This window comes from Bos indicus, chromosome 21 (genome assembly GCF_029378745.1).
Source record: "Bos indicus isolate NIAB-ARS_2022 breed Sahiwal x Tharparkar chromosome 21, NIAB-ARS_B.indTharparkar_mat_pri_1.0, whole genome shotgun sequence".
Lineage (NCBI taxonomy): Eukaryota > Metazoa > Chordata > Mammalia > Artiodactyla > Bovidae > Bos > Bos indicus.
The window spans coordinates 9,382,265-9,526,443 of NC_091780.1; the positions used below are offsets into that span (position 1 = coordinate 9,382,265).

The 144,179-nt window shown below is 39.0% G+C and overlaps 1 pseudogene; it reads left to right on the top strand.

Moving 5' to 3' along the window:
* Positions 1 to 44,031: 44,031 nt before the first annotated feature.
* On the top strand, positions 44,032 to 98,033 carry LOC109575131 (large ribosomal subunit protein eL15-like; annotated as a pseudogene).
* The last annotated feature ends 46,146 nt before the right edge of the window (positions 98,034 to 144,179 follow it).

Below are 144,179 nucleotides of genomic sequence, written 5' to 3' on the forward strand. Positions count from 1 at the left end.
AGAGAGGCTGCACACTGCAACGAAAATCCCTCTTGCTGTAACTAAGGCCCAACACAGCCAAAACATTAATTAATTAATTAATTAATTAAAAAGTCCCAACAGGAACTTTGGCTGGGTTAGATCTGAGTTATGCAGTTTCAAAACCACACATTTAAATATTTAAAAGATAACAACACATTCTGGACTGTGAAGCCCATGTCAAAGGATGATTGCTCTCTGGACTCTAGGTGGGATACAGGATCATTGGAATTGCACTTAATGCTTCCTTTGTGATCTGTTGCCTAACAGACCACTTGAAACCAGTATGACCTTGGATGGCATGTCCATCAAAGTTCCTCATGGAGCAAGGGAACAATGTAATGTTTTCAGACAGCTATTGTCTTAAGATCTCCTATATTAACAGGTCCATACAGCCCAATATCACACTTTGAGACACATATCTAGTAAAACAGAGCATCTTCCTGCACACCAGAGGAGTCTTACCTTCTTGACTTTACTAGAAATAAACTACAAATGACCTTAGGGAAAAGCACTGTAGGGTTCTCCTCAAACCACTCATTCAAACCTTCCTTTATTCCTAATTTAAGGTTCCTAGAATGTTTTCTTTTGAAGAATGAGGAAGAGAAAGACAGGGACACATAACAGTATGGGAGAAAGGCAGACTTGAAATTTCCCCCCACTCTTCCCCTCACTCCTTCCTTCTGTCTCTCAATGATGGGCAACATTTTCACTGAAAAAAGTGCTTCCTTGTTCTGTCTCCAGGATAGACTTATGTTTCATTCCCCTGGTACTAGTTCACTGTGCAGATACATTTAATTAAGCTATGATTACAAAAGGGGCAATAATGTCTCTTTACGTACAATACACTCTACAGATTCTAAGAGTGAAGAAAGACCTACTATTATAAATGAGAAACAAAGATGGTCTCAGTTGCTGACTGAGAAAAAATTGCACAATGTTGGGGTTGTGCGTGGAGTTTTATTTTGGGCAAAATGAGGACTATAGCCTGGGAGGGAGCATTTCGGATAACTCCAAGAAACTGCCCCAAAGAGGTAGAGGAAAGTTCATATATACATGATGGTGGTGAAGGGGGAGTAAATATAATCAAGCACATATTTTTTGCAGAAAGTTACTGCTAGTTCCAGGAGGGTTACTGCTAGTCAGAGGAGCAGACATCACCATGAAAGATCTTAGAGCTTTTCTAGATATGAAGTGATGTAAGAGTTCAGCTCATAAAACCATTTGGCAAAACTAATACAATTATGTAAAGTTTAAAAATAAAATAAAATTAATTAAAAAATAAAATAAAAAATAAATAAAAAATAAAACCTCCTGAAAATATCCAACTATCTGATGGCCTATTCTGAAAGTTTTCCCAGGGCACAGAGTGACTCATTCCTGATCTTCACCCTGAACTTCTTTCAGGGGATATTTTGAAGGCCTGTGGTCACAGCAGCTGTGAATTAATCCTTGTAGAGGTAGATGGCAAGTGCCAACTTTTAGTTGGCACAGTTAGCACATCTCATCCCACTGGCAAAGAGTAGCTTCATTTCAACCATTCCTTTAAGATCTTTGCTGATAAAACCTCTTTACCAGCTAGACTGGAGGCAGGAAATCTCCTTCAGTGCAACATAATTTGCCTCTTGTTTGTTGTGTGTATATGAATGTGATATGTTTGGGTTTGGGTGGGAGGGAGGAGGGGAAGAGAAAGAAAGAGAAAGATAATAAATCCTCTCTCTTCATGATAAGAGCTTTTATGGTGGGGTGGAAAATGGAATTGGGGGTGGGTTACAAGTAACGTAGTTTTTAGTTTAATACTTGAGAAAATGAATAGGAATCTCAATATTGTGAAAGAAGCTGGAAAATGAGGGGTTTTCCCCCTGTTTCTTTGCTAATATCTCTGGCTCCTACTCTTTCATAGCATTGTGATAAGAAAGAGTAGGAAATCAAAGCATAGAATGAAAAGACATAGTCCAGTTATTTCCTCTTTTCCTTATTTGCATCTCCCTTCTATTGTGGTTCCTGTGCAAGGTGATCTTTATGGACACTTAAAAGAGGAGAGTCAGCATCTCAGTCACAAAGAACCTGATGCACAGAAATGTATTCAATATTATTTTGCAAATTTCCTCTATGAAAGCTGATAAATAAGCAGTAGAGTTGGAAAATGAAATCCTCTATTCACTTCAAACTCAAACTTTCTCTCAGTTACTGACAAAGCATAATTAATCTTGTAATTACTCAGTGATGAAATCCCAATAAAGATCACATGCTTCATCAATAAATTTCTTCACTTTATTTCTAAGTGTATTTTTACAGCCTAACAAGAACTTTTGGAGACATTTTAATTAATAGAAAGTTCTCACATTTTCATTGATTAAAAAAAAATTAAGTCCACATGTAGGAAACAGTATTGTAAAAATGAGTGAGTATACTCAGGACTAGAATTCTCTGAAATATGTTGTATACTTATGCTATATTTTCATATTTCAGTTCAGATCTATATTGTTTCTTTCAGCAGGCTGGTGTGAGACATACAGAGTAAAAGGTACGATACACTGAGATCTTTTTACATTTGTTTTATTTTTTTAGCAATGCTACTGAATGTAAGTTCCTGTGCCAAATGCCCAATGAGGCCAAACACATGGAGATGTCAGAGTTTGGAGCAGGGAAAGGTTTATTGCAGGGCTAAGCGAAAAGAATGGGTAACTCAAGCTCAAAAACTTGAACTCTAAGATGGTTTTCAGAGAGAAGTTTTTAACAGGCAAAACTTAAGATGAAGGCTTCAGGGTGTGACTTTATTCTGATAGATTGGTGATGAGGTAACAGGGTGGTGCTCCAGGAATCTTGCCTCAGCCTCAAGTTGCCAGCCTCCACCTGGGTGGTAGCCTTAGGTCCTGTAGAAGAACTCAAAGATATTGTTATGTCTATCCCATCAGGAGGGACTAGGACCTTGCCTCGTTGCCCAGGGGCAGGGTTCCACATAAGGATCAGGGTGTAAGAAGTGTGTATTCCTTCAATCCAGAGATCATCTGAGGTCAGGTGGTGATGGGAAAACTGTAACCTTCTTTAGAATGATGAGTGTCTCATCAAGTAGTTAATGTCTTCCATTTGTTGGAGGTTTCAGTTCTGCAGAAGAACTCAAAGATATTGTTATATGTATCTCTTGATGGGGACCCAGGATCCTGCTCCCAAGGCAGCACTGTCATTTCCTGACTGCTCCTCCATTGTAGCAACAACCCCTTCCTTCCCTGATTAGCAACTGCCCCTTCTAAGAGTGAAGAAAGACCTACTATTGTAAATGAGAAACAGGGATGGACTCAGCTGTTGACTGAAAAAAAAAAAAAAAAAAGCACAATGTTGGGGTTGTGAGTTGGTACTGTCAGCTACAAATTGGCACTTACCAAGAGCATTGGCAACAACCTGTCCTCTGTAACTCAGGGAAGAAGACAGAGAGTCTTCTGTACCCAGGAGCCCCACAAGTTCTTGAAAGTGAAAAGTGAAAGTTAGTTACATAGTCAGGTCAACTAAAAAAAGATGTACAACTTGAGAATTGTGAGTTAAGCTTTTAGTTCAGCTCAGTTTAGTTCAGTTCGGTCACTCAGTCGTGTCCGACTCTTTGCGACCCCATGGACCGCAGCACGCTAGGCCTCCCTGTCCATTACCAGCTCCCAAAGTCTACTCAAACTCATGTCCATTAGTCAGTGATGCCATCCAATCATTTTATCCTCTGTCATCCCCTTCTCCACTTGCCTCCAATTTTTCCCAGAATCAGGGTCTTTCCAAATGAGTCAGCTCTTTGCATCAGGTGGCCAAAGTATTGGAGTTTCAGCTTCAACATCAGTCCTTCCAATGAATATTCAGGACTGATTTCCTTTAGGATGGACTGGTTGGATCTCCTTGGAGTCCAAGGGACTCTCAAGAATCTTCTCCAACAGCATAGTTCAAAAACATCAATTCTTCAGCACTCAGCTTTCTTTATAGTCCAACTCTCACATCCATACATGACTCCTGGAAAAACAATAGCCTTGACTAGATGGACCTTTGTTAGCAAAGTAATGTCTCTGCTTTTAAATATGTTGTCTAGGTTGGTCACAACTTTTCTTCCAAGGAGTAAGCGTCTTTTAATTTCATGGCTTCAGTCACTATCTGCAGTGATTTTGGAGCCCCAAAAGACAAAGTCTCTCACTGTTTCTACTGTTTCTCCATCTATTTGCCATGAAGTGATGGGACCAGATGCCACGATCTTTGTTTTCTGAATATTGAGCTTTAAGCCAACTTTTTCACTCTCCTCTTTCACTTTCATCATGAGGCTTTTAGTTCTTCACTTTCTGCCATAAGGGTGGAGTCATCTGCATATCTGAGGTTATTGATATTTATCCTGGCAATCTTGATTCCAGCTTGTGCTTCATCCAGCTCAGCATTTCTCATGATGTACTCTGCATATAAGTTAAATAAGCACAGTTCAGTTCAGTTCAGTCACTCAGTCGTGTCCAACTCTTTGTGACCCTATGAATTGCAGCACGCCAGGCCTCCCTGTCCATCACCAACTCCCGGAGTTCACTCAAACTCACGTCCATCGAGTTGGTGATGCCATCCAGCCATCTCATCCTCCGTCATCCCCTTTTCTTCCTGCCCCCAATCCCTCCCAGCATCAGAGTCTTTTCCAATGAGTCAACTCTTCGCATAAGGTGGCCAAGGTACTGCACAGTTTGGGGCAAAATGAAGACTGCAGCCCAGGAGTCAGCATCCCAGATAGCTCTGAGATAGTGCTCCAAAGCCAGTGGGGGAAAGTCAATATATCAGGTTTTTGGTGAAGGGGGAGTTCAGTGCCATGAAGCATTCATTTTGCATAAGGTTTTTGTTAGTCATGAGGATCTGACGTCACCATGAAGGGATTTAGTGCTTCTCTAGATATGAGGAGATGCAAGAATTGAGATCATAAACTCTGTTCTTAAAAATATCCAACTATCTAAAGACCTGTCCCACTAGATTCCCTGGAGCACAGAGTGCCTCACTCCACCCTGAACTCCCTCAGGGTTTGTTGAAGTTCAACAGTTATAACAGCATGGAGTTCAATCTCTGTAGAGGCAGATGGCAAATGCCTTCGTTGTTCAGTCGTTGGCAATGCTCTTGGTAAGTGCCAATTTGTAGTTGACACTTTGTGTCATTTGCAATCACATGGACTGTAGCCCACCAGTCTCTTCTGTCCATGGAATTCTCAGAGCAATAGTACTGGAATGGGTAGCCTTTCCCTTCTCCAGGGGATCTTCCCAACCCAAGGATTGAACCCAGGTCTCCTGCATTGCAGATGAATTCTTTACCTGCTGAGCCACAAGGGAAGCCCCACAGGGTTCTGCTTGGTCTTAATATTATATAACTTACTTTCCCCAGTATGTTTCTTGAGTGAACTCTAACTAAAACCATTGTTTCTCTGGATATATTACTGGAAGCTGAGAGTAAAGACATTAATACAGAGCCAGTCATTTATGTATTATCTCCCAGCTTCAACCCACCCCTTGTGACAGGGAGAGGGAAACCCTGAAATCACATTTAACTCTGCCAGTTGCTCATATTAGCATCTGTTATAGGCTCTGCCAAAGGTGAGTGGCAGGGAGAGATGGCAATGAAACCGTTTACCTCAGAGATTGGGACTTGAACCCTCTTGGGATTCTAACCCACATGGTTGGGTCTCAAACTCAGCCAAAAGCCTGCTTAGGACTTGAACCAGTTTGGAACTTTAACCCACGTGCCTGGGACTCAAACCCAGCCAACACCCATGGTCTTTATAACATGACAAAGCCAAAAACCAGGTCCCACAGACCTGGTTTCAGGACCTAAGAAAACCCAGTTTCTTGATGTCTCATCGCAGAAAGAATTCAGTGAGAGACACAGTGAGAGGTAACAAGTGGATTTGCATAAGGTTTTTGTTAGTCATGAGGATCTGATGTCACTGTGAAGGGATTTAGTGCTTCTCTAGATAAGAGGAGATGCAAGGATTGAGATCATAAACTCTGTTTATGAAATTATGCATAATTTCATATCTCCTCTTTTTAAAATGTGCATCTTTAAGACTTCCCTGGTGGTACAGTGGATAAGAATCCACCTGCCAATAGAGGGGAATATGCTTTTAATCCTTGGCCTGGGAAGACTGCACGTGCTATAGGGCAACTAAAGCCCACCAGTGGCAGCCACTGAGCCCGTGTGCCGCAAGTACTGGAACCTGCACCCTCTGGGGCCACAGCTACTGAAGCCCATGCACCTAGAGCCTATGCTCTACAGTAAGAGGAAGACACCGCAACGAGAATCCCACGTACGACATTGAAGAACAGCCCGCCAGTCACCGCAACTAGAGAAAACCTTAGCACAGCAACAAAGCCCTGCTGCTGCTGCTGCTGCTGCTAAGTCGCTTCAGTCGTGTCTGACTCTGTGTGACACCATAGACGGCAGGCCACCAGGCTCCTCTGTCCCTGGGATTCTCCAGGCAGAGTACTGGAGTGGGGTGCCATTGCCTTCTCCGCAACAAAGCCCAAGTGCAGCCCCCCAAAAAGTGTCTTTAATTTATATCATATAAATTTCTAATGATGTAGCTCTTTCTTACTCAAGTATAGATATACCCTTAGGTAAATGGTCCTCTAGACAAGGGTCCCCAGCCCCCAGGCCATGGATGGGTACTGGTTCTTGGCCTGTCAGGAACCAGGCCACACAGTATCAAGTGAGTGTCAGGTGAGCAAGGGAAGCTTCATTTGTATTTGCAGATGATTTCCATCACTTACCTTACCACCTGAGCTCAGCCTCCTGTCATATTTGTGGCAGCAGTAGATTCTCATAGGAGCATGGACCCTACCATGAATTGCGCATGCAAAGGATCTAGGTTGCCTGCTCCTTCTGATAATCATCCTGAAACCATCACCTACCATCACCAATCCTCCCATCCTCACCCAACACTTGCCCAGACTGTGGAAAAATTGTCTTCCACAAAACTGGTCCCTAGTGTCAGAAAGGTTGGGAACCACTGTTCTAGAGAATTTAAACATAGATTGTCAAAGCCTGATAGAACAGAAATAATTATAGGTCTCATATCCTGCTGTCCAGCTGGGCCAGAATTTGTAAATGGGGCTCAACTGCCCATACAAGTCTTTGGTAAAATTATGTAAAAACTCAGCCATTCTTTAACTGGACCACTTCCTGTTTCATCCTCTATGATCTGCTTCTCTGCCCTGTTAATTCTCTATTTTTGTAAATTCTGTCTGGTTCCATTTCTTGATTCTAATTATCTCACCAACCTCCTTTGGCTTTGGACACCCTACTCCAGCCAACCTGGAGTTTCCCTTGGACATAATTCTGATATTCAGCAATTGGCTTCAGCAGCATATATCTGTATTTTCATTAAAATATAATATACAGTTATTTTTCTTGGAGGATATATTTGGATGGAGGAGAGATGACAAGAGTTGAGACATAGACATTTCCTGGAGTTTAGGACACTCCCAAACACATACTGTTTTTAGAATTTTGTAAAATTCTTACATAAGTGCTTATACCTCCTAGACCACTAATAAAATTGTTAGTTGTATTTACAAAGATCTTGAGAATTTTCATAGCAGCTTCACATTCAACTTTTGTGGAGACATGGGAGATGACTAACCATTACTAGTTTATCTCCTTAAAGGAACTTCTTTTAATTAAATATCTTATTATGTAAATTAGACATACAATCACAGGCAATATAATTTTCTCTCTTCACATCTAGGACTAAGAAGTACCTGTCAAGAAACTAGATTTGGAAACTTGAAATTGCTTGGCCAGATTGACCCAGGTTTGTCTCAGTACAATAAGAATGGTATGGTGAAGCTCCCAACAGTTGAGCCAGAAATGGGAGTTACTCCAGGAATCAGAAGACTTGAGCTCTCATAGCCACTCTGCCTTCATCATATTGTGGGACCTTGGATTACTCTCAGACCACTTCTGAGACTCTGCTTATGCTTTGATGAATGAGGAAAAAACACCACTATATTGCCAATATATATATTTTTTTCCATGCTGCGTGGCATGCAGGATCTTCCAGGGCAGGGATTCCCATGCCACCTGCAGTGGAAGCACGGAGTCTTAATCACTGGATTGCCAGAGAAGTCCATATTAAAGAGAATTTTGCTTGAAATTAGAAATGGGGATTATATGCACGAATATTCAAATTCAATTAAGAAATAGTTTGAGTTCAATTAACACATGCTTGAGTTTTTCCAGGCTAGACTCACCTTGAAGCTTATTCTCGATTATAAAATAAAATAAAAAAAATCATTATAAGTACTTTTTCTGTTATCATTTGTTGATCCAAGAATCCCCCATCTGAATAACAGATAACATATACATTGCCTCAGGCCCTTGATGATGTCACCTGGCAATTTCCCTACTTTGATTATTTCTGCTTTAGCCCAGGGTCCTTTCTGGCCTCCCTGTTGTCTGTAATTCCCTGACTCACTCCCCCCTACCCCTGCCCATTGTGTTCTCTGTTACCCACACAGTCATCCGTACTGAAGGATGGTGAGTCTGACAGACCTCTTGGCTGAAGTTGTGTTCCAGGTGCCAGCTTTTTCCTTCCCCTGCCCCTGGCTCCCAGCTGTTTTTCTGTATTTGCATTTGTTAAGTGCCTTTGGATGCCTCCTGGATCTGTGGTTGATTTGGGCTTCTTTTGTTTTGAATCATGCTATCCCTTAGGCTAAGACTTGCAGTCACCTTCTAGCTTTCCCCTTTCTTACTGCTCCAGGATGCAGTTACATTCCAGCTGATTCCAACCAATAGGTTACTGGTTCCTGTTCAAAACTGATGAGATCTCAGTCTCCATGGCCATACATCCACTCTTCTCCTGTTCTACCTCTTTTCTTTTCTCCAGCTTGTGAATCTCTCTCCTTCCACCTCTTAACGACACTTGTGAGCAATTCAGAATACCTTAGTCATGAACAAGGAATATTTGTGATAGATAGCTATCTATGTCAGCAAATCAAATATATGACATTGATAAAGGGAAATTGAACATAATGAAGAATTTATTTGTTTAAGACTTGCAGTTGCCAAGGGAAAGGGGTTGGAGGAGGGAAGTACTGGGAGTTTGGGATTAGCAGGTGCAAACTCGGGGCTTCTCTGATAGTTCAGTTGGTAAAGAATCTGCCTGCAATTCAGGAGACCCCGGTTCAATTCCTGGGTAGGGAAGATCTGCTGGAGAAGGAATCAGCTACCCACTGCAGTATTCTTGGGCTTTCCTTGTGACTCAGCTGGTAAAGAATTCACTGTCATTGAGGGAAACCTGGGTTCGATCCCTGGGTTGGGAAGATCCCCTGGAGAAGGGAAAGACTACCCACTCCAGTATTCTGCCTGGAGAATTCCAGGGACTACAGTCCATGGGGTCGCAAAAAGTCGGACATGACTGAACGACTTTCACTTGACGTCACTTCACTTCACTTCACTCTAGATGCAAACTGTTATGTATGGGATGGATAAACAACAGGGTCCTACTGTATAGCACAGGGAACTGTATTCAATATCCCATGATAAACCATAATGGAAAAGAATATGAAAAAGAATGTATATATATTTATAACTGAGTCACTTTACTGTATAGCAGAAATTAATACACCATTGTAAATCAGCTATAGTTCAATAAAATTTAAAAAAAAATGAAAGAGTTAACATGTTCAGTTTATAAGTTTGTAGTTCTTATAGTGAAACACTAAGACCTTAGTGCAACAAAATATTTTGCAACCCTGTGGTTACGGTTTTCCTCAGTTCAGTTCAGTTGCTCAGTCATGTCCGACTCTTTGCGATCCATGGACCGCAGCATGCCAGGCCTCCCTGTCTATCACCAACTTCTGGAATTTACTCAAACTCATGTCCATTGAGTCAGTGATGCCATTCAACCATCTCATCCTCTGTCGTCCACTTCTCCCGCCTTCAATCTTTCCCAGCATCAGGGTCTTTTCAAATGAGTCAGTTCTTCACATTGGGTGGCCAAAGTATTGGAGTTTCAGCTTCAACATCAGTCCTTCTAATGAATATTCAGGACTGATTTCCTTTGGGATGGACTGGTTGGATCTCCTTGCAGTCCAAGGGACTCTCAAGTCTTCTCCAACACAACAGTTCAAAAGCATTAATTCTTCAGCACTCTGCTTTCTTAATAGTCCAACTCTCACATCCATACATGACTACTGGAAAAACCATAGCCTTGACTAGAATTTCTTGGCAAAGTAATGTCTGCTTTTTAATATGTTGTCTAGGTTGGTCATAGCTTTTCTTCCAAGGAGCAAGTGTCTTTCAATTTCATGGCTGCAGTCACCATCTGCAGTGATTTTGGAGCCCCCCAAAATAAAGCATTTCACTGTTTCTGCTGTTTCTCCATCTATTTGCCATGAAGTGATGGGACTGGATGTCATGATCTTAGTTTTCTGAATGTTGATCTTTAAGTTAACTTTTCCACTCTCCTCTTTCACTTTCATCAAGAGGCTCTTTAGTTCTTCTTCACTTTCTGCCATAAGGGTAGAGTCATTTGCATATCTGACGTTATTGATATTTATCCTGGCAATCTTGATTCCAGCTTGTGCTTCATCCAGCTCAGCATTTCATATGATGTACTCTGCATGTACGTTAAATAAGCAGGATGACAATATACAGCCTTCACATACTCCTTTCCCGATTTGGAACCAGTTTGTTGCTCCATGTCTGGTTCTAACTGTTGTTTCTTGACCTGAATACAGACTTCTCAGGAGACAGGTAAGGTGGTCTGTTATTCCCATCACTTAAAACATTTTCCACAGTTTGCTGTGATCCACTCAGTCAAAGGCTTTGGTGTAGTCAATAAAGCACAGGTAGATGTTTTTTTCTGGAACTTTCTTGCTTTTTTGGTAATCAAACAGATGTTGGCCATTTGATCTCTGGTTCCTCTGCCTTTTCTAAATCCAGTTTGAATATCTGGAAGCTCATGGTTCACATACTGTTGAAGCTTGGCTTGGAGAATTTTGAGCATTACTTTATTAGCATGTGAGATGAGTGCAATTGTGTGGTAGTTTGAGCATTCTTTGGCATTAAATACCAAAGAATGCTCCTGGTTTTCCTAAGGACTTCTAATTTCATTTATTGTTCTTCAATCTTTTAATATGTTAATATTTTAGTTTAGTTCAGTTCAGTCTCTTAGTCATGTCTGACTCTTTGCGACCCATGGACTACAGCACGCCAAGCCTCCCCGTCCATCACCAACTCCCAGAGTTTACTTAAACTCTTGTCCATTGAGTTGGTGATGCCATCCAATCATCTCATCCTGTTATCCCCTTCTCATTCCACCTTCAATCTTTCCCAGCATCAAGGTCTTTTCCAATGAGTCAGTTCTTCGCATCAGGTGGCCAAAGAATTGGAGTTTCAGCTTCAGCATCAGTCCTTCCAGTGAATATTCAGGACCAATTTCTTTTTGAATTGATTGGTTTGATCTCCTTGCTGTCCAAGTTACTCTTAAGAGTCTTCTCCAACACCACAGTTCAAAAACATCAGTTCTTTGGCGCTCAGCTTTCTTTATAGTCCAACTCTCACATCCATGCATGACTACTGTAGAAACCAAAGCTTTGACTAGATGGATATTTGTCGGCAAAGTAATGGCTCTGCTTTTTAATATGCTGTATAGTTTGGTCATAACTTTTCTTCCAAGGAGCAAGTGACTTTGAATCTCATGGCTGCAGTCACCAGATTTTGAAGCCCTAAAAAATAAAGTCAGCCACTGATTCTATAGCTTTCCCATCTACTTGACATCATGTGATGGGACCAGATGCTATGATTTTAGTTTTCAATATTTTAGTAAATAATACTAATTCAATTTGGTAAGCACTGCAATTGAAATATGGAAGTTACAAGAGAATAAATGTCTGAAAGTTGGAGAATCCCCAAATACATTATACATGTTTGTCTACTCACACACACACACAAAAAATGTGTCTCTAAGTCTGTAATATGCATCCAGACTAAAGTCTCATATTTATTTGTGGCAAAGATAGCAAATATTTTTGGGCCCTAGTTCATATATTCTATTTGTCTACAATTAAAAAATATTTTCCAGAAATGTGCTGAGTATATGCTCCTCTAGTGTTGTCTTGATCAGAGTAGCCTCCAAAACTCTAGAGAAGGTAACACTATTTCCACGAATGCTCATAGGTTATGTAAATGATGAAGCAGGAATTTAATATAAGTTTATCCAACATATAAACTCATTCTCTTGCTGGTATAACACATAATTATATAATTATACATACTTGCTTGATTACAGCAATATAATTATTAATGTGAGTATGGTATTAACTTGAAGGGCAGATACAGCTATGTAATTCATTTTAAATCAGAAGCACATCTTTTGTCACTTCCAAACTCATTCGTATGGTTGTTGGCAGGATTCAGTTATTTCCAGGTTGTTGGCTTGAAGCTGTTCCCAGTTCCTTGCCAGGTGAGCCTGGTGAGAGGGCGACTCACAACATGACAGGTGACGCCCTGCAGACAGAGGACACGAGAGAGCATGAGAAGGTCTTACTGCAAGCTAACCTGGAAGGCGCATGCTATCACTTTTGTCCATAATAAATCATCAGAAGGGAATCCTAGAGGAGAGTTGGGAGTTCCAACCACATTCTTAGGGAAGTAATTATAGAAAAGCACATGTATCAGGAGGTGGTGTCACTGAAGGCTATCTTTAAGGATGTCACAGATAAACACAATGTAAAACGCAAAACACACTTCTTACTAATTTATGAGTTGCCTGAGAAAACAAAATGGAAATTGCTAAAGTATTTAGAAAAAGCAACAAAGTAGCCAACAAAAATAGTTTTATATTACAAAACTTGTAAATGCAGCTATGAGAATATTTTAGAGTAGAATGTTAAATGCTTATTTTGCAAAAGTAAAAATTAAAAACGAATGACAAGACAAAAAAAAAAAAAAAACGAATGACAATACAAGTTAATAATTTCTTACATCAAAAATAATTTAAAAAAAAACAGAGTGGGCAAAGGAAAAACAAAAATTAAATATATACATATAAAAGATGAAATAGAGAGCAAACAATACAATCCCTAAAATAATCAGGCTTGGGTGATTTTACAGGTAAGTTTCCAAAGCTTCAAGGATCCTTTGTATTTCTGTGTTGTCTGTTGTGATCTCTCCATTTTTGTTTCTAATTTTGTTGATTTTATTTTTCTCCCTTTGTTTCTTGATGAGTCTGGCTAATGGTTTGTCAATTTTATTTATCCTTTCAAAGAACCAGCTTTTGGTTTTGTTGATTTTTGCTATGGTCTCTTTTGTTTCTTTTGCATTTATTACTGCTCTAATTTTTAAGATTTCTTTCCTTCTACTAACCCTGGGGTTCTTCATTTCTTCCTTTTCTAGTTGCTTTAGGTGTAGAGTTAGGTTATTTATTTGACTTTTTTCTTGTTTCTTGAGGTGTGCCTGTATTGCTATGAACTTTCCCCTTAGGACTGCTTTTACCGTGTCCCACAGGTTTTGGGTTGTTTTGTTTTCATTTTCATTCGTTTCTATGCAAATTTTGATTTCTTTTTTGATTTCTTCTGTGATTTGTTGGTTATTCAGCAGCGTGTTGTTCAGCCTCCATATGTTGGAATTTTTTATAGTTTTTCTCCTGTAATTGAGATCTAATCTTACTGCATTGTGGTCAGAAAAAATGCTTGAAATGATTTCTATTTTTTTGAATTTACCAAGGCTAGCTTTGTGGCCCAGGATGTGATCTATCCTGGAGAAGGTTCCATGTGCGCTTGAGAAAAAGGTGAAATTCATTGTTTTGGGATGAAATGTCCTATAGATATCAATTAGGTCTAACTGGTCTATTGTATCGTTTAACGTTTGTGTTTCCTTGTTAATTTTCTGTTTAGTTGATGTATCCATAGGTGTAAGTGGGGTATTAAAGTCTCCCACTATTATTGTGTTATTGTTAATTTCTCCTTTCATACTTGTTAGCATTTGTCTTACGTACTGTGGTGCTCCTGTGTTGGGTGCGTATATATTTATAATTGTTATATCTTCTTCTTGGATTGATCCTTTGATCATTATGTAGTGACCTTCTTTGTCTCTTTTCACAGCCTTTGTTTTAAAGTCTATTTTATCTGATATGAGTATTGCTACTCCTGCTTTCTTTTGGTCCCTATTTGCATGGAAAATCTTTTTCCAGCCCTTCACTTTCAGTCTGTATGTGTCCCCTGTTTTGAGGTGGGTCTCTTGTAGACAACACATGTAGGGGTCTTGTTTTTGTATCCATTCAGCCAGTCTTTGTCTTTTGGTTGGGGCATTCAGCCCATTTATGTTTAAGGTTATTACTGGTAAGTATGATCCCGTTGCCATTTAAAATTGACAAACCATTAGCCAGACTCATCAAGAAACAAAGGGAGAAAAATCAAATCAACAAAATTAGAAACGAACATGGAGAGATCACAACAGACAACACAGAAATACAAAGGATCATAAGAGACTACTATCAACAATTATATGCCAATAAAATGGACAATGTGGAAGAAATGGACAAATTCTTAGAAAAGTACAACTTTCCAAAACTCGGCCAGGAAGAAATAGAAAATCTTAACAGACCCATCACAAGCACGGAAATTGAAACTGTAATCAAAAATCTTCCAGCAAACAAAAGCCCTGGTCCAGACGGCTTCACAGCTGAATTCTACCAAAAATTTAGAGAAGAGCTAACACCTATCCTGCTCAAACTCTTCCAGAAAATTGCAGAGGAAGGTAAACTTCCAAACTCATTCTATGAGGCCACCATCACCCTAATACCAAAACCTGACAAAGATGCCACAAAAAAAGAAAACTACAGGCCAATATCACTGATGAACATAGATGCAAAAATCCTTAACAAAATTCTAGCAATCAGAATCCAACAACACATTAAAAAGATCATACACCATGATCAAGTGGGCTTTATCCCAGGGATGCAAGGATTCTTCAATATCTGCAAATCAATCAATGTAATACATCACATTAACAAATTGAAAAATAAAAACCATATGATTATCTCAATAGATGCAGAGAAAGCCTTTGACAAAATTCAACATCCATTTATGATAAAAACTCTCCAGAAAGCAGGAATAGAAGGAACATACCTCAACATAATAAAAGCTATATATGACAAACCCACAGCAAACATTATCCTCAATGGTGAAAAATTGAAAGCATTTCCTCTAAAGTCAGGAACAAGACAAGGGTGCCCACTTTCACCATTACTATTCAACATAGTTTTGGAAGTTTTGGCCACAGCAATCAGAGCAGAAAAAGAAATAAAAGGAATCCAAATTGGAAAAGAAGAAGTAAAACTCTCACTATTTGCAGATGACATGATCCTCTACATAGAAAACGGTAAAGACTCCACCAGAAAATTATTAGAACTAATCAATGATTATAGTAAAGTTGCAGGATATAAAATCAACACACAGAAATCCCTTGCATTCCTATACACTAATAATGAGAAAACAGAAAGAGAAATTAAGGAAACAATTCCATTCACCATTGCAACGGAAAAAATAAAATACTTAGGAATATATCTACCTAAAGAAACTAAAGACCTATATATAGAAAACTATAAAACACTGGTGAAAGAAATCAAAGAGGACACTAATAGATGGAGAAATATACCATGTTCATGGATTGGAAGAATCAATATAGTGAAAATGAGTATACTACCCAAAGCAATTTATAGATTCAATGCAATCCTTATCAAGCTACCAACAGTATTCTTCACAGAGCTAGAACAAATAATTTCACAATTTGTATGGAAATACAAAAAACCTCAAATAGCCAAAGCGATCTTGAGAAAGAAGAATGGAACTGGAGGAATCAACCTGCCTGACTTCAGGCTCTACTACAAAGCCACAGTCATCAAGACAGTATGGTAGTGGCATAAAGACAGAAATATAGATCAATGGAATAAAATAGAAAGCCCAGAGATAAATCCACGCACATATGGACACCTTATCTTTGACAAAGGAGGCAAGAATATACAATGGATTAAAGACAATCTCTTTAACAAGTGGTGCTGGGAAATCTGGTCAACCACTTGTAAAAGAATGAAACTAGACCACTTTCTAACCCCATACACAAAAATAAACTCAAAATGGATTAAAGATCTAAACGTAAGACCAGAAACTATAAAACTCCTAGAGGAGAACATAAGCAAAACACTCTCTGACATACATCACAGCAGGATCCTCTATGACCCACCTCCCAGAATATTGGAAATAAAAGCAAAAATAAACAAATGGGACCTAATTAACCTTAAAAGCTTCTGCACATCAAAGGAAACTATTAGCAAGGTGAAAAGACAGCTTTCAGAATGGGAGAAAATAATAGCAAATGAAGCAACTGACAAACAACTAATCTCAAAAATATACAAGCAACTCCTACAGCTCAACTCCAGAAAAATAAACGACCCAATCAAAAAATGGGCCAAAGAACTAAATAGACATTTCTCCAAAGAAGACATACAGATGGCTAACAAACACATGAAAAGATGCTCAACATCATTCATTATCAGAGAAATGCAAATCAAAACCACTATGAGGTACCATTTCACACCAGTCAGAATGGCTGCAATCCAAAAGTCTACAAATAATAAATGCGGGAGAGGGTGTGGAGAAAACTGTTGGTGGGAATGCAAACTAGTACAGCCACTATGGAGAACAGTGTGGAGATTCCTTAAGAAACTGGAAATAGAACTGCCTTATGATCCAGCAATCCCACTGCTGGGCATTCACACTGAGGAAACCAGAAGGGAAAGAGACACGTGTACCCCAATGTTCATCACAGCACTGTTTATAATAGCCAGGACATGGAAGCAACCTAGATGTCCATCAGCAGATGAATGGATAAGAAAGCAGTGGTACATATACACAATGGAGTATTACTCAGCCATTAAAAAGAATACATTTGAATCAGTTCTAATGAGGTGGATGAAACTGGAGCCTATCATACAGAGTGAAGTAAGCTAGAAGGAAAAACATAAATACAGTATACTAACGCATATATATGGAATTTAGAAAGATGGTAACAATAACCCGGTGTATGAGACAGCAAAAGAGACACTGATGTATAGAACAGTCTTATGGACTCTGTGGGAGAGGGAAAGGGTGGGAAGAGTTGGGAGAATGGCATTGAAACATGTAAAATATCATGTAAGAAACGAGTTGCCAGTCCAGGTTCGATGCATGATACTGGATGCTTGGGGCTAGTGCACTGGGACGACCCAGAGGGATGGTATGGGGAGGGAGGAGGGAGGAGGGTTCAGGATGGGGAACACATGTATACCTGTGGCAGATTCATTTTGATATTTGGCAAAACTAATACAATTATGTAAAGTTTAAAAATAAAATAAAATTTAAAAAAAAAGCTTCAAGGAGAGAGATAATCCTTATATTTGCAATAATTCAGAAACTAAATAAGAAAGTAAGATTCTTTTGTTCAATTCATTTACAAAGCCAATATAATCTTGCTATTAAATATAGACATAAATCTTGAATAGATATAAAGGGAAATGATTTATGTGAAATACTAAAAAATTAAATATAGCAATGTATCATATTAAAATAATGTATCACAAACAAGTGAAATTTAACCAAGGGATGAAAAAATTTGTAGTATTAGAATATTTATTACTGTAACTACTGATTCTCCAGATTAAGGGAAAATATATTAAAATCCCAGTACATATAAAATATCATTAGATAAAATTCAACAATAAGATAAAACATTTTAGTCTGCTACTAATGAAAAGGGACTTCTTTATTTAGTAAAATGGTTTCTACTATTACTACAATATTAAAAAGCAGAGACATTACTTTGCCAAAAAAGGTCTGTCTAGTCAAGGCTATGGTTTTTCCAGCAGTCATGTGTGGATGTGAGAGTTGGACTATAAAGAAAGCTGAGAGTCAAAGAATTGATGGTTTTGAACTGTGGTTTTGGAGAGGACTCTTGAGAGACCCTTGGACTGCAAGGAGATCCAACCAGTCAATCCTAAAGTTGACCTAAATCCTGAATATTCATTGGAAGGACTGATACTGAAGCTGAAACTCCAATACTTTGGCCACCTGATGCGAAGAGTTGACTCATTTGAAAAGACCCTGATGCTGGGCAAGATTGAAGGCAGGAGGAGAAGGGGATAACAGAGGATGAGATGATTGGATGGCATCACTGACTCAATGGACATTAGTTTGGATAAACTCTGGGAGTTGGTGATGGACAGGTCGGCCTGGTGTGCTGCAGTCCATGGGGTTGCAGAGTCGGACAGGACTGAGTGACTGAACTGAACTGAAATGAATACTACAAAGCAATTAAAATTCTTAACATTCATGTATTTAAGTTCAGGAACAAGACAAAGATATTTGCTTTTAATGCCACTATTCATCATTATGTTGAGTGTTCTAGATAATACATTAACACTAGGAGAAGAAATAGATATTAATATTTGAAAGAAAGAATTGACATTATTCATAGTATCTAGATCAACATTAGCATTAATAAGGAATTTCAATGTTTGCTAGCTTTAATATCATCATAAAAATAATAATATAAAAGCTAAAAATGCTACTGCTGCTGCTGCTAAGTCGCTTCAGTCGTGTCTGACTCTGTGCGACCCCACAGATGGCAGCCCACCAGTCTCCGCCGTCCCTGGGATTCTCCAGGCAAGAACACTGGAGTGGGTTGCCATTTCCTTCTCCAATGCAAGAAAGTGAAAGTGAAGTCACTCAGTAAGTGTCCGACTCTTCGTGACCCCACGGACTACAGCCTACCAGGGTCCTCCGTCCATGGGATTTTCCAAGCAAGAGTACTGGAGTGTGTTGCCGTTGCTACAAACCCAGAAAATCAATGAGTTACTTAGTACTGAATCTAATAAAAGGAAAATTCTAAATCAGGAAAAATTCCTATGTTCTTGGATGGGATGTTTTAGCAGTGTAAATATTGGAATCCTATTAAGTTTATAAAGTAAACTAGATGTCAGCTAAAATCTCCAAGAGATATTTGTCTGGTGGTAAGATTGGACAAGTTGCTTTTAAAGTATTGGAATAAATATACATAATAGAGATCTCAGGAGCAGACCCAGGAATATATGTGCACTTGCTATAATATAGAGGTAGTTTTTCAAGTTATTAATTGTGCAGAAATGATAGATTATGTAATACATGGCATGGGTACCACTGGGTATCCACATGAAAACAGTAACTAGACGCAATAATTTCAAATGGAATACAAATAAAAGTATGCCAATGGAAACTTTTAAACCTTCAGAAAATATAGAATAATTTGTTCATAATTTTTGCATAGGAAATACTTTCTTAAGATATACAAATTACAAATGAGAGATAAAAATCCGGATACATTTAACTTCTAAAATTATAAATTTCAGTAATACAGGAGAGCTGAGTTTGATCCCTGGGTCGAGAAGATCCCCTGGATAAGAAAATGGCAATCCACTCCAGTATTCTTGCCTGGAGAATTCCATGGAGAGAGGAGCCTGGGCGAGCTACAGTCCATGGGATGCAAACAGTCGGAGATGACTGAGCAATTAACAATTTCACTTTCATAACATAACAAAATCACAAATAAAGTTGAAAGATAAGTCTCACGTTGGCAAAAAATATTTATTACCCAAATACAAGTTAATGTTTAGTAGTCAGATTACATGTGTAATACCTAGTAGTTAGCAAGAACAAAAACAATAGAAAATAAGCAAAGTATATATGAACAGACTGTTTACTGAAGAAGGAATCTGATGGCCAATCATATAAGTGTTTTACCTTAGTAGAACACAGGGAATTAAAAGGTAAATATGCTTTAGGGAAACTCCTGTTGGTGGCAGATGGCAAAGATGTCCACAGACCAGTATTTGTAGAAAATTCACAGTGTATGTGAATCTCTCTCATAATAGATGGAATAACACTAGCAGTCAAAACAAACAGACCATGCATATATGTGGCAACATTACCATCTTAAAGAAATGAAGCAATAAATTAACATCTTAAACAGAATATAGCAGTGACTAGAAATACCAAGATGTAGAATGAAACATACAATGTGGTAAATTTATTTAGATTAATGTTATTCCATGATATCCATATTTATTGTTTCCCACAAACATCACCTGAGCCTAAGACCCAGACCTGAAAACAAGGAAATGATATATAAATCACAGGTCCATTTGTAAAGAGCTGTTCAGTTTAGTTCAGTTCAGTCACTCAAACTTTAATGAAAATAGCCAGTTTCCAAACTTGCCACGCACAAGTATTTCCATCATTACTAAAGATGTGGAGTATGTGCTCAAAGAATACCTTCCAAGGTGGGTCAGAACACTTGGATGGAAGTAACCTTCAAGGAACTGACTGGTTTAGTAATGGAACTCTACCCAGAAGCTAGGAAGAAAAGCACACACTTCCAATTTTTGTTGAGTTAACATAGCTGTAAAATACTTTATGTGGACCCAGATGTATTAAGCTGTGACTGATGCATGGGCTTATAAGCACCGCAGCACATGGAGGCGAGGTAAAGAGGACTGGGAACAGGTCTGGGGCCTCTGCTGTGCTTTGACTTTGATGGAGGTGATGACGAGAAGCTTGTTGGATTGTTGGTGTCAGTGCTGAGCCATGCCCAGGTCTGTCCATTCATCGTTTGCAGTCCTCTGTCTCAGAGGAGAGAGGACAGGCAATCCTAAAACACGGGCTCTCAAAAGAGCACTCAGTAGCGTGGTGCTTACTGTTTACTACCTCTTCTTTAGGACCTTCATTACCGATGGCTGAGTGGGAATCCACGTTAAAACAAATCCTCCTCCTCCTGAGTACACCATGGACCTAGGGTGAAATAACTCTCTTGTATTCTCTTAGCCTCCATTGTGAGTGCCTTGATTCTTCCAGATTCTTCATAACCAAGCTTCTTCCCACACCAGGCTTCCATTGCCAAACTGTTTATTGACTTTTCAAGGTTGTTTCCATAGTCAGAACATATACTGTAGAATTCTTTGTAAAGAATTTTCTATATAATTCATATTGCTGCCTTTAACTAAGTTTTTCAGAAAAAAAAATTTCCTAAGAGATCTTTATACACAAGAACATGTTGATATCTGGATAAAAATTAGCTTCCGCTGAGATCTGATGGAGAAAGTTTGAATGGCTGGGTAAGTGGGTTGCAAAGAATTTCTGGCATGCTCTGTCTTCCAGTGTCATTCAGCTGTTAGGAGAAGAACAAAATCCAAAAATTGGCTGATATGAGAGTTGTTTCCCAATAACACATTTTTCTGTGTCAATAACATCAATGATACATAGATATGGCCAACCCCATATGACTTTGGTTTTCTCTTAAGTTCCTTTACAGCCCACTTCCATCCCAAGGAGAATGTTAGATATCTAGCATTGTGGAGGGAAGCATGAGAAGGTGAGGGTGTATGTTGGGGATAGGCAGACTTCTGTGCAAGGCCAGATAAGAAAAATTTTAGGATTATGAGCAGCACTATATGACTTCCAATCATTTATTTTTAGCATAGTTGCATGAAAGGAGCCATGGGCAATATGTAAAGAAATGGTCAGGGCTATACTCCAATAAAGCCTTTTTACAAAAACAAATCTGTGGGCTGTAGTTAGACAGAGCCTAGTGGGCAACTGTATCCAAAATCTACCTCCTCAGTGAACTATGGAAGGTAGGTAGAAAAGAAGCCAGGCAGGGAACTTTAGGAGGGTCAATTTTTCTGAGTTAGGGAATACAAAGAGCAATGTAGGAAATTAGCTCTTAGTCGGAGAAGGCAATGGCACTCTACTCCAGTACTCTTGCCTGGAAAATCCCATGGATGGAGGAGCCTGGTAGGCTGCAGTCCTTGGGGTCGCTAGGAGTCGGACACGACTGAGCAACTTCACTTTCACTTTTCACTTTCATGCACTGGAGAAGGAAATGGCAACCCACTCCAGTGTTCTTGCCTGGAGAATCCCAGGGATGGGGGAGCCTGGTGGGCTGCCATCTCTGGGGTCGCACAGTGTAAGACATGACTGAAGCGACTTAGCAGCAGCAGCAGCAGCAGTTTCAAAAACAGATATAGAAAAAAAAAAAAAAAATCCCCAGCATGCCATGGGTTCAGGAAGAAAATTATCTGAGGATTTTATTTGGGGCTTGTGCTCAGTTGCTAAGTTGTGAGTGATTCTTTATGACTAAATGGACTGTAGCCCACCAGGCTCCTCTGTCCATGGGATTCTCCAGTAAAGAATATAGGAGTGGGTTGCCATTTCCTCTTCCAAAGTATCTTTCTGACCCAGGAATCAAACCTGCATCTCTTCATCTTCTATCTTGGCAGGTGTGTTCTTTACCACTGAGCCACCTGGGAAGTCCTATTTATTTGGGCTCTGCAGGGCAAATGGTTTCTAGAAAGTTTGTTGAACTTTTGCAAGAACAGAAGCATGTAGAAGTCAAACCAAATTTGTAAATGGAGTGAAGTGAAAGACAAAGGTTTAGTTTTTAGTTAGGTAGCACAGTTCCATCTGTGATGAAGCTCAGAGTCATCCCCTTTCCTGCTCAGACCTGATTCCATTTTCTCAATGTGACCTCTTCAGAGAACAAAATCAATAATGTGTCTGTCTCAAAGCCCTAGCTGTGATAAGTTTAAGGCCTATCATGACTTTTATAAAAACAGCAATAAGTGCCCAGACAAATTAGCTGTTTCAAGTAAAACGTGACTCTTCTCTTAGATTGGAGAAAGGCAATCTCCAAATTGGTAATTTATCTCTGTGGATCAGAGAAGCTATGACCAGTGTTCACTCTAAGATTTGGTCTGCCTAGTATGACTTCAGCAGACCAGCCAATTAGATATGAAGCATGATTAAAATAAGAATCACATTGTGCTGATTCTTCGCTTATGTGAATAGATTCAATTAATACAGCATTTTGCTCCCTGGGTGATTTCAGCATTGTGAACTGTGTCATGATTCCCAAGGGAATGGTGGGAACTTTCTTATGGCTCTGTGGAGTAAGCGGACCCAGAATAAAGCCAGAAGCAAGGGGAAGTGAGCAGAGGAAAAGGGGAGACAGAACGGGAAAGGAGAGAGAGAAAGAGACGGGGAGAAAGCTGATGACTTCGTGTGAATTCTGGTATTCATATATCCTTGAAACTCATTTAACCTTTGGCAACTTAGTTACACATAAACTAATACAAGGGCTCCCAAGGTGGTACTAGTGGTAAAGAACCCACCTGCCAATGCTGGAGACATAAGAGACTCAGGTTCAATCCCTGGGTCAGGAAGATCCCCTGGAGGAGGGCATGGCAACCCACTCCAGTATTCCTGCCTAGAGAATCCCATGAACAGGAAAGTCTGGTGGGCTATAGTCCATCGAGTCTCAAAACTTCAGACATGACTGAAGTGACACAGCATGCATGCATGAAACTAATACAAATCACTGAGGTATTGTTTATATTATAATCTAAAACACACAGACATTAAGTATAAAACTTAATTCATTTTAGCAGGACTATTTTCTTGTAACCCACTACTCCTTTCAAGACAAAACATTTCCATCACCCTATGAAGTTCATCCATGATTCTTTCTTATTAGTTCTCATCTTCCACCCTAGAAGCAATGATTGTTCTGATTTTTATCTCTATGAATTTTGACAGTTCTTAAACTTCATATAATGGAATCATTGAATAGTTTCTCTCTTGTGTTTCTCTTCTTTGACTTAACATGCTTTTGAGGTACATCTGTGTTGTTGCATATAAAAATAGTCCTTTTTATTGCTGAGGTTTAAGTTATGGTATTAATATGTTACACATTGTTTATCCATTCCCTTGTTGATTGAGATTGGATTATTACTGGGTTTTGGTTTTTGTGATTAGAGCCAATATGAACATTTTAACCTTCTTGTGTAAGGTTTTGTTTGTGGACATGTATTTTAACTTGGTGGGTAAATATCTAGTAGGGATAGGTTGGGCTTCCCTGGTGAGCCACCCTGGTGGCTCAGTGGTGAAGAATCTGCCTGCCAGTGCAGAAGACATGAGTTCAATCCCTGGGTTGGGAAGATCCCCTGGAGAAAGAAACGACAACACACTTGTCTGGAAATCCCTAGGGCAGAGGAGTCTGGTGAGCTACAGTCCATGATGTGGCAGAATTGGACATGACTTAGTGATTGAGCATGAACACACAGGGTAAGTATGCAGTTATATTTATTAAAAATTGCATCTCCAAAGGAGTTTACCATTTTACACTCTCACCAGCAACGCATTAGTGTTCACTTGGTCTACATACTTGCTAATATTTGGTACTGTCAGTCTTTTTAATTTTAGCCATCTTTGTCTATAAAAGTCACTTACTTGCCCCCTTTTCTTTCCATTTTTAAAATTTTGACAAATGCATATAGCATGAAATTTACTATCTAATCATGTTAACATATGAATTAATACATTCATGATGTTGCGCAACCATTACCACCATCCATCTCTTTAACTCTTTTCATCTTGTAAACTGAAGCTCGACACTCAAACAGTAACCCCCTACCCTCTGCTCTGCTCAGCTTCTGGCAACCACTGTTCCACTTTATGTCTCTGTGGTACTAATCTCAGTACTGCATCTAAATGGAGTCACTAGTCTTTTCGTGAGTGACATTTCACTTAGAATAAGATCCTTAAGTTTCTACCCTTGTTTTAAAGATTGACTAATAGCCTATTGTATGTGTATACCACATTTTTCTTATTAATTTAACAATGGACATTTGTGTTTGCTATTATGAATAATGCTGCTATAAATACAGTGTACAAATATCACCTTGAGATCTTCCTTTTGTCTCTTTGAGATTTATACCTAGAAGTAGAATTTTTTGGATCACATGGTAATTCTGTTTTTCTCTTTTTTCTTTTGAGGAATCACCATACTGTTTACCACAGCTGCAATACCATGTTATAGTCCCACCAATAATGAAAATGGATTCCAATTTCTACACATTCTCTCCACCACTCTTTGTTTTTTGGTTTTCTGACATTCAGTTCAGTTCAGTTCAGTTGCTCAGTCATGTCCAACTCTTTGCGACCCTATGAATTGCAGCACGCCAGGCCTCCCTGTCCATCACCAACTCCCAGAGTTCACTCAAACTCACGTCCATCGAGTCAGTGATGCCATCCAGCCATCTCATCCTCTGTCCTCCCCTTCTCCTCCTGTCTCCAACCCCTCCCAGCATCAGAGTCTTTTCCAGTGAGTCAACTCTTCCCATGAGGTGGCCAAAGTCCTGGAGTTTCAGCTTTAGCATCATTCCTTCCAAAGAATACCTAGAACTGATCTCCTTTAGAATGGACTGGTTGGATCTCCTTGCAGTCCAAGGGACTCTCAAGACTCTTCTCCAACACCACAGTTCAAAAGCATCAATTCTTTGGTGCTCAGCTTTCTTCACAGTCCAAATTTCTCATCCATACATGACTACTGGAAAAACCGTAGCCTTAACTAGATGGACCTTTGTTGGCAAAGTAATGTCTCTGCTTTTGCATATGCTATCTAGGTTGGTCATAACTTTTCTTCCAAGGAGTAAGCGTCTTTTAATTTCATGGCTGCAATCACCATCTGCAGTAATTTTGAAGCCCCACAAAATAAAGTCTGACATTTTTTCCACTGTTTCCCCATCCACTTCCCATGAACTATTGGACCAGATGCCATAATCTTAGTTTTCTGAATGTTGAGCTTTTTGACATTAGATATCCTAATTAGTTATGACATGATATCTCATTGTGGTTTTAGTTTGCATTTCCTTAGTAATTAGTCATGTTGAGTGCCATTTCATTTCATTGGTCATTCGTATATCTGAGGAGAAATTTCTGTTAAAGTCCTTGGTCCGTTTTTGAGTTGGTTTGCATGTGTTTTGTGTGTTTTTGAGTTTTAGGAGTTTTCTATATATTCTGGATTATAATCACTTATCGGATATATGATTCACAAATATTTTCTCCCATTTTGTTCATTTCATTTTACTCTGTTGATATTGTCTTTTAATGACTTTTTAAAAAAATTTTCATGAAATCTAACTTATGCATTTTTGGTTGTGGTGGTGTTATCTATGCCTTTGGTGTTAAGTCCAAGAGATGATTGCCAAATCCAATATTATGTAGCTTTTGCCCTGCTTTCTTCGAAGAGCTTTATAATTTTAGGTCTTACATTTGCATCTTTAATCCATTTTGAGTTGACTTTTATATATAATTTTAGGCAAGTGTCCAACTTTATTTTCTGTATGTGAATATCCAGTTTCCTTGATATCATTTGTTGAAAAGACTCTCCTTTCCCCATTGAATGATTTTGGCACCCTTGACAAAATCCACTTGACAATACATCTGAGGGTTTATTTTAGGAGCTTCTATTCTATTCCATTGATCTGTATGTCTGTCTTCATGCCAGTACCACATGGTCTTGATGACCATACATATACAGTAAGTTTTGAAATCAGAAAGTGTAAGTCTTCCAGCTTTGTTTTTCTTTTTCAAGATTGTTTTAGCTGTCTGAGGTTCTCTGAGATTCCACATGCATGTTAGGATAGATTTTTCTGTTTTCAAAAATGTCATTGGGATTTTGTTAGAAATTACACCGAATCTGTAGACTGCTTTGTGTAGTACTGACATCTTAACAATATCAAGTCTTCCAATTCATAAACATGGTATATATTTCTATTTATTTCCATTGTCTTTCATTTTCTTCAGCAATGTTTTGCATTTTCCATTGTGCACATCACCTTTTCACCTCTTTGCTAAGTTAATTCTAAAGTATTTTATTCTTTTCATACTACATATTGTTTTTTTTTGTAAGCCAAATCCTATTTTTTTTTAATTTAATTAATGTATTTAATTTACTTTACAATATTGTATTGGTTTTGCCATACATTGACTTGAATGTGCCATGAATGTACATGTGTTCCCCATCCTGAACCCCTCTCCCACCTCCTTCCCCATCCATCCCTCTGGGTCATCCCAGTGCACCAGCCCCGAGTACCGTGTATTATGCATCAAACCTGGACTGGCGATTCGTTTCACACATGATATTTTACATGTTTCAATGCCATTCTCCCATATCATCCTGCCCATGCCCTCTCCCACAGAGTCCAAAAGACTGTTCTATACATCTGTATCTCTTTTGCTGTCTCGCATACAGGGTTATCGTTACCTTCTTTCTAAATTCCATATATATGCGTTAGTATACTGTATTGGTGTTTTTCTTTCTGGCTTACTTCACTCTGTATAATAGGCTTCAGTTTCATCCACCTCATTAGAACTGATTCAAATATATTCTTTTTAATGGCTGAGTAATATTGCATTGTGTATATGTACCACAGCTCTCTTATCCATTCATCTGCTGATGGATATCTAGGTTGCTTCCATGTCCTGGCTATTATAAACAGTGCTGTGATGAACATTGGGGTACACGTGTCTCTTTCCCTTCTGGTTTCCTTGGTGTGTATGCCCAGCAGTGGGATTGCTCAGTCATATGGCAGTTCTATTTCCAGTTTTTTAAGGACTCTCCACACTGTTCTCCACAGTGCCTGTATTAGTTTGCATTCCCACCAACAGTGTAAGAGGGTTCCCTTTTCTCCACACCCTCTCCAGCATTTATTGCTTGTAGACTTTTGTATAGGAGCCATTCTGACTGACATGAAATGGTACCTCATTGTGGTTTTGATTTGCATTTCTCTGATAATGAGTGATGTTGAGCATCTTTTCATGTGTTTGTTAGCTGTCTGTATGTCTTCTTTGGAGAAATGTTTGTTTAGTTCTTTGGCCCACTTTTTGATTGGGTCTTTTATTTTTCTGGGATTGAGCTGCAGGAGTTGCTTGTATATTTTTGAGATTAATTCCTTGTCAGTTGCTTCATTTGCTATTATCTTCTCCCATTCTGAAGGCTGTCTTTTCACCTTGCTTATAGTTTCCTTTGTTGTACAAAAGCTTTTAATTTTAATTAGGTCCCATTTGTTTATTTTTGCTTTTATTTCCAATATTCTGGGAGATGGGTCATAGAGGATCATGCTGTGATTTATGTCAGAGAGTGTTTTGCCTATGTTTTCCTCTAGGCGTTTAATAGTTTCTGGTCTTACATTTAGATCTTTAATCCATTTTGAGTTTATTTTTGTGTATGGTGTTAGAAAGTGTTCTAGTTTCATCCTTTTACAAGTGGTTGACCAGTTTTCCCAGCGCCACTTGTTAAAGAGATTGTCTTTTCTCCATTGTATATTCTTGCCTCCTTTGTCAAAGATAAGGTGCCCACAGGTGCATGGATTCATCTCTGGGCTTTCTATTTTGTTCCATTGATCTATGTTTCTGTCTTTGTGCCAGTACCATACTGTCTTGATGACTGTGGCTTTGTACTAGAGACTGAAGTCAGGCAGGTTGATTCCTCCAGTCCCATTCTTCTTTCTCAAGGTTGCTTTGGCTATTCGAGGTTTTTTGTATTTCCATACAAATTGTGAAATTATTTGTTCTAGTTCTCTGAAAAATACCATTGGTAGCTTGATAGGGATTGCATTGAATCTATAGATTGCTTTGGGTAGTATACTCATTTTCACTATATTGATTCTTCCAATCCATGAACATGGTATATTTCTCCATCTATTTGTGTCCTCTTTGATTTCTTTTACCAGTGTTTTATAGTTTTCTATATATAGGTCTTTTGTTTCTTTAGGTAGATATATTCCCAAGTATTTTATTCTTTTTGTTGCAATGGTGAATGGAATTGTTTCCTTAATTTCTCTTTTCTCCTTGTTAGTGTATAGGAATGCAAGCGATTTCCATTTCTGTGTGTTAATTTTATATCCTGCAGCTTTACTATATTCATTGATTAGCTCTAGTAATTTTCTGGTGGAGTCTTTAGGGTTTTCTATGTAGAGGATCATGCCATCTGCAAACAGTGAGAGTTTTACTTCTTCTTTTCCAATTTGGTTTCCTTTTATTTCTTTTTCTGCTCTGATTGCTGTGGCCAAAACTTCCAAAACTATGTTGAATAGTAATGGTGAAAGTGGGCACCCTTGTCTTGTTCCTGACTTTAGGGGAAATGCTTTCAATTTTTCACCATTGAGGATAACGTTTGCTGTGGGTTTGTCATATATAGCTTTTATTATGTTGAGATATTTTCCTTTGATTCCTGCTTTCTGGAGGGTTTTTTTTTATCATAAATGGATGTTGAATTTTGTCAAAGGCTTTCTCTGCATCTATTGAGATAATCATATGGTTTTTATCTATCAATTTGATAATATGGCATATTACATCACTTCATTTGTGGATATTGAAGAATCCTTGCATCTCTGGGATAAAGCCCACTTGGTCATGATGTATGATCTTTTTAATATTTTGTTGCATTCTGTTTGCTAGAATTTTATTAAGTATTTTTACATCTATGTTCATCAGTGATATTGGCCTGTAGTTTTCTTTTTTTGTAGGATCTTTGTCAGGTTTTGGTATTAGGGTGACGGTGGCCTCATAGAATGAGTTTGGAAGTTTACCTTCCTCTGCAATTTTCTGGAAGAGTTTGAGCAGGATAGGTGTTAGCTCTTCTCTAAATTTTTGGTGGAATTCAGCTGTGAAGCTGTCTGGTCCTGGGCTTTTGTTTGCTGGAAGATTTCTGATTACAGTTTCAATTTCCGCACTTGTGATGGGTCTGTTAAGATTTTCTATTTCTTCCTGGTCCAGTTTTGGAAAGTTGTACTTTTCTAAGAATTTGTACATTTCTTTCAAATTGTCCATTTTATTTGTATATAGTTGCTGATATAGTCGCTTATGATCCTTTGTATTTCTGTGTTGTCTGTTGTGATCTCTCCATTTTCCTTTCTAATTTTATTGATTTTTCTCCCTTTGTTTCTTGATGAGTCTGGCTAATGATTGATCAATTTTATTTATCTTCTTAAAGAACCAGGTTTTGGTTTTGTTGATTTTTGCTATGGTCTCTTTTGCATTTATTTATGCCCTGATTTTTAAGATTTCTTTCCTTCTACTAACGCTGGGGTTCATAATTTCTTCCTTTTCAAGTTGCTTTAGATGTAGAGTTAGGTTATTTATTTGACTTTTTTCTTGTTTCTTGAGGTAATCCTGTACTGCTATGAACCTTCCCCATAGTACTTCTTTTACAGTGTCCCATAGGTTTTGGGTTGTTTTGTTTTCATTTTCATTCATTTCTATGCATATTTTGATTTCTTTTTTGGTTTCTTCTGTGATTTGTTGATTATTCAGCAGTGTGTTGTTCAGCCTCCATATGTTGGGATTTTTAGTAGTTTTTCTCCTGTAATTGGATCTGCTCTTACTGCATTGTGGTAAGAAAAGATGCTTGGAATGATTTCAGTTTTTTTGAATTTACCAAGGCTAGATTTATGGCCCAGGATGTGATCTATTCTGGAGAAGGTTCCATGTGTGCTTGAGAAAAAGATGAAATTCATTATTTTGGGGTGAAATGTCCTATAGATATCAATTAGGTCTAACTGGTCTATTGTATCATTTAAAGTTTGTGTTTTTTTGTTAATTTTCTGTTTAGTTGATCTATCCATAGGTGTGAGTGGGGTATTAAAGTCTCCCACTATTATTGTGTTATTGTTCATTTCTCCTTTCATACTTGTTGGCATTTGTCTTACATATTGTGGTGCATATATATTTATGTTGGGTGCATATATATTTATGATTGTTATATCTTCTTCTTGGATTGATCCTTTGATCATTATGTAGTGACCATCTTTGTCTCTTTTCACAGCCTTTGTTTTAAAGTCTATTTTATCTCATATGAGTATTGCTACTCCTGCTTTCTTTTGGTCTCTATTTGCATGGAAACTCTTTTTCCAGCCCTTCACTTTTAGTCTGTATGTGTCCCTTGTTTTGAGATGGGTCTCTTGTAGACAACATATATAGGGGTCTTGTTTTTGTATCCATTCACCTAGTCTTTGTCTTTTGGTTGGGGCATTCAACCCATTTACATTTAAGGTAATTATCGATAAGTATGATCCCGTTGCCATTTACTTTATTGTTTTGGGTTCAAGTTTATACACCCTTTCTGTGTTTCCTGTCTAGAGAAGATCCTTTAGCATTTGTTGGAGAGCTGGTTTGGTGGTGCTGAATTCTCTCAGCTTTTGCTTGTCTGTAAAGCTTTTGATTTCTCCTTCATATTTGAATGAGATCCTTGCTGGGTACAGTAATCTGGGCTGTACGTTATTTTCTTTCATCACTTTAAGTATGTCTTGCCATTTCCTCCTGGCCTGAAGAGTTTCTATTGAAAGATCAGCTGTTATCCTTATGGGAATCCTCTTGTGTGTTATTTGTTGTTGTTTTTTTTTTTTTCCCTTGCTGCTTTTAATATTTGTTCTTTGTGTTTGATCTTTGTTAATTTGATTAATATGTGTCTTGGGGTGTTTTGCCTTGGGTTTATCCTGTCTGGGACTCTCTGGATTTCTTGGACTTGAGTGATTATTTCCTTCCCCATTTTAGGGAAGTTTTCAACTATTATCTCCTCAAATATTTTCTCATGGTCTTTCTTTTTGTCTTCTTCTTCTGGGACTCATAGGATTCGAATGTTGGGGTGTTTAACATTGTCCCAGAGGTCTCTGATGTTGTCCTCATTTCTTTTAATTCTTTTTTTCTTTTTTCCTCTCTGTTTCATTTATTTCTACCATTCTATCTTCTACCTCACTTATCCTATCTTCTGCCTCTATTATTCTACTGCTGGTTCCCTCCAGAGTGTTTTTTATCTCATTTATTGCATTATTCATTATATATTGACTCTCTTTTATTTCTTCTAGGTCCTTGTTAAACCTTTCTTGCATCTTCTCATCCTTGTCTCCAGGCTATTTATCTGCAACTCCAATTTGTTTTCAAGATTTTGGATCATTTTCACTATCATTATTCGGAATTCTTTATCAGGTAGATTCCCTATCTCTTCCTCTTTAGTTTGGTTTGGTGGGCATTTATCCTGTTCCTTTACCTGCTGGGTATTTCTCTGCCTTTTCATCTTGTTTATATTGCTGTATTTGGGGTGGCCTTTTGTATTCTGGCAGTTGGTGGTTCCTCTTTATTGTGGAGGTTCCTCGCTGTGGGTGGGGTTGAACGGGTGGCTTGTCAAGGTTTTCTGGTCAGGGAAGCTTGTGTCAGTGTTCTGGTGGGTGATGCTGGATTTCTTCTTTCTGGAGTGCAATTAAGTGTTCAGTAATAAGTTTTGATGTCAGTGGGTTTTGTGTGACTTTGGTCAGCCTGTGTATTGAGGCTCAGGGTTATGTTCCTGTGTTGCTGGAGAATTTGCACGGTATGTCTTGCTCTGGAGCTTGTTGGCCCTTGAGTGGTGCTTGGGTTTAGTGTATGTGTGGAGGCATTTGATGAGTCCCTATTGATTAATGTTCCCTGGAGTCAGGAATTCACTGGTGTTTTCAGGATTTGGACTTAAGCCTCTTGCCTCTGGTTTTCAGTCTTATTCTTACAGTAGCCTCAAGACTTCTCCATCTATACAGCACCAATGATAAAACATCTAGGTTAATGATGAAAAGTTTCTCCACAATGAGGGACACCTGGAGAGGCACACAGAGTTACATGGAGAAGAGAAGAGGGAGGAGGGTGATAGAGGTGAACAGGAGGAGAAGAGGGGGAATCAAAAGGGGCGAGAGCAAGCTAGCCAGTAATCACTTCCCTATGTGGTCTCCACAGTTTGGATCCCTCAGAGATTTTCATGGAGTTACACAGAGAAGAGAAGAGGGAGGAAGGAGAAAGAGGTGTCCAGGAGGATAAAGGAAGAATCAAAAGGAGAGAGACAGATCCAGCCAGTAATCAGTTCCCTAAGTGTTCTCCACAGCCCAGAACACACAATGAGATTCACAGAGTTGGGTAGAGAAGAGAAGGGGGAGGAAGGAGATAGAGGCAACCTGGTGGAGAAAAAGGAGAGTCCAAAGGGGGAGAGAGCAATCCAGCCAGTGATCTCGCTCCCAAGTAAAAATGGGTACTGAAGTTTGGGTTCTTAAAGGTACAAAGTTGATAACAAATACCAAGAAGCAAAGCTTAAAAATCTTGAGTAGAGGTTAGATTCTCAAAAATACAGTATTAAAAAAAAAAAAAAAAGCAAACAAAAAAACCCACAAAGTCACAGAAATTATAAAATATATATATATGAAGTTGGCTTTAAAAATAGGGTCTTTCTGGGGTTTTTTGGCAAGGTTATAGTAGTTTATAAAAATGAAAATTAAAGGGAGTAATAGGGGCTTAAAAATTACAAAAAGTAAAATAAAATAAAATTAAAAATTTTTAACTTAAATTTAAAAAATGATAATAGTAAAAATGTATCTAAGACTGTCTCTGGAGCTGTTGTGGACAGTGTGAGGTCAGTTCATTTTCAGATAGTTTCTTGGTCCAGCTTGTACTTCTCATGGTCTATAGGCCCCTTCCTATGCAGTTGGTGCTAACTACAGGGTTTTAGTCTATTGCACCTGTCACTTCCAAAGCGGTTCCCTCACTTAATTTAGCTTCTTCTGTTTGCTGGTCTCTTCAGTGTCTAATTTCTGCCCTGACACAAGGGGCGCGGTGGTGGTCAATTTTTTTTAGGCTCACTTGTACAGTCGTGCTTTGGGGAGGGAGGAACACTGCAAACAAATATCACTGGTGTGTGTTCACAGTGATTCAGCCACACTGGGTTTTCCCCCTACTCACGTCGTGTGTGCTTTCCCAGTCTACACTGCTCAGACTCTAGGTTGCTCTGCCGGGAACTGTCTGATGTGGGCCGTGGTTTGCATGCACTTCCCAGGTCTAAGCCACTCAGGTTCAGGTTCTTGGGTGCTCCACAAAGGCACAGACTTGGTTGGGCCTGCGTTTTGCGCCTGTCCCAGGTCTGAGCAGCTCAGGGGACTGGTTCCTTAGTGCGTGTAGTTGCACCCAGCTGAAGGCTGTGACTTATCCCCTCCCCTGTCCCAGCCATTCGGTTTTCTGGGTGTACAACGAGTGCACCTTGTGTCTCTTCTGGGAAGATGATCTCTGGCTGCGACCCTCCCGGTGGATGTCAACCGTCCAGAGTCCCAAGAAGTCTTGGTTAGCAAAGAAGTCTGCTTGCAGTTTGGTATAGGATGCCTCTCTGGGGCCGCGATTGCCCCCTTCCTGCTCTGGCTGCCCTTGCCTGCCCGTCTCTAGTGGGGGATGAGTTGGGTCACAGCCCACTAGCTCTGCTCAGTCCTTTGCTCTGTGAGCGTGCCTGGTGGTAGTTAGGGCTTTTCGTGGGAACGTGGGATAGTTATCCCACAGTCTGGGTTGCTATCTCAAGCTAGTTCCCTCAGATTTACCTCAGGGCATTCAGGCCCAGTCCTTATCCTAAGCAATGCTGCCCACTCCTCCCTGTCCCTCCCCTGCTTGCTAGTGGGGCATGTGAGCGTCTGGGCTGTTACACCACTGGGAGTTGCTGTTAGGCACGGAATCTGTGGGTTTTAATTATTTATTTATTTTTCCCCCTGGTTATTTTGCCCTCTGAGATTCCAAGGCTCACCACAGACCCACCGGACAGAGGGTTTCCTGGTGTTTGGAAACTTCTTTCTGTTTTAAGACTCCCTTCCCAGGATGGATCTCCACCCCTACCTCTTTTGTCTCTCTTTTTATCCTTTATATTTTGTCCTACCTCCTTTTGAAGACAACGGGCTGCTTTTCTGGGCGCCTGATATCCTCTGCCAGCATTCAGAAGTTGTTCTGTGGAATTTGCTCCACATTCAAATGTTCTTTTGATTAATTTGTAGGGGAGAAAGTAGTCTCCCCATCTTATTCCTCTGCCATCTTAGGACCGCCTCCCATACTACATATTGTAAATGAAATTGTTTTCATAACTTCCTTTTCAGAGTGTTCATTGTTAGTATAGAAATACAATTGATTTTTGTGTATTGATTTTGTATCCTGCTACTTCACTGCATTTACTATTTTAACAGTTTTTTGTGTGTGGAATCTTGAGGGTTTTCTTCATATTAGGTCTATACTCATTTTAAAAACATGAGTTGTTTGTGTGGGTTTGTAGAATTTATATATATGTATATTCTGGATATGAGCCCTTTGTCAGGCATATGAGTTGCAAATATTTTCTTCTAATATGTGACTTCACTATCCATTTTCTTAATGATGTCTTTTGATCATTGGAAGTTTCTAATTTTGATGATGTTCCATGGTAATAGTCCCATTCTCAGCCTATGTGAATGTTGGTTGCTAAAGGCTTATGGCAATAGCTTTCTCAGGAGAATGGTTCTCAGCCAACAAGAGGCATCTCATCTAGACATAACTGGGATGCCATGCTCTCTTCTGAAGTGGCTTAGACAAATGACTGGCTGTTATTGCAGTACAAAAGGCCTGTCCTCTGACCTCCGTGTGAGACAACACTGAGGGGCTGTTTGTGTCCTGGGGCTCCTTGTAGGATTAGACAGAGGCTGGACTGGAGCTGACCCCACTTCTTTTCTGTGCTTCCTGTCCTATCCTACTTCCTTTACTTCTTCACAGATGTCTCTTGCAAGCATTCACTCAATAAATGACTCACATAAGAGACCCCTCTCAAGTTCTGCCTTCAGGGAACTCTCTCTAAGACACCAATTTATCAATTTTTCTTTTATGCTTGGTTCCTTTTTTGTATCCTAAGAAATCTTTGTTTCCCTCATGTTGCAAAGATACTCTTCTATGCTTGCCTTTTAGGGGCTTTATAGTTTTAATATTTACATTTAGGTTTATGATCTATTTCAAGTTAATTATTGTGCATGATGTAAGAAGGATCAAGTTTTATTTTTTCCATAAAAATATCCAGGTGTTCCAGCCTCTTTTCCTTGTCCAAATGTATTTGCACCATTGTAAAAAGTCAATTGACCATATATTTGTGCAACATTTGCTTTTATTTTTGCTTTAAGTAGTGGGCATGGTTTTATATTTCCTAGTGCTGAATGGTCCTGGCTAATTTAGAGTTTCCTTTTTATTTGGATTTCCAACTAGTGTTGCCAGACATATAGCAAATAATAATATAGGACTCTGAGTTAAGTTTAAATTTCACATACACAAGAAATAATCTTTTAGTATAAATATGTCCCATGCAATATTTAGGATGGACTTATACTAAAAATGGTTAGTGTCTATCTCAATTAGGAAAGTAAACAAGTGTCCTGTATTTTATCTGAAAACACTGTTTCCACTGGACTCCTTGGATTCTAATCATCAGCTTCCCATCACCACCTTCTGCCTCCCTGTTCTGGCCTTTTACCTACCTGCAAGGTTAACTTCTTGCTTTTTTTTATAATAATTTTTTAAATTTAAATACTGTTGGTTTACAGTTTATATTAGTTTCAAGTGTAGTACATATTGATTCAGTGTTTTTACAGATTATACTTCATTATAGGTTATTATAAGATAATGGCTATAATTCCCATCATGTACAATGTACACTTTTGCTTGTCTATTTTATACATGAAAGAAAGTGAAAGTGAAGTCGCTCAGTCATGTCCAACTCTTTGCTACCCTGTGGACTATAGCCCACCAGGCTCCTCCGTCCATGGGATTCTTCAGGCAAGAATACTGGAGTGGGTTGCCATTTCCTTCTCCAGGGCATCTTCCTGACCCAGGGATCAAACCCAGGTCTCCTGCATTGCAGGCAGATGCTTTAACCTCTGAACCACCAGGGAAGCCCACTATTTTATATAGTAGTTTGTATCTCTTAATCCCATACCCTTAATTTGCCCCTCCCCTCCCCTCCCCTCTCACTCATAACCAGTACTTTGTTTTCTGAGCTTTGCTGGTGGTTCAGAAGTAAATAATCCACTGCAAGGCAGGGAGACATGGTTTGATTCCTGGGTCAGCAAGATGCCCTGAAGGAGGGCACGGAAACCCACTCAACTATTCTTGCCTGGAGAATCCCCATGGACAGAGGAGCCTGGTGGGCTACAGTCCATGGGGTTGCAGAGTCGGACATGACTGAGCACACATACATACAGTTTGTTTTCTATGTTTGTAAGGTGAGCTTTCTGAACCTCTCTGTGATGAAGTGCTCCATTCTTCCTTTCTGGGAGGCTGGGATGGCCAGTTCACACCCTTATCTCATTCTTTGACTTTCCTGGCTGTCAGCTATTGAAGCAACTGGACTATTTTTTGAATAACGTTCCACTTCTGAAGTGCAAATTTAATGTTATTGACCTGAAGGAGTGTCAGAACAGACAGACGTTGTGACTCCCTGACTCTCATCAAAGGTTGGCTTAGGTTCAGGCCAATCGACTCATATCCTCACACCTGAAACTCCATGATGGGGCATAAAGCCACCCTGTAATTACTGAACAGGCTGCAGGGTTTGGAGAGGTTATATCTGGGATGTTGGCAGCCTGAGGACCAAGTTGTGGGCCAGTGGGGATATACCGTGTACACAGGTGTCTCAACTACAGAACCTGGGAGTGGGAGGCCTGGAACTTCTCTCCACAGGGACTGCAATGGATACAAAGTGAGGTGGTCAAGCCGCTGGGAGAATCTGAGCCCACCGTCCATTCCATAGTAACATTTCTCCTCTCCTCACTGGGAAACTGGAATTTCAAAGTACAGACTTTATCTTTTCTATAGTACATTGCCTAAACATCTTACATGGAATGGACTGAATGTGGAGCCATAACAGATAACCAGCCAATGGCTTCTTAGTGCCAAGACCACACAGCTTAAGCTTCATGGCCCCTGTGAGTGCTGGGGAGTGCGAGGCTGAGACCTACCTAGAGGAGAAAAAAGCCACCTTGACATTGCAACCATTGCTCACAACCATTTTATCAAACTCCTCAGGTAGCCACAAAAACTCAACCTGAAATTTCTAAGTCTCAAAAAGTTGTAATTTATTTTCTTGTTCTAAATGAATATTTCCATTCATAACTAACTTTGAATTTGTAATTCATTTTCTTTTCTTTCTTTGAGAGGGTCCCTCAAGATGTCTGTGCTTCAGACTTCACAAAGCCTTGTCATGGCTTGAGAGTTAGGAAACAGCATGGGTGTGGATTTAGGTTCCTGGCTCCAGGACATGGTAGGAATGTGCCTCACAGTCTGTCTGCCTGTCTCACAATTGTCAGGGCAGGCTCTACTAACCTACAGCTCCAAGAACGGGACTTATTTAGAATCTGCTTCTATAATCTCTCTGAAGAGATCACACACACACACACACAAAACCCACAAAAACACCTCTTCTTGCTCTAATCTGCACACTGTTCATACTCTCTCCCTTCCTGACACAGTTTATTTAGCCACCCCAACTGCAGTGATTTAATTTCACATATATGTGAACCAAAATTGCTTTGTTTCTGTAAAAGATATCCAGAAATAATCCTGCATTTTGTATCAGTTAAGTTCAGTCACTCAGTCATGTCCAACTCTTTGCAACCCCGTGGACTGCAGCATGCCAGGCTTCTTTGTCCATCAAATTCATGAAGCTTGCTCAAACTCATGTCCATAAAGTTGGTGATACCACCAACCATCTCATCCTCTGTCATCCCCTTCTCCTCCTACCTTCAGTCTTTCCTAGCATCAGGGTCTTTTCTAAGGAATCAGTTCTTCACATCAGGTGGCCAAAGTATTGGAGCTTCAGCTTTAGCATCAGTCCTGCCAATGAATATTCAGGACTGACTTCCTTTAGGATGGACTGGTTTAATTTTCTTGCAGTTCAAGCATTTTGTATAAAAAAGCACAAAGGTTTTCTCTGGTAGCTCAGTGGTAAAGAATCAGCCTGCCAATGCAGAAGACTTGAATTCAATTGATCCCTTGACCTGGAAGATCCCACATGCCCCAGAAGAAGTAAGCCCATGCTCTGCAGTTACTGATCCTGTGTTCTAGAGTCTCAACTACTGAAGTTCTCATGCCCTAGAGTCTGAGCCACTGTAATGAGAAACCTTCACACCTCAACAGGAGTAGCTCCCACTCACTGCAACTAGAGAAAAGCCCACACAGCACTGAAGAAACAGCACAGCCAAAAATAAATACATATATTGCTTCTGTCACTGTTTAGTTACTAATTTGATTTTTTTGCAACCCCATGGACTGTAGCCTGCTAGGCTCCTCTGTCCATAAAATTATTTTTAGAAAATACATAAAGATTTTGATCAATCTCCTTAACGCACTTACTGCAAAGGCTCATATAGTCTGAGTGTTTATTAACTAAAGAACAGAGCACTGATCACTGATGTGTAAAAAAATACACACACACACACACACACACAGAACACAGTTATGTCCTAGTTTATGTGTATCTAATATTGTGTGTGTATTAGTCGTTCAGTCATGTCCAACTCTTTGTGACTCCATGGACTTTAACTATAGCCAGTCAGACTCCTCTGTCCATGGAATTCTCTAGGCAAGAATTCTGGAGTGGGTAGCCATTCCCTTTTCAGGGTATCTTCCTGACCCAAAGATCGAACTCAGGTCTCCTGAGTTGCAGGCAGATTATTTACCACCTGAGCCACCAGGAAAGTCCCTATCTAATACGGATTCTAATACAAATATATGTTATGTAAAGGCAAAATCAAAAAATCTCTTGAAAATGTAAATTATTCTTACTCTGCCAAATATTTGGTAGAATCTCTAGCTAGAACTTCAGTCTCTCTTCTGAGTTCCAGATCTACATGTTCAATTGCCTGGTGGACACCTACACTTTGATTATAATCTCAACTTGCCCCAAATAAGACTCATATGAATCATTCCATAAACCTAACTGCAGTCAGTGGTAGAAGGGTAGATCATTCACATGATCATCTAAGTTAGAAATCCAATAGACATTCTTGGCACCACCTTCTTTCTTTCCAATTCCAGTTAACTACCCAGACCATGCTTCTTCTATCCTAAGAGCTCTTTCCATTCTTCAGCATTTTACCTTTTCTCACCTGGATGACCTTCCAACTGTGGTCTCTGCCTCCAACTTCACCATGAGGTAGTTTGGCTTCTGTTTTCCTTGCTGTGTTTCTTGCCATTCACATGTTCATTCAACTCTACATATCTGCATTTTTAATTCAATTTTTTTTCCCCAAAAAGACTAAGTCTTCCTCTAGCCAACATGACTTCATCCTCAAAGTTCCAACTTCTGAATCATACTCAGGGGAGTACTTCTTTCACCCTCCAATCCCAGCAAGATGCTAATCCTCTACCTTCTCATAGTGTCCTGATCTGAGTTCCACTAGAGCATTTTTCCACATCAGAATTTCTTGTTTGCTTGTTGGTCTCTTCCTAAGGTGACTCCCTTAGTGCTTGGAGAGTCTCCTTGGATCCCAGAGTGATATCACAGAAAACATGCATTTGGCAAATAAGTGGTACATGACTCTGATCTCTGGTGGCCTTGGCCTGCAGCAGCTTGAAGCAGGGCTCTGGTTTCTGGCCAGAGATTGATATCAGGTCTAGGGTGTGAGTGCACCCACGAGACCAGTGGTCAGTGACAAAATCCCAGCTCTTAAGCATGGTAGAGAAAGTAATTCCTGCAAAGACGGACTCTAGTGAAACAAGTAAAGCGTTTATTAGGAGGAAAAGAGTATAGTATGTGTGGATAGACACACAGGCAGACTCAGAGAGACAGAGTCCTCCCTTATGGCAGTTTAAATCACTTATCTTCTGGGTTTCCTTTGGCCAATCATTTTGATTTGCCTGGTTCTCAGTCTATGTTTGGTATACCTCAGGAACCTCCCATGTGTGCAGGTATTTTTCTAAGCTAAGATGGATTCTACAAGAGGCCCTTGAGTACTATGGGGTAGCACCTCCTCCCTTTCTGACCTCCAAGGAGCCTTTCTGCCCATAGGTAGTTGGGGAGTTTTCCTGACTTCAAGAATGAGAACTATGTGGTGTCTTCTCTTCTTTTTGGGCAGGGCTCAGCCTCCTCCTTCCATAGTCCTGCTGTGTTTGTTTTGGGATAGGGATCCACGTGAAGGAACTTCAACTGTTTGCCCTGGGGGCCCGTCCATTTCCTCCCTCAAATCTAAGAATGAACACATTCTGTAGGTTAGTGGTTTTCTATCAGTACCCAGATGTTCCTGAGAACACCTCAATAATTCCATAAAGAATGAAATATTGTCTCTTAAACAGTAAGAATTTAAACAGCTCTAAAAAAATCAGTTATTTCTTTTTGTTAATTTCCTTTCTACTTAGCAATTCCAGTAAGATTTTATTTGAAAAAATTTATACCCTAAAAAATGTTTAGGATGTAATTAAGACATATTTTTGAACTAGGGACAAAAAATGCTAATATTATTTTATCAAGAGTTCTTTGGCATAGTGAGCCATAGACATTGTAAAGAGGCAATTTCATATTTGGTCAGTAATAAAGATTACTAAAAGATTTTTAATTAAAAAAATATCCAAGACAATGTTAAATTGACCATTTAACTTTTCCATGTAACAGAAGACTTTGGAAGAAAGGTTTTAATTTTAACCTTTGTTCGGTTTCCTATCTTGGCAAAGTTCAGCATTCTAGAAGTTGATGACACCACAAATTCAATATTTTCAAATTTACTGCAGGATCCAGGCCGAAGGAGAAAGAAAACCTCCTCTGAATGTGTTCTAAAAATGTAATTTCTACCTCTAAAACCTGAAAAGTCACCTGTGGTTTATTGTCTTATCCAATAAGTGTCTCAAAAAAGTAGGACAGACTTTGTATTTTGAATAAAATCCCATTGACATTTTACATTCTTTACTTCTGAAGTGTGTAAAACTGGGATGGTGGTCATCCCCAGAAGGGAATCTCTCTCTTACACTTCTGTGTTGAAAAACAAACAAAGATTCCCTATTGGATGATCATCTAAAGAGTCCCAGTCTATAGAAAATATATACTCTGACTTTTAAATGTCGACCAGCCTTGGAAATCTATATGACATAAACTTTTGCCAAAAAATCAATCTTGAGTTATGATTTGATTAGCAGAAAATTGCTATCACATTTGTTTCTACATTTGTCTACCTCATGTCCTTTTCATTCATAGGCTGGCTGATTCAAGCCTTCTTTAAAAACTCCCTGAGAAAGTCTGTGACATTAAAATGTCCTTTGATGCTCTTTCACTAAGCAGTGAATATTAACAGTTATGGTGACCCTGTTCCCTAATGTGTCTCCACAGGATCAATAGCAGTTAAGTGCCACTGTTTTACAATTAAAAAGGGGATCATTTTAAATTTAAAAGCTCATAGCTAATTTTCTTCTTGGCACTTAATGGTGTAATTCATTTTTGAAAAACCTCATTGGGAGAACATAAGCTTTTTTTGTTTTTTTTTTTTTTGGTGGCAGCATCAGAAGGGGCTACTTTTATACCTCTTATTGTCTCTCTGAGATGATTTGTGGCATTCCTTCATTAAGCTGCCAGTGAGGCATCTGTAAAATTTTCTCCAAAATAGGGGACCCTAATGCAAAGCTTGGGCAACCATTGCAATTCACGATAAAACTATTCAACAGTTATTTTCATTGGGACTTCCTGAGTGCTGGTGTTTTTAGCCAATCTAGCTTTTACACTCATTTTTTTTTTCCCTGATAGCTTGTTTCTTTTCTTTCTGATGATCTCTCCTTCTCCCCATTAGGAACCCAGGCACATGACAGGTGGTTCGGAACAGTGCATACATATTTCCAACATCTAATTGGCTAACATGCTGGAAATGTCATTCTGATCCTACCTCATTGACATTGCAGAGAGTCTGGCTCTCTCTCTCCAACAATGGCTTTTCTGGTTCCCAATTACAACAGTAACAGACGCATCAAGTTACGTATACAATATATCCCCAGGGATAAGCAGTCGATATAGATCCACTCTGGGGTAAGTCTCATGTCTGCTTATGGAATTTACATTATCTTGAGGCAAGATATTGTCTGTCATTTATATTTGCTGCTTGAAGCTTAGAAGGATATATTAATTCATTTGGCACTTTTTGGGAGTTATTTAGAAAATGTCTAGTTAAAAAGCGGAAGATATCCCCCAGTTTTGTCCTAAATATTAATACTATTTCTAATTTAAGAAGCAAACAACTGAATGTTGATTGAAATGTACTGGTGCTTGGCCCTTTATAAATCCTTTCTCTGTTCCTCATTCTACTTCACAAAATGGATATTATTGTTCATATTTTACAGATGAAGGCATTGAATCTCAGAAAGGTTAAGCTATGTGATTAAAGTCACAGAGCTTACAAGTATTGCAAATAATACATCAGTCTTGAACTGTCTTAATCCCAAACCCCTCGTATTTCAATTATATGGTTTATCATGCCCATTGAAACTACTTTAGACTTAACCATGTATCTTAGACTTTAATTCAAAAATAAACTTGCCAGAATTTGGGGGCTTTTCAAAAGTATTTTCAGGACATACTAGTTATCAGACAATTAAGACCAGCTAAAATATGTTGCCTAACTTATTTTTCATCTAAAATTTGATTTTAAATCAAAACGTTGTTTTGGCTTTTGTTATTACAGTACTTTGATCACAGACCATAAGCTGTTACTAATTAAATACTACATGAAATATTTCATTCATTTTCCTTCTGAATGGGATGATTTTCTCTTTAAATATTAAGTTTTGACTGAATGCTAATGTTCTAGTAAGGAATCCTAAACAAAGTCCCATGTATATTATATTAGAGTTTGGAATAAATGGAATATTAGGGTGACCAAGGGCCAATGTTCTCTGAAAATATAATTAATTTCTCCATAGAAAGTTTGCCTTTATTTATGATGCCTGTGTGTTAAAATAATAACAATGGAGGAGGGATATTTATGGATATTACTACATCTTATGGAAAACTGGCTTTAATTAAAAATATATATTTTCCTGTGTATAAAGATACATTTTTTGATTGCTTTTTCTCTTTATTTCTGTTTTTTTTTTTTTTTTTTTGGTCTTTGTCTCTTTCTTTTACTCCATTCCATTCTGTCCTCCTTTGTTCTACTTTTTTTTGTCTATTTAAATTTTTTTCCAGTGCTCTAAAATTCAATACACTTCTTGAATTCACTTTGCCTCATAAGTGGCAAAAATGACTCTTGCCCCAGCCCTGTGAGGTTTAGATAAAGACATATCATCTGCGCAACAAGCGTCGGTTTAAATGAAACGTGACGCCCAGGGAGGGGAGGAGGCTGCCACCCAACTGGTCCATCCTGAAACCCAAGCCCAAGGCAGAAGACCTGGCGCCCGCAAGGCAAGTGAGTGACTGGGTTCCCAGGAGCTCCCTGGGCTAACCTGCCACCGGAACAATACAATTAGCTGCTGACACCAGGTGCCGCCTGCTTCCTGCCGCGTTACACGTCTCACATTTCCTGTAATGGTGTTTGTAAAGTGCTCCCCCTTTTTCAATTAGCCAGCCTCGTCCCCTCCACTTCCCCATTCATCGGTGTAGCTACAGGGAGTCAGCGAGCAGGCGGCTGGCGAACGTGACTCCGCTCAGCACAGCATCCTCTCTGCACCCAGTGCTACACAAGCGGCTTAAAGCCTGTCATTAAGCATCGTTTTTCCATAGGCTGTTGATCAAGTCCTTGAGTTCTGTGTCTTCTATTTGGTTGATGTTTAAAGAGGAGGTGAAGGAAAGCTTCTGTAAATAAGCTTCAGCAACTGCGTCTCTGCAGTTGTCCATTTAGGATCAGCGCATCCTGGCTATGGAAGGGTTTTGGAGTGGCTCAGCCTCGGTTTCACATTCTGCCGTTCTTTGAAGTATTAATAGCTGTGCGCTTCCCGACTGCTTTATATATTCAGAAACCCACTCCACCTCATCCTTGCAACAAACAATGCCTGCTCTCTGTTTTTTATTTTTTCCTGTAGTAATTATCTTTTTGTATTTACATAAAGGAGCTGCTCTCCCAATGGGCATACCTGCTGACGAGGGTCGAGATACCGTATGCCTGCCTGGACTGCATTAGCTGCTAATTACTCAGAGGTACCCCCGATGCCTCTGGTCTTCTCAACTAAAGAACACTATGTAATATAAACTTACATTGTGTCATGTTACAAGGGGGTTATGACACAGCCAAATGTATTTTGACATTTTTTTTTTTTCTAATGGTACTTGCAGGAAGAAGGGTAGCAGCAGGTGTGGCAAGACCTCTAGGGCATGGATTCAGGTCCTGCCAGTGGTGTTCCTGGTGAAGCCCTGCCTATTATTCCCAGCTGGCGCTAGTGGTAAAGAACCCGCCTGCCAATGCAGGAGAGGTAAGGGACGCAGGTTCAACCCCTGGGTGGGAAAGATCCCCTGGAGTAGGAAATGGCAACCCACTCCAGTATTCTTGCTGAGAGAATCCCATGGACAGAGGAACTTGGTGGGCTATGGTCCACAGGGTCGCAAAGAATTGGACACACGACTAAAGTGACTTAGCACAGTCATTAGCAGTGCCATTTCTTTCCGTGATTGTGATTGAAGTTTGTACATTTTTCCTGTTCTATGGAGAGGTAACTCATGTTGGTTAAATGTTAGTAGATTTGCATGATTTCTACAGAAACTCTTATTCTCATTTCACCAAAGGGAAAGTGGAACTCAGGCTTCATGAGGCAAAACGACTCAAAGCCACCTCCTTAGAGAGTGAGTTTTGGGCCTGAATGTGAGTCTCCCTGCTCCGCCCTGCCCACATGAGATATTCTCAGGAAGGAATATCTGCACGGGTCCAGGCAGGGATGTAGCGCCTTTTCTCTGCCCATGCCAGTTCAGAGGATAACTTCCGCTCATAAGCACACTGTTTCTGCTGCTCCTAAAAGGGAACCATGTTCAAAAAAAACATTTGACAATAATCAGACCAACATTTCAGGTGGACTCACTGAAGTTAAAGTGGTTCAGTGAAGGGGTAAATTTTTCATAGTTTTTCTGGTAATTCTGAAGTGAAATTGCCATGTAATGAGCAAACTCATGAGCAGTGAGTGAAGTGAAATTGCTCAGTCGTGTCCAACTCTTTGCAACCCCATGGCAGAGCAGAGGAACATTAACGGGAAGGGCGTGGTGGGGATAGCCAATTCTGCTCTTTACCAGCTCCGAGGATATAGGTGCATTGTTCATTTCAAGGAGGCTCAGTTTTCTCTTCCAGAAGGTGGAGATGAGAAACAATCCTTTCCTTTTGGAAATAATATCTGATATGTCATTTACTGGTCAAATAGATTTGAGCAAAAATCAGTAAAAAGCAGAAGACAAAGTGAGGTTTCTTTGCTTTTTGAATACATTACTATTGAAGATATCAAACGGAGTAATATGGCTTGGCCTGAGTTTCAGAAAGACTCTGGCAGCATTAGGACAGATGACCAGGACATGAAGAGGTTGAAGAGAAGGTTGTGAAGCAATGCAGGCTGTGGGGATGGGTGTGATGGCATAGACATGAACAGCCCTGGGAAGGCAGAATAGAGTAGTTGGTGCCGGGTAAAAAGTCAGGGGCGCAAGAAAGGGAGAACTCAGAATTTCCATTTTCCTTGGGATGTAAATTAAAATCTAGACCATGAGAAAGGAAGAAGATAATGAAGAGAAAGATGGAATTGCCTTGAGTTCCTATTACATTTCAGAGGATTTTAGCATTTCGTAGGACACTAGAAGTTATAAGGACAGCATTTTGGGCATCACTTTTTAAAAAGCAATGTAGAACTTTTCCTGGTTCTGTAGAAGCCTTCCTTCCTCTCTCACTCTTACTTCACTGGTGATAGGCAAGAGAAGCATATGCCCAGACTGTTGTCCACAGGTTCATTTTTAGGCCTTTAGTCAATACTTACTCCATGCCAGGCATTATGTTTTGCATTCTATATGCACCAACTTGCTTAATATTACCCAAACCCTATTAGGAAACAATGATTATTTTCCAGCTTGGAAAAGACAGAGCTCTCCTAAGTTATCTTGGTAGAATAGTGGAGCTGGGATAGAAGCTGAGTCGATGTCAGTTCAAGCAGGCAGATTTATTCTGGTGCTTTATTTATACCCAAGGCTTATGGAAAATGTTTGGCGTACACCATAGTTGGTGCTGGACAGGGAGGCCTGGCGTGCTGTGATTCATGGGGTCGCAAACAGTCGGACACGACTGAGCGACTGATCTGATCTGATCTGATCTGATACCATTCACTAATCAACCATCTTCTAGGGTGGACCTGTCCTGCTGTAACTAGGGAAGAGCCGCTGACATTTGCCATCCAAAATACTCAGGAGATTTTAAAGTGAAACAGTAAAAAGACCACATTTGTCCTCCTGTGCATGCATGTTTGTTTGTCCTCCTGTGAGTACCTCCAATCACTTTGTAAATTAAATCAATTATTTTCTCTGCAGTCTGAATTTCAGCCAAGCGCTAAAATTTCTACCCACCTCTTTCACTTTTTTTTTTTTTCCTTAATGAGGGGCTTCTGGTGAGAAAGACCTGGTCTCCTTTAGGTTAATAACAGGGAGTTGGGATTATAGTCCTGAGTTTGATAAGAAGGAAAGTGAAACTAGATGGTCTGCAGATTGAAGGAAGAGGACAGTTACTCAGTCTGGGGCGAGGAAAGCTGGCTCGGACATCCTGCAGCTCCATGTAGCCTACTGACAGCGGGCCTGACCCTGGATCCCGGGACACCAAGGCTGCCTCTCACACCAGGACTGCTGGACTGCAGGCCTCGCGTGGGTCTCCCTGGCCAGGCTGAGAGTCCTGAGTTGGGCTGCTCCAGTGACTCTCCTCACTCCTTGCTAAGCCCCTGGTCTTGGATCCTAGCTTTCAACTGTTGCTTCTCCTCATCATGTTCTTGCCTCCAAACTGCACCATCTCCCCTCCTTCTCTGGGAGGCTGACCCTGACTGCTCTCACATTACACACGACCTTCCTGACTCCTCACCCATCACAAAGTTCCGTCTCCCATTCCCCACTCTGCCCTTTGTTTATTCTGAAACATTTATCATTGTTAAGCCTAATCTCCCTGGAGAAAGAAATGGTAACCCACTCCAGTGTTCTTGCCTGGAGAACCCCATGGACAGAGGAGCCTGGTGGGCTACAGTCCATCGGGTCGCAGAGAGTCAAACATGACTTAGCAGCTAAGAAACAACAAGAAGCCTAATTTACTTAAAACGTATTTTAAAGAATTGTTTTACATTGGTATGAAAATTGTGCAGAAAATAGAGTTCTCATATAGCCCCCTGCCTACTTGATTATACATACTGCATTAGGGTGGTATGTTATAATTGATGGAGCATTTGATACATGATTATTAGCTAAAGCCTATAGGTTACATTAGGGTTCACTCATTGCGTTCTACAGTTCTATGGGCTTTGGCAACCGTATCTAGCACTGCATAAAATACAGAATAGACTTACTACCCTAAATATCCCCTATACACCACCTCTTTTTTCCTATGCCAAGCTCCTGTCAACCACTTAGGACTGTCTTTTCCAGAATGCCATACAGCTAGTATTCATACAATATGTAGACTTTTTAGATTGGCCTCTTTCACTTAACAATATCCATTTAAGTTTCCTTCACATCTTTTCATGGCTTGATAGCTCATTTGTTTTTATCACTGGAGAGCAATCCATTGTACAAATGTATCACAGTTTGTTTATTCATTTACCTATGGAAGGATATCTTGATTACTTCCAAATTTGGGCAATTATGCATACTTTTCTATAAACATTCATGGGCAGGTTTTATAATAGACATGACTTTTCAGCTCATTAGTGAAAATTCCTAGGAACGTGAAGGACTGCTGGATCGTATGGTGAGCCTGTTTAGCTGTGTAAGAAATTGTCAAACTGTTTTCCAAAATGGTTGTATTAATTTACTTTTTGCTTATTTTTTTAAATTAAATGTCTCATCAGCAATTATAAAAGTGTGTGTTTTTTATAGCATCCTAAACAAAGCAGGTTGCCAAACCTAATTTAGGATATTTACCATCCTGATAGGTAGGAAATTGTATTTCCAGGTAGTTTTAATTTATATTTCTCTTTTTATGAGTGAGTTTGGTATGTTCTCATATATTTAAGGGTCACTGGTTTTCTACTTAGTGGACTGGCACTTCATATCTCTTGCCCATATTTCAATCAGGTTCTTGGTCTTTTTTTGTATGTATTTCAACAGGTCTATATACACTAAAGATGTAAATCTTTCAGCAGTGGTGTAAGTTGCAAAATTTTCCCGATCTGACATTTGTCATGTTATTTACTTTTGGTGTTTTTCTTTTTTAAGTTTTCTTTATTAGGGTCAAATTTACAATCCTTTCCCATGGACAGAGGAGCCTGGCAGGCTACAGTCCATAGTGTTGCAAAGAGTAAGACATGACTGAAGCAATTTAGCACACATGCCCTGATTATTTAACTGATTTTGAGCCTTAGAAAAATTTTCTCTTTTGAACTTACAGAAAAATTTGTCCACTTTTTAAAATCTGTGGTTTATTTGGAAAGTATCATGCTGTAAAATGTGAAAAAGACAAAATTTTATGATATTCCATGTGGTGATCCATGATCCTAACATCATTTATTAAAATGCCTACACTTTTTCACTGATTTTTGAGAGGTCACTTTTATTTATGCCAAAATTTCTATTTGCACTATTTCTGTATTTTGTTATTTTATTCATCTGTTAATTTATGGATGTACCAAAATCTTATATTCTTTATAGATAATTTATAACATTTTAACACCTGGTAAGACATGTTACCCCTTATTGCTGCAGAAAAAAAAAATTATTGATTTTTGAGATATAATTTATATGAAATAAATTGCATCCATTTATGCTGATGATTCAATGCATTTGACAAACACATTCAGTTGTGAAACCACTGCTACATCATGCTAATAATTTCCAACAGCAGCACATTTCTTCTGTGTCTTTCCAGTCTATTCTTTCCTCTATCCCTAAAAAACCAATGATCTGCTTTTTTGTCAATGTAGATTAGTTTAAATGTCCTCTGTAAAATTTAATGGAAATGGAAACATGCTATGATTACTCTTTTATATGTCACTTCTTTTACTCAACATTTAAAAAAAAAATTTTTGGCACAGCCAAATAAATAAACATTAAAAAAGATACATGTTGTATCAGCAGTTTGCTCTTTTTTTTATATTACTCATAATAATATATGGTAATATAATGGTAATAATAAGAATAACTTCATATTACCCATAAACTACATTTTATTTCTCCATTCATCTGTTGATGGGCATTTAGGTGGCTTAATGGGCACCTTAATACAGGTGTTTGTGTGGACATATAATTTCACTTTTCTTAGATAAATACTTGGAGGCATAAATGTTTTCTTACACAAATGCTTAAAAAGAGGTGTATGCTGAACTTTTTAAGAATCTGCAAAGAGTTTTTCCAAGTAACTGTGCCATTTTACATTCCACCTGGAAATGAACACTGAATGCGCCTCAGCAGGACTGATGCTGAGGCTGACACTCTGATACTTGGGCCACTTGATGTGAAGAGCCAGCTCATTGAACAAGACCTGGATGCTGGGAAAGACTGAAGGCAGGAGGAGAAGCAGGCGACAGAGGATGAGATGGCTGGATGGCATCGTCGACTCAATGGACACGAGTCTGAGCAAGCTCAGGGAGAAAGTGAAGGACAGGGAAGCCTGGCGTGCTGCAGTCCATGGGGTCACAAAGAGTTGGACACGACTGAGCAACTGAACAAGAGTTTCATTGTTTCATATCTTCGCCAACACTGAGCATTGACAGTTTTAAATTTTGACCATTATAATGAATATGTACCTTTTGATGATGTATCTTCTTTTGGGAAGAGTCTATTGAGGTTTTTTGTTTTTTAAAAGATTGTTTGTTTTTTTATGTTATTGAATTATATGAGTTCCTTATATATTCTGAGTAGAAATTCTTCATCAGATATATATATATTATAAACATTTTAAAATCATTCTGTGCCTTGTTTTTTTTATCTTCTTAAATAAACACAAGCATATTTTATTTCAGTGCATTTATACTTATCATTTTCAATAACTTGTGTGTTGTGTTGAAGCTAAGAAATCTTCACCTTAAGTTGTAAAATTTCCCTCACCACTTTAGATTTTCATAATTGACATTATTATATTGATGCTTTTTTCCTAGTAAATGTTACTTACTGTGTTATGTGAGGGTTACTTTTTTCCCCACATAGACGTCCACTTACTTCATTGTGATTTTCAGAATCGAATTCTCATCCCCACTGTCAAGAATTAGTTGATCATATACCTGTGTAATTCTTTCTAGATTTGATTCTGATCTATTTATCTGAGTTTCTGTTCTCTCACCAATGCCACACAGTCTTCAAGTAATATAAACTTTGCATCTGAATTCTTCATTTTAAAATAAAATCTTTCTATCTGCCTGATTCTCAAAGTCTGAATTTTTTTTTCTCTTGGAATAGAAAGCTGTAGAACTTTGATTTAGCTGAGATACATATTTAGATCAATTCTGTGAAAAATATAGAGGTTTTTATTTCAGGAAAATAATACATTCTTCAATAATAGACTTATTTAGGTCATTATTAATATCCATCAGCAATAATTTATAATTCTCAGTGTCAATGATATATACTTTTAAATTCACTCCAGTCAGAATGTCTGCAATCCAAAAGTCTACAAGCAATAAATGCTGGAGAGGGTGTGGAGAAAAGGGAACGCTCTTACACTGTTGGTGGGAATGCAAACTAGTACAGCCACTATGGAGAACAGTGTGGAGATTCCTTAAAAAACTGGAAATAGAACTGCCTTCTGACCCAGCAATCCCACTGCTGGGCATACACACCGAGGAAACCAGAATTGAAAGAGACACGTGTACCCAAATGTTCATCGCAGCACTGTTTATAATAGCCAGGACATGGAAGCAACCTAGATGTCCATCAGCAGATGAATGGATAAGAAAGCTGTGGTACATATACACAATGGAGTATTACTCAGCCATTAAAAAGAATGCATTTGAATCAGTTCTAATGAGGTGGATGAAACTGGAGCCTATTATACAGAGTGAAGTAAGCCAGAAAGAAAAACACCAATACAGTATACTAATGCATATATATGGAATTTAGGAAGATGGTAATCATAACCCTGTATACAAGACAGAAAAAGAGACACTGATGTATAGAACAGTCTTTTGGACTCTGTGGAAGAGGGAGAGGGTGGGATGATTTGGGAGAATGGCATTGAAATACGTATAATATCATATATGGAACGAGTTGCCAGTCCAGGTTTGATGCAGGATACAGGATGCTTGGGGCTGGTGCACTGGGATGACCCAGAGGGATGGTATGGGGAGGGAGGAGGGAGGAGGGTTCAGGATGGGGAACGCGGGTATACCTGTGGCGGATTCATTTCGATATTTGGCAAAACCAATATAATATTGTAAAGTTTAAAAATAAAATAAAATTAAAAACAACAAAAGGGAACTTCAAAAAAATAAAATAAAATTTTTCTAAGTATTTCAGTTTCTAATTATGCATAATATATTGAATTTGTATATTTACCTTGATTTTGATATCTTTCTGAATTTGCTATTTTAGTTCCAGTTTTGTAGGTTTCTTAGAATTACTTTACTATATATGCTATGCTATGCTAAGTCACTTCAGTCGTGTCCGACTCTGCGACCCCATAGATGGCAGCCCACCAGGCTCCCCCATCCCTGGGATTCTCCAGGCAAGAACACTGGAGTGGGCTGCCATTTCCTTCTCCAATGCATGAAAGTGAAAAGTGAAAGTGAAGTCGCTCAGTCGTGTCTGACTCAGCCACCCCATGGATTGCAGCCTAACAGGCTCCTCCATCCATGGGATTTTCCAGGCAAGAGTACTGGAGTGGGGTGCCATTGCCTTCTCCATTACTATGTATACAATCATGTTATCTTCAAATAACAAGAACTTTCTTTTTTTCTTTCTACTCCTTATGCCTTTAACTCCTTGTTTTTGTCTTATATTAATAATTAGGACTTTTAGCATAACGCTTGATAAAAATGGTGAGTGTGGGGATTCTTATTTCACTCTTCCCATTATTTTAAGGCATCAAATATCTCACCCTTCAGTATGTTACTACTGTAAGTTGTTTGTAGATGGCCTAATTATTGAGAAACCTTCCATCTAATTACAATATATGAACATTTTCATCGTTTTAATTTGTGTTGAGATCTGTCAAATGCTTTTTTCTATATCAATTGGAATTGTCATGTTTTTTTCATATTCTATAAATATTGTAAATTATGATGCTACCTGGAGACTCAAATACTTTGTTCTCGTGGATCAGCTTTATTATTGACTTCAGTTCAGTTCAGTTCAGTCAGTTCAGTTGCTCAGTTGTGTCTGACTCTTTGCAACCCCATGAATCCCAGCACACCAGGCCTCCCTGTCCATCACAGACTCACGTCCATCGAGTCAGTGATGCCATCCAGCCATCTCATCCTCTGTCGTCCCCTTCTTCTCCTGCCCCCAATCCCTCCCAGCATCAGAGTCTTTTCCAATGAGTCAACTCTTCGCATGAGGTGGTCAAAGTACTGGAGTTTCAGCTTTAGCATCATTCCTTCCAAAGAAATCTCAGGGCTTATCTCCTTCAGAATGGACTGGTTGGATCTCCTTGCAGTCCAAGGGACTCTCAAGAGTCTTCTCCAACACCACAGGTCAAAAGCATCAATTATTCAGCGCTCAGCTTTCTTCACAGTCCAACTCTCACATCCATACATGACCACTGGAAAAACCATAGCCTTGACTAGACAGACCTTTGTTGGCAAGGTAATGTCTCTGCTTTTGAATATGCTATCTAGGTTGGTCATAACTTTCCTTCCAAGGAGTAAGCATCTTTTAATTTCATGGCTGCAGTCACCACCTGCAGTGATTTGGGAGCCCAAAAAATAAAGTCTGACACTGTTTCCACTGTTACCCCATCTGTTTGCCATGAAGTGATGGGACCAGATGCCATGATCTTCGTTTTCTTAATGTGGAGCTTTAAGCCAACTTTTTCACTCTCCTCTTTCACTTTCATCAAGAGACTTTTTAGTTTCTCTTCACTTTCTGCCATAAGGGTGGTGTCATCTGCATATCTGAGGTTATTGATATTTCTCACAGCAATCTTGATTCCAGCTTGTGCTTCTTCCAGCCCAGCGTTTCTCATGATGTACTCTGCATAGAAGTTAAATAAGCAGGGTGACAATATACAGCCTTGACGTATTCTTTTTCCTATTTGGGACTGGTCTGTTGTTCCATGTCCAGTTCTAACTGTTGCTTCCTGACCTGCATACAGATTTCTCAAGAAGCAGGTCAGGTGGTCTGGTATTCCCATCTCTTTCAGAATTTTCTACAGTTTATTGTGATCCACACAGTCAAAGGTTTGGCATAGTCAATAAAGCAGAAATAGATGTTTTTCTGGAACTCTCTTGCTTTTTCGATGATCCAGCAGATGTTGGCAATTTGATCTCTGGTTCCTCTGCCTTTTCTAACATCTGGAAGTTCACGGTTCACGTATTGCTGAAGCCTGGCTTGGAGAATTTTGAGCATAACTTTACTAGTGTGTGAGATGAGTGCAATTGTGCGGTAGTTTGAGCATTCTTTGGCATTGCCTTTCTTTGGTATTGGAATAAAAACTGACCTTTTCCAGTCCTGTGGCCACTGCTGAGTTATTTACTTAGGGTATGACAAAGCAACAAACAAAGAAGAATACTTGTTGATAGAGGCTGAGGATCTCAGATAAGGGCTCTTGGCTTTCCCGCTGCTTGTTTCCTTCAGCTCTCACACCAGTACTGGCATGCATGTGAAGTATTTGAGTAACATGAAGACCCCAAGACTGCTCTTGATCACATTGTTGTTAGTTGCTTGGTCATGTCTGACTCCGCGACTCCATAGACTGTAGCCTGCCAGGTTCCTCCATCCGTGGGATTCTCCAGGCAAGAATACTCTAGTTGGTTGCCATTTCCTTCTCCAGGGGACCTTCCTGACCCAGGGATCAAACCTGGGTCTCCCATATTGTGGGCAGATTCTTTACCACTGAGCCACACATCACATAGGTACATTCTAACCATGTCGTTTGCCGTTGTTTAGTTGCTAAGTCATATTGAACTCTCTAAATCATGTCTGAATATTGCGACCCCATGCTCAGCCCACAAGGCTCCTCTGTCTATGGGATTTCTCAGGCAAAATTTTGGAGTGGGTTGCTGTTTCCTTCTCCAGGGGATTTTCCCAACCCAGAGATCAAACCTATGTCTCCTGCACTGCAGGCAAATTCTTTACTGTCTGAGCCACCAGGAAAGTTCTTTCTAACCAAGTTCTTGGCTTTAATCTTTGGGCTCCTACATCTTCCTCCAACATAGCTAAACTCTACTGAAACCTGCTGCAGCTTATAAATCTAATTATTTATAAACAACTTTGGCAAGCTGATAAAATCTGCTCTGAAACACTTCATGTACAGATGTTTACAGAATATTATTGATGTTTCATTAATAGGTAACATAATATTGGTTGAGAATCAGTAGCTCTGGAGATAAACCTATGGTCAATGCAGACTGACTAAAATTACCCAATACTATGTTATTATATTGATTCATTTTTGAATGTTAAAACAATCTAGATAAATCCTATTTGGTTATGCTGCATTATCTATCTTATATGTAACTTTTGGATTCAGTTTACTAATTGTTACAATTTTTCCATCTGTGTTTATGAGTGATTTTACTCATTTTGGTAATGCACTTTCAGATTAGAGGTGTCCCCTCTTCTTCTGTTTTCTGGTTTCCTGAAAGCATTTGTGTAATATAAATTATATCTTCCTTGAGTGTTTGATAGAATTCACCACCAAAAACATTTGCTTGGTGGAAGAATTTTTGATACCAGATTTAATTTATTTATCAGCATTTGGTTATTCAGATTTTCCATTTCATCTTGTGTCAGTTTTCTTGTGATTTTTCAAGAACTGTGTCCATTTCATGTACATTGTTTGTTTGGATAATGTGGCTATATACGATTTTATTAATGTCTGATTCTGTGGTGATAACTCATGCTTCACTGCTGATAGTGGTGAATTCTTGTTCTCTTTCCCCATGCTCAGTCTAGTTAAGGATTTAATTTAAATCCTTAAATTACCTTTGTTTAATTTACCTTTCAAAGAACTAATTTTTGCTTTTGATATTTGTCAGCACTAGGTATTATTTATGTTATAGACTTCATGTGAAGTCCATCAACAGAAAATATACCCTATAAGACAAAGATAAAATAAAGGTAAAGATATATAAAAAAACAGCCATTTTTTAAGAAATGAAGAGAAAAAAGGAAAATATCAATCATTTGTATCATTCAAATATTGTGTATGTGTGCATACACAGTTATGTCCAACTCTGCAATCCTCTGAACTGTAGCCCACTGGGATCCTCTGTCCATGGAATTTTCCAGAAAGAATATTGGTTGCCAGTACCTCCTCCAGGGAGTCTTCCTGACCCAGGGATAGAACCTGCGTCTCTTATGTCTCCTGCATTAGCAGGAAGATTCTTTACGCTGTGCCACCTGGAAAGCCATTTATTCAGGTATCTACCACTTCTAATTTTTATTCTTTATCCTGGTATTATACCCTTCATCCTAGAAAAGTTTATCTACTATTTCTTTTAGTAAAGTGTAAAGCTTAGAGTTTCTTTTAGCTTTTTTTTTTTTTTTTAATGTTTCTTGAAGGATATTATCATCACATAAAGAGCTCTGGGTTAGGCTTTTTTTTGGGAGGGGTTTGCTTTTTCTTTAGCATGTTAAATATGACTTTGTAGTATTAAGACTCATTGTTTCTGAAGAGAAGATTGTCATTGAAATTATTGTGCATCTGCCATAAAGTGTCATTTATCTCTGGCTATTTTAAAATTTCATCTTTGTTTTTGGTTTTTGTCAATTTGGTGATGATGGTATACTCCTTGGTATACTGCTCATCGTATTTGTCATCTTTAGAGTTTACTGAGATTCTTGAGTTTATAAATGTACACCTTTTATCGAAGTTGAGAAACCTTGGCAAATATTTTTTTCAAATATCTTTCTCCCATCCCCTCCCTTCTCCCACTGTCCCTTCTTCAATCCATCTGCATGCATTTTAGATGAATAATCTTGTTCTATCTGTCTCTGAGGCTTAGTTTATTATTTTGGTGCTTTTTTCTCTCTCTTCAGATTTTATCATTTCTATTGATTTACCTTCAGGTCAATTGATTTTCTTCTCCATTTTCTCCAGTCTGCTATTAAGCCCATTCAATGATTTTAAAATTTTAGATATTACATCTTTCACTTCTAGAATATCAGTGTGGTTATATTTTTACATTTTCTTTTCCTCTCTCTGCTGAGCTTCTTAACTTTCAATTACTGTGTCTGTATTTTCCTTTATCTCATTGAACATAGCAATGAAAACTGCTCTAAATCCTTTATCTGCCAATTCCAACATTTGGGTCATATCAGAATTGGTCTGTTTTTGGTCACTTTTATTGAGAGTGAGTCATATCTTCTTGATACTCCAACTGTCAACAAAATATAAATTTTATATAAAGACTATGAAATAAGCTATTTTAAAAGCAATATGTGTATAGATAATAACTGGACATAAAAGTCATAAAAATATCTATTTTGAATATTGGAATTAATAGTAACTTATGAAATATTAATGTTTGCTTCTATAATAAGCATTAAATTTGTAAATAAGTATTAAATTTGTAATTTGAAAGTAATCTTTAAGTTATATGTGACTTTTTGTTTCACTAACTCATCAGTGTATTTTTAAAGAAAATGTAAACATGAAAGTGGTCTCTAGAATGAGGAATGAGATAAGGATGTTTGTTGCCTCCGCTCCTATTCAATACAACTATGAATAAGCCAGTTGAGGCTAACATATTAGAAAAAAAGAAGAAAAATATATTTGCATATTATCTGATGTCCACTTAGAATACAGGATCAAATTTATTTGATCACAATAAAAAGATTGAAAGATACTTGTTATTATGTATTTGTCCAAACCTACAGAATGTGCAGTATCAACAGTAAACCTTACTGTGAACTATACATTTTGGTTATGTTGTATCAATGTAGGCTCATCAGTTGTAACAAATGTGCCAGTCTGGTGGGTGATTTTGATAATGGGGAAGACATGCATGTTTGGGGGATTAGGGCTTGTATAGGAAATCTCAGTACTTTCTCTCAATTTTTCTGTGAAACAAAACTGCTTTAAAATTTGTCTTAAAAGATAAAAACCAAGAATAGAATTTGGTAGCTTTGCACATGATAAACAGAGAAGGAAATGGCAACCCACTCCAGTATTCTTGCTTGGAGAATCCTGTAGACAGAGGACCCTGGAAGGTTGCTGTCCATAGGGTCGCACAGAGTCAGACACAATTGAAGTGACTTAGCCTGCATGCATGCATTGGAGAAGGAAATGGCAACCCACTCCAGTGTTCTTGCCTGGAGAATCCCAGGGACAGAGGAGCCTGGTGGGCTGCCGTCTATGGGGTTGCACAGGTCGGACACGACTAAAGTGACTTAGCAACAGCAGGAGCAGCAGCACATGATAAACACACCAAAAGCTGTTGTATTAGCAATATCCAATAAGGAAATACAGAAGACAAGTCCATCCACATGAATAATAAAAATAATAGAGTATAGATAAATAAAGATAACAAAAATGTTAGCCCTAGATTGAAAAAAACTGTTAAAAATCTACTAAGTAGATAAATAAAAGGATATGCATTTTATATTTTTGGATGGAAAAATTTGGAATAATAAATGATAGTTAGCTAAGTACTAGGCCCTATCATGTGCTGCTGCTGCTGCTGCTGCTGCTAAGTCGCTTCAGTCGTGTCCGACTCTGTGCGACCCCATAGACGGCAGCCCACCAGGCTCCCTGGTCCTTGGGATTCTCCAGGCAAGAACACTGGAGTGGGTTGCCATTTCCTTCTCCAATGCAGGAAAGTGAAAAGTGAAAGTGAAGTCGGCTCAGTCATGTCCAACTCTCAGCAACCCCATGGAGTGCAGCCTGCCACGCTCCTCCGTCCCTGGGATTCTCCAGGCAAGAGGACTGGAGTGGGGTGCCATCTCCTTCTCCAATGCATGAAAGTGAAAAGTGAAAGTGAAGTTGCTCAGTTGTGTCTGACTCCCAGCGACCTCATGGACTGCAACCCAGCAGGCTCCTCCGTCCATGGGATTTTCCAGGCAAGAGAACTGGAGTGGGGTGCCATTGTGCTGGCATATAGTAACTCATTTCATCCTCATAATATTGACATAAGACTTGTACCATTAATTCTATCATTTTATACACATGAAAATTGAAAGAGAGAAATCATTCTTACCTAAGTAATTCACCCACAAGATCTGTGGTTTTTAATCAGCCTCCAAATAGAATTTGGAGAATTTTTATAGAATTTTGGGCCTAAAATTGTTCAAATTCTTATAGGACTATTGTGAAGCAAAATGAAAATCAGTACAGATTTTAAAAATTATATTTAGTCAAATAGGTAATATTGGAATATAATAAAGAATTTTCTGAGAGGCAGAAAACAGGAAATATGGTTTATGGTGCCATTTCAAGAGTAAGAAAAGACAGCTTATTCATAATTGATAATGCGTCAGTTTTTATCTCTATGACATAACCTCAGATTTACACCACAAAATGTATGCAAAACAAATTCCATATAGATCAAAAAACTAAATCTGAAGAATTATAGACTTAAAATAGTTACATATTTCAATAATAAGAAAGATCTTTCTAGGAAGAATACAGAATCTAAAAGTCTCCCCCATAAAATTTTTGATGATATTTGATGAAAAACTCCAAGAAAATGATATTCAAGTTCAAAATCAAAAATGGGGAAAATATTTGACATCTATTAATTTGATGATACATTCTGAATATGTAAAAAGTTTCCACACATCCATAAGAAAAATACACACACCACACATATCATACACACACACTTGCATGCCAATAGAAAAAGAGGAAAGAAAGGAAATAAAAGTCAACACTTAGAAGAGTTGCAAATTATGGGGAAACTGGCAATTGGATTATAATTATTTAATTTTTTGAAAGACAATTTAGCATTATCTATCAAATACTTCAAACTGTGTACTCTTGGACACTGTGATAAATATAAATAGCATATTAAAAAACAGAGAATCACTTTGCTGACAAAGGTCCATATAGTCAAAGCTATGGTTTTTCCAGTAGTCATGTACAGATGTGAGAGTTGTACCATAAAGAAGGCTGAGCACTGAAGAACTGATGCTTTTATCTGTTCTTTTTTTTTTTTTTTAATTATTTTAGTTTATTTATTTTAATTGGAGGCTAATTACTTTATAATATTGTAGTGGTTTTGCCATACATTGACATGAATCTGCCATGGGTGTACATGTGTTCCCCATCCTGAGCCCCTCTTCCACCTCCCTCTCCATCCTATCCTTCTGGGTCATCCCAGTGCACCAGCCCTGGGCACCCTGTCTCATGCATCAAACCTGGACTGGCGATCTGTTACACATATGATAATATACATGTTTCAATGCTATTCTCTCAAATCATCCCACCCTTGCCTTCTCCCATAGAGTCCAAAAGAATGTTCTATACATCTGTGTCTCTTTTGCTGTCTCACATATAGGGTTGTCATTACCATCTTTCTAAATTCCATATATATGTGTTAGTATACTGCATTGGTATTTTTCTTTCTGGCTTACTTCGCTCTGTATAATAGGCTCCAGTTTCATCCACCTCATTAGAACTGATTCAAATGTATTCTTTTTAATGGCTGAGTAATACTCCATTGTGTATATGTACCATAGCTTTCTTATCCATTCATCTGCTGATGGATATCTAGGTTGCTTCCATGTCCTGGCTATTATAAACAGTGCTGCGATGAACATTGGGGTACATGTGTCTCTTTCAATTCTGGTTTCTTCAGTGTGTATGCTGGGTCATATGGGAGTTCTATTTCCAGTTTTTTAAGGACTCTCCACACAGTTCTCCATAGTGGCTGTACTAGTTTGCATTCCCACCAACAGTGTAAGAGGGTTCCCTTTTCTCCACACCCTCTCCAGCATTTATTATTTGTAGACTTTTTGATAGCAGCCATTCTGACTGGTGTGAAATGGTATGTCATTGTGATTTTGATTTGCATTTCTCTGATAATGAGTGATGTTGAACATCTTTTCATGTGTTTATCAGCCATCTGTATGTCTTGGAGAAATGTCTGTTTAGTTCTTTGGCCCACTTTTTGATTGGGTCTTTTATTTTTCTGGAATTGAGCTGCAGGAGTTGCTTGTATATTTTTGAGATTAATTCCTTGTCACTTGCTTCATTTGCTGTTATTTTCTCCCATTCTGAAGGCTGTATTTTCACCTTATTTATAGTTTTCTTCGTTGTGCAAAAGCTTTTAATTTTAATTAGGTCCCATTTGTTTATTTTTGCTTTTATTTCCAATATTCTGGGAGGTGGGTCATAGAGGATCTTGCTGTGATTTATGTCAGAGAGTGTTTTGCCTATGTTTTCCTCTAGGAGTTTAATAGTTTATGGTCTTACATTTAGATCTTTAATCCATTTTGAGTTTATTTTTGTGTATGGTGTTAGAAAGTGTTCTAGTTTCATTCTTTTACAAGTGGTTGACCAGTTTTCCCAGCACCACTTGTTAAAGAGATTGTCTTTTTTCCATTGTATATTCTTGCCTCCAGAATCAATACAGTGAAGATGAGTATACTACCTGAGGCACTCTATAGATTCAATGCAATCCCTATCAAGCTACCAATGGTATTTTTCACAGAACTAGAACAAAAAATTTTACAATTTGTATGGAAATACAAAAATCCTCGAATAGCCAAAGCAATCTTGAGAAAGTAGAATGGAACTGGAGGAATCAACCTGCCTGACTTCAGGCTATACTAAAAAGCTACAGTCATCAAGACAGTATGGTACTGGCACAAAGACAAAAATATAGATCAATGTAACAAAATAGAAAGCCCAAAGATAAATCCATGCACCTATGGACACCATATCATTGACAAAGAACTGATGCTTTTGAACTGTGATGCTGAAGAAGACTCTCAAGAGTCCTCTGGACAACAAGGGGATCAAACCAGTCAATCCTAAAGGAAATAAACCCTGAATAGTCACAGAAAGCACTATGGTAAACCAGAAGCTCCAGTAGTTTGACCACCTGATGGAAAGAACTGACTCATTGGAAAAGACCCTGACGCTGGGGAAGATTGAAGGCAGGAGGAGAAGGGGACGATAGAGGATGAGATGGTTGGATGGTATCACCGACTCAATGGACATGAGTTTGAGCAAGCTCCAGGAAATGGTGAAGGACAGGGAAGGCTGGCTTGCTGCAGTCCATCGGGCCACAAACAGTGGTACACAACTTAATGACTGAACAACAGCAACAAGGTGGCTCAGTGGTGAAGAATCTGCCTCAATGCAGGGCACATGGGTTAGATCCCTGGGTAAGGAATATCTCCTGGAGGAGGAAATGAAAACCCCTTCCAGTATTCTTGCCCAGGAAATCCCATGAACAGAGGAGCCTGGCAGGTTACATGGGGTTGCCAAAGAGTTGGACACGAATTAACAACCAAACAACTGCAAGTGGTCCCATTTAAGCTAGACACTCAATTAACTTTCCATTACTTTCTCAAATATTAATGCCTATCTGTACACATTAGGCTTATAAATTGACTGGTTCCAGTCCCTTCCATACATGAATACCCCGGAAGTTTGCCATGTTGAGCTTCTTTTGTTGGCTCAAGCAATTCAGCTCTGTTTCCGAATTCATTGACCTCACTCATCCAAACAAATACTTCTGTGGTTAATCAGGCAAAAATGGTAACTAAAAGAATAGTATGTAAAATGTTACAGTTATTAGGGGTCCAAACATTTCTTTTGTGTTATTTAGTTTTCTGATAATTAGAACAGTTTTGCAGAATATGCCACATGTTTACTTTTAGGGTATGCCCTTTTCTTCATTAGCTCCAGAGAGACTGTACAGCTGTTTTTTGAATTAATTCAGAAGTCTTTGAATACTGTAGTTCCTAGTATTTTGCCTAATGGATGGCCCTCCTTTTCTGATGATTCACTTATATTTTAAAGAATTGATAACTTCAGCTTTAAAATAATACACTGCATTGAATGCAATGCATCCTTATCATTTACAGACACTTCTTTTGCTTTTAAAACTGTTTAATATACTAATGAAAATTTAAAATAAATGTTTCAGTGACTTTGTGCACTAATAACAATTAATAACTATACCTAGTTATTAATAACTGTTATTAACTTTCACTAAGTGAAAGTTATTATGACTAAATGGAAAGCTATTTATTTTTTAAAGCTTTTGTTACATATTAATACAACACAAATGGTACCAACATTTGTGTACATCTCAGATATTTTTATCCAATATACTTAAAAAGACAATTTAAACTTTATTAACACATGAGAAATCGGAAAATAGGTCTTAAGAGTCTGTGTAGATACCAATCAGCATTCCAATTGCCTTACATGTATCAACCGGATAATACTACACATACAATGCAGAACAATCAACCACTTAAAAGTGTTATTGCCTAGCATATATAGGAATGATTAAACTGTTATACTTTTTACATAAAAACAATTTTTTTTCAATACAACATGCCAGTGAGACATTCTAAAACGAACATCTTGAATTGAGAGCTGAAGATGAAGATGAATTGAAAAGTACAATGGTAAGATACACCAAATAGTAAATATAGGGCTGTAATTGCAGAGAATCTAGGCCTTTCATGACACCATATAAAGTCTTTTGGGCTATCCACGTGATGCAGTGGTAAAGAATCTGCCTGCCAATGCAAAAAAATGCAAGAGACTCAGGTTCCATCCCTGGCTAGGGAAGATCCTATTGAGTAGGAAATGGCAGAAAGTGAAGCAGGACTAAAGACTCTCTCGATGAGTGTGAAAGTGAAAGTGAAGTCGCTCAGTCCTCAGTCATGTCTGACTCTCTGCTACCCCATGGACTGTAGCTTACCAGTCTCCTCTGTCCATGGGATTCTCCAGGCAAGAGTACTGGAGTGGGTTACCATTTGGAGCAGTGAAAAACTTGTCTTAAAACTGAACATTCAAAAAACTAAGAACGTGGTATCTGGTTCCATCACTTCATTGCAAATAGAATAGGAAAAAGTGGAAGCAGTGACAGATTTTCTTTTCTTGGGTTCCAAAATCACTGCAGACCATGACTTCAGCCATGAAATTAGAAGGTGGTTGTTCCTGGGAAGGAAAACTATGACAAACCTAGATATCCTATTAAAAAGCGGAGACATCACTTTGCCAACAAAGGTCCATATAGTCAAAGTGGATGTGAGAGTTGGACCATAAAGAAAGCTGAGAGCCAAAGAATTGATGCTTTTGAATTGTGGTGCTGGAGAAGACTGTTGAGAGTCCCTTGGATAGCAAAGAGATTAAACCAGTTAATCCCAAAGGAAATCAACCCTGACTATTCATTGGAAGGACTGATGCTGACGTTCCTATACTTTGGCTATCCAATATGAAGAGTTGACTCATTGGAAGAGACTTTGATGTTGGAAAAGACAGAAGGCCAAAGAGAAGGGGTGGCAGAGGATAAGATGGTTATATAGCATCATAGACTCAATGGACATAAATCTGAGAAAACTCCAGGAAATAGTGAAGGAGAGAGGAGCCTGGTGTGCTCCAGTCCATGGGGTCACAAAGAGTCAGATATGACTTAGTGACTGAACAACAAGTCTTTTGCTACAAACACCAATGATTTTGTTGAATTCTTGATCTGCGTATCAACACATCAAAATGATTCTGGATTTATTAGGTAGCTATAGGTTGCTGTTGTTCTTCAGTCACAATCCATGTTCAACAACATGGACTGCAGCACACCAGGCTTCCCTGTCCTTCACCATTTCCCAGAGTTTGCTCAAACTCAAAGTCCAATTGCTCAGCTCAATGTCCATTGAGTCAGTGATGCCATCCAACCATCTCATCCTCTGCTGTCCTCTTCTCCTCCCACCTTCAATCTTTCCCAGCATTGGGGTCTTTCCAATGAGTCAGTCCTTCACATCAGGTGGCAAAAACATTGGAGCTTCAGCTTCAGCATCAATTCTTCCAATGAATATTCAGGGTTGATTTCCTTTAGAACTGATTGGTTTGGTCTCCTTGCTGTCCAAGGGACAGTCTTCAACGCCATAGTTCAAAGGCATCAATTCTTTGGCCCTCAGCCTTTTTATTGTCATCTCTCACATATATTCATGACTACTAGAAAAACAATACCTTTGACTATATGGACAATTGTAGGCAAAGTAATGCCTGCTTTTTAATACACTGTCTAGGTTTGTCATTGCTTTTCTTTCAAGTAGCAAGCATCTTTTAATTTCATGGCTGCAGTCACTGTCCACAGTGATTTTGTAGCTCCAAAATCAAGTCTGTTACTGTTTCCATTGTCTCCCCATCTATTTGCTATAAAGTGATGGGACTGGATGCCATGATCTTAGTTTTTTGAATGTTGAGTTTTAAACCAGCTTTTTCACTCTCCTCTTTCACTTTCATCAAGAGACTCTTTAGTTCCTCTTCACTTTCTACCATAAGGGTGATGTTATCTGCATATCTGAGGTTATTGATATTTCTCCATTCAATCTTGATTTCAGCTTGTGCTATACCCAGCTTGGTTATAGGTAAGGGATGCCATGTCATTAAGGGATTTCATTTTAGGATATTTCAATACAGAGACTTGTGATATATACTTCAAAAGCAGTACAGGATGGAATAAGAAGACACAGCCCACATGTTATTAAATGGCAAGGAATTTGGGAAGCCATGTGGACATGTACTTATAGACTAAGATAGTTCAATAATGAGGTGAGAAAAATGGGTGAAGGGAAAGCCAAACAGTGGTTAAGTGAAACCATCCCTGTAAGTAAATATGACTTCACCTCTGTGACTTTCTAAGAGAGATTTGTGGTCATCAGAAAGGTGAGGCAAGGCAGGAGTGAGGCAAGGGCCCACATATGTGTGAGGCAACAAATCCCTTCATAGATCTAGACTTTTTAAAGTCAGATGGGGGATGGTGGTAGCTAAGATATGTGATAAGTGCATATTCTAGGGGATATTCTCTGTTTCTGAACAAGTACTGATTATTTGAATGAAAATCTCTACGAGTTTTTGAAATCACTTGTATTGAAAACAATTGCTCTCTTTTTCCTGTTTCCCTTAACTTATATTAATATTTTTATTAGGTCTGGATTTTTTTTTTAATTTTATTTAATTTTTAAACTTTACATAATTGTATTAGTTTTGCCAAATATCAAAATGAATCCACCACAGGTATACATGTGTTTCCCATCCTGAACCCTCCTCCTTCCTCCCTCCCCATACCATCCCTCTGGGTCGTCCCAGTGCACTAGCCCCAAGTGTCCAGTATCATGCATCGAACCTGGACTGGCATCTTGTTTCATACATGATATTTTACATGTTTCAATGCCATTCTCCCAAATCTTTCCACCCTCTCCCTCTCCCACATTGTGATCTGGACATTTTTGATGAACTCTTGCCATTTCTGTGTGGTTGAAAACAATAGGATTTGAGTTGCAAGCGTAGAATGTTCTACACATGTCCTTGCTTAGTGGGTAATTACAGACTGGATTCATCTAATCCCACCACCATGGTTAGAGGTGAATCTTTTCCATCATGTTCTTAGAGGCTCCGTCCTATTTGATTCAGTTGAGTACTGATTAGCTAGGCTGGGGAAAGAACAACTTAAAAGATTAGAATGAATAATTTCCAACCCTCCCGTGGGGAGATCAGTGGTTGCCAAGGGCTGGAGGGAGACGAGGTAGAGTGATGGTTAGTGGATGTGGGATCTCATTTTTGATGATAAAAATATTTTAAAACTAGATGTGATGAGGTTGCTGAAGCATGAGTTAAAACCACTGAATTGTACACTTTAAAATGATGCATTTTATGGCTTGTGAATTATATCCCAATAAAGCTGTATTTAAAAAAATGTGCTGTGTGATTAAAAATAAAGCTGAAGTGTTTGTATTAATATTAGAAGATGTGTATTTCAGAGCAAAGAATATTGCCAGGCATAAAAAGATAATTTTATTTTTTAAAAAAGCTGTCATTTCATTAAGAGGATGTAATAAACAATTACTTTTCTAATAAAAGAGCTTCAAAATAAGTGAAGGAAAACTGTTTGAACTACAAAGAGAAGTATAGAAATTTGCAAATATTGTCAGAGATTTCAGTCCCTTCTATTCAGTAATTTATAGAAGTAGATAAAACATCAGTGATGATACTGAATATTTGAAAAACAAAATCAACCAAATAGACCTAGTTAGTATTTATAGATTACTCCACTCAACTGCAGAATGAACATTTTCTTTGAAGTACACATGGAACAATTGCCAAGGTAAACAATATTCTGAGCCATAAAACAAATTTCAGATTTAAAAGGATCCATATCATACCATATATGTTTTCAGCACACAAAGGAATAAAATTAGAACTCAATAACAAGAAGATAAATTTCAAAGAAAAAGTTTTGGAAGCTAAGTAATACTCAGTAAGGAAGAAATTAAAAGAGAAATTAGAAAATATTTCTTACCAGAATGAAAATGAAAACAGAAAATATAAAAATTTCTGGACGAAAGCTAAAGTGATACTTAAAAAATATATATATATACAGCCTAAATATCTTTGCTAAAAACAATAAAAGTTTCAAGTTAATGACATTTGGTTTAACCTTAGAAAAGAAGAGCAAGTAAAACATGGAAGGAGTTGAAGGAAGAAAATAATATTAATAAGAATATAAAACAATAAAATAGAACAGAACACAACAGAGAAAATTGATAATAAAAAACTGGATTGATTAGTCTCTACATAGATTGATCAGGAAAATAGCAAGAGGACACAACTGAGGATTATAAAGAAGAAAAAAAGAGGCCACAGATACCATGGAGTTGGCAGAAAACACATGAATGAGAGATCATTATGAATACATTTATACTAATAAATAAATTAAAGACATGAAATGGACCAGTTTTTTTAAATATACAAAAACCCACAACACATTTAAACAATAACACAAGAAATATTTACCTTGTATCCTCCTATATCTGACAAATAAATTGAATATGTAGCAAAAATAAAACTTCCTAGAAAGAAAGCTCAGGTCTAGGTGTCTTTAAAAATGTGGCAAAATCTGCTAAACTTTTAAGAAAGAAATGATACTAATTCCCAAAAATTCTTCCAGAAAATTAAAGACAATGAAACATTTACTAATTTGTCCTATGGGGTCAACATATCCCAGATCCTTAGGGACAGAAATGTCACAGAAGCATAGATATTAAAATTTTAAACATGGTAGTAACTAATTTAAATTAAGTTTAATGTGTGTGCATCAAATAAAAATGATAACTTATTTGAATTAAATCCTCCAATTAAAAGACATATTTTGACAGAATGAATTTAAAAAGGAGAGACTTACTTTAGATCCAAAGACACAAATAGATCAGAAGTGAAAGGATGAAAGCAGATAGTCTTAGCAAATAGTAATTAAAAGAAAGCAGGGATGACAATATTAACATCAGATGAGTTAGACTTTAAATTTTAAAAAAGTTGTAACAGATAAAGACATTGTATATTAAAAAAAGGTTCACTACAGAAAGAAGATACAACAGTTATAATCTTTTACACACTATAAAAATATGCAAAGAAAAAAAAACTAAGAATTGACGGGATAGATAGTTTTACGGTAAGAGTTGGAGACTTCAATATTGCACTTTCAATAATATAAGATTGAATAATGTAGGATGTAACAATGTAAGGGAAAGACTGAAGGCAGGAGGAGAAGGGGACGACAGAGGATGAGATGGTTGGACGGCATCACCGACTCCACAGACATGCATTTGAGCAAGCTCCGGGAGTTGGTGATGGACAGGAAAGCCTGGCGTGCTGCAGTCCATGGGTTGCAGAGAGTCAGACATGACTGAGCGACTGAACGGAATAATACATAGAAAACTCAGATAGGAGATAAGTAAGAAAGTAGGGGACTCAACACCATAAATCAACTAACTCAGATATATACAGGACACTTTACCCCAAACAGCATCGTAAACATTCTTCTCAAATGATGAACATAGAATATTTTCCAGGAGAGATCATATGTTAGGCTAAAAACACACACAAAATAGGTATCATACAAAGAAAGTATCTTCTCCAACCATAATGGAATGAAGTTAGAAATCAATAGAAAAGTAAAACTGGAAATTGCTTAAAGCCAGAAATAATAGCATTCACAGTAATGAAGCAAACAAATCTCTTCTATTTAACAAAAATCTGTGTCCATTTGAAACATGGGATTGGGTTATGTTCTTTGTATTTTGGGAAAGAATAATGCTCAAATTTCTCCAATGGGTGCAGTCACCATGATGAATTGACTTGGAACATAAACCTTATGTAAAGATATAAAGTAATTAACTCTGAGTAAAAAAAAAAAATGATGTCATCATAGTCCAACATCTCAGTTGCTACAATGTAGAACAATGTTATATTTCTTCTGGATAACTCCAGATACAAGGATTACCAATTAGAGAGTCAAATTTTAATATATAAATGTTTCCCTCAACACGGTAAAATGGAAAAATGAATTTCCTTAAGAAGCATCCTCATCTGGATGGTGTTTTATAGCCATTGAATGGCATAATAGAGGATATCCTAGAATTTGGGGCTTTTGGTCAGTTTTAAAGATCTCATCATACTCAATAAACTAAAAGAAAGAACAAGTTACTTCCTCAAACAAAATTACATAAATATGCGTATATATGGGGTCGCACAGAATCAGACACGACTGAAGCGACTTAGCAGCAGTAGCAGTATAGGCTTCCCTGGTGGCTCAGTGGTAAAAAATCGCCTGCCAATACGGGAGACATAGGTTCGATCCCTGGGTTGGGAAGATCCCCTGGGAAGAAAATGGCAACCCACTCCAGTGTTCTTGCCTGGGAAATACCATGGACAGAGGAGCCTGGCAGGCTACAGTCCATGGGGTTGCAAAAGAGTCAGACATGACTTTGCAACTAAATAACAACTATATATATATACGTACACACACACACACACACACACACACACACATATGTATATAATTATATGTAAGAAGACAGTAATGGATGATAGAAGAAATATAAATATTGACCTAGTTTATTGACTGTTTACTACTAATCAAGGATTCATGCATAACTTCAGCTGATCCGCACAGATACCATCCTGTCAACAGGGGGTGGGACAAATATACTGGTTGTCCTAGGCCTGTTTTCCCTGTGTAATTACTGGTAACACTCCTTTCACTCTAAAAGAGAGCTCCAGTTTGAATGACAAATTATATGATCTAGTTAACTCTAGGTAACTGCAACCTAGGTGGGCCTTTCTTTATTTTTCCCACCTCTCTTCCTGTTCCTTACCCCCTTAGTAAATAAGTTAGTTTAATGGGATAACAATAGTTAATGCTGGATAGAAATTCAGTGGACTTAGGGCAATGAAGTGAGGTTTTGGTAGTGATAATGATTTCATATCCAAGGAAAATCAAAATGACACATTGTTTGTTAATTTTAGCCAAAATTCCATCTCATTCAGTGAAAAAAGAGAAAATAACTGCCTATATTAATTATGGAACTGTATTGTTTGTTCAAGGAGTATCAGAAAAGTGAAAGTAGAGGCAATCAAGAAAAATTTCAAAGCCCAGATGTCAATGGCTACCATGTGAAATATGAAAATAAGAAATCAACAACGTACATTAGAGAAGTAGAATAGCAACCGGGACGAAGTGAAGGCCATTTCTGAAACTTTATATGAAAGAATGGGCTGATTTTGGAGTTATTAGTGGATTCAACAAGCTCAAGTGGACGTTTAGCATATCCCAGAAAGTGTGATATGAGACATGGGAAGGAAATGAGACACGGGAAGCTGACTGAGTCATGGCCCAGGCTTCAAGAAGCTTATGGCCCAATGATATAAGACAGCTTATTACATGATGTGATAGTTGTTTAATGAAGGCAAGAGACACTAAAAGTTCAAGAAAAACTGTGATCAACTAATATGATGAGAAATATCATTACAGTTGTTATCCTGGTATTATTACATGTAAAAGATGATCGATTACGGGCCAGACTTCACATGCACTATTTCAAGGATTTCTTCTGACAGTGGTGTAATGTGGGTATCTAGTATTACTTCATTTTACATATTAGAAGACTGAATTTTAGGAATTTAAAATTACTCATACCAAAGGTCACAAGTGCTAAGTAATTGATTTTGAAGACCAAAGGATAAGAGGAGATAAGAATTTCCTGCTTTTATACTCTTTTGACTTGGCTAGGTGTTGGGAGGAAAGCAAGAAGGAAGTTTGGTTAAACTTGTGTTAGCGATAAGTAAAGCAAATATATGATTTAAGGACACTCCACAAGTCTCTTAGCCCCACATATGTTAAGATTTAATGTTCTCTTTTTCAGATATTTGAGCGTTTCAGGTTTTTTTTTTTTCTGTCCATTAAAGAACTAATGCAAAACAAGTACATTCCAGCTTTGGTAACATAGTCAGATTTATGCATATTTTACTATTGTCTCTAACACGGTGTCCAGAAGCCACATTTATTTCATGGGGGATGTGGGGTTTGTGCTAGAGGGTCACCAGGTAGAAAGCAACACTTTTAAAAAAGGGAGCAGCCCCGATCTCTTCTCACCAGGGATTTCTGGGGAGTGGGGAAATGGGCTACGGAACTCTTACACTTATCTGCATCTCTGCTTCTGCCTAGGAACCCCTGGGAGAACCCTAGCAACCCACTTCTTGCTTAATTGCATATGTTCAGAGACACTCACAGATTGTTCAAAAGGGATGAAAAACGAAACCGAACTTTACATAACTGAAACAAGAACTGTGTTGCAGCACATTTAGTGTTCATTTCCCAAGATTCTGAGAAAAGCAAAGTAAAAATGAAGGAAGAACATGCTATTTAATGCAATTCGACATTTATTTCAGTAGCACTGCAGAAAGCCTAAGTCACAGTGAGGCTTTTTGTGTATTCTATAAAGGTAACCCACCTCCATTTGCAACTGACTTTGCTGTGACTGATATGCAGAGACGGCTGACATCAGTAGCCTGTCCATCAGTGGGTACAGTGAGCTGTTTTAACACTGTTGCGCTGAATAACTAATCACAACAGAATTTCTGAATAACTCGGTTCAGATGGCCCATGCTAACAGCTACAAAGAAACAGTTACTAATAGGAAGAAACTAACCATCATCTCAATCAAAACAATAACAAATGCTGATACTAACAAGAGGAGCCATCACCAGATATTTCAGAGATTTTGCCCATTGCGCTGTTCTTGAGGCTGTTGATAATACTGCTATTAATTCAGTAGAGTCTAATATCTTGTCTCCCGATAGTTGCTCTCCCTAGATGTACATTTACCTATTAGTTCACATAATCTCATATTATGAACTTTAGGAACTCCCTTTTTGAGAAAGAAAAAGATTTAGGATAAGTAATCTGATCCTAATCTTAAAAACAAACCAACAACAAAATAATGGTCCCCAAACTTCTTTTTGCTTGAGGTGATGGATACAACACAAATTTCTCTCTAGCTTCTATGCCTTCAGCCCTAACAAAGTAGCGTGGTGCTTCTGAGTACATCAGCTTCCCCTGGGATCCCACTAGAAATGCACCTTCAGGGACTCCACTTTGGGTGTACTTAGTCAAAACACTGAGGATGTTTCTGCATTGCAGAGATCTCCAATTTATTCTGATATACACCCAAGTCTGAGAACCACTACTGCTACATAATGCTTACTGGAGAAAAGCTATGATGATCTCATAGCTCATGAGAATTTACGGGCAGATTTTAAAATATATACACCTATATCGATATAATATCTGCCTACCTGCCCTTGCCTCTCAAAATAAGATGCTGTTTTTTTTCTCTTAAGTGGATTGAGAAATGGAAGGGAAGTGTGAATGAAACTTGCATTTATTCAATGTCTGGTACGTACCCAAATCTGTCCTAAGGCTTTCTACTTTAAGATCTTTGTGCCCGTGTGTGCTCAGTCACCCAGTTATGTCCAAATCTTTGTGACTCCATGGACTGTAGCCAGCCAGACTCCTCTGTCCATGGAATTTTCTAGGAAAGAATATTGGCGGGGCTTGCCATTTCCTACTCCAGGGTATCTTCCTGACACAAGGATTGAACTTGCATCTCTTGCGTCTCCTGCATTGTCAGGGAGATTCTTTATCACTGTGCCAAAATCCATATAGATCAATCAACATTAATTTTACTTTAAGACCATGGACCTGAGCAATTTCCACTTGCCCAAATGACAGAGCTAGCACATTTCTTTTCTGAGGTCAAAACTGAAAGGCTAGAAGAAGTCAGATACGTAATATAAATGAACAAAAAAAGAAAACAAAACAGATGTTAAATGACAAAAATTACAAATGTGATGAAAAGGCAACTGATCCTCAGCATTGATTTTGGGGAAAATTAGAGAGTGTGTGGAACAATGCATTTTTTAAAAGTAGCATCTTCTGAATCATCCTCCCTTCTTCCAGACTATAGTCAAAAGTATTTTGCACCTAATGTTGCCTGACCTGATTTTTTTCCCCCCAGAGAAGACTAAAATTAAATTTTTTCATAAAATCTTCTGGCATTTAACATTGACATTTAAAATATGTACATTCAAAATGTTTTGAATATCTAACCAAACACATCTGTTGACTGAGTGTGGCCAGGTGGCAGCCTCTGATACATTGTAACATCAAAACCAGCCTGCTTGCCCCAACAGCCTGTTTCTGACATCCCTGCTGTCTGCCAACTTGATAGAAATACTATAGAAAATTCCCCATTGGTATTTATTTTACATTTGTTCAGGCTCATGTCTAGTATTTCATCCCCTGGGGAAGAAATATAGACTTCTATTTCTAACAAAGTTCACTGTGTTCAGTATAACAGGGTTTGCGGGGCAGCTGTCATGGGGAAGGGCAACTAATGGGATCATTTCTTCAGTCCTCTGGACCAACCGAATGTTTGTACCACAATGCAGGTCTCCACACTGGCAAGACTCATTCCAATATCACTGTCAACCAGCAGGAGCAGTGATCAATATTTCTGTAATTACTATGCTTCCTCTTTGGCATAGCTAAAATCCAGTCACGTGCTAGCTTTGCAAACAAAGCTTTTCTCAATTCTTCCTTTTATCCTTCTTTACATATTTATTAGACCATTTTGGACCACTCCATGCAAACTGGCTGAGAGTAAACAGCAGCATGAGCCCCACTGTTGCCTGCTCTCCCCAGACTATCAAACCATCAGTGGAGATTGGACAGGTCCTGATGAAATAAATGTTGGCTGCTGACTCGTCCAATTTTGCTGCACTCCTCCGTGTCACTAGCACAGGCTTGTCCAAGATTGAGATATTTGCAAACTGTCATCTTTCATAAATATCTGCCTTGAGTGACACTTACTCCCTCCAACACTTCTCTTTGAAATGCACCTGGCGGGCTGCTGGCCTGAGAAATTTCACTGCTTGTGATATGTGATTAGCAAAGAGATGTTTCCTCCTCCTGGTGCCTTTGCCTTTTCTGCTCCACCCCGCTCCTTGACCTTTCCCCTCCTTGCCTTCTTTCCTACCATCTTTAGTAAAGGTTTGAGTCATGGTTCGAAAATGCTAAAAACAGCAAACTTGTCAGAGGTCTTAGGGTATTAACTCCATAGACACTTTTGTTCAACTTACCAAAACTACAGTGAATTACAAATAATCAAAAGTTTGTTAAAGCTTTTCAGGTTAATTTAACCTCCTCTTAACATGCAATCCTCTAAAATCTCCAAATATTAATATCCTTACAGGAATGGGTTTTGCCTTTTCAAATGCCCTTTTATCTCCAACCTCCAATACACATAAAAAAGCGTGTTTAATGATGAAGTTAGTAACAATATTTATCATCTCTGCAGCCTGTTTTTTTTAGGATTGTTATAAGACCCTCCAGCAGCAGTCAACCCTGTCAGCACACAACCGAATCAATATGCTTGCACATAAATGTTAGGATTACTATAAGCACTGAGATATCAAACTCAAATCTCCAACTGGAAAAGGATCACTACATTAAATGGAATTATCTCTTATTAGAAATGAATATATAAAGATTACAGGATAATCAAACATTCTCCATTCCTAATATATCTGATCAGATTTCCCATGCATAATTTATCTGAAGAGGTTTAATATCTTAATGTAGGATTATTTTTTATATATTTGGATAGGAGAAATTTTAATCAATATGATTAAGAGAAATTCTAGTTTTCAGTATAATCTTAGTAGATTTTTAATACACATAAAATATAATTTAGCATCTAAAACCTTTAACAACCTTATTTTGCAGCAAACTTTTGAAGTGTTTCAATCTATTATCAACTGAAAATTATTTTAAATCTAGTGAGTAATGAATAAATTTTCTCTCTAGGTTATATGAGAGTTATAAAGTAGTTTTGATCAGTTATCAAAAGTTATAAAAACAAAAATACACTTTGCTCAGTGTATCAAATTGTAGTGTCTTATGGCTTTGATTGTCAGTGCAAACTTGTGCCAAAAACAATGTGATGAATGTAATATAATGTAAGGGAATTTTATACTACACTATATCTATGCTAAGGGGCTTCCCTAATGGCTCAGTGGGCAAAGAATTCTCCTGCAGTGCAGGAGACACAGAAGATGCAGGTTTGATCCCTAGGTCAGGAAGATCTCCAGAGGAAGAAATGGCAACTCACTCCAGTATTTTTGCCTGGAAAATGCCATGGATAGAGGAGCCTGGTGGGCTACAGCCCACGAGGTAGCAAAGGGTTGGACATGATTGCACATGGCATACTACACTAACTACACTGCGTTACAATGTGACACAATATGGACTAACTACACTGCATTACAGTACGAAGCACATGCTGGAAAGGCTTGATTTCCACTACAATTTTTCCATTTGCTATATAACAATTATCTGTATAATGTGATTAGCACATGATTAATATGGGCTTCTAAGTCTTAATAATATGCATTTAAATTTTATTTTTAAACTTTACAAATTTTATCACATATCATTAGATATTTTGGGAAGTCCCAATGGCTCAAGAGGTAAAGAGTCTGCCTGCAGTGCTGGAGACCTGGGTTCGATCCCTGGGTCGGGAAGATACCCTGGAGGAGGAAATGGCAACCCACTCCAGTACTCTTGCTTGGAAAATTCCATGGACGGAGGAGCTTGCTAGGCTATAGTCCATGAGGTTGCAAAGAGTTGGACACGACTGAGAAACTTCACTTTTACTTTTTTTAGATATTTATTTTATGAGCTATAATATATCTTAATTGTATTTTTGACACACATTAGTCAGCAAGAGTCAGACACGACTGAGCGACTTCCCCTTAACTTTTCCCTTTCATGCATTGGAGAAGGAATGGCAACCCACTCCAGTGTTCTTGCCTGGAGAATCCCAGGGACGGGGGTGCCTGGTGGAAGGCCATCTATGGGGGTCGCATGGAGTCGGACACGACTGGGGTGACTTAGCAGCAGCAACAGCAGATAACTATGGGATTCCCTGGTGGCTTGGATGGTAAAGAATCTGCCTGCAACGTGGGAGATCTGGGTTTGATCCCTGGGTTGGGAAGATCCCCTGGAGGAGGGCATGGCAGCCCAGTCCAGTATTATTGCCTGGAGATACCCCATGGACAGAGGGGCCTGGAGAGCTACAGTCCATGGGGTTGCAAAGAGTCAGACAGGACTGAGCGATTGAGCACTGCACAGTACAGACGACTATGAATTTAGAGTGAGCAATTGACAGAAACTTAAGGAGTCTTTCATTTGATCACAGAGATATAATTTAATCATTCACTGCAGATTCAAAGTTATGAACGTCACTGGAAAAAAAAAGTTCATAAGCATTAATTAACTTTCAGGTCGCATTGTTTATAGAGATATTTTATAATATTCAGTTAAAAATTTCATATTAATTCTGTCCATACTTGATAACAATAATGAGATTCCCAACTGTCTGGTTACATTCAACTGAGAAATTTTGGAGTTTCAATCATGTAGTAGTCATTGATCATTCTAAGCACTATCACGAATTTTATCTCACATTTTCTTCTCAATTTCACATTTTCTCCCCATGAAAATTTCCATTTTGCAAGTGTTTGAACTCTGCTTCTGAGACTTTAAGAAACTTGCCTCCAAAGATTGAAATATGCATATGCCTGATTGACAGTGGAAGTGGGCAACTGACCTGGCCTCCTGATCATGACACCTATGACTTCAAACTTCTCAACATATCTCCTTTCCTACTGTGTTTTGAATAATTGGCCATCATTATTATGTCCACTCAGCACATTACAAAAATCTAGAGCTCTAGCCACTGTAAACCTATGTATACATATTAATTTACTTTTAATCAGATTTGAGGCTTTCTAAAGGCTGCATCATTTTTAAGACTTCATTTTATTTTTTTTAGATCAGTCTTGGTTTCACAGCACAGTTGAGCAGAAAGTACAGAGATTCCCTGTACCCCCCTGGCCCTACACATGCATAGCCTCCCCTTCTCTCATCATCCCTCACCAGAGTGACAAATGTGTTACCGCTGATGGACATGTATTGGCACATCATAATCACCCCTAGTTGGTAGTTTACGTTAGGTAGGGTTCACTCTTGGTTTTGAATATTCTCTAGGTTTGTACAAACACATGTTGGCACGAGTCCATCACTAAACTACCACACAGTGCTTTCATCGCCCTGACAACTCCCCGTGCACCACCAGTTTAACAGCCACTGGTCTTTCTACCGTCTCCATGGTTTTTGCCTTTTCTGTAATGTCATACAGTTATAAACATACAGTATGTGGCCTTTTCAAATTAAGCTTGTGTAATTTTTAATCCCTCCAGGATTTTGTTTTTCAGGCTTTGATGGCTCTAGAATATATTTTCATGCTAACCGTTGAGGATGCAAGACATGAACATAATCTTTTTACAATGTGCAGTAGCCGGCATAGTGATAGTTATTCATTGTTGCTAGACATATATGATCCAAAGTTATATGACCGTCTATCAGCAACAGCAGAGAAGAGATTTCTGCACCAAAAAAGAGGTGATTCTTTTAGACTTGGATATTTTTGAGATCCTTCTAACTTTAGAACTATACGTCTATAAGAAGGAACATTAAAATTTTTCCTTCATTAATTCTTTAATAAAACTTATATATTTATGTATCCAATGAAGCCTTTTCCAAAGATTCAGTTTAAATTTTATGCTACTGACTGCATTTTCCAGTAGAAGTTTGGATACTTAAAAATTTTAGTCTCCATTTATTTGTCTGACATAGAAGCACTAAATGACTCTGAATGAAGGCAGAACAAACTTCTACAGCAAATCGATAATAGACCCATTTAAAAGATCATTTCTGTGTCTTTATTTCTTTCAATTTAATTTTAAGAATTGTTATTTAATAATTATCTTTGTATCAAAGAAATGGTATATGTCAATTCAATGATGAATTTCCACCAACAAGAAGGCAAATATTAGAATATATCCTTTGAATATACTCTTGAATTATACATGCTTATCAACTGCCTTTACTGTGGTTTTAATCAGTCATTTTGTAATTCTTTTGTTCGTTTTTCTTGGAAGTTACTCAATCTGCTTTTAAAATTTGAATATTTTGCTTCAATGTGAAAAACAAAATGAGGAAAATACTTCTTTCAATTTGAAACAAGGTACTTGCTTGTTCAGAAAGCACCTTTTAAAAATATGATAGAGGAGGAGGAGCTAAGATGGCAGAGGAGTAGGATGGGGAGAACACTTTCTCCCCCACAAATTCATCAAAAGAACATTTAAACGCTGAGTAAATTCCACAAAACAACTTCTGAATGCCGGCAGAGGACATCAAGCACCCAGAAAAGCAACCCAAGTCTTCGAAAGGAGGTAGGAAAAAATATAAAAGACAAAAAAAGAGACAAAAGAGGGAGGGACGGAGTTCTGTCCCGGGAAGGGAGTCTTAAAAATAGAGAAGTTTCCAAACATCAGGAAACCTTCTCACTGCCGAATCTGTGCCGAGCCTTGGAAGCACAGAGGGCAACATAACAGGGAGGAAAAATAAATAAACAATTAAAACCCGCACATTGCGAGCCCTACAGTAACTCCCCCAATGGAGAAGCAGCGCAGACGCCTGCATCCGCCATTAGCAAGCGGGGGCTGGGCAGGGAGGTGCGGCGCGGGCTGCATCACAAGGATCTGGCCTGAATACCCCAAGGACTATCTGAGCGAAATAATTTAGGCTAGCAAACCAGACTGTGGGATATCTACCACTCGAAAAGCCAGCCCTAACCTAAGACACTGCCAGGCCCGCGCACGGAACAAAGGACTGAACAGAGATAGCCAGCGGCAGGCCATCCCCCTCCGGTGATAGGCAGCCAGAGCTGGAAGGGGACAATCGCAGCCCCAGAGAGACATTATTGATAAAACTGTAAGCAGGCTTCTTTGCTAACTAAAACTTCTTGGGGGTCTGGATAGTCAACATCTGCCTGAGAAGGTGTGCCAGTGCACACCTAGATAACCGAGCGGCAAGGAGGCGATAAGTCGCAGCAATCGCGCACGCCAAACACCTCATCACCTGAGCTGCTCAGATCTGGGAAGGGCACAAAACACAGGCCCAACAGAGTCTGTGCCTCTGAGGACTACCCGAGTGCCTGAACCTGAGCGGCTTGGACTTGGAAGTGCAGGCAGCCCAGGGCTGGCCACGGATGGTTCCCGGCAGAGCAACCTAGAGCCTGAGCAGCGTGGGCAGGGAGGCTACACGCGCCATGAACGGGGGGCAGACCCAGTGTGGCTAAGCCACTGCGAGCACATGCCAGAGTTATTTGTTTGCAGCATCCCTCCCTACCTCCCCTCAGTGCGACTGAACAAGTGAGCGTAAAAAAAAAAAAAAAAAAAGTGTCCTCCACCGTCCCCTTTGCTTCAGGGTGGAAACCAGACACTGAAGAGACCAGCAAACAGAAGAAGCTATAACAGAGGGAACCGCCTTGGAAGCTACAGGCAATAGATTAAAACCCTGTGGTTAGTACCAACTACATAGGAAGGGGCCTATAGATCTTGAGAAATATAAATCGGACCAATGAACTAGCCAAAAATGAACTGAACCCACAATACTCACAACAAAACAGAAAAAAGTCCTAGATATATTTTTACTATTTTTACGATCATTCTTTCTTTTTTTTTTTTAAATTTTTTTTAATTAAAAAAAATTTTTAAGTCCTCTATTATTCCATTAATTTTCACTTTTATAACTGATTACTTTGAAAAAAAAAAAAGAAGACCCTATTTTTTTTTAAAAGCAAACTTCATATATACATTTTTTATAATTTTTTGACCTTGTTTTTTTTTTTTTTTTCCTTCTTTTCTTTAACATTGTATTTTTGAAATTCCAAACTCTACTCTAGATTTATAATTTTAGCTTTTTGGTATTTGTTATCAATTTTGTACCTATAGTTTTTTTTTTATAATTTCTGTGACCCTTTTTCTCTTCTTCTTTTAAATAACATTGTATATCTGAAATTCCAAACGCAACTCTAGATTTTTAATTTATGCTTTTTGGTATTTACTATCAATTTTGTACCTGTATTTTCTTTATAATTTATGCAACTTTGTTTGTTCTTGTTTGTTTGTTTTTTTTTTCTCTCTGTCTTTCTTTTTCTTCTTTTTTTAACATTGTATTTTTGAAATTCCAAACTCTACTCTAGACTTTTAACTTTTGCTTTTTGGTATTAGTTACCAATTTTTTACCTATATTTTCTTTATAATTTTCACGACCTTGTTTTTGTTTGTTCATTTTTTCTCTCTTTCTTTTCCTTCTTTTCTTTAACATTGTATTTTTGAAATTCCAAACTCTACTCTAGATTTTTAATTCTTGCTTTTATATATTTGTTACCAATTTTGTACCTTTAAGAACCCAATCTTCAGTACCCATTTTTCACTAGGGAGCGAGATTACTGGCTTAACTGCTCTCTCTCCCTTTGGACTCTCCTTTTTCTCCACCAGGTCGCCTGTGTCTCCTCCCTAACCCCTCTCTACTCTATCCAACTCTGTGAATTTCTTTGTGTTCCAGACGGTGGAGAACACTTAGGGAACTGATTACTGGCTGGATCTGTCTCCCTCCTTTTTATTCCCCCATTTTATCCTCCTGGCCACCTCTGTCACCTTCCTCCTCTTCTCAGTATAACTCCGTGAACATCTCTGAGTGGTCCAGTTGTGTAGTGCACATAAGGAAGAGATTACTGGATAGCCCACTCTCTCCTCTACTGATTCCACCTCATCTCATTCAGGTCACCTCTAACTCCCTCCTCCCTCTTCTCTTCTCCATATAACGCTGTGAACCTCTCTGGGTGACCCTCACGGTAGAGAAACTTTTCATCTTTAACGTAGATGTTTTATCAATGGTGCTGTATAGAAGGAGAAGTTTTGAAACTACTGTAAAAATAAGACTGATAACTGGAAGCAGGAGGCTTAAGTCCAAACCCTGACTCCAGCGAGCTCCTGACTCCAAGGAACATTAATTCATAGGAGCTCATCAAATGCCTCCATACCTGACTGAAACCAAGCACCACACAAGGGCCAACAAGTTTCAGGGCAAGACATACCAAGCAAATTCTCCAGCAACAAGGAACACAGGCCTGAGCTCCAAGATACAGGCAGCCCAAAGTCACCCCAAAACCATAGACATCCCATAACTCATTACTGGACATTTCATTGCACTCCAGAGAGAAGAAATACAGCTCCACCCACCAGAACATGGACACAAGCTTCCCTAACCAAGAAACCTTGACAAGCCACCTGTACAAACACACACAGAGCGAGGAAACACCACAATAAAGAGAACTCTACAAACTGCCAGAATACAGAAAGGACACCCTAAACTCAGCAATTTAAACAAGATGAAGAGACAGAGGAATGCCCAGCATATAAAGAAACAGGATAAATGCCCACCAAACCAAACAAAAGAAGAAGAGATAGGGAATCTACCTGATAAAGAATTCCAAATAATGACAGTGAAATTGATCCAAAATCATGAAATCAAAATGGAATCACAGATAAATAGCCTGGAGACAAAGATTGAGAAGACGCAAGAAAGGTTTAACAAGGACCTAGAAGAAATAAAAGAGAGTCAATATATAATGAATAATGCAATAAATGAAATTAAAAACACTCTGGAGGCAACAAATAGTAGAATAACAGAGGCAGAAGATAGGATTAGTGAATTAGAAGATAGAATGGTAGAAATAAATGAATCAGAGAGGATAAAAGAAAAACGAATTAAAAGAAATGAGGACAATCTCAGAGACCTCCAGGACAATATTAAACGCTACAACATTCGAATCATAGGGGTCCCAGAAGAAGAAGACAAAAAGAAAGACCATGAGAAAATACTTGAAGAGATAATAGTTGAAAACTTCCCTAAAATGGGGAAGGAAATAATCACCCACGTCCAAGAAACCCAGAGAGTCCCAAACAGGATAAACCCAAGGCGAAACACCCCAAGACACATATTAATCAAATTAACAAAGATCAAACACAAAGAACAAATATTAAAAGCAGCAAGGGAAAAACAACAAATAACACACAAGGAATTTCCCATAAGGATAACAGCTGCTCTTTCAATAGAAACTCTTCAAGCCAGGAGGGAATGGCAAGACATACTTAAAGTGATGAAAGAAAATAACCTACAGCCCAGATTATTGTACCCAGCAAGGATCTCATTTAAATATGAAGGAGAAATCAAAAGCTTTTCAGACAAGCAAAAGCTGAGAGAATTCAGCACCATCAAACCAGCTTTCCAACAAACACTAAAGGATATTCTCTAGACAGGAAACACAAAAATGGTGTATAAAATCGAACCCAAACAATAAAGTAAATGGCAACGGGATCATACTTATCAGTAATTACCTTAAACGTAAATGGGTTGAATGCCCCAACCAAAAGACAAAGACTGGCTGAATGGATACAAAAACAAGACCCCTACATATGTTGTCTACAAGAGACCCACCTCAAAACAGGGGACACATACAGACTGAAAGTGAAGGGCTGGAAAAAGATTTTCCATGCAAATAGGGACCAAAAGAAAGCAGGAGTAGCAATACTTATATCAGATAAAATAGACTTTAAAACAAAGGCTATGAAAAGAGACAAAGATGGTCACTACATAATGATCAAAGGATCAATTCAAGAAGAAGATATAACAATTATAAATATATATGCACCCAACACGGGAGCGCCGCAATATGTAAGACAAATGCTAACAAGTATGAAAGGAGAAATTAACAATAACACAATAATAGTGGGAGACTTTAATACCCCACTCACACCTATGGATAGATCAACTAAACAGAAAATTAACAAGGAAACACAAACGTTAAACGATACAATAGACCAGTTAGACCTAATTGATATCTATAGGACATTTCATCCCAAAACAATGAATTTCACCTTTTTCTCAAGCACACATGGAACCTTCTCCAGGATAGATCACATCCTGGGCCATAAATCTAGCCTTGGTAAATTCAAAAAAATAGAAATCATTCCAAGCATCTTTTCTGATGACAATGCAGTAAAATTAGATCTCAATTACAGGAGAAAAACTATTAAAAATTCCAACATGTGGAAGCTGAACAACACACTGCTGAATAACCAACAAATCACAGAAGAAATCAAAAAAGAAATCAAAATTTACATAGAAACTAATGAAAATGAAAACGCAACAACCCAAAACCTATGGGACACTTTAAAAGCAGTCCTAAGGGGAAAGTTCATAGCAATACAGGCACACCTCAAGAAATAAGAAAAAAGTCAAATAAATAACCTAACCCTACACCTAAAGCAACTAGAAAAGGAAGAAATGAAGAACCCCAGGGTTAGTAGAGGGAAAGAAATCTTAAAAATTAGGGCAGAAATAAATGCAAAAGAAACAAAAGAGACCATAGCAAAAATCAACAAAGCCAAAAGCTGGTTCTTTAAGAAGATAAATAAAATTGACAAGCCATTAGCCAGACTCATCAAGAAACAAAGGGAGAAAAATCAAATCAATAAAATTAGAAATGAAAATGGAGAGATCACAACAGACAATACAGAAATACAAAGGATCATAAGAGACTACTATCAACAATTATATGCCAATAAAATGGACAACGTGGAAGAAATGGACAAAATTCTTAGAAAAGTACAACTTTCCAAAACTGGACCAGGAAGAAATAGAAAATCTTAACAAACACATCACAAGCACGGAAATTGAAACTGTAATCAAAAATCTTCCAGCAAACAAAAGCCCCGGTCCAGACGGCTTCACAGCTGAATTCTACCAAAAATTTAGAGAAGAGCTAACACCTATCCTGCTCAAACTCTTCCAGAAAATTGCAGAGGAAGGTAAAGTTCCAAACTCATTCTATGAGGCCACCATCACCCTAATACTAAAACCTGACAAAGATCCCACAAAAAAGAAAACTACAGGCCAATATCACTGATGAACATAGATGCAAAAATCCTTAACAAAATTCTAGCAATCAGAATCCAACAACACATTAAAAAGATCATACGCCATGACCAAGTGGGCTTTATCCCAGGGATGCAAGGTGTCTCCAATATCCGCAAATCAATCAATGTAATACACCACATTAACAAATTGAAAAATAAAAACCATATGATTATCTCAATAGATGCAGAGAAAGCCTTTGACAAAAGTCAACATCCATTTATGATAAAAACTCTCCAGAAAGCAGGAATAGAAGGAACATACCTCAACATAATAAAAGCTATATATGACAAACCCACAGCACACATTATCCTCAATGGTGAAAAATTGAAAGCATTTCCTCTAAAGTCAGGAACAAGACAAGGGTGCCCACTTTCACCATTACTATTCAACATAGTTTTGGAAGTTTTGGCCACAGCAATCAGAGCAGAAAAAGAAATAAAAGGAATCCAAATTGGAAAAGAAGAAGTAAAACTCTCACTGTTTGCAGATGACATGATCCTCTACATAGAAAACCGTAAAGACTCCACCAGAAAATTACTAGAACTAATCAATGATTATAGTAAAGTTGCAGGATATAAAATCAACACACAGAAATCCCTTGCATTCCTATACACTAATAATGAGAAAACAGAAAGAGAAATTAAGGAAACAATTCCATTCACCATTGCAATGGAAAGGATAAAATACTTAGGAATATATCTACCTAAAGAAACTAAAGACCTATATACAGAAAACTATAAAACACTGGTGAAAGAATTCAAAGAGGACACCAATAGATGGAGAAATATATCATGTTCATGGATTGGAAGAATCAATATAGTGAAAATGAGTATACTACCCAAAGCAATTTATAGATTCAATGCAATCCCTATCAAGCTACCAACGGTATTCTTCACAGAGCTAGAACAAATAATTTCACAATTTGTATGGAAATACAAAAAACCTCGAATAGCCAAAGCGATCTTGAGAAAGAAGAATGGAACTGGAGGAATCAACCTACTTGACTTCAGGCTCTATTACAAAGCCACAGTCATCAAGACAGTATGGTACTGGCACAAAGACAGAAACATTGATCAATGGAACAAAATAGAAAGCCCAGAGATAAATCCACGCACATATGGACACCTTATCTTTGACAAAGGAAGCAAGAATATACAATGGATTAAAGACAATCTCTTTAACAAGTGGTGCTGGGAAAACTGGTCAACCACTTGTAAAAGAATGAAACTAGAACACTTTCTAACACCATACACAAAAATAAACTCAAAATGGATTAAAGATCTCAACGTAAGACCAGAAACTATAAAACTCCTAGAGGAGAACATAGGCAAACACTCTCTGACATACATCACAGCAGGATCCTCTATGACCCACCTCCCAGAATATTGGGAATAAAAACAAAAATAAACAAATGAGACCTAATTAAACTTAAATGCTTCTGCACAACAAAAGAAACTATTAGCAAGGTGAAAAGGCAGCCTCAGAATGGGAGAAAATAATAGCAAATTAAGCAACTGACAAACAACTAATCTCAAAAATATACAAGCAACTCCTACAGCTCAACTCCAGAAAAATAAATGACCCAATCAAAAAATGGGCCAAAGAACTAAATAGACATTTCTCCAAAGAAAACATACAAATGGCTAACAAACACATGAAAAGATGCTCAACATCACTCATTATCAGAGAAATGCAAATCAAAACCACTACGAGGTACCATTTCACGCCAGTCAGAAAGGCTGGTATCCAAAAGTCTACAAGCAATAAATGCTGGAGAGGGTGTGGAGAAAAGGGAACCCTCTTACACTGTTGGTGGGAATGCAAACTAGTACAGCCAATGTGGAGAACAGTGTGGAGATTCCTTAAAAAACTGGAAATAGAACTGCCTTATAACCCAGCAATCCCACTGCTGGGCATACACACTGAGGAAACCAGAAGGGAAAGAGACACGTGTACCCCAATGTTCATCGCAGCACTGTTTATAATAGCCAGGACATGGAAGCAACCTAGATGCCCATCAACAGATGAATGGATAAGAAAGCAGTGGTACATATACACAATGGAGTATTACTCAGCCATTAAAAAGAATACATTTGAATCAATTTTAATGAGGTGGATGAAACTGGAACCTATTATACAGAGTGAAGTAAGCCAGAAAGAAAAACACCAATACAGTATACTAACGCATATATATGGAATTTAGAAAGATGGTAACAATAACCCTGTGTACGAGACAGCAAAAGAGACACTGATGTATAGAACAGTCTTTTGGACTCTGTGGGAGAGGGAGAGGGTGGGGAGATTTGGGCGAATGGCATTGAAACATGTATAATATCATGTATGAAACAAGTCGCCAGTCCAGGTTCGATGCATGATATTGGATGCTTGGGGCTGGTGCACTGGGACGACCCAGAAGGAGGATATGGGGAGGGAGGAAGGAGGAGGGTTCAGGATGGGAAGCACGGGTATACCTGTGGTGGATTCATTTCTATGTTTGGCAAAACTAATACAATATTTTAAAGTTTAAAAATAAAATAAATTAAAAAAAATAAAAATATGATAGAGTAATTAAATACTTATTATGATATTGATGATTGGAGGAAGGGCTGTAGTCTATCTAGGTGTTATTGCACATCGAGTAGATTGACACAGTTGCTAGACTGATAGTCCTCATATGATTTAAAAGTTAAAACCATTATGATAGCTTTGCGTGGGTGGCTAACTAGCAACCATTAGAAAGGCTTCTCCACTCTGCACAGACCCAATGAGTAAGGCAGTCTTACTTTAGGAAAGGAAAACAAAACAATCAATCAGTCAAAGAAGCAAAAATCCTTCAAGTATGTTACAAAAGCATCTTGTCACTGAACCCAGTTTGGGCTGATCCTACTCATAAGCCAGTACTTTGAGGGGCAAGTGTCAATACAAAGGAAAGGTGCTTTAGTTAGAAAAGCTGGCAATCTGGAGAGAAGGTGGACTTGTGTCCAGAGACCAATTTCAAAGATTCTGCTCAGTCAAGACAGTTTTTAAAGTGGATAATGGGGGTGGGGGAGAGTCTCAGGGAATCACTGAGGTGGGGGTCGGGGCTTGGTTTTACATCCTTCTCCATCGCATGTAGACTAGCTGACTCTCAGTTCAGATATTACACTGCCTGAGTGATCTGCCCGCAGGACTGCTTAGTGGGGCTGTTGAGGGCAGGGAGTTAGTCTTTTTTTTTTAACCACTTAATTCTTTAGTCTTACTTCTTTTTATCTAGAAAAAGAATCAAGTTAGAAAAGGCATGATGTGTACTAAGGAGAGCATAAGTTGGGAGCTAGATTAAATTGCCTACTGATCTCATTCGTATAATTAGATTCTTTTAAGGTTAGAAGGGAACAGAAATGAGCAAACAGAAAAGGGGCAAAAGATCTGCTTTCAATTGTTCCTTTCAAATGATGTTTTCCTTTGTTAGTCAAATTTACCTAAAACCTTTGATGTAATAATTGACTTGTTTATTGAAAAGTAAGTTGAGTAACTGAAGCCACTGATTTAGGAAGAATGTTTTCCCACCTCTTTCAGCTAAGGGAAAAATGCAAATTGAGTAGAAATCACAGTGTATCCTTAGCACCTCTGTTGACCCAGAATAGTTCCTATTTCATTGAATAAGTAAAAAATTAATCAATTAAAACATGTTGTGGAATTCTTGATTAATTAGAAAATGCCTTCAGTACATTTCATCTTTCAATGTCATCAATTTCACTTCAATTCATGGCCATGTTTATCTGTAGAACATCTACTACATGAAAGGCTTCTCATTTTGTGTCACAGTGAACATAAGAATAAATGAGACCCAGTCCTTGACCTCAAGGAGCTTACTGATAGCATTTTTGTTTTTCTTTCAAAAGGTGTAGTCAATATTGAAAAAAACCTGAATTCTACTGGAAAAAAAATGCAGCTGTAATTGTAGGGTAGAGTCTCTGGACTCATGAGTTTGCAACATGTTTATTTTGTGAGTTCATTGTTATTAAATAGAACATTTGATATTTATTTTGTGATGAGAATCTTCAGGGCATTGCCTGCCTTTGGAAATCTCATTTTCAAATGTGGCCGCCTGATTTCCAATGTCCAGATGGATCCTGACTATATGCCAAGTAGTGTTTAGGGACCATGAAATTCATGAGGACTATTACTTCTGGCAATATTTTCAGGGGGGGGAAAAAAAAAAAACCTTGACCAAAAATAAACCTCATCTTTTGCCTTTATCGGACATTCTGAGTCACCAGCAAAAAGTTTTAAGTGTCTGATCTGAATGCGTGAGGATACCAGATGAACCCTAGGTCCCTTCTTGCTTCACCTTTTGAGAATGAATGCCCCCTCCCTTGTCCATTGTTTAAGGTATTTTGCTTGCATGGAGCTGCGGGGGTACTGCTCTCTCCTTGCTGCCTCTCCTCCATTTATGCTCCATACATCCGTGTTTGGTTTGGTGTGAACCAGCCACTCTGCTAGGCTGAACTTGTACTGTATTTCAAAAACATGCTAGCTTTACAGTAATGTGATTAGATTCTCAAATCTATCTAGGTATATATACAGACACTTTACATCTGAATCCCTCTTCCCTGACACACAAACACATACATATGCCATTTCTCCTCCAAGTTAATCGAACTGAAAGGGTTGACTAGGGAGTAAATGCAACACTATGGAAGGAATGTCTGGCCCTTGGAACACACCGAAAAGAAAGACTGCTCATTCACATGAGAAGTGGGATGAATCCCCAGAGAATTACATTTCAAGCAACAGTTCATCCATTACCATTATTCGTCTTGAATCTTTATTTCCTGTTCCTTTTGTATTTTTTTCCTGGGTTATTTTCTCACTTGCAATGAAAATAAACAGAGAAACAATGAATGTAGATATAATGTAATATTTTTCTAATGTTTTCAATTAAGCAGCAGCTGCTGTTACCAAGCTGTCATCTCTGTTGCTATGGGGGTTTCGTGTATGTGCCAGTCAGTGTGGGACTGGTTACTTTGATATACTCATTCTATTGCTAGCTCTGTAGTACAGAATCTCTGTTAATATTGTTAACCTAATGGAGTTCTGAAAGGGCTGCCATCTTCTCTATTAAATCTACCTGTAGTTGGCAGTTCAAGACCTCATCATGTGAAACTACCCCATGTGTCAGTTGAGACTTACAGGACAAGGGGAATCCAAGACCTAAGGTTGTTGGTGTTTTGAGATCCAGAGTCTGCCATGCTGCCTTGGTTTCCCTAGTATAACTGAGTACAGCATAGTTGGAAGGTCCCTACAGTAAAGGTAGTTCACATTTTTCAGAGTACAGTGTATGACAGTTCATACTTCATGCTTGGAGGGCTGCCCTACAGGAATGAACCTCCCAGAGAACAGATATAATTCAAGAGTTAAACTTCATTGTTTCAGGACTTGGCACAAAGTCTAGTATACCAGAAGTGTTGGAAAAGATCTTTGCTGCATGAATTTATTGAATGAATTTTGTATTATAACTTTCAGCTTCTTTGAAATGCTGCTGCTGCTGCTGATGCTGCTGCTGCTGCTAAGTTGCTTCAGTCGTGTCTGACTCTGTGCAACCCCATAGATGGCAGCCCACCAGGCTCCCCTGTCCCTGAGATTCTCCAGAGTAAAGTAATTTTCTCCCCATCCTCAGTATCTTGCCCCTTCATCTACATGTATAAAATCCAAAGTAGCAAAATGCTACATTTATGAAAAGATAGATTTTTTTTTTTTTTCCTTTGGCCTGGGCTTTATACCCCCAAGTCCCACAGCCCATTTCAAAACTGACTCAAAGGTATCTCTTTCCCACCCCACAGTAAAGTGAGTGCCCCTGGGTTTTGAGGGTGCAGATTTAATATCTGAAAGCCGGTCTGTTTTGTCTTTAGGTTGAATAAACTAACCACCGTAAAGCTTCAAATAAAAGACTGGGAGATAGAATTGCTCAGTCACCCAGCTTTGCAACTCCATGGACCATAGCCCGCCAGGCTCCTCTGTCCATGGAATTTCCCAGCAAGAATACTGGAGTGGGTGGCCATGCCCTCCTCTAGCGGACCTTCCCGACCCAGGGATCAAACATGTCTCCTGCGTTGCAGGTGGATTCTTTACCGTTGAACCCCGGGGGAATCCTGATAGACCTTACACTTGACATCTATTTGTGGCTGGCTTGCCGTCTCATTGGGAACAGGAATTATGCCTTATGCTTCTTTTTTTGCCCCATGCTGTCTTGCATACAACAGAAGCTCAGTAAATACACTCATTGTGTGAGATTAGGGAAGAGATTGTGTTGGTACCTCCCACACTATCCTAGTTTTATTTGTGGCCATAGAGGCTAACATTGCTCCAGACTTCTCAGCCTTAACCCTGGCCATTGAAAAATGGCCTTTATGCTTTTTGCAAAGTTTTCTTTCTGTTTCAAAGCACTTGAAGATCTAATATAATTTTATCCTTGGAACAAATCTTACGTCTATGAGTGTTTTATGAACAAGTTGCTTTATTGATAGACTGGGGCTAGGACTTAGGTTTCCTGAATGTGCAGGAGGCTGTGAGTGACAAATCAACTTTTGCTGTGATAAGGCACACTTCTGGAGCTGTTTGTTAGTGAAAAATAACCTGCAGCTTTTCCTGGATACAATTTTCTTTCAGCCACACTATTCTGTTATTTGTTCCTAATATTTTTGCACCTTTCTTTAGTTAGCTCTATGTCACCTGTGTCTTCTATTTATGCCTGCATGCATATAATCATTAAGAAAAGTGATTGGTTTAAGTATCTCTTTCTAACTATAGGTAAATAAATATAGGTATATAACTATATCGGAGAAGGCAATGGCACCCCACTCCAGGACTCTTGCCTGGAAAATCCCATGGACGGAGGAGCCTGGTAGGCTGCAGTCCATGGGGTCTCGAAGAGTCAGACACAACTGAGTGACTTCACTTTCACTTTTCACTTTCATGCATTGGAGAAGGAAATGGCAACTCACTCCAGTGTTCTTGCCTAGAGAATCCCAGGGCTGGTGGAGCCTGGTGGGCTGCCGTCTATGGGTTGCACAGAGTTGGACACGACTGAATGACGAAGAAAAGTGATTGGTTTAAGTATCTCTTTCTAACTATAGGTAAATAAATATAGGTATACAACTATATGGGCTTCCCAGCTGTCACTCGTGGTAAAAAATTCACCTGCAAATTCAGGATACTTAAGAAACTCAGGTTCAGTCCCTGGGTTGGGAAGATCCCCTGGAGGAGGGCATGGCAACCCACTCCAGTATTACTGTCTGGAGAATCCTGTGAACAGAGGAGCCTGGTGGGCTACAGTCCATGGGGCTGCAAAGAGTCAGACAGGACTGGAACAACTTAGCATGCACTTACACATACACGCACATAGCTATGTAACTATAGATAAATGTTATTAGAGATATAACTAAAGGAAAACAAATGTTACAGATTAAATCTCTCTGTTATTACATTTTAATGTATTAGATTCACTTTTGAATTTAAGTCTGCCCTATTCTGCTGCAAAGTACTAGAGTGAATATGAAGAGAAGAGAAGGAGAATGAATTGCAACTTGAGATAAGCTGAACATAGCTGGGTCCCAGGTTCACCACCTATTAATCTGTGATAATGAGCTAGATCTCTTAGTTTTAAGTTTTCCCTTCTGTAAAATCAGAATGATCCTATTGTTTCCTTACTTTGTGGAACTAGGAAAGCAGAAGAAAGAATATTGTAAACATTGTCTGTAGAATATAAAGCCCTGTATAAATATAATGTCATATCTTATATTTTCTGTCTTCTTTCCATCCAGTTGCATAGTGAGAAGTTAGGGGTGGTCCTAAAAAATTCCTATGATCAATGAAAGGTGAGCCAAAGCAGGACACATGCAGAAGATTTAAAATCCAGTTAGTGATTCTTTACCCCTTTTAATCTGCATGGTGTCTAGCAATGTCCCAGATGGTGGATACTCCTTCATCTCGGGACAAAGCTTCATCTCACAATAAGTGGTGACTTCCTGTAGTGCTAAGTTATAGGTTGTTAGATTGCTTTCAAAGTCAGCTGGGAGACTGAGGTCATTCATTAGCAATGTCTGTCATGAGTGAGAAAAGTCATCTAATACAAATTCCATTGTATTCAAGAAGCAGAAGTCCGCACCCTTCTTATTAAAAATGAGAACCTGGGACCCAGAGAAGATCAGTGACTTGTCTAAGTTTACACAGCCAGACAAGGGTTAAGTTGGAATATTAGTGTTTATTTCTTATTTGGGCTGCCTGCTTCCATTAGAATATAGATGTTGTTTAGAAGATGTATATACAATGGGATATTGTTGTTATTCAGTAGCAAAGTCAGGTCCAACTCTCTGTTGCGACCCCATAGATGGCAATATGCCAGGCTTCCCTGTCCTTCACTTTCTCTGGAGTTTGCTTCAACTCATGTCCATTGAGTTGGTGATGCCATTCTCATCCTCTCATCCTTTTCTCCTCGTGCCTTCAGTCTTTCCCAGCATAAGGGTCTTTTCCAATTAGTTGGCTCTTCATATCAAATGGACAAAGTATTGGAGCTTCAGCTTCAGCCTCAATCTTTCCATTTAATATTCACAATTGATTTCCATTAGGACTGACTGGTTTGATCTCCTTACTGTCCAAGGGACTCTCAAGAGTCTTCTCCAGCACCATAATTCAAAAGCATCAATTCTTCGGTGCTCAGCCTTTTTTACACTCCAACTCTCACATCTGTATATGACTACTGGAAAAAACATAGCTTTAAGGAGTATGTCAAGGCTGTATATTGTCACCCTGTTTACTTAACTTATATGCAGAGTACATCATGAGAAATGCTGGACTGGAAGAAACACAAGCTGGGATCAAGATTGCCGGGAGAAATATCAATAACCTCAGATATGTAGATGACACCACCCTTATGGCAGAAAGTGAAGAGGAACTCAAAAGCCTCTTGATGAAAGTGAAAATGGAGAGTGAAAAAGTTGGCTTAAAGCTCAACATTCGGAAAACGAAGATCATGGCATCTGGTCCCACCACTTCATGGGAAATAGATGGGGAAACAGTGGAAACAGTGTCAGACTTTATTTTTCTGGGCTCCAAAATCACTACAGATGGTGACTGCAGCCATGAAATTAAAAGACGCTTACTCCTTGGAAGGAAAGTTATGACCAACCTAGATAGCATATTCAAAAGCAGAGACGTTACTTTGCCAACAAAGGTCCATCTTGTCAAGGCTATGGTTTTTCCAGTGGTCATGTATGGATGTGAGAGTTGGACTGTGAAGAAGGCTGAGCGCCGAAGAATGGATGTTTTGAACTGTGGTGTTGGAGAAGACTCCTGAGAGTCCCTTGGACTGCAAGGAGATCCAACCAGTCCATCCTAAAGGAGATCAGCCCTGGGTGTTCATTGGAAGGACTGATGCTAAAGCTGAAACTCCAATACTTTGGCCACCTCATGTGAAGAGTTGACTCATTGGAAAAGACTCTGATGCTGGGAGGTATTGGGGGCAAGAGGAGAAGGGGATGACAGAGGATGAGATGGCTGGATGGCATCACTGACTCAATGGACGTGAGTCTGAGTGAACTCCGGGAGTTGGTGATGGACAGGGAGGCCTGGCGTGCTGCGATTCATGGGGTTGCAAAGAGTGGACACGACTGAGCGACTGGTCTGATCTGATACAGACTTTGTCAGCAAAGTGAAGACTTTGCTTTTTAACACACTGTCTAGGTTTATCAGAGCTTTTCTTCTAAGGAGTAAGCATCTTTTAATTTAATGGCTACAATCACCATTTGCAGTGATTTTGGAGCCCAATGAAAGAAAATCTCTCACTGCTTCCACTTTTCTTCCTTCTATTTGCCATGAAGTGATGGGATCAGATGCCATGATCTTAGTTTTCTAATTTTTAGTTTTAAGCCAGCTTTTTAATTTTCCTCTTTCACCCTCGTCAAGAAGCTCTTTAATTCCTCTCTACTTTCTGCCATTAGAGTGGTATCCTCTGCACATCTGAAGTTGTTGATATTTCTCCCAGCAATCTTGATTCCAGTAGAGTCATCCAGCCTGGGATTTCACGTCATGAATTCTGCATATAAGTTAAATAAGCAGAGTGAAAATATAGTCTTGTCGTACTCCTTTCTCAGTTTTGAGCCAGTCAGCTGTTCCATGTCTGGTTCTAAATGCTGCTTCTTTACTCTTTACTTCTTTACTTACCTGTCTCCCGAGAAATATTCAGGTTTCTCGGGAGACAGGTAAGGTGGTCTGGTATTCCCACCTCTTTAAGAATTTTCTACAGTTTGCTGTGATCCACTCAGTCAAAGGCTTTAGCTTAGTTAATGAAGCAGAAGTAGATGTTTTTTTTCTGAAACTCCCTTGCTTTCTCCATGATCCAGTGAATGTTGGCAATTTGATCTCGTGTTCCTCTGCCTCTTTGAAACCCAGATTGTACATCTGGAATTTCTCAGTTCACATACTGCTGAAGCCTAGATTGAAGAATTTTGAGCATAATCTTACTAGCATGTGAAATGAGTGCAATTGTAAGGTAGTTTGAACATTCTTTGGCATTGCTCTTCTTTGGGATTGGAATGAAAACTGGCTTTTCCAGTCCTGTGGCCACTGTTGGGTTTTGCAAATTTGCTGACCTATTAAGTGCAACACTTTAATAACATTGCATTTTAGGATTTTAAATAGATTTGGTGGAATTCTGTCACCTCCACTAGCTTTGTTCATAGCAATGCTTCCTAAGTACGACTTGACTTCACACTCCAGGATGTCTGGTTCTAGGTGAATGACCATCTTGCCATCACTTCCTAATCTCTTCTGCTTCCATTAGGTCCTTACTGTTTCTGTCCTTTATTGTAGTCATCCTTGCACGAAATGTCCTCTTGGTATCTCCAATTTTATTGAAGAGATCTCTAGTCTTTCCCATCCTACTGTTTCCCTCTACTTCTTTGCATTGTTCATTTAAGACCTTATTTCTCCCTGCTCTTCTCTGGATCTCTGCATTCAGCTGAGTATGCCTTTCTCTTTCTCTCTTGCCTTTCACTTCTCTTCTTTCCTCAGCTATTCGTAAAGCCTCCTCAGACAACCACTTTGTCATCTTGTGTTTCTTTTACTTAAGGATAGTTTTGATCACTGCCTCTTATACAATGTTTTGAACCTCTGTCCATAGTTCTTCAAGAACTCTGTCTACAAAGGCTAACACCTTTAATCTATTTATCACCTCCACTGTATAATCATAAGAGATTTGACTTAGGTCATAGCTGAATGACCTAGTGGTTTTTGCTACTTTCTTCAATATCGTCCTAAATTTTACAAGAAGCTCATGATCTGAGCCACATTCAGCTCCAGGTCTTGTTTTTGCTGACTGCATAGAGCTTTTCCATCTTTGGCTACAAAGAAGTTAATCCATTTGATTAAGTTGGATTAAAAAAACCATAGCTTTGACTATATGGACCTTTGTCAGCTAAGTAATGCACATTTCTGCTGCTATACCAGATTCAGGAGGATACTCATAGTTGGCTAATTAAATGATTCTCTCTTCTGACCATTCTGGTTGCCTGTCTCAGAGACACTGGAAATTTGAAACAGCTGACTCAATGTATCATTAAGTAGTTTTCGTATACATTTTTTATAAGCTAAGACTTAAAAAAAAATTAAAACAGTACTATTATAAAACCTAGGGGAACCAATAATTTCTTACTATAATCAAACATCTTTCAGTGTCCATATGTCCTTAATTATATCATAATTTTTAGATTGGCTGGTTCAACCAAAGACATAGAGCTATGGATTTTCTCTCTTCTTTTTTTTTAAAATTGTGGTAAAAATACTTAACATGAGATCTACCCTCTTAACAAATTTTAAGTGTATAATGCAATATTATTAACTATAGGCACATGTTATGCAGCAGATATTCTAAAACTTACCCATCTTGCATAATTATGCAGCGAGCATGGATGGACCTTGAGGACATTCGGCTAAGTGACATCAGCCAGTCATAGAAGAACAAAGCCTGTGTGAGTCCACCTATATGAGGCGCAGAACACAGTCAAATATATAGAAGCAGAGCAGAATGGTGGTTGCTAGTGGCTGGGCAGAAGAAGAAATGAGAAATTGTATGATCTACTTTAGAGGTTTCTGTCCATGTATTTTTCCCTTGCAATTTATTTTTGATGAATCTGGCATTTTTTTCCTGTAAGGTTTTCCATATTCTGAACTTTGTTAATTTCATCTTTTTTCTCTCATATCTGTAGTTCCTGTCCATAGGTTTTTGGATCAGAGGATGATTAGATTCTGATTCAATTACTTAGCAAAAAATATTTCATAGGTAGTAAGTACCATGTATTTTCCATCAAGAAACATAATATCTAGGTTTGCGTGTGTGTGTGTGCATGTATGTGTGTTTGTGTGATATTTTGGGTCTACCTATTTATTTTAAAACTCCCTGTCAGCTCTTACCTAGGGATAAAATTATCCCTCTGAAGAGTAAGAGCCTCTAAGATCTCATAGCTAATAACCAGGTACTTTTCCAACCACGTAAGTGTTTGTGCCCATAACTAATTATAAAATTAGTTATGAAACTTCCCAGTAATTGAAAAGAATAATCATGTCAACGTACAAACCATGTTAATTCACTCACTGTACTCTTTTGCTAATGGTTAACAATTATAGATTAAAAATAAATAACAATGATAATGTAGAAAGTTATTTATTGAGTGCTCATTATAGTCCAGTGATTGTTCTAAGCTCTTTAGTAAATTTACATTTCCTTCCTTTTTAAGTCTGATAAAGTTTTAGCCAGGGTTTCTTCCCCTACTACTAAAGATTATAGGGTAACTACTATCAACCAGGCACAGGCCTAAGAACTGGATTTATAAAGGTTAAATCACTTACTCAAGGTCACAGACAGGATTTAAATTCTAGGCGATTCCTTCTGTCTGGCGGCAGTTATCAGGTGAGTCAGGTTGGGCACTTGCAAGTCCACCCAGGAGCTATGGAAGAAGCAGCACCCTGACGTAGCAGTGCAGTTTCTGCTTGCGGTGCAGGGCTGAGTTCTCCACCCACACGTGTCTGTCAGGGTCCCCTGAGCTCTTCATTTGCACAGGGCCCCCAGCACCACCCTGGCGACAAGGCACGCAGGCTGGCATACAAGGCCAAGAAAGGAGACGGCTTATTTTGGATTCGCGCATGATGCGGTGGCTGCAAACGCCCAGTTCCTAAGGGGGTCCCCTATGGCAAGTCTGTCCACGATGGTAACAGCCCATTCAAGTTTGGGCAGAAGCCTTCAGTTTGTTGTGGAGGAGCAAGCTGGGTGACTGTGGGGCCCTGGGTGTCCTGCATTCTTACTGTGTTGGCAAAGATTCTACCATACCAATACTTTGAGGTTATTCTCATTGATCCCTCCCGTGAAGCTATTAGAAGAAACCCTGACAGCCAGTGGATTACCAAGCTAGTCCGCAAGCACAGGGAGATGCTAGGCTAACATCTGCAGGCAGAAGGAGCCACGGCTTTGAAAAGGGCCGCGAGTTTCACCACTCCATCGTTCGTTCCTGCTTTGCAGCTTGGAGAAGGTGCAGGATGCTTCGGCTCCACCACTACCACTGATACTGTGTAGGTAATGTTTGTAAAATTCTTACATATAAGTAATTTAGGATATTCCTGTCTACTTAAAAGTGTTTTTTTTTTTTTTTAATGTGTTCATTAAAACTAATCTGCAGAATCATTGAAAGCATTGTCAAATTATGAAAGCCAAAGTGCAATAATGTTTGAAGACTTTATTGTTGGTGATGTTGGTATATCTTCTTCTAATAAGGGAAATGACTTTGCTTTTGTTTGGAAATTGGTATGTCTGTGTTTAAAATGCTATTTGGTGCAATAGGTGTAAAATAAATTCTACAAAAGGGGAGTGCAGAAACTAGCCACTAGATTTGTTGGTGCATGCAATGAAACTTATAGCTTTATTGGGGTGATGCAATGTTCTGCAGTTTCATGGAGTTTGGCAAGAACAAGATTTTTAAACTGAATTTTCCTTGGAAATATGAAGGATGTCCTGATCCTTTATCATGATCATATATAAAAAATAATGAAATTTGACTAAGGCCCACATATTTAGACTTAATTTAATATTCCATTTATGTAACCACTGCTTCCAAAAGGTGAAAAGTAAAGGTATGCCACCATACCTGGGCTGGGAAGATCCCCCGGAGAAGGGATAGGCTACCCACTCCAGGATTCTTGGGCTTCCCTTGTGGCTCAGCTGGTAAAAAATCCACCCGCAATATGGGAGACCTGGGTTCGATCCCTGTGTTGGGAAGGTCCCCTGGAGAAGGGAAAGGCTACCCACTCCAGTATTCTGGCCTGGAGAATTCCATGGACTGTATAGTCCTGGGGGTCACAAAGAGTTGGACACGACTGAGTGACTTTTGGAGAAGGCAATGGCAACCCACTCCGGTATTCTTGCCTGGAAAATCCCATGGGCAGAGGAGCCTGGTATGCTGCAGTCCATGGGGTCGCGAAGAGTCGGACACGACTGAGCGACTTCACTTTCACTTTTTACTTTCATGCATTGGAAAAGGAAATGGCAACCCACTCCACTATTCTTGCCTGGAGAATCCCAGGGACGGGGGAGCCTGGTGGGCTGCTGTTTCTGGGGTCGCACAGAGTCGGACACGACTGAAGTGACTTAGCAGCAGCAGTAGCAGCAGCAGCAGCAGAGTGACTTTCACTTTCACCATTTTAAAGAGAATTGAATAAACGTGTTACAGGTCAGTTCTCTTACAAATGAAACAACTCGGGGTTAACCTAAATTAAATTGCCTTGACCTCCATGGTACCACTGAAGTTCACATAAAAGGTGGAGTTCCGGGTTTAATCCCATGACTCTGGGATCTGTAGAATACTGAACTTCATGCAAATAGTCATTGTATTTATACTGGTCTACATTGACACTGATGGAAATTGAACATTAGGTGAATGAGAAGGGAATTCGTAGCCCTAAGGTGTGTAAATTAATGATGCTAGGATAGGGAGATTAGTGTTCATCAGACACCAGTGTGAGAGGATAGGAAAAGCTTGGGTTCCAAATTTGTGAATATTTTATCTGTAGTAGTAGTTTCTGACCATTATGAACTCTATAAGCTTGGCAGGGGGTGAGGGGGGGAATAAGGTTAATTTTATTAAAAGTAACATTGCTAAGTCTAATCAGTGTTGTCTTGGGTCAAGCCATTTTATCCATTCCCATATGGCTACTGAGAAAAGTCATGTAGTTGGTGTCAATACCAGTATAATTAGTTTCCAGAAAAAAAAAATTCTAAGGGGTTTATTAAATAGCCTAAAGTATATCCATACAGTAAAAATACTGTGCAGTCATAACAAGAAAGGGGAAATTAGCTTCATATACTTTTGTGGTTGATTCTCAGCATGTTTGGTTAAGGAAAAAAAGCAAACTGCTGGAAAGTGTTTATAGCACTTAGATATCATAGTAACTAAGGAAGATGAATATCAATATATTATATTTACATGTATATATGGTTAGATTGAAACAAAACCAAAAAAATATATATTACAGTTAGAGGAGGGATGAAGCAAGGTGAGGGGATAGGAGAGGTAGTTGGTCTTCTTTATTATAGTTTTCATTTTGTAGACTTGTTAGAAGGAGAGAATCATCTCTAAAGACATTATCAAGGAACAGAAAGAAAGGCACGAAACTATGAGAAATAGAGCTAATTACATAAAGATGACTTTAATATAATTAATTATTATAATCTAAAATATTACAAACATTAATTATAAATTGTATTACATTCATTGTGTTTATATAAACACACAGTATATACATTAATTTGTGTTAATTTCATATTCTTAGCCATGGAAAATGATACATCCATAAAGTACAACCATCCAAAAGTCTGAGAAATTTTAGAATACTTAAAATTTTAAGTAAATGGCAAAAGGGCACAACTGAGGAGAAATGAACTCAAACTTCATTCTGAAGCATTTCTATTAGAACACAGTGCAAAAGAATAGAGAGACATAAGATCAATATAGAAGAAAATATAAGAAATCTTTGGACATTGTCACTTCTTTAACATGGAGTTCAAAGGAAGCAGGTAAAAACTATTGGATGGAGGGAGGAAGTCCTTGAAGCAGCAGTGAGAGGCTATCCCCCTCAATGAAGAAAAGACAGAGTTGTGCAAGGAAGGGTCTTGCTCATTTCCAGAGGAAAACAAGAGGAGGTGATCTATATGTCCATATCTATCTTCCATCTATCTATCCTCTTGCACACAACAGATAATACAAGAGCATCTATGCTCATGGTTTAGCTGGTTTGGTGGTGCTTCACCAGGGCACACACCATATAACCTGCCATCTAACAGAAGCTCATTCAATGGCTATTGCAGGAAGAGTGCACAAAGCCAGAAGGCTGAAGCTCTGGAGACAATCTCTATTGATTCACAGCTTGCTGTGGGACAGACAGCCTCTGCCCAGTCAGGGACCATCACAGGGAAGGGAAGATACTACACAGGGGGTCAGGAAGCATGGCTGTTGGGTTTGGTCTTTCTATTAAATAGCTGTGTGACTTTGGGCAAATTTCTAACCCTTGCTAAGCTCCCATATTCTTTCCTATTAATACAAAGATAGGAGTTGAATTTAACAATCTCTGAAGCCCAGTCTGGCTTTACCCGTCCATGTCCAGTGAAGTTCATCCATTCCTCCAGCTGTTATTCTTATGTGAAACTGCTTTGATATGACTCCCATCATGCTTTCTTCCAATTTCAGGGGATTCTCTGCTTTCTTTCTTTACTAGATAATCCATCTTGTTCAAGGCTGACTCTTAGACAAGTGTCAAGAATTTCCTCGAGATTCTGTGCTGACAAGAAGTCTTGACCTCATGTAACGAGAATTTCTCCAATGGAAGATTTCTGGTTTTTTTTTTTTTTTTTTTTTTTAAAGCAGCTATTAATGTGTGATGCTTTTCCAATGCTCAGGAAACTAAGTTCCATTGAGTCCCATGCACTAAACTATGCCTTAGGGACCCCCTCACCCTTTGGCTATCTTCCCATCTATTTGTGGTTCTAGGTGTAGCAGTGCAATGGCATGTTGTCTTCTAGGGCCATATTTCATGTTCATATGATAACACAGCAATAGAGAATATGAGAGATTGCTTGCTGAGCACCTTCTATGTGCCAGGCACTTTCATAATGAAAGTCCTTGGCAGCTTGGGGAGGAAGGTTTTATTTCTTCTTTCAGTTCAGTTCAGTTCAGTTGCTCAGTCGTGTCCGACTCTTTGCAACCCCATGAATCGCAGCACGCCAGGCCTCCCTGTCCATCACCATCTCCCAGAGTTCACTGAGACTCACGTCCATCGAGTCAGTGATGCCATCCAGCCATCTCATCCTCTGTCGTCCCCTTCTCCTCCTGCCCCCAACCCCTCCCAGCATCAGAGTCTTTTCCAATGAGTCAACTCTTCACGTGAGGTGACCAAAGTACTGGAGTTTCAGCTTTAGCATCATTCCTTCCAAAGAACACCCAGGGCTGATCTCCTATTGAATGGACTGATTGGATCTCCTTGCAGTCCAAGGGACTCTCAAGAGTCTTCTCCAACACCACGGTTCAAAAGCATCAATTCTTTGGCACTCAGCTTTCTTCACAGTCCAACTCTGACATCCATACATGACCACTGGAAAAACCATAGCCTTGACTAGATGGACCTTTGTTGGCAAAGTAATGTCTCTGCTTTTGAATATGCTGTCTAGGTCGCTCATAACTTTTCTTTCAGTTCAGTTCAGTTAAGTCGCTCAGTCGTGTCTGACTCTTTAGAGGTGCTGAAATTAAAGGTCAAAAGAGGAGGCATTTGGCCAACCAGAATCTCTGCTCATCCTCCCTCTTCAGAGCTACAAAGTTGCAGTGTGATAATTCCCAGGAGGGGAGCCCTCTTCCCCCAGTTTCTTAATCTTAGGAAACAGGAAGGCTCTAGACTTAACAACTTTCTCTTGTACTGTTTCTTACCATGGACTGTAGCACATTTTGAATATCTCTTAAAACGTTCCTTTGAAAAATATCTAGATGGCATTTAATGTAACAAGATAAGAATTGCTTTTTTTTTTTTTTTTCAATGAAATCTGCCTAACAATTTCTTTCTAACCTGGAAGCTTAGAGGCAAGACCAGAAGGGTTCCTTGTAAGAAAAACTTTTACACGATCTGTGCTCTTATCTGTAGTGTTCTATTTTCTGAGTGATGGATTGATTTGGGAAGCCCATTCCCCTTTTCTTAACTTAGGAGCTATTGAAATGATGTGCTTAAGTTTCTGCTTTAAGTTTTTTTTAAGTGTAGCCCATGTTTCTTTAACATGATGGATTCTTAGTGCTTTCTTGTTTTTAAATTGGACATTGCCTCTTGACACTGTGATGAGTGATACCATTTTGTGGCTGATTAATGTGTCCTGGGCTTTTAATAAAGGCCAGAAGCAGGTTAGAGAAGGTGCTCAGCACCCTCTAAGAAGATCCTCTTAAATTTTTGTTGATGTTGGTGAAACAGAAGTGGAGACAGGTCAGGTTAAATTTCTTGATCACAGAAGGACATTAAAAGAGGTTTTCTAACTTACCTCACCTTTAATAAAATGAAGTCATCTTATATATTAATATATTAATATTACAGCTGGACTTAAACTCATGGAGACCAAGCTTTACTTAATGGTTAAATCAAATTGAATCTCAGATTTTATGAGTGATAAAATGACAATAAAACGGGTCTGGTCAGTAAAGATAATAACTTGCTTCAGTACTTTGGATGTAAGTGTTTAAGGTTTCCATGATAAAACTGTAATTTTATACCCCAAAGTGTGTTAATAACATTAAATGAGGTAATAGGCAAAGTGCACTGACAATGCAATACCCGCAGGACCACAGTAATAGAAATAATTTATAATGTATCAGCAATAAAATCTTTAATGTTATCTCAATTCAGACCAGGCACCATATCTGAGGTTTCAGATTACACATGCCCCTTCCCTCCCCCTGCCATGGACACAAGTGTTAACCTAAAATAATTAAGAAAATGGTTTTCAGAGTGCAGAAATCTTTCACAATTATGGGTATAATGACCATCCTATTAACTATTTCCACCCCAAACCATCTATGTTTGATTGATAGAGCTTGGATCCAAAGTTAGTATGTAAGCATTTCTAAAAATAATCCTCTGAAGCTTTGTAATATACTTCTTTTATTTCAAACTAAACCCATCTCTAAATTTTAACTCACATAAAAGAATATACTTTGAGGACAGAGCTGACTCTTTGTATGACCATAAAATTATTTTATTTTGTAAAATCCTGGCTCAACAGTTTTATGGTTCAGAAACTAGTTCCACAAATTGTGCCTTTCTGGAGTCATCTAAAAAGAATGTTTTCCTAATGATCAAAAATTAAACAATTTTATTTGGTGACTTTACTCACTGTAACTTAGAGGAGTATATCAGCTGATAACAACTTGCTCCAGTGTTTGCAGGAAAGCCATGACTAAAGAGCTAATCCATAAAGCACAGACCATTTCATAGGACACTAGCTTCTTGTATGGCTTAAAAGTACATTTGCAAGTAGATGGGAAATTTTGAGCTTCAGTTTCTATAGTTTCACTCCATGTTTTTTGAGTCTGCACCAAATATTCATCTCATAAAATCTATGGGAGAAGCTGCAGAAATTTCATGCTTAAGTATTCAAACTAACTGTAATAATGATAACAATAATCAGAACAGCCTATATTTACTGAGTTTAGCTGTGAAAAGAAGAGAAGCGAAAAGCAAAGGAGAAAAGGAAAGATATAAACATCTGAATGCAGAGTTCCAAAGAATAGCAAGAAGAGATAAGAAAGCCTTCTTCAGTGATCAATGCAAAGAAATAGAGGAGAACAACAGAATGGGAAACACTAGGGATCTCTTCAAGAAAATCAGAGATACCAAAGGAACATTTCATGCAAAGATGAGCTCGATAAAGGACAGAAATGGTATGGACCTAACAGAAGCAAAAGATATTAAGAAGAGATGGCAAGAATACACAGAAGAACTGTACAAAAAAGATCTTCATGACCCAGATAATCACGATGGTGTGATCACTGACCTAGAGCCAGACATGCTGGAATGTGAAGTCAAGTGGGCTTTAGAAAGCATCACTACGAAAAAAGCTAGTGGAGGTGATGGAATTCCAGTAGAGCTATTCCAAATCCTGAAAGATGATGCTGTGAAAGTGCTGTACTCAATATGCCAGCAAATTTGGAAAACTCAGCAGTGGCCACAGGACTGGAAAAGGTCAGTTTTCATTCCAATCCCAAAGAAAGGCAATGCCAAGGAATGCTCAAACTACTGCACAATTGCACTCATCTCACACACTAGTAAAGTAATGCTCAAAATTCTCCAAGCCAGGCTTCAGCAATATGTGAACCGTGAACTTCCTGGTGTTCAAGCTGGTTTTAGAAAAGGCAGAGAAACCAGAGATCAAATTGCCAACATCCGCTGGATCATAGAAAAAGCAAGAGAGTTCCAGAAAAACATCTATTTCTGCTTTATTGACTATGCCAAAGCCTTTGACTATGGATCACAATAAACTGTGGAAAATTCTGAAAGAGATGGGAATACCAGACCACCTGATCTGCCTCTTGAGAAATTTGTATGCAGGTCAGGAAGCAACAGTTAGAACTGGACATGGAACAACAGACTGGATCTAAATAGGAAAAGGAATATGTCAAGGCTGTATATTGTCACCCTGTTTATTTAACTTATATGCAGAGTACATCATGAGAAACACTGGACTGGAAGAAACACAAGCTGGAATCAAGATTGTCAGGAGAAATATCAATAACCTCAGATATGCAGATGACACCACCCTTATGGCAGAAAGTGAAGAGGAACTCAAGAGCCTCTTGATGAAAGTGAAAGTGGAGAGTGAAAAAGTTGGCTTAAAGCTCAACATTCAGAAAACGAAGATCATGGCATCTGGTCCCACCACTTCATGGGAAATAGATGGGGAAACAGTGGAAACAGTGTCAGACTTTATTTTTCTGGGCTCCAAAATCACTACAGATGGTGACTGCAGCCATGAAATTAAAAGACGCTTACTCCTTGGAAGGAAAGTTATGACCAACCTAGATAGCATATTCAAAATCAGAGACATTACTTTGCCAACAAAGTTTCATCTAGTCAAGGCTATGGTTTTTCCTGTGGTCATGTATGGATGTGAGAGTTGGATTGTGAAGAAGGCTGAGGGCTGAAGAATTGATGCTTTTGAACTGTGGTGTTGGAGAAGACTCTTGAGAGTCCCTTGGACTGCAAAGATATCCAACCAGTCCATTCTGAAGGAGATCAGCCCTGGGATTTCTTTGGAAGGAATGATGCTAAAGCTGAAATTCCAGTACTTTGGCCACCTCATGTGAAGAGTTGACTCGTTGGAAAAGACTCTGATGCTGGGAGGGATTGGGGGCAGGAGGAGAAGGGGACGACAGAGGATGAGATGGCTGGATGGCATCACTGACTCGATGGACGTAAGTCTCAGTGAACTCTGGGAGTTGTCCGGTGATGGACAGGGAGGCCTGGCATGCTGCGATTCATGGGGTCGCAAAGAGTCGGACACGACTGAGCGACTGATCTGGTCTGACTATAAGCTGATTTTAAATGACATTAGAAGCTCATTTGACTTCATAAAAACACTATCATTATCCCAATCATGTATGAGAGGAAACTCATAAGGAGAAATGTACATTACTCCACCAAGTCCTTGAGCAGTAGGTGGCAGAGCCATGAGTGGAGTAAGACAGCCCCACTGTAGAGATCATGTCCTTGGACTATACTCTACACTGCTTGGCCATTTTAAAATTCTTTGGGTAAATGACTTTAAAGATAAGGCCATCGTTTCTTTTTTTTATTGATAATGTTTTATTTATTTTTTAAAATAAATTTATTCATTTTAATTACAGGGTAGTTACTTTACAATATTGTATTGGTTTTGCCAAACATCAACATGAATCCATCACGGGTGTACACGTGTTCCCAATCCTGAACCCCCCTCCCTCCCCATACTGTAAGGCCATCATTTCTAAAGGTAACAGAAATAGCTTTCATAGGTGGCACCCAGCAGGAAATTCATAATACTTTGAATATTAGTTTGCCTATTGATTATCTAGGAGGAGTAGAATGCATGAGGAGCATGTATGGGGAAGATGTCTAGAGACAGATTCTATCAGCCTTACTGACTCTGCTGCTGCTTCTAAGTCGCTTCAGTTGTGTCTGAATCTGTGCGACCCCATAGATGGAAGCCCACCAGGCTCCCCCATCCCTGGGATTCTCCAGGCAAGAACACTGGAGTGGGTTGCTATTTCCTTCTCCAATGTGTAAAAGTGAGAAGTGAAAGGGAAGTCGCTCAGTCATGTCCGACTCTTAGCAACCCCATGGACTGCAGCCCACTAGGCTCCTCCATCCATAGGATTTTCCAGGCAAGAGTACTGGAGTGGGGTGCCATTGCCTTCTGTGTCCCTATAAAGTTCTTTGAACTTTCAAGGTGCCTTGACCTTCAGGTACAACCCCAAAGCTGGGGCTGGTGGTCTACGGGAGGGACAGCTGAAACACAAAGTCAATTGCATAGTTGGTTCAGCAATACATCCATTTCTTTAGCAATCTTACTCAGATCTTTTTCATCTGCCCCACTTTCACCCACCATGAACCTCAGTTTCAAAAGAGAAAGATCCCACTCATGTATCCCAAATACTGAGTTTCGGTCCAGAGGGCTTTCTTGGAACTTTGTTTATGTTAATATAAGACTGCAGCTCTACACAATAGCAGGTTCTCTCCTCCAGAGAAATGGAACTCCCTCCTGGGTCCAAGGTCGAGAACTTGCTGCCTGTGGCCAAATGTCTCTAATTGCTGCTTTTGGACAGCTTGCATAAATGTTTGCCTATTTTCTGAGGGGGTGACAATGATAGTCTATTAACTTCTTTTTCTGATCTGACACTTTTCCTGGTACTATATCCTGCTGCCCTGGATGAATTTTTCTCTTTACTTTGCTGGATCTTTTTCTGGAAAATGGAGGGATGGGAGAGAGCAAGCTTTTTCACTCCAGTTCCTATAGAGAGTGTGGGCTGAGAAGAGTGCTTAGGAAACCTTGGTCAGATGCATGAGCTCAAACCAGAATCTGCCACTTACTTGCTGAGGGACCTGAGGAAACACTGAATATGAGCTACTTCTTCCTTAAAACGGGGTCGATCATTCTTATCTCTGAGGCCTGTTTTGAGGTTGATGTGTTTGGTGATTGGCACTTGGTGGGTATCCCCACCCTGGTGCTTCTCATCCTTAACCTCCATGGTTCTCATGGTCTGAAGCCACCTACTGGCAGCTGAACTCCCAGGCAGTGTTGCAGATTTAAACCTCTTCACCAAAGAGATGAACAATTCTGAGCTAACTGCAGCCTAGCCCTGGAATTTGGAATTTGGAAGCATAGGATATGGAAGTTCATGCCATACAACTTATTCATAAGACTCATCTAAATGCAACACTCAACACAGAAAGCCAAAAGGAAAGAAACAAATCATTCACATATATTTTCTCTTTTCAGAATTCTGCGACCTGTACTGAAGCTCCAAGTATTGGTTGGTAAAAACCCCGTGCTGACTATGCAGTGGACACTTCCCATTGATTCAGGAGTCCAGGAGATACGTGAGCAAGTTTAGAGAGGATGTTGTGTAGTTGCAAAACAGAACATCTCCCGCTGTGTGTCAGTTGGATCTGGTTGTTGTCAGTCTTGATCTCATTTATCTTGCCTATAAGTGTACTTATTGAGAAAAGCTCACCTGTCAGGCTGGGAGCACTTTCTCTAGCCTCTGAACCATCAAATCAGAGCAAAAAGTTTATCATCAAACTCAGCATCACCCATTTTTGGGTTTCAGAAACAAACTTGTTAGAGTGGGGCCAAGGTTGAGCTGAAACCTCCAGATCAGATCAGATCAGTTGCTCAGTCGTGTCCGACTCTTTGCGACCCCATGAATCGCAGCATGCCAGGCCTCCCTGTCCATCACCAACCTCAGGAGTTCACTGAGACTCACATCCATCGAGTCAGTGATGCCATCCAGCCATCTCATTCATGTCGTCCCCTTCTCCTCCTGCCCCCAATCTCTCCCAGCACCAGTCTTTTCCAACGAGTCAACTCTTCACATGAGGTGGCCAAAGTACTGGAATTTCAGCTTTAGCATCATTCCTTCCAAAGAAATCCCAGGGCTGAAATTCTTTAGAATGGACTGGTTGGATCTCCTTGCAGTCCAAGGGACTCTCAAGAGTCTTCTCCAACACCACAGGTCAAAAGCATCGATTCTTCAGCACTCAGCCTTCTTCACAGTCCAACTCTCACATCCATACATGACCACAGGAAAAACCATAGCCTTGACTAGATGAAACTTTGTTGGCAAAGTAATGTCTCTGATTTTGAATATGCTATCTAGGTTGGTCATAACTTTCCTTCCAAGGAGTAAGCGTCTTTTAATTTCATGGCTGCAGTCACCATCTGCAGTGATTTTGGAGCCCAGAAAAATAAAGTCTGACACTGTTTCCACTGTTTCCCCATCTATTTCCCATGAAGTGGTGGGACCGGATGCCATGATCTTCGTTTTCTGAATGTTGAGCTTTAAGCCAACTTTTTCACTCTCCACTTTCACTTTCATCAAGAAGCTCTTGAGTTCCTCTTCACTTTCTGCCATAAGGGTGGTGTCATCTGCATATCTGAGGTTATTGATATTTCTCCCGGCAATCTTGATTCCAGTTTGTGTTTCTTCCAGTCCAGTGTTTCTCATGATGTACTCTGCATATAAGTTAAATAAACAGGGTGACAATATACAGCCTTGACATATTCCTTTTCCTATTTGGAACCAGTCTGTTGTTCCATGTCCAGTTCTAACTGTTGCTTCCTGACCTGCATACAAATTTCTCAAGCTGCAGCTTAACCCTGTTCTGTCTTGGAGGCCACATGCCAACTCTGCTTTGGATTCAGTTCTCGAACTTATAGGCCATATGAATTACTTTTTAAATGTTTGTGCATTTCTAGTGTACAGCAAAGTGATTCAGTTATGTATACATATGTATTCTTTTTCACGTTCTTTTCTATAATGGTTTATTAAAGGGAGGTGAATATAATTCCCTGGTCACATTAGTGGTAAAGAACCTGCCTCCCAATGCAGGAGACATAAAAGACTCAGGTTTGATCCCTGGGTAGGGAAGATCCTCTGGAGGAAAGCATGACAACCCACTCCAGTATTTTTGCCTGGAGAATTCCAAGGACAGAGGAGCCTGGTGGGTTACAGTCCATGGGGTCACAAAGAGTCAGATACGACTGAAGCAACAGCACACACATATTTAGAGCACTTCCCAGGTGGCACCAGTGGTAAAGAATCCACAAGCCAATGCAGGAGACGCAGGAGACTCAGGAGACATGGGTTCAGGTCTTGGGTGGGGAAGATTCCCTGGAGGAGGGCATAGCAACCTACTCCAGTATTCTTGGCTGGAGGAGCCTGGCAGGCTGTAGTCCATGGGACCGCAAAGAGTCAGACATGACTGAAGCAACTTAGCACCCACACATATATTTAGAAACAAAATCTCTCTGACACCTTATAAACACAATTTGCATTCGATTCTGAAGGTGCATATACCATCCTCACTGCTGCATGGCTGTCTCTGCTGACAGATAACACAATGCTTGATCTGTCTCTTCAGGTGGCTCAGGCTAGCTAAGAAAAAAAATGATAATCTTATCTCTTCAGAGCCTCAAAAGGTAAAAATAGCCTGGATGTTTATTGCACCAGGCTTTTAGACCCAGGTGTATCAGAGCAGTGGGGAAAGTGGATTGTCACTTTCCCAGCTGGATAGGATGGCTTCAAAGGAAACAGAGACGTGTAGATTAAAGGGAATGTGGCTGCACTCAGCCTTCTCCAAGAAGGTTTAAAGCCCCCTTGCGTAGGACTTTATCAGGCTGGAAGGCGGATGCAGAAGATAAACTTTAAAAATAAATGCCAAAAAAAGAAAAAAAAAAATCCCGATTATCTGCCTCCTCTACCTTGTCTGGTCAGCAATGTGTTAAGTGAATTGAAACTAGATCTTGGAGAGACAGTCACAACCTGGTTATCAGTGGCAGTAAATGGAAGATAATAGCCCCACTAGAGAGTTATGAAATGGCTTGTCTTTGAGCTGCCAAAGTGTTTAGTCTCTCTTTTATTATATTCACAGCAGTAATCCGATATGTCCTGACTTCTGTCATCTGTATGTAATGCTTATCAACTCTCTGTCAGTGACTCACCCCCTTGTCAGAGACAGTTATTCCTCAAAGTGCCGAGGTTATGACTGAAGCAATATTGTGACTGGAAAGAAGATACAAAAGGTGCAGCCCATCGCAGCAAGCAATCTGGGAGCTGACGTCAAAGTAAAGGAAAACGTGGTCGATGGAAGGAGTACAGAAGGCGACATTCTGTTCCCTGTGCCAGGGCTGCAGCCGGCGTGGCGGAGGTCAGACGGGCAGATGGCCTCCTTCCCGAAGATGCTTGACCCGTTCAGGATGGCGGGACGTGGGGCCTCTGCCCTCACAGCTGTGTCACCATTTCCATGCCACATCTCCATTGACAGGGCGCTTGGAATCAGGTTATTACACGGTCTGCTTGGTGAAGAGCACGGAGGGGAAACAGGCTGATGCAGAAACTCTGTTTCATAACAGAGATGAAAGCCCATGGCTCCCTGCACCACCCTTCCTGTCTTAAGATCTTCACTGACACCTGGGACTCATTTTAAGCAAGGCTCATCCCCACATCACCTGCGAGAAGGGGGCAGGAGTGTGGTGGCAACAGCTGGGGTTTGAGAAGGTGCAGTCTGGTGGCAGAGTGATCAAGAGAACTGGGGTTTGAAATACTAAAGAATGAAAAGTTAGGCAGTCAGAACTCATTTTGAATGTTGTTTCTGATCTTAAACAAGCTACCTAATGCCTCTGGCCTAAGTTCTATAAAAGGATAAAATTGTTACCAATAATACATGTTTTGGGCTTCCCTAGTGGCACAGCAGTAAAGAATCCACCTGCCAATGTGGGAGACAGGAGACACACGTTTGATCCCTGGGTGAGGACTATCCCCTGGAGTAGGAAATGGCAACTCACTCCAGTATTCTTACCTGGAAAATCCCGTGGACAGAGGAGCTTGCTGAGCTACAGTCTATGCGGTTACAAAGAGTTGAATGCAACTTAGCAACTGAGCAATAGCTGTCGTATGGCTGGAGAATCCAGAGATGATGGCTATAAAGTACTTGAGTAAAGGCACTATAGATATGATATGATAGTGTGTGACTGGAAATAAGAAACTGTGTATGTTCTTAGAGTCTCATGTGTTCAGCCCCTGACAGGCAGAACACTAAGATGTGGGTGTGGTACTAACGGCTTGACTTTGATGCTGTGAAAAAGCAGCTCCCTGATAATTCCTGTGAATGCAGGGCAGCTATGCCAGTGCGGCTCTTGCTAATTATATGAGTAGAGCACTCTGAGTGAGGAGATTTGATTGGGACCAAGAGAGCAACAGTGATTTCTTTTTTCATATCAGAAATACCATTTATGTCAAGCCATTGCTTGTATTTTATTTATACTTCCTGGGCATTGCCTAACTTTTTATGCCATACGATTGCATGACTCTTGCAGAATTCACAGCCCAATGTATGGCAACTTCACATATAAGGGTGAAGTTCAAAATATTTACAACCAATGATGCTTGGTCCTATGGTGTATTTAGAGTGGTTGCTGGCTTTATGGGGGGAATCCTGTCTTCTAAGCCTCCTGCTATGCTGGACAAGAATCCTAAATTGCCAGTGAAAGCTGATGGTCTAGAAATGTGGTCCAGCTCCTTCAGCATTGGTCAAGAGCACTTGGGAGACTGAGAAGCAGGCATCTCCTCTAATACACAGGTATTACACGTTTTAACAATCTGTCTGGCTATACTGGTTCATACCTAATGATTATCAGCCCTGCCTATAGGACAACATCAAACTTTATAATAGGTACATTTATATAAGCTTCCATTGTAGGTTCTTAACCATGTTTTATTTTCTCTTTTTTAAAAAATTATTTGTACATTATTAACAAAACATTACTTTTTTTCCCTTTTATTTATTTATTTTTTACAGTTTTTTTTTTTTTTTTTTACTTTACATTATAGTATTGGTTTTGCCATACATCAACATGAATCCGCCATGGGTGTACATGTGATCCCAATCCTGAATCTCTCTCCCACCTCCCTTCTCATACCATCCCTCCGGGTCATCCCAGTGCACCAGCCCCAAGCATCCTGTGTCATGCATCGAACCTGAACTGGCGATTTGTTTCTTATATGATATTATACATGTTTCAATGCCATTCTCCCAAATCATCCCACCCCCTCCCTCTCCCACAGAGTCCAAAATACTGTTCTATACATCTGTGTCTCTTTTGCTGTCTCGCATACAGGGTTATGGTTACCATCATTCTAAATTCCATATATATGCATTAGTATACTGTATTGGTGTTTTTCTTTCTGGCTTACTTCACTCTGTATAATAGGCTCCAGTTTCATCCACCTCATTAGAACTGATTCAAATGTATTCTTTTTAATAGCTGAGTAATACTCCATTGTGTATATGTACCACAGCTTTCTTATCCATTCATCTGCTGATGGACATCTAGGTTACTTCCATGTCCTGGCTATTATAAACAGTGCTGCGATGAACATTGGGATACACGTGTCTCTTTCAATTCTGGTTTCCTTGGTGTGTATGCCTAGCAGTGGGATTGCTGGGTCATAAGGCGGTTCTATTTCCAGTTTTTTAAGGAATCTTCACACTGTTCTCCATAGGGGCTGTACTAGTTTGCATTCCCACCAACAGTGTAAGAGGATTCCCTTTTCTCCACACCCTCTCCAGCATTTATTGCTTGTACTTTTGGATCGCAGCCATTCTGACTGGTGTGAAATGGTACCTCATTGTAGTTTTGATTTGCATTTCTCTGATAATGAGTGATGTTGAGCATCTTTTCATGTGTTTGTTAGCCATCTGTATGTCTTCTTTGGAGAAATGTCTATTTAGTTCTTTGGCCCATTTTTTGATTGGGTCTTATATTTTTCTGGAGTTGAGCTGTAGGAGTTGCTTGTATATTTTTGAGATTAGTTGTTTGTCAGTTGCTTCATTTGCTATTATTTTCTCCCATTCTGAAGGCTGTCTTTTCACCTTGCTTATAGTTTCTTTTGTTGTGCAGAAGCTTTAATTTTAATTAGGTCCCATTTGTTTATTTTTGTTTTTATTTCCAATATTCTGGGAGGTGGGTCATAGAGGATCCTGCTGTGATGTATGTCGGAGAGTGTTTTGCCTATGTTCTCCTCCAAGAGTTATAGTTTCTGGTCTTACATTTAGACCTTTAATCCATTTTGAGTTTATTTTTGTGTATGGTGTTAGAAAGTGTTCTAGTTTCATCCTTTTACAAGTGGTTGACCAGTTTTCCCAGTGCCACTTGTTAAAGAGATTGTCTTTTCTCCATTGTATATTCTTGCCTCCTTTGTCAAAGATAAGGTGTCCATAGGTGTGTGGGTTTATCTCTGGGCTTTCTATTTTGTTCCATTGATCTATATTTCTGTCTTTGTGCCAGTACCATACTGTCTTGATGACTGTAGCTTTGTAGTAGAGCCTGAAGTCAGGCAGGTTGATTCCTCCAGTTCCATTCTTCTTTCTCAAGATCGCTTTGGCTATTCGAGGTTTTTTGTATTTCCATAAAAATTGTGAAATTATTTGTTCTAGCTCTGTGAAAAATGCCTTTGGTAGCTTGATAGGGATTGCATTGAATCTATAGATTGCTTTGGGTAGTATACTCATTTTCACTATATTGATTCTTCTGATCCATGAACATGGTATATTTCTCCATATATTAATGTCCTCTTTGATTTCTTTCACCAGTGTTTTATAGTTTTCTATATATAGGTCTTTAGTTTCTTTAGGTAGATATATTCCTATTTTATTCTTTTCGTTGCAATGGTGAATGGGATTGTTTCCTTAATTTCTCTTTCTATTATTTAATTATTAGTGTATAGGAATGCAAGGGATTTGTGTGTGTTGATTTTATATCCTGCAACTTTGCTATATTTATTGATCAGCTCTACTAATATTCTGGTGGAGTCTTTAGGGTTTTCTATGTAGAGGATCATGTCATCTGCAAACAGTGAGAGATTTACTTCTTCTTTTCCAATTTGGATTCCTTTTATTTCTTTTTCTCCTCTGATTGCTGTGGCCAAAACTTCCAAAACTATGTTGAATAGTAGTGGTGAAAGTGGGCACCCTTGTCTTGTTCCTGACTTTAGGGGAAATGCTTTCAATTTTTCACCATTGAGGATAACGTTTGCTGTGGGCTTGTCATATATAGCTTTTATTATGTTGAGGTATTTTCCTTCGATTCCTGCTTTCTGGAGGGTTTTTATCATAAATGGATGTTGAATTTTGTCAAAGGCTTTCTCTGCATCTATTGAGATAATCATATGGTTTTTATTTTTCAATTTGTTAGTGTGGTGTATTACATTGATTGATTTGCAGATATTGAAGAATCCTTGCATCCCTGGGATAAAGCCCACTTGGTCGTTGTGTATGATCTTTTTAATGTGTTGTTGGATTCTGGTTGCTAGAATTTTCTTAAGGATTTTTGCATCTATGTTCATCAGTGATATTGGCCTGTAGTTTTCTTTTTTGGTGGGATCTTTGTCAGGTTTTGGTATTAGGGTGATGGTGGCCTCATAGAATGAGTTTGGAACTTTACCTTCCTCTGCAATTTTCTGGAAGAGTTTGAGCAGGATAGGTGTTAGCTCTTCTCTAAATTTTTGGTAGAATTCAGCTGTGAAGCCGTCTGTACCTGGGCTTTTGTTTGCTGGAAGATTTCTGATTACAGTTTCAATTTCCGTGCTTGTGATGTGTCTGTTAAGATTTTCTATTTCTTCCGGGTTCAGTTTCGGAAAGTTATACTTTTCTAAGAATTTGTCCATTTATTCCACATTTTCCATTTTATTGGCATATAATTGCTAATAATAGTCTCTTATGATCCTTTGTATTTCTGTGTTGTCTGTTGTGATCTCTCCATTTTCATTTCTAATTTTCTGATTTGATTTTTCTCCCTTTGTTTCTTGATGAGTCTGGCTAATGGTTTGTCAATTTTATTTATCCTTTCAAAGAACCAGCTTTTGGCTTTGTTGGTTTTTGCTATTGTGTCTTTTGTTTCTTTTGCATTTATTTCTGCCCTAATTTTTAAGATTTCTTTCCTTCTACTGACCCTGGGGTTCTTCATTTCTTCCTTTTCTAGTTGCTTTAGGTGTAGAGTTAGGTTATTTATTTGACTTTTTTCTTGTTTCTTGAGGTATGCCTGTATTGCTATGAACTTTCCCCTTCAGATCAGATCAGATCAGTCACTCAGTCGTGTCCGACTCTTTGCGACCCCATGAATCGCAGCACGCCAGGCCTCCCTGTCCATCACCAACTCCCGGAGTTCACTCAGACTCACGTCCATCGAGTCAGTGATGCCATCCAGCCATCTCATCCTCTGTCATCCCCTTCTCCTCCTGCCCCCAATCCCTCCCAGCATCAGAGTCTTTTTCCAATGAGTCAACTCTTCGCATGAGGTAGCCAAAGCACTGGAGTTTCAGCTTCAGCACCATTCCCTCCAAAGAACACCCAGGGCTGATCTCCTTCAGAATGGACTGGTTGGATCTCCTTGCAGTCCAAGGGACTCTCAAGAGTCTTCTCCAACATCACAGGTCAAAAGCATCGATTCTTCGGTGCTCAGCCTTCTTCACAGTCCAACTCTCACATCCATACATGACCACAGGAAAAACCATAGCCTTGACTAGATGAACCCTTGTTGGCAAAGTAATGTCTCTGTTTTTGAGTATGCTATCTAGGTTGGTCATAACTTTCCTTCCAAGGAGTAAGCATCTTTTAATTTCATGGCTGCAGTCACCATCTGTAGTGATTTTGGAGCCCCCCAAAATAAAGTCTGACACTGTTTCCACTGTTTCCCCATCTATTTCCCATGAACATTCCCTTTAGCTCTGCTTTACATTGTCCCACAGGTTTTGGGTTGTTTTGTTTTCATTTTCATTCATTTCTATGCATACTTTGTTTCTTTTTTGATTTCTTCTGTGATTTGTTGGTGATTCAGCAGCGTGTTGTTCAGCCTCCACATGTTTGAATTTTTAGTAGTTTTTCTCCTGTAATTGAGATCTAATCTTACTGCATTATGGTCAGAAAAGATGCTTGGAATGATTTCAATTTTTTTTAAATTTACCTAAGCTAGATTTATGGCCCAGGATGTGATCTATCCTGGAGAAGGTTCTGTGTGCGCTTGAGAAAAAGGTGAAATTCATTGTTTTGGGGTGAAATGTCCTATACATATCAATTAGGTCCAACTGGTCAATTGTATCATTTGAAGTTTGTGTTTCTTTGTTAATTTTCTGTTTAGTTGATCTATCCATAGGTGTGAGTGGGGTATTAAAGTCTCCCACTATTATTGTGTTATGGTTAATTTCCCCTTTCATACTTGTTAGCATTAGTCTTACATATTGCGGTGCTCGTATGTTGGGTGCATATATATTTATGATTGTTATATCTTCTTCTTGGATGGATCCTTTGATCATTATGCAGTGTCCTTTGTCTATTTTCACAGCCTTTGTTTTAAAGTCTATTTTATCTCATATGAGTATTGCTACTCTTGCTTTCTTTTGGTCTCTATTTGCATGGAATGTCTTTTTCCAGCCCTTCACTTTCAGTCTGTATGTGTCCCTTGTGTTGAGGTGTGTCTCTTGTAGACAACATATATAGGGGTCTTGTTTTTGTATCCATTCACCCAGTCTTTGTCTTTTGGTTGGGGCATTCAACCCATTTACGTTTAAAGTAATTATTGATAAGTATGATCCAGGTGCCATTTACTTTATTGTTTTGGGTTCGAGTTTATACACCCTTTTTGTGTTTCCTGTCTAGAGAAGATCCTTTAGAATTTGTTGGAGAGCTGGTTTTGTGGTGCTGAATTCTCTCAGCTTTTGCTTGTCTGTAAAGCTTTTGATTTCTCCTTCATATTTGAATGAGATCCTTTCTGGGTACAGTAATCTGGGCTGTAGGTTATTTTCTTTCATCACTTTAAGTACGTCTTGCTATTCCCTCCTGGCCTGAAGAGTTTCTATTGAAAGATCAGCTGTTATCCTTATGGGAATCCCCTTGTGTGTTATTTGTTGTTTTTCCCTTGCTGCTTTTAATATTTGTTCTTTGTGTTTGATCTTTGTTAATTTGATTAATATGTGTCTTGGGGTGTTTCGCCTTGGGTTTATCCTGTTTGGGACTCTCTGGGTTTCTTGGATTTGGGTGATTATTTCCTTCCCCATTTTAGGGAATTTTTCAACTATTATCTCCTCAAATATTTTCTCATGGTCTTTCTTTTTGTCTTCTTCTTCTGGGACTCCTATGATTCGAATGTTGGAGCGTTTAATATTGACGTGGAAGTCTCTGAGATTGTCCTCATTTCTTTTAATTCATTTTTCTTTTTTCCTATCTGATTCATTTATTTCTACCATTCTATCTTCTACTTCACTAATCCTATCTTCTGCCTACGTTATTCTACTATTTGTTGCCTCCAGAGTGTTTTTGATCTCATTTATTGAATTGTTCATTATATATTGACTCTTTTTTATTTCTTCTCGATCAGATCAGATCAGTCGCTCAGTCATGTCTGACTCTTTGCGACCCAATGAATCGCAGCACGCCAGGCCTCCCTGTCCATCACCAACTCCCAGAGTTCACCCAGACTCATGTCCATTGAGTCAGTGATGCCATCCAGCCATCTCATCCTCTGTCGTCCCCTTCTCCTCCCGCCCCCAATCCCTCCCAGCATCAGAGTCTTTTCTAATGAGTCAACTCTTCACATGAGGTGGCCAAAGTACTGGAGTTTCAGCTTTAGCATCATTCCTTCCAAAGAAATCCCAGGGCTGATCTCCTTCAGGATGGACTGGTTGGATCTCCTTGCAGTCCAAGGGACTCTCAAGAGTCTTCTCCAACACTACAGTTCAAAAGCATCAATTCTTCAGTGCTCAGCCTTCTTCACAGTCCAACTCTCACATCCATACATGACCACAGGAAAATCCATAGCCTTGACTAGACGGACCTTTGTTGGCAAAATAATGTCTCTGATTTTGAATATGCTATCTAGGTTGGTCATAACTTTCCTTCCAAGGAGTAGGCATCTTTTAGTTTCGTGGCTGCAATGACCATCTGCAGTGATTTTGGAGCCCAGAAAAATAAAGTCTGACACTGTTTCCACTGTTTCCCCATCTATTTCCCATGAAGTGATGGGACCGGATGCCATGATCTTTGTTTTCTGAATGTTGAGCTTTAACTCAACTTTTGTACTCTCCACTTTCACTTTCATCAAAAGGCTTTTTAGTTCCTCTTCACTTTCTGCCATAAGGGTGGTGTCATCTGCATATCTGAGGTTATTGATATTTCTCCTGGCAATCTTGATTCCAGCTCATGTTTCTTCCAGTCCAGCGTTTCTCATGATGTACTCTGCATATAAGTTAAATAAACAGGGTGACAATATACAGCCTTGACGTATTCTTTTTCCTATTTGGAACCAGTCTCTTCTTTCATGGTCAGTTCTAACTGTTGCTTCCTGACCTGCATATAGATTTCTCAAGAGGCAGATCAGGTGGTCTGGTATTCCCATCTCCTTCAGAATTTTCCACAGTTTATTGTGATTCACACAGTCAAAGGCTTTGCCATGTCAATAAAGCAGAAATAGATGTTTTTCTGGAACTCTCTTGCTTTTTCCATGATCCAGCGGATGTTGGCAATTTGATCTCTGGTTCCTCTGCCTTTTCTAAAACCAGCTTGAACATCAGGAAGTTCACGGTTCACATATTGCTGATGCCTGGCCTGGAGAATTTTGAGCATTACTTTACTAGTGTGTGAGACGAGTGCAATTGTGCGGTAGTTTGAGTATTCCTTGGCATTACCTTTCTTTGGGATTGGAATGAAAACTGACCTTTTTCAGTTCTGTGGCCACTGCTGGGTTTTCCAAATTTGCTGGCCTATTGAGTACAGCACTTTCACAGCATAATCTTTTAGGATTTGGAATAACTCAACTGGAATTCTGTCACCTCCACTAGCTTTGTTCGTAGTGATGCTTTCTAAGGCCCACTTGACTTCACATTCCAGGATGTCTGGCTCTAGGTCAGTGATCACACCATCGTGATTATCTGGGTCGTGAAGATCTTTTTTGTACAGTTCTTCTGTGTATTCTTGCCATCTCTTCTTAGTATCTTCTGCTTCTGTTAGGTCCCTACCATTTCTGTTCTTTATCAAGCCCATCTTTGCATGAAATGTTCCTTTTTGCATCTTCTCAATCCTTGTCTCCAGGCTATTTATCTGTGATTCCATTTTTATTTCAAGATTTTGGATCATTTTCACTATCATTGTTCGGAATTCTTTATCAGGTAGATTCCTTATCTCTTCCTCTTTTGTTTTGTTTGGCGGGCATTTATCCTGTTCCTTTACAGAGGAATACAGGGTATTCCTCTGTCTCTTCATCTTGTTTATATTGCTGAGTTTGGGGTGGCCTTTTTGTATTCTCACAGTTTGTGGAGTTCTTTTATTGTGGAATTTCCTCGCTGTGGGTGGGGTTGTATTGGTGGCTTTTCAAGGTTTCTTGGTTAGGGAAGCTTGCGTCTGTGTTCTGGTGGGTGGAGCTGGATTTCTTCTCTCTGGAGTGCAATGAAGTGTCCAATAATGAGTTATGAGATGTCAATGGTTTTGGAGTAACTTTGGGCAGCCTGTATATTGAAGCTCAGGGCTGTGTTCCTGTGCTTCAGGAGAACTTGTATGGTATGTTTTGCTCTGTAACTTGTTGGCCCTTGGGTGGTGCTTGGTTTCAGTGTAGGTATGGAGGTGTTTGATGAGTTCCTGTCAATTAATGTTCCCTGGAGTCAGGAGTCCTCTGATGTTCTCAGGATTTGGACTTAAGCCTCCTGCTTCTGGTTTTCAGTTTTATTTTTACAGTAGTCTCAAGACTTCTCCTTCTATACAGCACCATTGATAAAACATGTAGGTTAAAGATGAAAAGTTTCTCCACGGTGAGGGACACCCAGAGAGGTTCACAGAGTTATATGGAGAAGAGAAGAGGGAGGAGGGAATTAGAGGTGACCCGAATGAGATGAGGTGGAATCAAAAGAGGAGAGAGCAAGCTAGCCAGTAATCACTTCCTTATGTGCGCTGCACAGTCTGGACCGCTCAGAGATGTTCACAGAGTTACACAGAGAAGAGAAGAGGGAGGAAGGAGACAGAGGTGACCAGGAGGATAAAGGGGGGAATGAAAAGGAAGGAGACAGATCCAGCCTGTAATCAGTTCCCTAAGTGTTCTCCACTGTCTGGAACACACAGAGATTCACAGAGTTGAGCAGAGAAGAGAAGAGGGAAGGAGGAGACAGAGGCGACCTGGTGGAGAAAAAGGAGAGTCCAAAGAGGGAGAGAGCAGTCAAGCCAGTAATCTCGCTTCCAAGTAAAAATGGGTACTGAAGATTGGGTTCTTAAAGGTACAAAATTGATAACAAATACCAAAAAATGAAGATTAAAAATCTAGAGTAGAGGTTGGATTTTCAAAAATACAGTATTAAAGAAAAGAAGAAGAAGAAGAAGAAGAAAAAAAACAAAGTCACAAAAATTATTTAAATATATATATATGAAGTTTGCTTTAAAAAATAGGATCTTTTTTATTTGAAAAGTAATAGTAGGTTATAAAAATGAAAATTAAAGGAGTAATAGAGGACTTAATTTTTTTTTTAATTAAAAAAGAAAAGAGTGATCATAAAAATATATCTAGGACTTTCTCTGGTGTTGTTGTGGGCAGTGTGCAGTCAGTTCATTTTTGGATAGTTTCTTGGTCCAGCTTATATTTCTCAAGATCTATAGGCCCCTTCCTATGCAGTTGGTACTAACTACAAGGTTTTAATCTATTGCACCTGTCACTTCCAATGTGGTGCCCTCTGTTTTAGCTTCTTCTGTTTGCCGGTCTCTTCAGTGTCTGATTTCTGCGCTGACACAAGGGGGGCGGTGGTGGACACTTTTTTTAGGCTCACTTGTTCAGTTGCGCTGTGGGGAGGGAGGGACGCTGCAAACAAATAACACTGGCATCTGTGGGGAGTGCTTGCAGTGTCTCAGCCACACTGGTTCTGCCCCTGCTTATGGAGTGTGTGCCCTCCCTGCCCACACAGCTCAGGCTCTAGGTTGCTCCACCGGGAACTGTCCGAGGCTGGCCCTGGGCTTCATGCACCTCCCAGGTCTAAGCCGCTCAGGTTCAGGCACTCAGGTAGTCCTCAGAGGTGCAGACTCCATTGGGCCGGCATCTTGTGCCCTTCCCAGGTCCGAGCAGCTCAGATGATGAGGGGTTTGGTGAGCGCGGTCGCTGCGACTTATTGCCTCTCCTGTCCCTGCCGCTCAGTTTTCTGGATGTACGACTGGTGCACCTTCTCAGGCAGGTGATGACTGTCCAGAACCCCAAGAAGTCTTAGTCAGCAAAGAAGCCTGCTTGCAGTTTGGTAGATAATGTCTCTCTGGGGCTGCGATTGCCCCCTTCTGGCTCTGGCTGCCTGTCACCGGAGGGGGATGGTTTGCAGTCAGCTAGTTCTTTTCAGTCCTTTGTTCTGTGCAGGGTCCTGGCAGTGTCTTAGGGCTTTTCGTGTGGTAGCTATCCCACCGTCTGGTTTGCTAGCCCAAGCTAGTTCGCTCTGATTACCCTCGGGGCATTCAGGCCCAATCCTTACTCTAAGCAATGCAGCCGGAGCCTCCCTGCCCAGCCCCCTCCTGCCAGTGGCAGATGCAGGCGTCTGTGCTGCTTCTCCGCGGGGGAAGTTACCGTTTGGCTCGTAATCTGTGGTTTTAATTATTTATTTATTTTTCCTCTCTGTTATGTTGCTCTCTGTGCTTCCAAGGCTTGCCACAGACTTGGCAGTGAGAGTGTTTCCTGGTGTTTGGAAACTTCTCTGTTTTTAAGACTCCCTTCCCAGGACAGAGCTCCGTCCCTACCTCTTTTGTCTCTTTTTTTGTCTTTTATTTTTTTTTCTACCTCCTTTCAAAGACAATGGGCTACTTTTATGGGTGCCTGATGTCCTCTGCTGGCATTCAGAAGTTGTTTTGTGGAATTTACTCAGCATTTAAATGTTTTTTTGATGAATTTGTGGGGGAGAAAGTGGTCTCCCCGTCGTATTCCTCCACCATCTTCCAAACATTACTTTTTAAATCATTATAAGGGTGAAATCTGATCACTATGATATATTTAGAAAATAGAGATAATTAAAGGAGAAACAAACTGTCTAAACACCTCAACACTCAACAATCACCATCATCTACTTCTTGAAACATTTCTCGGATCCTCAGTATGTACATGTTTGACATGTTCTTGATTTTCATGGGAATACACTTCATATTCTACCATCAGACATAAATTCCATGATTGGTTTTAGAAATTCTATAAGCTATCTTGGAATATCAGTATTTTATGTTAGTAATTAATATTTTTTCTTTTTTTAAGTTAAAAAGTATGAAATTTTACAAAATAACTTTTTGGCATTTTTCAAGATTCTTGCATGGGATTTCTTCTCTAACATAATAAATGATTTAACTTGGATCCCTAATTTTGGACCATCTTCACATTTACTAGTTTAGAAATTGTGTATGAGGGACTTGTGTTGCCTGAGATCAGGGTTGCATATGCTTTGGGAAAATAAGTAGGGAGTTTTCTTTCTTTCTTTTTTTTTTTAATGCTCTGGACAAGTTCATAGGGGCATGATCACGATCTGAAGTCTAAGAATTTAAAAGTTTGAAGGGATGCAAAAAAAGAAAAAAAAAAACAATTCTGAATTTGAGTTTTAGAGTTAGAGCCCTGATATTTTCAATTTCTTGTATAGTTATTGGCTTATTCATGTTTCTTTTTCTTTTTATTCAAATCTTAACACTTACTTTTCCCCCACAAAACTTTTTTAGGTTCACATTGCTTTATTTTTTAGGACAGAATTGCACATAGTTGTCTATTATTGTAAAATTATCTCAGTAATGGGGGTGATTTTTGATTCCTTATTAATACTATAAGTTATTTCTTTTTACTCACTTTTCCTTGGGTAAGCTATGTCCTTTGGTGTGTGTTTTAAAAGGAGAAAACAAGCTATCTCTTGAATTTTTCATTTAAAAAAGATTTTTTTTTTCCTAGTTAATTTTACCTTATATTCTTGTATATATTTCCTCTTGTTTTCCTTGGACATCTAGTTGTTTTTAGTTAAATATTGTAACCAGATTCTCTGCTTAATTGTTTGTTTATTATTTCTTCTTAATAATGAAAACATTTAGGATATGGAGCTGCATCTGTCTTTAAAAATCTGCTTATTACTCTGCATCTTATTATTATTTTCTGACTGCTATTTTGATTTCCACTGTGATATAGAAATAATTTTTTAAAGACTATCTTCTAATTTCTAGTGGACGCTGCTTTTACTTAAAATTTTGATTAGTTTCTAGCTATGTTACTGTGTTTTATGAATGTGACTACTTCACATTATACTTTGGACAATTTTTTAAGGTTTTATTTTTGGAGTGTAAAAATTTTTGTAAATATCCTACTGGTTCTCTGAAAGCAACAACTTGTTCAAATTATCCTTCATACTGCCGTTTTTACTTTTTTTTTTTCTTTTATCTTTGTATATGTTATGAGGTCCTGTAAGTAGGGAAGCCAGTTGATTTGTCCTCTTAGTGGGTACACTTTTGAGAGTGAAACAGGGTTGTTAATAATTATTTCTAGACAGCAAGCTAAACTGAGATATGGTGGGCAAACTGAGACTTAAGTTCACACATTCCATAACCCACATTAAATTCTGAGATAATGTGAAGTATTAATTAAATAAAGAAAACTTGCAGTCATTATTTGTTGTAAGGCTTAAATAATATTGACAAAGTATTTGTTATATATGGTCGCTTGTAAGTAAACCCTCAGTACTGAAAACAAAAGTTCCTACTTAATTGGCTATTTAGATGAATTTTAATATATCACTGAAAGCAACTTTAAGTCCCTCCAATTGGAAAAGGTGTAGTATTAAATAATTAAAGATTTTCATATCTAAGGTTTAACTGACCAATGTGCAAAATATCTAATTCTCACCTAGTACATAATAAATGGGACTTTTGGGTTTAAACAAAACGTTATATGCAAAATGTACAGCACAGTTAAAATATATCTTGTTGTTTAGTTGCCAATACATGTCCAACTCACTGTGACCCCATAGACTATAACCAGAGATCAAATTGCCAACATCTGTTGGATCATAGAAAAAGCAAGAGAGTTCCAGGAAAAATACCTACTTCTGCTTTATTGACTACACCAAAGCCTTTGACTGTGTGGATCACAACAAACTGTGGATAATTCTTAAACAGATGGGAATACCAGATCACCTGACCTGCCTCTGGAGAAATCTGTATGCAGGTCAAGAAGAAACAGTTAAAACCAGACATGTAACAATGGACTGATTCAAAATTGGGAAAGGAGTACATCAAGGCTGTATATTGTCATCCTACTTATCTAACTTGTATGCAGAGTACATCATGAGGAATGATGGATTGGATGAAGCACAAGCTGGAATCAAGATTGCCAGGAGAAATATCAATAACCTCAGATATGCAGATGACACCACCCTTATGGCAGAAAGTGAAAAGGAACTGAAGAGCCTCTTGATGAAAGTGAAAGAAGAGAGTGAAAAAGTTGGCTTAAAGCTCAACATTCAGCAAACAAATATCATGGCATCTGGTCCCATCACTTCATGGCAAATAGATGGGGAAACAATGGAAACAGTGAGAGACTATTTTTTGAGCTCCAAAGTCACTGCAGATGGTGACTATAGCCATGAAATTAAAAGACTCTTACTCCTTGGAAGAAAAGCTATGTCCAACCTACACAGGACAATAAAAAGCAGAGATATTACTTTGCTGACAAAGGTCCATCTGGCCAAAGGTATGGTTTTCCCAGTAGTCATGTATAGATGTGATGGCTGGACCATAAAGAAGGCTGAGCACCAAAGAATTGATGCTTTTGAACTGTATGACTCTTAAGAGTCCCTTGGACTGCAAGGAGCTCCAACCAGTGCATCCTAAAGGAAATCAGTCCTGGATATTCATTGGAAGGACTGATGCTGAAGCTGAAACTCCAACACTTTGGCCCTGATGCAAAGAACTGACTCCTTAGAAAAGACCCTGATGCTGGGCAAGATTGAAAGTGAGAGAAGTGGCCGACAGAGGACGAGGTGGTTGGATGACATCACTGACTCAATGGACTTTAGTTTGAGCAAGCTCCAGGAGTTGGTGATGGACAGGGAAGCCTGGCATGCTGCAGTCCATGGGATGGCAAAGAGTCGGACATAACTGAGTGACTGAACTGAGACTGTATCCTGCCAGGCTCCTCTGTTTATGGGGTTTCCTAGGTAATAATACTGGAGTGGGTTGCCATTTTCTTCTCCAGAGGATCTTCCTGACCCAGGGATTGAACATATGTCCTGCTTGGTAGGCAGAATCTTTACCACAGAACCGCCTGGGAAGCCCAAAACGTATTAAGTTTGGTCATTTTTCTCTTGATATGTTTTAGAATTTTAGAAATGCCTGAATCATGTTTATAAGATTATAGGATCTAATTCTTTTTTATATGGTCTTAAATGCCAGTTAACATGCTTTCAAAACTTAAAAGAAGATTTATGTTTAGTTGTAGAAAGCTATGCTCATTTTCCAGAAAATAAAGTATTTAAATGAGGTTTAAAAAGTATAATTCTCAAATAGTATTAAGCTATTAAATGCAAAACATTGGTCTTTAAAAATATAAAATTAAAAGGAGCTGAACAAACATAGATGATAAAATACATAGGAATAAAAACGATTTCAATGCTTAATAGCTCTTGAAATTCAGGGCCTATGCCAAAGACAAATTTTAGGAATAAATGAAGTTTCTTTTCTCAATCTTGTGCTTCTCTACCACAAGATTGTGCTTCTGTATTAAATTTATAAATTAGGACCTAATTTATTTAGCTCTCAGAAATTTGGCCTTTTTTTTTTTCTGTTGAGTTTTTCAGGCTAAATTGCTAAAATGTTTTTTAAAAATTCAAAAATTGTAAAGCTATATTAAAAGATACCTAAATGTCAAACAACTGAACATGAATATAATATTATGTGAACACATTATATTGATACATACACTTTACACATAGACACGCATTTGTAGTTGTGAAGTTATTGTACAGTACTTTCTCTATACAAGGCTGAGGCAAAAATTTGTTTTTCTTTTGGTGGTAGAGGTCAATGTGGGTAATTCATTTGCTTGTGAAAAGTAAGGCATGGATGAAAGGACTACCTCCAGTCATTAATAAAACCCCTGAGGTCACATTTCTTAGAGTGGCTTTCAATCTGATTAGACATTTGAAGTGTTGCTGTGCATATATATGGGCACGATACCGAAGACTCTTGAGGAGACAGAAAAACTCTGGAAGACATCAGGACCACAGTTAGCTGACAGCAGTGGTACCTAGTCACTATTCACTCGGTCCTTTGATCCTCTCTCAGGAGCCCACCAGAAAACAACGACATTATAACAAGGTTGGTAACAAAAACAGTGTCCTAAATTCCTTCATTCCTGACCACCTTCCTCCATTTAGCCCCACTTTCCAGTTTCTCCAGCACTGAAATTCCACATCAGCAGGAGCACTAACAATGCAGGGCCCTTCTCCCCGCCTACTATGATGGAGCCAAGTTTTGGGGCCCACAGGTCTCTATGGCAACCGACTAATTCACCAGCGAAAGGTGATAGGGCATCTCAGATTCCAGGACTCTTTTGAAAGACCTTATCACTCTCGTATTCTGAGTCACAGATTAATTGTGCAGGGTCACAATTGGTAAAAAGTCTTTACAAACAGGTACAAGAATGCAACATTGGCAAGAGAGCGTTTTGGTGCTTGTAGATACCAAGTGTATCAGCCAGTGTTCTACCAGAGAAACAAACCTATAGATGATAGCTAGAGAGCTAGGTAACTGGATAGATAGATACGCAGAGAGACAGAGGCAGAGACTTTAGTGCAATAAGTTGACATATTTAATTGTGGAGGCTGATGAGGCAAAGCTATCATCTGCAGGGCAGGACATTCTCAGGCAGGAGCTGATGGATGCTCTGATGATTGAACATAATCTATTTTACTTAAAATTAGCAGATTATAGGGACTTCCCTGGTGGTCCAGTGAAGAATCTGCCTTCCAATGCAAGGGATGTAGGTTTGATCCCTGGCTGGGGACCTAAGATCCCACATGCTGTGAAGCAACTAAGACCAGGCACCACAACTAGTCAGACCCTGAGCCACAATGATGCACCTGAAGATCTTGTGAGCCGCAACCAAGATGCCCAATGCAGCCAAATAAATACATAATTTTAAAAAATTAGTTGATTATAGATATTCATCACATCTAAAAGGACCCTCATAACAATTATTTAACTCTATTCTATATCCTAGCCAAATGACCCATAAAATTAACCATCACACCGACCATAAATATCCTGAGGTCCACTCATTAGAATGTTTTGGGATGGTCATCAGCTCAGGTTGAATATGTATCAGTGGGAGGGGGAACTGGTAATTCTTTATTTTATTTTCCTAAGTCAAGTTACTTATGGCTGTGGAGTCAAGGGCATTGTGCACACTTCTCTGATGAAACCATAGGAGCCCATGCAGACTAGTCACCACCTTGGGTTTTGGACAACAGTGGCTACACAAACTTCCAGTAGGAGGTATGACAAGCAAAAGCACTCTCTAAGATCTACTACTTCCTGAGTAAAAGAGGAGATCTGTTCCTGTTCCTTGGAACAGCCCTGGGTTCCAAGCATCAACCAGAGCAGTGATTATTTGGGGTCATGGGGGACCTGGGTCATGTGAATTGGTGTCATACACCAGAAGGGTAGAAACCACTTACTTGTAAGGCAGAAACTTCCCATTAGCTTCTGGGCTTAAGTTGTTTGTGAGAGGAATGGATGAAAAAGGAGTAGCGGGACTCATGCTGCGTTTAGCTTTCTGCCTTTGCCATAACTGATTAAAGCTAGTCTTTATGAGGCTGCGTGGTTCACCCAAGGACTCTGGAGTCAGACACATTGACTGAGTGCCTTGACATCACCGCTTCACCGGACAGTGATCTCAGCACAGTGGTCTGGAGCATGGGGAGCAGGAATGCGCTAACTTGAAGGCAGTTGTGAGGAAGACATGAGTAAGTACATGGGAAGCCTGTTACTTGTGTAGAATAGTGTTGGATGTGCAGCAGGTGTGTGCTTAGTCAATCAAGTGATGCCTAGTATTGATTCTAGTGGTGAAATGGCTGGAAGAAGGACCTCAGTCCTTGTCATCTTTGAAGAAAGAGTTCAGCAAAAAGAACAAGATTGTGAAATAGAGACAGTATATATTAGAAGTAAAGTATGTGTGGAAGAGCACACAAGTGAACTTAGTGTGAATTGCCCACAATAGGGGTGGCTTGGGGGGCTTCTATGGGTGCAGTTTTCTAGGTTGTCTCTGGCCAATCATCTCGAAGGGTCATCAGAGAAGCAGATGGGGCTGCTCACCCTGGGGCCTATCTGCCTCCTACTTCAGTATCACTGATGCTATGGTTAATGCATCCCTATGCAGGCACTGCACAAGCTTCAACCTGTTAAAGCTTCACAATACACTTATGGGATCTTCAGCATCAAAGGGAGGATCATAGAGGATATGAGCTTTCCCACTACAACAGAGGTATAAGTGGAAGCATTTGAATGCAGATAATTTCAAAGCTGACCATCTGAGTTGCTATGCTGCTTTTCTGACAGAGAATTAAAACATCAGGAATAAACTCTACATTTCTGATCGATAGAAAAAGCCTCTAATATGCTACTCCAGCCCTTTGTTTCTGCTTAGTATAATTTAGATTCAGTCTTTGTCCATCTTATATTCTTTACTAGTCTATGCTTAGAGACCAGAAGGGTCATTCATTGGTGACAGAATCCAGTGCCATTTATTATTGCATCTCCACTGCTATCAAGATATCAGTGAATCAGAACATGCACAAGCTTTCGTTTTTATGGCAGATCAGAATTTTAATAATGTTATCATAAATATGATCTTTATCTGGTGGTACATAGCTTGTTTTTATCCTATTGACAGGGAGAAATGAAGAAGTCCACTATCTCGTGAGGAAAGAAAGATGAGGGCATAGTCCTAATGGAAGAAAGACAGAGGAATCCATCTGAAAACTACAGATTTTCAAGCAGACTTCTTCTTCTTCAAAAGCTGCAGTAATGGAATAACCAATATATGCAAGTGACAGAAATCTGAGATGCTAATGCCTGGGTAGCTGAAACTCCAAAGAAGCTCAGGGGCAAGAGTACAGGGTAAGGATGAGCAGAACAGTCAGTCCCCTGGCTGTCTCTCTGATTCAGTTCCATTCGGAGCTAGAAAATGGAGCAGCTGCTTACACTGTGATGTCCTCAGCAGTTGCAAGGAAAATGTAGACACTGTCAATTTCTCTTTCACATCTGTACTCTATGTGGAGAGCTCTGGAGTCAACTTGTGCACAGTGAGTGATGATGAAGGGGAACAATCTCCTGGAGAGTGAAAAAGCTGGCTTAAAACTCAACATTCAAAAAACTAAGATCATGGCATCCAGTCCCACCACTTCATGGCAAATAGATGGGGAAACAATGGAAATAGTGAGAGACTTTATTTTCTTGGGCTCCAAAATCACTGCAGATGGTGACTGCAGCTATAAAATTAAAAGATGTTTGCGCCTTGGAAGAAAAGCTATGACCAACCTAAACGGCATAATAAAAAGCAGAGACATTACTTTGCTGACAAAGGTTCATCTAGTCAAAGCTATGGTTTTTCCAGTAGTCATGAATGGATGTGAGAGTTGGACTATAAAGAGAGCTGAGCACTGAAGAATTGATGCTTTTGAACTGTGGTGTTGGAGAAGACTCTTGAGAGTCCCTTGGACTGCAAGGAGATCAAACCAGTCAATCCTAAAGGAAATCAGTCCTGAATATTCATTGGAAGGACTGATGTTGAAGCTGAAACTCCATACTTTGGCCACCTGATGCAGAGCATTACTCATTTGAAAAGACCCTGATGCTGGGAAAAATTGAAGGCAGGAGGAGAAGGGGACGACAGAAGATGAAATGGCTGGATGGCATAACTGACTTGATGGACATGAGTTTGAGCAAGCTCTGGGAGTTGGTGATGGACAGGGAGGCCTGGCGTGCTGCAGTCCATGGGGTTGCAAAGAGTCAGACATGACTGAGTGACTGAACTGAACTGAACTGAAGGGAAAATGACTTGAATGTTTCCAACAGGATAAAATGAAGAAGATGAAGGTGTGAATAGCATGAGACAAGTTTGAAATGATGTTGCAATGGGTGCCTTTTTCCTTTGTCTTTATGGGATCCAGGAAAAGCTTGAAAGGTAAAAATACACTAGTTATTCTTCCCATAAAAGAGAGGAGTACTTCACAAAGGAGCAACTGGGAAAATTGATAGTAATTCTAAGGTTCCAGAACTAATTTTTGGAGAGAATCAATACAAATTCCCTAAGAACAGTCACATAAAGCCTCTGTCTGCTTTTTTCCTCATACAAAGTTATTATGACAGCCATAATATATATGGGTTTCAGTGAGGTACCCACATGCCTTCTTCATAAATACCTATAAACAAAGAAGAGAACATGTATGGATGTCACTGCAGTCTGATTAGTGCATCATGAGTGGTTGAATGGTGAATTGAGGTCAAACTGAAATGTGATTGCCAGTGGTATATTACAAGAATCTATGCTAAGCTCCACCTACGCTATTCAGCACTAGATGAAATTGTTGGAAAAAACAAACAAACTGGAGAAATCAAAACTGGAGGGTTCACATGTTAGGAAAAGTTAGAAAACATTTCATAACTTGACCAACTAATCCACAAACTAAGTAAAATTAGACAAAATTTCATAGGTATCAATGCAATGATCAAAACTTGTACCCCACCCCCACCCCCCTGCCAACTGTAATCCACAGTACAAGCCCAAGAAGGAGATGGAGTGATTGTATAGAATCCTACTTAGGTGACCCTAGATTCATGCATAAGAAGGCCAGGCAGTGATCTGCAAGCCAGACTTCTGATTTGGACTTGAGCTGTTTCAAAGAAGAGTAGAATCTATCATAAGGAATGAGAGAACTGCATAGAGTCATGAAATATTTCTATCACATCAAGAACTTGGAGTCTAGTTTTTACATTTTATAGACTCTGGAATCTGATGGATCAGGACTTTATTCCTCTTTACTTCTATGTTTTCTTGGGCAAACCACTCAATTTCTCTTTATCTGTAAAACAGAACTACGAATATATCACCCATAATGTCCTTGTGAATACAGTACATATGTTAAAAAATATTACACATAATAAATACTCGGTGAATTTTAGCTAAAATACAATACAAAATAGTATTGCTTTCTCAAATATTTCCAAGTTGGTATGGAGTGGGAGGGCAGAGCAGGGCCCACACTTTGTCTCTCCTGTGATCACTCTCCACACTTTGCCCTCTCCCTCACACCCAGATTCTTTTATCTGCGCCTCTGTGAACAGAGAGAAACAAAAACCAAGGAGTTGATCTAGATCTGGATGTGAGACAATATTCAATAGTATGTGACCAGAAATATGTCACTGGAACCAGAATTTTGTGGCCAGATTCAGAACCATTTCTCTGAAACTGATTGACCTTCATGGACTCAGGACTAGGTCCCTGGGACAGGATCCTGATTTGGGTTCACCAATCATTCACTTTATTCCTTTTTCAAGCCTTTCTCCTCTCTCTTCATATATGATACTTGTGTTTCTAGGGACACAAGAAGTTATCCTGAAAATTAAAACCTTCATAGAAAGTTCTTCAGGCCACAAAGAGGAAAATACTATTCAACAGAGTTGCTCAAGAGTGGAATCGGCCACCTCTAATGTAGTGATTTCCTGGTTGCTAGATGTGTGTAAAAGAGGCTGTATAATGTCTCACCTCAGGTGTTAAAAAGGAGCATGGGCACTAACACCTAAAGATCTTTCCAGATGGAATTTCATGTTTGTAGTTACATGAGTGAGCATTGAGCTATTTGCATCGATTCATGCCTTAGCTTTTTAAAATTTCAATTGACAGAATATTGAATGATTTATTCAATACTGGTATATATATTTTTTAATATTATGCAACTAGCTAAAATGTTTTCACTAGTTGAGGTATCATATACTTTGAAACAAATTCATATATAAAACTACCCACAAGTAGGTAGATCATTGATTACCACAACTCTTACATAAAACCATCATTAAATTTTTGGTCCACCATAAATTTTTTTTTATTAAAACACAAAATCATGTCATTTATCAATGCATATATAAATATACATCTGTTTAAATATTTTTTAATCTTTTTACTTCACACCATGGCCTGAGGGATCTTAGTTTCACAAACAGGGATAGAACCCATACCTTCTTCAGTAGAAAGACAGAGTCTTAACCACTGGACTGCCAGGGAAGTCTCACATCTGTCTTTTACAAAAAACGAATTTTTTTTTTAGGTAACCATTCTTCATGGAAATAATCTTACAAAATTCATTACAGTATTTATTGCATTATTACTGTACAAAAGTTATATTATTATTACAACACTCAAACTACCACACAATTGTACTCATTTCACACGCTAGTAAAGTAATGCTCAAAATTCTCCAAGACAGGCTTCAACAGTACATGAACCGTGAACTTCCAGATGTTCAAGCTGGATTTAGAAAAGGCAGAGGAACCAGAGATCAAATGGCCAACATCGGTTGGATCATCGAAAAAGCAAGAGTTCTAGAAAAATATCTATTTCTGCTTTATTGACTATGTCAAAGCCTTTGACTGTGTGGACCACAACAAACTCTGGAAAATTCTTCAAGAGATGGGAATGCCAGACCACCTGACCTGCCTCTTGAGAAATCTGTATGCAGGTCAGGAAACAACAGTTAAAACTGGACATGGAATGACAGACTGGTTCCAAATCAGGAAAGGAGTACGCCAAGGCTGTATATTGTCACCCTGCTTATTTAACTTATATGCAGAGTACATCATGAGAAATGCTGGACTGGAAGAAACACAAGCTGGAATCAAGATTGCCAGGAGAAATATCAATAACCTCAGATATGCAGATGACACCACCCTTATGGCAGAAAGTGAAGAGGAACTAAGAAGCCCCTTGATGAAAGTGAAAGAGGAGAGTGAAAAAGTTGGCTTAAAGCTCAACAATCAGAAAACGAAGATCATGACATCTGGTCCCATCACTTCATGGCAAATAGATGGGGAAATAGTGGAAACAGTGACAGACTTTATTTTTTGGGTTCCAAAAGCAGATGGTGACTGCAGCCATAAAATTAAAAGACACTTGCTCCTTGGAAAAAAAGTAGTTATGACTAATCTAGACAGCATATTAAAAACCAGAGTATTTGCCAACAGAGTTCTGTCTAGTCAAAGCTATGGTATTTCCAGTAGTTATGTATGGATGTGAGTTTGGCCTCTTGTGTGAAGAAGGCTGAGTGCTGAAGAATTGATGCTTTTGAACTGTGGTGTTGGAGAAGACCCTTGAGAGTCCCTTGGACTGCAAGGAGATTAAACCAGTCCATCCTAAAGGTAATTGGTCCTGAACATTCATTGGAAGGACTGATGCTGAAACTCCAATACCTTGGCCACCTGATGGGAAGAACTAACTCATTTGAAAAGACCTTGATGCTGGGAAGGTTTGAAAGCAGGAGGAGAAGGGGATGACAGAGGATGAGATGGTTGGATGGCATCACCAGCTCAATGGACATAAGTTTGGGTAAACTCCAGGAGTTGGTGATGGACAGGTAGGCCTGGCACACTGCAGTCCATGGGGTCACAAAGAGTCGGACACAACTGAGTGACTGAACTGAACTGAATTCATTGATATCATCTAGGATCCAGAATACATTTAAACACTATAGCTTTTCTCAAAAATATCACTTTTAGTTGATATTATATTAAGGTACCATAGTCTATTCAATTATCACTTTGTTGAAAGTTATTTGGAGTGCCTTGAATATCTTGCTCTGGGAGTAGGTGATGAACAGGGAGGCCTGGTGTGCTGCAGTCCATGGGGTCACAATCAGACACGTCTGAGCAATTGAACTGAACTGAATACCTTGCTTTTAAAATAATATAAAAAATAATCTTATATATTAATTTGTTACTTTTGCTAGGTAAAATTGGGATGGATTTCTAACACTAAGATTGTGCAGTCAAAAAGAAATTATGTATGTGATTTTGAACCATGAACTTCCAGAAGTTCAAGCTGGATTTAGAAAAGACAGAGGAACCAGAGCTCAAATTGACAACGTCCGCTGGATCATCGAAAAAGCAAGAGAGTTCCAGAAAAACATCTACTATTGCTTTATTGACTATGCTAAAGCCTTTGACTGTGTGCATCACACCAAACTGTGGAAAATTCTTCAAGAGATGGAGATACCAAATCACCTTATCTGCCTCCTGAGAAATCTGTATGCAGGTCAAGAAGCAACAGTTAGAACTGGACATGGAACAACAGACTGGTTCCAAATATGGAAAGGAGTACATCAAGGCTGTATATTGTCACCCTGCTTATTTAACTTATATGCAGAGTACATCGTGAGAAATCCTGGATTGGATGAAGCACAAGCTGGAATCAAGATTGCTTGGAGAAAAATCAATAACCTCAGATATGCAGATGACACCACACTTATGGCAGAAAGTGAAGAACTAAAGAACATCTTGATAAAAATGAAAGAGGAGAGTAAAAAAGTTGGCTTAATAACTCAACATTCAGAAAAGTAAGATCATGGCAGCTGGTCCCATCACTTCATGGGAAATAGATGGGGAAACCTTGGAAACAGTGGCAGATTTTATTTTGAGGGGCTCCAAAATCACTGCAGAAGTGATGCAGCCATGAAATTAAAAGATACTTGCTTCTTGGAAGAAAAGTTATGACCAATCTGGACAGTTTATTCAAAAGCAGAGACATTACTTGCCAACAAAGATCTGTCTCGTCAATACTATGGTTTTTCCATAGTCATGTATGGATGTGACAGTTTGGACCATAAAGATGAGCACCGAAAAACTGATGCTTTTGAACTGTGGTATTAGAGAAGACTCTTCAGAGTCCATTGGACAGCAATGAGATCAAACCAGTCCATCCTAAAGGAAATCAGTCCTGAATATTCATTGGAAGGACTGATGCTGAAGCTGAAACTCCAATACTTTGGCCACCTGATGCATAGAAGTGACTCATTGGAAAAGACCCTGATGCTGGGAAAGACTGAAGGCAGGAGGAGAAGGGGACAACAGAGGATGAGATGGATGGACGGCATCATCAATTCAATGGACATGAGTCTGAGTAAACTCCGGGAGTTGGTGGTGGACAGGGAGGCCTGGCGTGCTGCAGTCCATGGAGTCACAAAGAATCAGACACAGTTGAAAGACTGAACTGATGTGATTTTGCTAGATATGATGAATATTTTTCTGTATGTGTAGCATTTTGCATTCCCACCATCAATTCAGGAAGGTATCAGTTGACTCACCATTCTTCTACCTGAGATGGTGTCAAAGCTTTGATGAGGTGTGGTCTACTTTAAATTCTTATTATAAAGGAGAATGAGCATTTATTATGTGTTTCTTGGACATTTATATTTCTTCTACTTTGAAATAACTTTTCATATCACCTTTTCAACTTTTTTAAATCAGTTTGTTGATCTTACTTTGGGACTGTTGTTATCTTTTCTAAGTTGCAAAATTATTTTTTTCTTTTTGTCTTTGCTTTTGTTTGTTTTCCATGCAAATACTTTTTTGGGAAAAAATTATTTGAACTTAACAGTCCTTTTAAAATAATAGTTTCTTAACTGTACTCCAATAAAATTTGTTTTAAAAAGTTTAAAATCTAAAACTTAGAAATAAGTATAGATACTTATTTGCCTTAAATACATTAAACACATGTGAAAATTAGTAAAATTTATAAAATAAAAAATTAAGTCCTTTGAGACATAAAAAATAATTGCTTCTTGATTTTGAGTAATTATTAGGAAAACATTTTTCCCTCTGCTCACAAAATAGAAATGTAATCACCTATGTTTTCTTCTACTTGTCTGATTTCACATTTAGATCTCTGATTTATTTGGATTTTTCCTGGTTTATCATATAATCTAGCCATTATATCTTTATATGTATAGCTATTACATGGCACCCAATTGTCCCAACATGCTTTGTTAAAATTTTTTCTGATTTAAGGTGCCATTTTCATCACATCCCCCAGAGAAGGAAATGGCAACCCACTCCAGTATTCTTGCCTGGGAAATCCCATGGACAGAGGAGCCTGGCAGGCTACAGTGTATGGGGTCGTAAAGAGTTAGACACGACTCAGAGGCTAAACAACAACAACAAATATATCATATACTAAAATTTCACGACACTTGGATATATTTCTGGGTTTTCTATTCTGTCCCGTTGGACTGTCTTTCTATGCATAGGCAAGTACTTGTTGATGTGATTAAAGTGGCTTTATGCCTCACACTCCCTTTTTTAAGGATTAATCTGCTTATTCTTATTTACTGTTTTCTGTGGAACTTTATTAGCAATGTTTTAACTCCAGGAAGGAGATATGTTTGGATATTATTATTGAGATTGTTTTAAACAAATTTTATCTTGGGGCATATTATCCTCATGACATGTTTGTATTCCAAAGCATATGTTTCTCAATTTGTTCTTGTCAACTTTTGTGTCTTTCCATAGTGTTTTAAAGTGTTCTTTAGATAGGTTTTGCATATCCTTTGTACAAATGTTTCCCTAAAGAAATTTATCATGTTTGTCTGTTTTTAGATGTGATATTTTATTACATTATTATATATCATAATATTTGCATTTATTTTCTTGAATTTTTACAGATATTCAATCATCCTAAAGATTATTTACCTCTATGTTTCCAGTTGTCATGTCTCTAAATTCTTTCTCTTATCTACTTGGTTATTTCCTCCAATATCTCTATAGAGTCTTGGCAATATAAATATGGGTGGACAAAGTCAACTGAAAGCATTAATTATAATTTTATTATAAAACTGAAGCATTTTTGCTAAACTTTACTGATTCATTTTTTATTATTTAGAAAATTTGGTTGAATGCTTTTCCTTAACATGCCCCCTAAGCATTTACAGGATAAAATCTGGTAAGCATAATAGATTACAGGCTGTTTAACATTGTAGACAGAGACTGGACTCGGGTCTGTAATAAACCTAAATTTGAATCTTGATTCTGCCTCTCACTAAGTCTTCCACTGTGGACATAGAACTTGTGAAGTCAGTTTTCACAGTCACAAAATGAGAAATTCTACATAAAATGCCTGATAAAATATCCAGCACTCACATACGTCTACTAACATTATTTTCCTGCATCCTTCCATGAGGGCAGGTAAAGTAACTAATCACAGCATCCTAGTTGAACATTTTGATGGTACAGGTGGTCCAGATAAGTTTGGTGAATTACATTTTTGCAGATAGAAAATGTCTGATAAGCAGGATCATTTTTCTAGTGTTTCTAAGATATACTTAGAAGAAGTGAAGGAAAAAAATAATTTTCATGGGAACTTTGTATTTTCACTTTTTACCCAATGACAAACCTGGCATAAAGGAATTATAGTTATTTTATGAATGACATAATTCTGACTCAGACAAATGAAGTCAAACTAGCAAAAGTTAGATCCAGCAATTGAACCCATTACGTCAATTCCCTTTTTAAAACATGTCCAAGCATTTCACTTAGGATGAATATAAGCAAAACTCTTCCCTGCTCACTCTACTGTGTTCTTTGCCCATAGGAACCACTGCCAGTTCTGGATTAACCTGCACACTCTTGTATCTCTTGGCCTTCTCATCTGATATTCTCTTTGCTTGGAACACCATGAGTTCTTTCCTCCCATCTTCTATCTGATGAAAGTTTTGTACTCATCCTGTAAGTTTCCACTTAGACGTTTGGTGCATGTGTGTGTGCTCAGTCACTTCAGTCATGTGCAACTCTGTGTGACACTATGGACTGTAGCCCGCCAGGCTCCTCTATCCATAGGATTCTCCAGGTAAGAACATTGGAGTGGGTTGCCATGCTCTCCTGCAGGGGAGCTTCCAGACCCAGGGATCAAACCAGTGGAGTATCCTGTGTCTTTTGCATCGCAGGCGGATTATTTATCACTGAACTACCAGGGAAACCCCATTTAGAGCTTTAGTTAGTTAGTTAAGTTGCTTAGTCGTGTCCGACTCTTTGCCACCCCATGGACTGTAGCCCACCAGGCTCCTCCATCCATGGGATTCTCCAGGCAAGAATACTAGAGTGGGTTGCCATTTCCTTCTCCTCCCAAAAGACTTCTGATTCCTATTTCTAAATAGATGGTCTTATGATACTCTCTATTTCATGTGTCATTCATTGCCTTATGCTTTATCCAAACTGCCTATTTAATTTCCATAAATGCTGTGAGAATAGTGATTGTATCTGTATTACTTATTCCAATGTTCAGTACATCAGTCCACATGATAAATGTTCTACCAACATAAACCAAATGAAAGTTTTCCATTATATGTTGTTTTCAATAGTAAAACTTTGAAGATAGTGTAAATTTTCAAAGATACGAACATAGTTTTATATAGTTTAGTACATCCAGATTATGAAAACTTATACAGTGATTTTAAAAGTATCATATTTTGACATTCTTTTAATAAAAAGATTTTATGTAAAAATATAGGTCAAAATCAATTTATAATATATTCATGATTTTAGCTATGGAAATAGCTAATGTTCTGGAGACTGTGTTTGAAAACATTGTGCTAGATCTCTTAAATCAATTATCTTGTTTAATTTTCATAAGTACAGAATAAAATGGTTATTATTATCCTCATTATATTGGGGAATCACCCAGGTGGAAAGTGATTGAGTAAAAGTAATTTTCTTTACTCATGGTTTCAAAATCAGGCTTTGTCCAACTTTGAAGTTTACACTTTGAAATTCTAGAAAGAAATAGATACATAGAGCTTTGCATATACATACACACACACACACGCAGGTGCTCCTCAAATATAATATTTTCCTATTCTTCAACTGAGTTAGCTTCCCTTGTGGCTCAGTGGTAAAGAATCTGCCTGCAATGCGAGAGACCTGGGTCTGATCCCTGTATTGGGAAGGTCCCCTGGAGAAGGGAAAGGCTACCCACTCCAGTATTCTGGCCTGGAGAATTCCTTGGACTATATAGTCCATGGGGTGCAAAGAGTTGGACACTCTTTGCACACACACACACACATGCAGGTGCTCATCAAATATAATATGTTCCTATTGTTCAACTTAGTTGATGTGAACATTGTAACCTGTTAACAGTTCTTATCTCTGGATTTGACTCTAATGTTTCGTATAATTTTTCCCCCTCCCACTTTTTCCACAATAAGTATGCATTATCTAAAAATGGTATTAAAATAATACATTTAAAAAAGAAATCTTGTCATCAGTCCTCTTCCTCAAAGCTTTTCTATCTTATTTGTAGACCTACAAAGAAGCCTTTTGAGTTTCAAGGGTGAGAGTCCATTCTTCTTACAGATCATCATTTTTCGACATATTTATTATCCAAACTTGAGCATTTGAGTTATGGTTTCCCAAATCATCTGATTGATAGAGATTTTCTCATGAACAAATGGAATATGGTCATGCATATAATCATGGGTATATTGTTACTCTATGGACTACATTTAGGTTTCAACCAAATGACCAGAGCTGACTGTTTGAGTCAAAGAATGAGAATTGATATCTTCTTATTCATTCACTATCACTTGGCCAAATATCTTTGGAATACTGTATATGCCAAATTGATGCAAGCATGTGGGGATTTGAAGATAAGTAAAATTTTCTGCCCTAGAGAGAAGAAATACACAGTAGGGTTGGGAAGGAAGTCATATGAGCTGAGATAAAGAAGTGTAATGTTTGGCATGAAGGAGAAGTGAGGAGGAGGGTGGAGAGCAGAGAAGAGGAGTACTCAATTCAAAAGGCCTGGTAGGAACTGAGGGCCCGTTACTGCATGTAACACCAATCCTTTTCGAGTGCCTTCACTGAGGTTTGTATTTCATTTTAGGTGATACTCTCAACATATGTCTCAATTAACATTGCTGTGGATAGCATAGCCACCTTCTCCTCTTCTGGAAATATGCAAATTGACAACACATTCTTTGCAACCACTGGTTTGTGTCAGAGTTGGCATAGAGGTCAGTTTTTACCTGTTCCTTTTTCTTGCCCCCGACTCTCTGGACCTTTTGCAGATTTAATTGTGTCCAGCTGGGTGCACTTTGCCCTTTCTCTGAATAGGACAAAGGAATACTTATCCTCACCCATTTTCAAAGACTTTCCCTTTCCCTTCGGATTTGCGGTTCAACAAACCACATCTTCCTTTGACTCAGCTCCCAAATTACCTTAATAGCCTATGGCATCCAAAGGGTGACCTCCACCCTGTCCTGGCTTCTCTAGTGCCTTTAAGTCACACCTGCAGCCATTTAAAACAGTGTCATCAAGCTGTGGTCAATTCCTGGCACCAGCTGCTAAGCAGTATTCAAACCTTTTCTTCCTTACCAGACAAAACTGAGATTTACAATTAGGAGAGTTGTCTTCCGCTCTCAAATATTAAAAATATATTACTTCTAAACTCTCTACTCTCTTCTCTCTCTTCCTTACCTGCTACCTCAGAGCTTTGTGCACGCATGCATGCTGAGTTGCTTCCATTGTGTTCCAGTCTTTGTGATTCTATGGGCTGTAGCCGCCCACCACCCAGGCTCCTTTATCCATGGGATTCTCCAGGCAAAAATACTGTTGTGGGTTGCCCTGCCCTTCTCCAGGGGATATTCTCAACCCAGGGATTGAACACATGTCACCTGCATTGCAAGTGGATGGATTGTTTACCACTGAGCTACAGGCAAAGCCCTCATGGCTTCACAATCTGATGAAAAGAACCTCCATTGATTTCAAAACCTTGGGTCTAAGCTTCCAACCTCATAGTGTCCACTGTCACTTCAAAGCTTCAGTTTTCTCACCTGTAGAAAAAGTAACAGTTTAGGTTTGAGGGAAGATATAGGGAAGTAACCTGTTCGAGGTAATAATCACTATAAATAAAATAGAAGCAAGAGAACAGAGAGTATTGGTGGTTAGTTTTAGATTTAGGAGTCAAGGAAGGACTCTGTGAGAATATGACATTTGGGCAAGAGTTCAAAAACAGCGATAGAGTGAGCCACAAAATTATCTGGGAAAAGAGCATTCTGGACACAGATGATAATAAATGTGTGTGACTTCACTAAGAAGAGCTTGTTTGATGTGATCAAGGAACAGTAAATCAACAGGTATGGCTCAAAGAGTCTTGGCAAACATGGGCTTAGAGCCAAGAGGAAGGTTTTGGATTGGGGTCTTAAAAGTCATTAGAGAATTTTTAGCAGAGGGTGGGGGAGTGACATGATAAGCATTTCACATTAAGAGGAACTTGGAGCTGCATGGAAAATAGATTGATGATTGATAGGAGACAGAAATAGAAGTTTGGAGACAAGGTTGACACTCTTGCAGCCTACCAGAGGAGTGATGACAAGGGCATGGACTGGGTGTTTATCATGGCATCTTGGATCATTTGATTCAGGATAGGAGTGTGAGAGAGAAGAATCATAACTATGAGGCTTTTGACCTGAGCCGTTGGGTGAATGGAGTTGCCATTTACTGTGTGTGTGAATGTGTTAGTTGTTTAGTCATGTCCGACTCTCTGCAGCCCCACAGACTGTAGCCCACCAGGCCCCTCTGTCCACGGGAGTCTTCAGGCAAGAACACTGGAGTGGGTTGCCATTTCCTTCTCCAAAAAGAACTATAGAAAGAAAGAAAGTGAAGTGGCTCAGTCATGTCTGACTCTTTGTGACCCCATGGACTGTAGCCTACCAGGCTCCTCCATCCATGGAATTTTCCAGGCAAGAGTACTGGAGTGAGTTGCCATTTCCTTCTTCTTGCCATTTACTGAGGTAGGTAAAACTCAGGGAGGATTGATGTATTGGGCTGGAAACCAAAAAGGTGATTTTACAATACATTGATATGATTGACAGATGCTCAAGTAGAGATGCAGAGGAGGAAACTATATATGCAAATTCAATTCAGAGATGGGATTAGAGAACAAAATCTGAAGTCATTAGTGTATGCACCAAATGCTGTAAAGCCATCTAGTAAGACTGAGGCTTAAAACTTGGACTTGTTGGTGACTGAGTTGTGTTTGAACTGAAGAAGTGGGCACTAGCCCAACAGGATTTTGTCTTAGAAAATGCGGAGTTTCTGAAATTAGTATGCATTACTAAATTGATGAGTTTTGAGATTCAAAGGATGATGCCCACTTATAAAATGGAAATTTTCTGTTAAAATAGGTGATATAGGAATACAACTTAATATTATAATGATAAAATGAAAAGTATGCCAACATTTTTTCAGCCATTCTGATTACAAATAGATGATATGCAGAGACCATGGAAGAAAATAATTCCCAAATATAAGGGCTTTTTTGTTTTTTAATTTTATGGAGGTGTTACCAAACTCAAGTTCAGCTGTTTATCACTTAAGAAGCCAATATTTGAGAGACACGTGTTGAAGGAAAGAAAAGATAGCTTTATTGAGAAAGCCAGCAATTCTGGGGAGAAGGTGGACTCATGTCCCCAAAAAACAACTCCTTACAGATAATCAAGGGCAAGAGCTTTTAAAAGGGAGTTTCAAAGGTGTACAGGCAAAAGAGGGGGCTATATGCAGAACAGCACAGCCAGCTCCAAGAGTAATCTTGAAATTAGGCATGGGCTGTCTGATCAGCATCACCTTGATTGCTTTAACTACAGTTAATCTGTAGTTCCAGGGTTGGCTTGTCCTCATTTTCTTGAGGCCAGTTCTTAGAACTGTGCAAGATGAAGCAGTTTATGTCATGGTTACAGTCAGGTTATCATGTAGTTAACTTCATCTACCTGGTGGGGATTTCAGTATCTGTAAAATGGCTCAAAGGATACCAGTTCAGTTCAGTTAAGTTGCTCAATCATGTCTGACTCTTTGCGACCCCATGGACTGCAGCACTCCAGGCTTCCCTGTCCATCACCAACTCCTGACAGTTACTCAAACTCGTGTCCATTGAGTGGGTGATGCCATCCAACCATCTCATCCTTTGTCATCCCCTTCTCCTCCCACCTTCAATCATTCCCAGCATCAGGGTCTTTTCAAATGAGTCAGGTCTTCATATCAGGTGGCCAAAGTATTGGAGGTTCAGCTTCAGCATCAGTCCTTCCAATAAATATTCAGGACTGATTTCCTTTAGGATGGACTGGTTGGATCTCCTTGCTGCCCAAGGGACTCTCAAGAGTCTTCTCCAACATTACAGTTCAAAAGCATCAATTCTTTGGCACTCAGCTTTCTTTATAGCCCAACTCTCACATCCATACATGATTACTGGAAAAACCATAGCTTTGACTAGACGGACCTTTGTTGGTAAAGTAATGTCTCTGCTTTTGAATATGCTGTCTAGGTTGG